The 144,179-nt window shown below is 45.5% G+C and overlaps 28 non-coding genes across 28 annotated transcripts; 9 read left to right on the forward strand and 19 right to left on the reverse strand.

Annotated features, from left to right (window-relative positions):
* Positions 1-9,775: 9,775 nt before the first annotated feature.
* On the forward strand, positions 9,776-9,848 carry trnav-cac. Its single transcript has one exon. It is a non-coding gene; the product is annotated as a tRNA-Val (tRNA).
* Positions 9,849-10,896: 1,048 nt separating this feature from the next.
* trnap-cgg lies at positions 10,897-10,986 on the reverse strand. Its single transcript is given in 2 exon segments — positions 10,897-10,932; positions 10,951-10,986. It is a non-coding gene; the product is annotated as a tRNA-Pro (tRNA).
* A 1,238-nt stretch (positions 10,987-12,224) lies between these two features.
* Positions 12,225-12,298, forward strand: trnav-uac. The gene has a single exon. It is a non-coding gene; the product is annotated as a tRNA-Val (tRNA).
* A 1,050-nt stretch (positions 12,299-13,348) lies between these two features.
* trnap-ugg lies at positions 13,349-13,438 on the reverse strand. Its single transcript is given in 2 exon segments — positions 13,349-13,384; positions 13,403-13,438. It is a non-coding gene; the product is annotated as a tRNA-Pro (tRNA).
* A 1,232-nt stretch (positions 13,439-14,670) lies between these two features.
* Positions 14,671-14,743, forward strand: trnav-uac. The gene has a single exon. It is a non-coding gene; the product is annotated as a tRNA-Val (tRNA).
* An 8,207-nt stretch (positions 14,744-22,950) lies between these two features.
* trnav-cac lies at positions 22,951-23,023 on the forward strand. The gene has a single exon. It is a non-coding gene; the product is annotated as a tRNA-Val (tRNA).
* A 1,707-nt stretch (positions 23,024-24,730) lies between these two features.
* Positions 24,731-24,804, forward strand: trnan-guu. Its single transcript has one exon. It is a non-coding gene; the product is annotated as a tRNA-Asn (tRNA).
* A 7,183-nt stretch (positions 24,805-31,987) lies between these two features.
* On the reverse strand, positions 31,988-32,060 carry trnar-acg. The gene has a single exon. It is a non-coding gene; the product is annotated as a tRNA-Arg (tRNA).
* Positions 32,061-32,154: 94 nt separating this feature from the next.
* trnav-uac lies at positions 32,155-32,227 on the reverse strand. Its single transcript has one exon. It is a non-coding gene; the product is annotated as a tRNA-Val (tRNA).
* Positions 32,228-33,912: 1,685 nt separating this feature from the next.
* On the reverse strand, positions 33,913-33,985 carry trnav-aac. The gene has a single exon. It is a non-coding gene; the product is annotated as a tRNA-Val (tRNA).
* A 2,864-nt stretch (positions 33,986-36,849) lies between these two features.
* trnav-uac lies at positions 36,850-36,922 on the forward strand. Its single transcript has one exon. It is a non-coding gene; the product is annotated as a tRNA-Val (tRNA).
* A 14,063-nt stretch (positions 36,923-50,985) lies between these two features.
* trnar-acg lies at positions 50,986-51,058 on the reverse strand. The gene has a single exon. It is a non-coding gene; the product is annotated as a tRNA-Arg (tRNA).
* Positions 51,059-51,152: 94 nt separating this feature from the next.
* trnav-uac lies at positions 51,153-51,225 on the reverse strand. The gene has a single exon. It is a non-coding gene; the product is annotated as a tRNA-Val (tRNA).
* A 5,386-nt stretch (positions 51,226-56,611) lies between these two features.
* trnav-aac lies at positions 56,612-56,684 on the reverse strand. The gene has a single exon. It is a non-coding gene; the product is annotated as a tRNA-Val (tRNA).
* A 1,791-nt stretch (positions 56,685-58,475) lies between these two features.
* trnav-aac lies at positions 58,476-58,548 on the reverse strand. The gene has a single exon. It is a non-coding gene; the product is annotated as a tRNA-Val (tRNA).
* Positions 58,549-58,986: 438 nt separating this feature from the next.
* On the reverse strand, positions 58,987-59,059 carry trnar-acg. Its single transcript has one exon. It is a non-coding gene; the product is annotated as a tRNA-Arg (tRNA).
* A 94-nt stretch (positions 59,060-59,153) lies between these two features.
* trnav-uac lies at positions 59,154-59,226 on the reverse strand. The gene has a single exon. It is a non-coding gene; the product is annotated as a tRNA-Val (tRNA).
* Positions 59,227-61,898: 2,672 nt separating this feature from the next.
* trnaa-agc lies at positions 61,899-61,971 on the reverse strand. The gene has a single exon. It is a non-coding gene; the product is annotated as a tRNA-Ala (tRNA).
* A 1,790-nt stretch (positions 61,972-63,761) lies between these two features.
* trnav-aac lies at positions 63,762-63,834 on the reverse strand. The gene has a single exon. It is a non-coding gene; the product is annotated as a tRNA-Val (tRNA).
* Positions 63,835-72,712: 8,878 nt separating this feature from the next.
* On the reverse strand, positions 72,713-72,784 carry trnat-cgu. Its single transcript has one exon. It is a non-coding gene; the product is annotated as a tRNA-Thr (tRNA).
* A 1,544-nt stretch (positions 72,785-74,328) lies between these two features.
* Positions 74,329-74,402, reverse strand: trnan-guu. The gene has a single exon. It is a non-coding gene; the product is annotated as a tRNA-Asn (tRNA).
* A 5,303-nt stretch (positions 74,403-79,705) lies between these two features.
* trnav-cac lies at positions 79,706-79,778 on the reverse strand. The gene has a single exon. It is a non-coding gene; the product is annotated as a tRNA-Val (tRNA).
* Positions 79,779-81,015: 1,237 nt separating this feature from the next.
* trnap-ugg lies at positions 81,016-81,105 on the forward strand. Its single transcript is given in 2 exon segments — positions 81,016-81,051; positions 81,070-81,105. It is a non-coding gene; the product is annotated as a tRNA-Pro (tRNA).
* Positions 81,106-82,159: 1,054 nt separating this feature from the next.
* trnav-cac lies at positions 82,160-82,232 on the reverse strand. Its single transcript has one exon. It is a non-coding gene; the product is annotated as a tRNA-Val (tRNA).
* Positions 82,233-83,471: 1,239 nt separating this feature from the next.
* trnap-ugg lies at positions 83,472-83,561 on the forward strand. The gene is given in 2 exon segments: positions 83,472-83,507; positions 83,526-83,561. It is a non-coding gene; the product is annotated as a tRNA-Pro (tRNA).
* Positions 83,562-84,597: 1,036 nt separating this feature from the next.
* On the reverse strand, positions 84,598-84,664 carry trnav-uac. The gene has a single exon. It is a non-coding gene; the product is annotated as a tRNA-Val (tRNA).
* A 3,381-nt stretch (positions 84,665-88,045) lies between these two features.
* Positions 88,046-88,135, forward strand: trnap-agg. The gene is given in 2 exon segments: positions 88,046-88,081; positions 88,100-88,135. It is a non-coding gene; the product is annotated as a tRNA-Pro (tRNA).
* Positions 88,136-89,171: 1,036 nt separating this feature from the next.
* trnav-cac lies at positions 89,172-89,244 on the reverse strand. Its single transcript has one exon. It is a non-coding gene; the product is annotated as a tRNA-Val (tRNA).
* Positions 89,245-144,179: the final 54,935 nt, after the last annotated feature.

A 144,179-nucleotide genomic window follows, 5' to 3' on the forward strand; every position in this document is an offset into this window, starting at 1 on the left:
TGCCAATCACTGCGTCACTGTGCCACCAATGTAATTGGGAAGGGACAGAACAGGATAAAGCGGATGTAATTAAGATAAGAAGAAATGATCTTGCTGGGCTGGAACAGGCCGAAATAATGGGTCTACTGGGACTTTCCTGTTTGTGGATTTTGAGAAGGAGGTAGAAGCGGGAGGTTGATGCAGGATGTGTGGGGTTGTGGGACGATGATGTCGGAGGCTGTGGACAGAGGATACCCAGAGCCAATGTGGTCAGTGAGTGTCCTGGGAACAATATGATGATGTTTGGTGGTGTGCTGCTGGTCAAGGAGGAGGTAGCAGGATGGGCCTGAGAGTTGACGGTCAGTCTCTGTGAGGAAGAAGTCAGTACACCAGACAATAATGGCACCGCCCTTGTGGGCAGCTCAGATCACCAGGTCAGGGATATTAGAGAGAGGATTGGAGCAAGTTTAGAGTGAGTCAGGATACAGTTGGTGAGAGGCACAGAGACATTGAGACGGTCGATGTCGCACTGACAGATCTCAATGAAAAGATCAAGACATGATAGGAGGTGAGAGGGTGGGGTCCGGGTAGAGGGAGATTACTGGAGGCAGATGGATTTCAGCACCAAATTTTCATAAAATAGACAGTGAGAAACAGCAGAGACAATATTATCTATTCAGTGATCACCATCAGAATAATTACCAAAGAATTGAAAAGCAGAAGTCGGTCTCTGTTATTCTTGAATTTACAACAGAATATAATAAAATCTTCCAGTCACAATGTCAACAGTAGGAAAAATGGAATTAGAAGTATGAGTTAAAGAAATCCAGTAACACAGAGTCTACTAAATAGTCGGCACATATTCCAAAGTCAACATTATTCCTGACACATTTCATCCAATTATTGCAATAACTATCAGAAATAATAGATCTGAGTAGTATAATAGATGTTAAACAATTTGAGTTTCTAAAGGCCATCAGTAAGATCCAACATAAAAGACTGATGAGTAATCTCAGAGCCAGTGGAGTTAGGGGACACAGCAGCAGAATGGACACATGCTGGCGACACACACACAAAACAGGGAGAGGTGTTAAAGGGATTTAGGCTGATTGGTGGAAGGTGGAAGTGGTGTTCCACAAGGATCAGCACTGGGATCACTCTCCTTCACCATTCCCATCATGCTTATGGAATCTGGAAGCAGAACGATAATTGAACAATTTACAGACAAAATCAAATTGAGAGTGATAGTGAATACAGAGGAAGAATACAACTAATTACAAGAACACATTATCAGTAATTATGAATTTGCAAAGTGGGTATTTCAATGGGAAATTAATTTCCCGACAGATCAGTGTCTGCTGCTGCATTTTGATCAGAACAATAAGTCCCGCAATCACTCCTTGGAAAACAAGTGTGTGAATGGACTGGAGGGGTTTCTGGGTTCAGGTGAATAGATTCACAAATCGTGTGCAGCAGAAACACAGTTTAAAAACACCCATAACAATTGATCAAACATGTGAGTTCATTTCAGAATGAATAGAAATGAGAAAATATCACAAAACCTATTGGAATACTGCGCTGTTGTGGGTTTTATGAAATATTGAAGTGTGGTGATGTTTGTTCGTGTTGGAGTAGGTTAATAGAAAACAGTGATAGGGACATTTCACTTCATGCAATAAATATCAAACATCTTCAAAACCCAGCCAAACATGAGCTGGTTTAGTTCACATGGGGCTGGTTTAGCTCACTGGGCTAAATCGCTGGCTTTTAAAGCAGACCAAGCAGGCCAGCAGCGCGGTTCGATTCCCGTACCAGCCCCCCGGACAGGCGCCGGGATGTGGCGACTAGGGGCTTTTCACAGTAACTTCATTGAAGCCTACTCGTGACAATAAGCGATTTTCATTTTCATTTCATTTTCAAACTCTTCCTGTTTTCAACCTATTCCAAAGTTAAAACTCACAGAGAGAACTCCACAGAATGGAGCGACAACTCACCAATAAAATACATCATTTCAAAATAGAACCAACTAATGTCAATCCAGTTACTGACCCACACACAATACAATTCCACATGGACAGATAGCCCCAGTAATAGAGAGATAATTAGATCAGATATTCCACTCTGGTGAGAGACCCACACTCAGTACAATCCTACACTGAGATACTTCCAGTAATCCTTGTTCACCGCTGTCAGATATTCCACTCTGGTTAGTGACCCACACGCAGTGTGCTTTAATTCTTTCTCCTCCTCAACCTCCCTTCAGAGAAATTGCCTTCACTGAGATCCAATCTAACATTATACAAGATCCCACTCAATATAATAACTTCACCGGTCAGAGATCCAGTGAGTAACAAACAGAGGTTTATTGTGAGTTGATGGAAGGGATTCAAACCATTGACATGTTTAAAGACATTTGACAATGATATCGTTGATCAGGTGTCTGTATCACAGTGAGCACGAGATCAGGATTAAACATTTTCACTCAGAGTTTCAAATCAGAGAGCCGCTCACACACAGATTTACACAAGTTCAATGGTGATAGTCACTTACCAGGAACACCAACGATAGCAACGATTCGGTAGAATATTTTCTCAGCAGTATAAATTGGATTATGCATTTTCAGTATGAAGTGATGTGTCCTTTCGTGCTGGTGTCAGTCTCTGTGTCTGAAACTCCGAGGTTATATGTTCCCAAAGCATTTAATTTATACCCTGGGGGACCACATCAGGGATATTGAGGTTGTGAAATCGTACACGTTATTTTTAGAAATATATGAACAAACAGATTACGATATTGTGTTCAGTGAAATAAAATATTCTCTTTTGAGTGAGTGACCACTTTCCAAACACTGAACTGTGTTGATCACATTGGTCAGCTAACATTAACAGAAAGGATGCTGTCCACTCAGACAACATGAGTCCCATCTCTAGATCTCAGATTGTTACAGTGATAACCCTCACACCACTGTGACCATTCATTGATTCAGTTCCAATTGTTAGTGTTTTTCTCTGGGTGGTTCCACTGCACTCTGGGGTGTAGCTGCCTCTGTAACTCTGACCATTCAGTGATTCAGTTCCAATTGTCAGTGTGTTTCTCTGGGTGGTTCCACTGCCCTCTGGGATGTAGCTGCCTCTATCTGTGACCATTCAGTGATTCAGTTCCAATTGTCAGTGTGTTTCTCTGGGTGGTTCCACTGCACTCTGGGTTGTAGCTGCCTCTATCTGTGACCATTCAGTGATTCAGTTGCAATTGTCAGTGTGTTTCTCTGGGTGGGTCCACTGCACTCTGGGATGTAGCTGCCTCTGTAACTGTGACCATTCAGTGATTCAGTTCCAATTGTCAGTGTGTTTCTGTGGGTGGGTCCACTGCCCTCTGGGGTGTAGCTGCCTCTATCTGTGACCATTCCTTGATTTGATTTCAGTACGTTCTGTCTGAGCCTAAGTAGCAAATTTCAATGTCTCCAAAATCTGGAACTGTTTTAAGCGCAAAGTATGTGATCCCATATCTAAATCTAATTCAGACCCTCAAACTAAGAAAATCTTTAGAACCATTGGAACCTCAGAAAACTCAGAGGCTGCAGCACATTGAAACTCAACACCTCAGAGAGCAGCATTAAAACATATACAGCTATGAAAACTAATACCCCGTCTCTAACTGATACCGGCCAAACATCTGATACACAGACTGGCCAGACTGCTGGTTTAGCTCACTGGGCTAAATTGCTGGCTTTGAAAGCAGGCCACCAGCACGGTTCCATTCCCGTACCAGCCTCCCCGGACAGGCGCCGGAATGTGGCGACTAGGGACTTTTCACAGTAACTTCATTGAAGCCTACTTGTGACAATAAGCGATTTTCATTTCATTAGGGGCTGGTTTAGCACACAGTGCTAAATCGCCGGCTTTTAAAGCAGACCAAGACAGGCCAGCAGCACGGTTCGATTCCCGAACCAGCCTCCCTGAACAGGTGTCGGAATGTGGCGAGTAGTGGCTTTTCACAGTTACTTCACGGAAGCCTGCTTGTGACAATAAGCGATTTTCATTAATTTCATTCACTTAAACTGGCGGGGTGAGATGTGGAGGAAGAGAGAACTGGTCTGTGCGATGTGCTGCAAGAACACAGGGTGAGAGAGAAAGAGGGTGGGAGGAGATAGAATGGGAGAGAAAGAGGGTGGGAGAAATAAAGAATAAAACGAGAGAAGGAGGTAGATTGTCTGCGAGAAAGGGAAGCAGAGAATGGAGCCGAGTGGGTGAGTGGATGATGGAGGCAGATTGTGTGAGAAGGATGGTGGAGGCAGATTGTGTGAGAAGGATGGTGTATAAAATACTGACATAATATCAGACATAAGTAAAGGAGAGAGTGACTGGGGGAGTGGGAGAGGGAAAGAATGTGAGAGAAAGTTGGAGAGAAGTAAAGAGTGTGAGAGAACGTGTGAGAGAGGGAAAGAGTGTGTGAGGGAGCGAGGCATGCAGGGAGAGACAGGGTGAAAGAGGGAGGGTGAGTGAGGTAGAGAACATGTCAGAAGGAGAGAGTGTGAGAGAGGGAGAGAGCACAAGAGAGAGAGTGCGAAAGGGAGAGAGAGTGCGAGAGAGGGAAAGAAGGAGAGAGGGAGGGAGTGTGAGATATGGAGGGTGTGATAGTGCGAGAGAGGGAAGGAGGGAGAGAGTGTGAGAGAAGGGAGAAAGTGTGTGTGAGAGAGAGGGAGAGTGTGAGCGAGTGAGAGAGTGTGAGGAGGGAGAATATGTGAGAGAGGGAGAGAATGAAAGGGAGAGATAGAGTGTGAGGGAGTGTGCTTGGAGATAGGGGGAACTGGGTATCATGTGGAAAACACAGTACGGATTAATAAATTTGCTGAGTCAACAAACTTGATCATAAATTATAAAATCAGATACTGGATAAAGTAAATATCCTTCATGCAGTGTTCCACCATTGAAGTTGTGAATAATTGACAGTGTGATAGGTCAGTTATTGTGCAGAGCTGGAATCGAACTTGTCTTTCCCCAGTGAGAGGCCAGAAAGCAAACACGTGGCACAGCTGCTTTTAACAATAATTGTAATGCAACCTCAAAAAAGATAGACTTCCCTCTGATTATGAAATGTGCGTCGGTTTTTATTGGGTGGAACAGAGATGTTTTCTATATGAAAAGCACAGGCAGCGCCCAGGGTCAGATAGATTGGAACTTACAATTAAGTTGATGCTGTGAAGTGATGAGTCAGCTAAAGTTACACCTGACTCCAGCTTCTCCCTCTCAAACTGCAGGGTAAACTCTATCATATTGTGATGTGGAGATGACGGTCGTTGGACTGTGGTGAGCACAGTAAGAAGTCTTACAAAACCAGGTTAAAGTCCAAGACGTTTGTTTCAAACACGAGCTTTCGGAGCGCAGCTCCTTCCTCAGGTGAATGGCGAGGTATGTTCCAGAAACATTTATATAGACAAAGTCAGAGATGCCGGACAATGCTTGGAATGCGAGCATTTGCAGGTAATCAAGTCATTACAGATCCAGAGGGAGGAATAATCACAGGTTAAAGAGGAACCGCTGTAAATAGTGATGTGCGACGCACTACAAATAATGACGTACTGACCATGGACCACAGTAAATAATGATATTCTACCCAAGGACCACTGTACTAATGATATACTACCGAGGGCCACTGTAAATAATGGCATACTACACAGGCAACACTGTAAATAAAGATGTATCACCCAGTGACCACTGTAAATAGAACATAGAACATAGAACAGTACAGCACAGAACAGGCCCTTCGGCCCTCGATGTTGTGCCGAGCCATGATCACCCTACTTAAACCCACGCAACCCGTATACCCGTAACCCAACAATCCCCCCATTAACCTTACACTACGGGCAATTTAGCATGGCCAATCCACCTAACCCGCACATCTTTGGACTGTGGGAAAAATGATAATATAGTTTCCAGGGAGCACTGTTAATAATGAAATTCCACCCTAGGACCTTGGTAGATAATGATGACCTTCACAGGACAACTGTGAATAATGATATATTGCCAAGATACCACGGCAAATAATGATATACTACCCAGGAACCTCTGTAAATAATGATATACTACCCAGGGACCTCTGTAAATAATGATATACTACCCAGGGACCACTAGAAATAATGATGTAATATCCAGGACCACTGTAAATAACGAACTCACACGCTCGGACCGTTGCAAATAATGATGTACTACAACTGGGCCGCTGTAAATAATGGCATACTGCCCTGGGACAACTGATATAGTAGAATAGTAGCCAGGGACCACTGTAAATAATGATACACTACCCAGGGACCACTGTAAATAATGATATACTGCACAGGGACCACTGTAAATAATGATATCCTACCCAGGGACCAGTGTAAATTATGATAAACTACCCAGGGACCACTATAAATAATGATATACTACACAGGGACCACTGTCAATAATGATATCCTACCCAGGGACCACTGTAAATAATGATATACTACCCAAGGACCAGAGTAAATAATGATATACTGCCCAGGGGCCACTTAAATAATAGAATAGTAGCCAGGGACACTGTAAATAATGATATCCTACCCAGGGACCACTGTAAATAATGATATACTGCCCAGGGACCACTGAAATAATAGAATAGTAGTCAGGGACCAATGTAAATAATGATACACTACCCAGGGACCACTGTAACTAATGATATACTACACAGGGACCACTGTAAATAATGATATACTACCCAGGGACCACTATAAATAATGAAATTACACGCTGGGACCGTTGTAAATAATGATGTACTATACAGGGGCCAGTGTAAAGAATGACATTTTACCAGGGACCACTGGAAATAATGATATACTGGCCAGGGACCACTCTAAATAATGATATACTATCCAGAGACCTCTGTAAATAACGAACCTACACGCTGGGCCACTGTATATATTGATGTACTACACAGTGACGACTGTAAATAAAATATCCTATCTAGGGCCCCAGCAAATAACTAAATCAAACGAAATTAAACGAAATTAAATCATGATATATGACACGGGACCACTGTATATAATGATATACTGCCCAGGGACCACTGTATATAATGATACACAATCCATGGACCACTGTAAATAATGATATACTATCCAGGGACCACTGTAAATAATGATATACTGGCCAGGAACAATTGTGAACAGTGAAATTCCACTCTGGAGCCGTTGTAAATAATTATGTACTGCAAAGGGACCTCTGAAAAAAATGAATACTTCCCAGAGACCACAATATATAAAGATATAGTACCCAGGGACAACTGTAAATAATGTTTTATACCAAACGGGAACGACGGTACATAATGATATACTGCCCAGGGACCACTGTAAATAATGACATGCTACCCACGGTCCATTGTAAATAATGATATACTACCAAGGAACCATTGTAAATAATGATATAGTATCCAGGGCCACCTGTAAATAATGAAATCACACGCTCGGACCGTTGCAAATAATGATGTACTACAACTGAGCTGCTGTAGATAATGGCATACTGCCCTGGGACAACTAATATCGTAGAATAGTAGCCAGGGACCACTGTAAATAATGATATACTACACAGGGACCACTGTAAATAATGATATCCTACCCAGGGACCACTGTAAATTATGCTAAACTACACAGGGACCACTGTAAATAATGATATACTACACAGGGGCCACTTAAATAATAGAATAGTAACCAGGGACACGGTAAATAATGATATCCTACCTAGGGACCACTGTAAATTATGATAATCTACAAAGGGACCACTGCAAATAACGATATACTGCCCAGGGACCACTAAAATAATAGAATAGTAGTCAGGGACAACTGTCAATAATGATACACTACCCAGGGACCACTGTAACTAATGATATACTACACAAAGACCACTGTAAATAATGATATACTACCCAGGGACCACTGTAAATAATGATATACTACACAAAGACCACTGTAAATAATGATATACTACCCAGGGACCACTGTAAATAATGAAATTACACGCTGGGACCGATGTAAATAATGATGTACTATACAGGGGCCAGTGTAAAGAATGACATTTTACCCAGGGACCACTGGAAATAATGATATACTAGCCAGGGACCACTCTAAATAAGGATATACTATCCAGAGACCTCGGTAAATAACGAACCTACACGCTGTCTGGGGAGCGAAATGGCAGCTGTCGTTGCCAGTCGAGTGGACTCTTTGTCAAAGCTGCAGAACTGGAACTGGAGATTCAGACGATTGTGTGTGGGGGGTGGGGGTGGGGCTGGTGGAGTGCTGTATTGGGCCTCGATAGAGGGCTAGCAATAGGTGGGAAATGACGAAAATGTCTCGGACAGAAAGAAAAAGGGAATGTAAATGAGGCTAATCAAGGCTAAGAAAGGTGCTGATGGCGCATCAAGCGGTCAGAATGTGTTAATGGCAGAACAAAGGTAAGCAGTGCGTCAGATAACCATTACAAACAGGGATCTGATTGATCAAGTAGGATGGTATGGGCTGGGGGGAGGTGAGCAATGCTGAGAGTAAAACATATCAATGGAAGGAATGATAAGTTGATGGAAAAAACATGTGGTGGAGGGGGAAGTGAGAGTTCACAGTCTGAAGTTGTTGAACTGATAAAATGAAAGGAACAAAGAGCTGTCTAGGTCCACCAGAATTAGTCAATAGAATTGTGAATGCCCACCCATAGACAAACTTCTCGGGAACGTATTGGTTCCATGCAGTTTGAGCTCACCTTCTCAAACCAAACCCAATGTGAATGAATCTCGACGTGGGAAGGCAAGTCAGGAGAGATTAAATGAGAAGAGGCCTTGGGACCCTGGCCACAGAGTTAGGTTAGCATCAAATCAGAGAATAATTACTACACAGTATGAGGCCATTCCGGCCGCCGTGTCTGTGCCAGCTCTCTGTTAGCGCAATGCAAGAAACGAAGAAACAAAAGATATGTCTGGAGGAGCTATCGATGGCAGATTGATCAACAACTACCGCCCGGACACAAAGAACAAGTGGAAACAAGATTGAAACCCAAATCTGCGATGTAAGGACACACAAAATGGGTGCAGCATTTACAGTGTGAAACTGCTGAACACACACTGAGTGTGAAAGCTGTATTGAGCCCAGTGGAAAGATGCGCTGCTGTTCCTCGAGTGTCTGTTGAGCATCTTTGGAACATTTCACGACGCCGAGGTCCGGGAGGTCAGAGTTAAGATCCAGCTCCTCAGTCATTTCAATTCTCCACTTTGGCGCTGTGGATCAGATGGGTCACGCCCCTGTGGTTAACACAGATCTGGAGCATCAATTTTATCCAAACGCACTCCAGCTCAGACACTGTCTCTCTCGAGCATCATCTGTGGGCAGAGAAACTTCGTAAACATTCCGAGTCCTGAGAAATCTTTTTCAGAGTGGGCCAATGTAAATCAACCCTGCCGTCAGCATAGCAAACAATTCGTAATCCCTGACCTGGAGGAAAGAGCCTGTCCTGGATTTAAACCCAAGACCACTCCCATAGGCATTGATTGAACATCCTTAAACGAGAACCAGACCTCGAGACCAAAGAGCACAAATTTGAGACCGACATACAGCAAAATATAACTTATGTTAATTTCGATATAACTTCTACATCTCACGGCTTTATATGTTGAGACATCTGTTAATTTAAGAAACAGCTGTCGCTTGCAACAAGGGAACTGGCCTCTCAAACAGACCATCAGAATCTGCAGCAACACAGTGAGGTTGTACATTCCGCACGTCCAATGATTGCCAGCGGTTTCTGTAGTATAGTGGTTATCACATTCGTCTCACACGCGAAAGGTCCCCGGTTCGAAACCGGGCAGAAACATCGAACATTCAGCATTTCGTGTGAGAAAAGTTTGCACAATTATTGGGCACAGAATAATTCTGTTTCCTGAATGTTGCCGGAATCTCGTGTGTTCCAGGACTATGAAATTTCGTCTCACATGAGCCACTAAACTGAATTGAACATTAAGGCCCAAGCACTGAATTTTCGGCAGGCAATGAGAGGTGAAGAATTTTCATATCTTGGCACACCTCGGATATTAGCAGCGAGTTCATCCACAACAGAGTTTCAGCGAGTTACAAATGAACATATTTAATCACCATCTCAAACATGTCTAAATGTATGACAAATGCAACTTACTGCGGATGCTTCAAACGGAAACAAACACAGAAAATACTGGATAATCTCAGCAGGTCTGACAGCCTCTGGGGAGCGAAATGGCAGCTGCCGTTTCCAGTCAAGTGGACTCTTTGTCAAAGCTGGAGAACTGGAATTGGAGATTCAGACGATTGTGGGTGGGGGGTGGGGGTGGGGGTGGTGGAGTGCTGTATTGGGCCTCGATAGAGGGCTAGCAATAGGTGGGAATTGACGAAAATGTCTCGGGCAGAAAGGAAAAGGGAATGTAAATGAGGCTAATCAAGGCTATGAAAGGTGCTGATGGCGCATCGAGCGGTCAGAATGTGTTAATGGCAGAACAAAGGTAAGCAGTGTGTCAGAGAACAATTACAAACAGGGATCAGATTGCTGAAGTAGGATGGTATGGGCTGGGGGTAGGTGGGCGATGCTGAGGGTAAAACATATCAATGGAAGGGATGATAAGTTGATGGAAAAAACATGTGGTGAAGGGGGAAGTGAGAGTTCACAGTCTGAAGTTGTTGAACTGATAAAATGAAGGGGACAAAGAGCTGTCTGAGTCCACCAGAATTAGTCAATAGAAATGTGAATGCCCACACATAGACAAACTTCTCGGGAACGTATTGGTTCCCTGCAGTTTGAGCTCAGCTTCTCAAAGCAAACACAATGTGAATGAATCCCGCCGACTACGCCGCAAAGAAATCATGCGGTTTGACCAACGGAAACACTCATCGAAGGGCTCGTGCGGGATTTGAACCCGGGACCTCTCGCAAATTCCGACAGCGACACACCCGAAGCGAGAATCATACCCCTAGACCAACGAGCCCCGCAAAAATAGTCAAAGCATACTGTCATTGCCATCGAAAATCAATCTAACATCTGCGGAGAACGCCAAAAGTACTGCAACATCTCAGGGACTCAGGCGGCATTTGTCGACAGGACAGCAAAGTTCGTCTTTCACCGTCACCTTTCATTAAAACCGGGACAGGTTAGAAATGTGGTACGTCTTAACCAAGTGAACTCCCGGAGGGAGGAAACAGAACAACAGGAAAGGGATCTAATAGGGGGCAAGTCAGGAGAGATTAAATGAGAAGACGCCTTGGGACCCTGGCCACAGAGTTAGGTTAGCATCAAATCAGAGAATAATGACACCACAGTATGAGGCCATTCCGACCGCCGTGTCTGTGCCAGCTCTCTGTCAGCGCAATGGAAGAAACAATGAAACAAAATATATGTCTGGAGGAGCTATCGATGGCAGATTGATCAACAACTACCGCCCGGACACAAAGAACAAGTGGAAACAAGATTGAAATCCAAATCTGCGATGGAACGACACACAAAATGGGTGCAGCATTTACAGTGTGAAACTACTGAATACACACTGAGTGTGAAAGCTGTATTGAGCCCAGTGGAAAGATGCGCTGCTGTTCCTCGAGAGGCTGTTGAGCTTCTTTGGAACATTTCACGACGCCGAGGTCCGGGAGGTCAGCGTTAAGACCCAGCTCTCCAGTCAGTTTAATTCTCCACTTTGGCTCTGTGGATTAGATGGGTCACGTCCCTGTGGTTAACACAGATCTGGAGCATCAATTTTATCCAAACGCACTCCAGCTCAGACACTGTCTCTCTCTCTCTCTCTCGAGCATCATCTGTGGGGAGAGAAACGACGTAAACATTCCGAGTCCTGAGAAATCATTTTCAGAGTGGGCCAATGTAAATCAACCCTGCCGTCAGCATCGCAAACAATTCGTAATCCCTGACCTGGAGGAAAGAGCCTGTCCTGGATTTAAACCCACGACCACTCCCATAGGCATTGCTTGAAAATCCTTAAACGAGAACCAGACCTCGAGACCAAAGAGCACAAATTTGAGACCGACATTCAGCAAAATATAATTTATGTTAATTTCGATATAATTTCTACATCTCACGGCTTTATATGTTGAGACATCTGTTAATTTAAGAAACAGCTGTCGCTTGCAACAAGGGACCTGGCCTCTCAAACAGACCATCAGAATCTGCAGCAACACAGTGAGGTTGTACATTCCGCACGTCCTTTGCTTGCCAGCGGTTTCTGTAGTGTAGTGGTTATCACGTTCGCCTTACACGCGAAAGGTACCCGGTTCGAAACCGGTCATGAAACATCGAACATTTAGCATTTCGTGTGAGAAAAGTTTGCACAATTATTGGGCATAACATAATTCTGTTTCCTGAATGTTGCCGGAATCTCGTGTGTTCCAGGACTATGAAATTTCGTCTCACATGAGCCACTAAACTGAATTGAACATTAAGGCCCAAGCACTGAATTTTCGGCAGGCAATGAGAGGTGAAGAATTTTCATATCTTGGCACACCTCGGATATTAGCAGCTCGTTCATCCACAACAGAGTTTCACCGATTGACAAATGAACATATTTAATCACCATCTCAAACATGCCTAAATGTGTGACAAATGCAACTTACTGCGGATGCTTCAAACGGAAACAAAAACAGAAAATACTGGACAATCTCAGCAGGTCTGACAGCCTCTGGGGAGCGAAATGGCAGCTGTCGTTTCCAGTCAAGTGGACACTTTGTCAAAGCTGGAGAACTGGAATTGGAGATTCAGACGATTGTGGGTGGTGGGTGGGGGTGGTGGAGTGCTGTATTGGGCCTCGATAGAGGGCTAGCAATAGGTGGGAAATGACGAAAATGTCTCGGGCAGAAAGAAAAAGGGAATGTAAATGAGGCTAATCAAGGCTATGAAAGGTGCTGATGGCGCATCAAGCGGTCAGAATGTGTTAATGGCAGAACAAAGGTAAGCAGTGCGTCAGAGAACAATTACAAACAGGGATCAGATTGCTGAAGTAGGATGGTCTGGGCTGGGGGGAGGGGGGCAATGCTGAGGGTAAAACATATCAATGGAAGGGATGATAAGTTGATGGAAAAAACATGTGGTGGAGGGGGAAGTGAGAGTTCACAGTCTGAAGTTGTTGAACTGATCAAATGAAAGGGACAAAGAGCTGTCTGAGTCCACCAGAATTAGTCAATAGAAATGTGAATGCCCACACATTGACAAACTTCTCGGGAACGTATTAGTTCCATGCAGTTTGAGCTCAGCTTCTCAAAGCAAACACAATGTGAATGAATCCCGCCGCCTGCGCCGCAAAGAAATGAAGAAAACATGCGGTTTGACCAACGGAAAACGTCATCGAAGGGCTCGTCCGAGATTTGAACCCGGGACCTCTCGCAAATTCCGACAGCGACACACCCAAAGCGAGAATCATACCCCTAGACCAACGAGCCCCGCAAAAATAGTCAAAGCATACTGTCATTGCCATCGAAAATCAATCTAACATCTGCGGAGAACGCCAAAAGTACTGCAACATCTCAGGTGACTCAGGCGGCATTCGTCGACAGGACAGCACAGTTCGTCTTTCACCATCACCTTTCATTAAAACCGGGACAGGTTAGAAATGTGGTACGTCTTAACCAAGTGAATTACCGGAGGGAGGAAACAGAACAACAGGAAAGGGCTCTAATGAGGGGCAAGTCAGGAGAGATTAAATGAGAAGAGGCCTTGGGACCCTGGCCACAGAGTTAGCATCGAATCAGAGAATAATGACACCACAGTATGAGGCCATTCCGGCCGCCGTGTCTGTGCCAGCTCTCTGTTAGCGCAATGGAAGAAACAAAGAAACAAAAGATATGTCTGGAGGAGCTATCGATGGCATATTGATCAACAACTACCGCCCGGACACAAAGAACAAGTGGAAACAAGATTGAATCCCAAATCTGCGATGGAAGGACACACAAAATGGGTGCAGCATTTACAGTGTGAAACTGCTGAACACACACTGAGTGTGAAAGCTGTATTGAGCCCAGTGGAAAGATGCGCTGCTGTTCCTCGAGAGGCTGTTGAGCTTCTTTGGAACATTTCACGACGCCGAGGTCCGGGAGGTCAGCGTTAAGACCCAGCTCTCCAGTCAGTTTAATTCTCCACTTTGGCTCTGTGGATTAGATGGGTCACGTCCCTGTGGTTAACACAGATCTGGAGCATCAATTTTATCCAAACGCACTCCAGCTCAGACACTGTCTCTCTCTCTCTCTCGAGCATCATCTGTGGGGAGAGAAACGACGTAAACATTCCGAGTCCTGAGAAATCATTTTCAGAGTGGGCCAATGTAAATCAACCCTGCCGTCAGCATCGCAAACAATTCGTAATCCCTGACCTGGAGGAAAGAGCCTGTCCTGGATTTAAACCCACGACCACTCCCATAGGCATTGCTTGAACATCCTTAAACGAGAACCAGACCTCGAGACCAAAGAGCACAAATTTGAGACCGACATTCAGCAAAATATAACTTATGTTAATTTCGATATAATTTCTACATCTCACGGCTTTATATGTTGAGACATCTGTTAATTTAAGAAACAGCTGTCGCTTGCAACAAGGGACCTGGCCTCTCAAACAGACCATCAGAATCTGCAGCAACACAGTGAGGTTGTACATTCCGCACGTCCTTTGCTTGCCAGCGGTTTCTGTAGTGTAGTGGTTATCACATTCGCCTTACACGCGAAAGGTCCCCGGTTCGAAACCGGGCAGAAACATCGAACATTTAGCATTTCGTGTGAGAAAAGTTTGCACAATTATTGGGCACAAAATAATTCTGTTTCCTGAATGTTGCCGGAATCTCGTGTGTTCCAGGACTATGAAGTTTCGTCTCACATGAGCCACTACACTGAATTGAACATTAAGGCCTAAGGAATGAATTTTCGGCAGGCAATGAGAGGTGAAGAATTTTCATATCTTGGCACAGCTCGGATATTAGCAGCGAGTTCATCCACAACAGAATTTCAGCGATTTACAAATGAACATATTTTATCACCATCTCAAACATGACTAAATGTGTGACAAATGCAACTTACTGCGGATGCTTCAAACAGAAACAAAAACAGAAGATACTGGATAATCTCAGCAGGTCTGACAGCCTCTGGGGAGCGAAATGGCAGCTGTCGTTTCCAGTCAACTGGACTCTTTGTCAAAGCTGGAGAACTGGCACTGGAGATTCAGACGATTGTGGGTGGGGGGTGGGGGTGGTGGAGTGTTGTATTGGGCCTCGATAGAGGGCTTGCAATAGGTGGGAAATGACGAAAACTGTCTCGGGCAGAAAGAAAGAGGGAATGTAAATGAGGCTAATCAAGGCTATGAAAGGTGCTGATGGCGCATCAAGCGGTCAGAATGTGTTAATGGCAGAACAAAGGTAAGCAGTGCGTCAGAGAACAATTACAAACAGGGATCAGATTGCTGAAGTAGGATGGTATGGGCTGGGTGGCAGTGGGCAATGCTGAGGGTAAAACATATCAATGGAAGGGATGATAAGTTGATGGAAAAATCATGTGGTGGAGGGGGAAGTGAGAGTTCACAGTCTGAAGTTGTTGAACTGATAAAATGAAAGGGACAAAGAGCTGTCTGAGTCCACCAGAATTAGTCAATAGAAATGTGAATGCCCACACATAGACAAGCTTCTCGGGAACAGATTGGTTCCATGCAGTTTGAGCTCAGCTTCTCAAAGCAAACACAACGTGAATGAATCCCGCTGTCTCCGCCGCAAAGAAATGAAGAAAACATGCGGTTTGACCAACGGAAAACTTCATCGAAGGGCTCGTCCGGGATTTGAACCCGGGACCTCTCGCAAATTCCAACAGCGAAACACCCAAAGCGAGAATCATTTTTTTTTTATAAATGTTTTTATTCAGTTTTCATATTTTATATTAAACAAATTACAAATTGTTAGGAGAGAAAAAGAACAAAAAAAAAAAAAAAAAAAACACAACAAACAAACACGCAAAAATTAACATACATATTTACAGGTAAGCATCTTCGTAGTAGTAACTGCGCCCGCCCCCCCCCCCCCCCCAACATGTTTATTTAGTTTGGTTTTGGGCCTTAGCTAGCCATCGAACCCCCGTACCGAACCTGTAGCCCCTCCCGCTACCTTCCCCCGACTATTCTTCCTCTTGTACATTGGCCACAAATAGGTCCCGGAACAGTTGCATGAATGGCTCCCACGTTCTGTGGAAGCCGTCGTCCGACCCTCGGATGGCAAATTTGATTTTCTCCATTTGGAGAGATTCCGAGAGGTCGGACAGCCAGTCCGCAGCTCTGGGCGGTGCTGCTGACCGCCAGCCAAACAGGATTCTACGGCGGGCGATCAGGGAGGCAAAGGCAAGGGCATCCGCCCTCCTCCCCAGGAATAGATCTGGCTGTTCTGAAACCCCGAAGACCGCCACTATCGGGCATGGCTCCACCCTCACTCCCACCACTTTGGACATTACCTCGAAGAAGGCTGTCCAGTACTCCACGAGTCTGGGGCAGGACCAGAACATGTGGGCGTGGTTGGCCGGGCCTCTTTGGCACCGTTCACATCTGTCTTCCACCTCCGGGAAGAACCTACTCATACGGGTTCTTGTTAAGTGGGCTCTATGTACCACTTTTAGTTGCGTCAGGCTGAGCCTTGCGCACGTGGAGGTGGAGTTGACCCTATGCAGTGCTTCGCTCCAGAGTCCCCACCCTATCTCCATCCCCAGGTCGTCCTCCCATTTCCTTCTTGTTGCGTCCAGTACGGTGTCGTCCCTATCTACCAGTCGGTCATACATGTCACTACAGTTCCCTTTCTCTAGGATACTTGCGTCCAGTAGGTCTTCCAGTAGTGTCTGTCGTGGCGGTTGTGGGTACGTCCTTGTCTCCTTTCGTAGGAAGTTTTTGAGCTGCAGGTACCGTAGCTCGTTCCCCCCAGCTAGCTGAAACTTCTCTGTCAGTTCGTCCAGTGTTGCGATCCTGTCGTCCGTGTATAGGTCCCTGACTGTCAGTGTCCCCCCGTCCTGCCTCCACCTTTTGAAGGTGGCGTCAGTCAGTGCTGGTGTGAACCTATGGTTGTTGCAGATGGGAGCCCTGTTCGACATTTTGGTCAGGCCAAGTTGCTGCCGCAGTTGGTTCCAGGATTGGAGGGTGGCTGTCACCACTGGGCTGCTGGAGTGTTTTTTGGGTGGGGATGGGAGTGCTGCCGTGGCGAGGGCCCGGAGGGAGGTTCCCATGCAGGAGGCCTCCTCCGCACGCACCCACTCAGCCTCTGGCTCCTGGATCCATCCCCTTACTCGCTCGGCTGTTGCTGCCCAGTGGTAGAATTGTAGATTCGGGAGGGCTAGCCCTCCCCTGGTTTTTGTTTTTTGTAAGACCTTCTTTGGGATCCTAGCATTTTTACCCCCCCATACGAACGCCATGATGAGTTTGTCCAGCGCTTTGAAAAAGGCCTTGGGGATGTAGATCGGAATGGATCTAAACAGGAAGAGGAACCTGGGCAGTACGTTCATTTTGATCGTCTGAACTCTCCCCGCGAGGGAGAGCGGGAGTGTGTTCCATCTTTGCAGGTCCTTTTTAACTTCCTCCGTCAGGCTGGTGAGGTTCCATTTGTGGATCCCTTTCCAGTCATGGGCTATTTGGATCCCCAGGTAGCGGAATTTATGTCGGGCTTGATTGAACGGCAGCCCCTTTAGTGCTGCCCCCCCCCCCCCCTTGCGGGGGTACTGGGAAGATCTCACTTTTGCTCATGTTGAGTTTGTAGCCCGAGAAGGCTCCAAACTCTTTCAGGAGCGCGATGATTCCGTCCATGCTGCTTTGTGGGTCCGAGATATAGAGGAGCAGATCATCCGCATAGAGTGAGACTCTGTGCTCTCTACCTCCCCTTCGGATCCCCCTCCAATTTTTTGCTGCCCTGAGCGCGATTGCTAGCGGTTCAATTGCTAGTGCGAACAGCAGCGGGGACAGTGGGCATCCTTGTCTGGTGCCCCTGTGCAGCTGGAAGTATTGGGAGTTGGTATTGTTGGTCTGTACACTCGCCATGGGTGCGTTGTACAGGAGCTTTACCCAAGCGGTGAACCCTGTTCCAAGCCCGAACCGCTCCAGTACCTCTATGAGGTATTTCCACTCGACTCTGTCGAAGGCCTTTTCTGCGTCCAGGGAGACGATCACCTCTTGTGTTCTCTCCCCGGAGGGGGTCATTATCACGTTCAGCAGGCGCCTGATGTTCGCGGTAAGCTGTCTACCTTTGACAAAGCCCGTCTGGTCCTCTGTGACCACCTCAGGTACACAGTCTTCTAGCCTCTTGGCTAGGATTTTGGCCAGTATTTTGGCGTCTGCATTCAGCAGAGATATGGGTCTGTATGACCCACATTCCGTTGGGTCTTTGTCTTTCTTAGGTATCAGCGAGATTGAGGCCTGTGCTAACGTGGGTGGCAATGTGCCCCTAGCTAGCGAGTCTGTGAACATCTCCCGCAGGTGCGGGGCCAGCGCTGTCGCAAATTTTTTGTAGAAGTCCGCCGGGAATCCGTCCGGTCCCGGCGCCTTCCCCGCCTGCATGGAGCTAATGCTCTCCATGATCTCTCCCAGTGCTAGTGGTGCTTCCAGATCCCGTTTTCTGCCCTCTCCCACAACTGGTATGTCCAGTCCGTCAAGAAACCGGTTCATCCCAGCCTTCCCCGTTGGGGGCTCTGAGGTGTACAGCTCTTGGTAGAAGGCCTTGAAGGTTTTGTTAATCCTCTCTGGTTCTGTTTCCAACGTGCCTCTGGTATCTCTGATTTGCGCAATTTCTCTGCTGGCTGCCTGCTTTCTCAGCTGGTGGGCCAACAGGCGGCTGGCTTTGTCTCCGTGTTCGTATAGGGCCCCGCGTGCCTGGCGGAGTTGGTGTACTGCTTTCCTGGTGGAGAGCAGGTCAAAGTTCCTTTGTAATTCTTTCCTCTCCGCCAGGAGTTCTACGGTCGGGGCCTCGGAGTATTTATGGTCTACCTCCAGTATGGAGTCGACCAGCTTCTGCCTAGCCACCCTTTCCTCCCTATCTCTTTGCGCTTTGTAGGCTATGATTTCCCCTCTTAGTACGGCCTTAAGCGCTTCCCAGAACGTGGAGGGTGAGACCTCCCCGTTTTGGTTGATCTCAGTGTACTCCGCTATGGCCCGCGCTATCCTTTCGCTGAAGGCCTTGTCAGCTAGTAAGGCACCGTCCAACCTCCATTTGGGGCGCTGGGCCCTTCCCGTCTCTAGTCGCACATCCATGTAGTGTGGGGCGTGGTCTGATATCACAATTGCGGAGTATTCCACCTTGTCTATCTCTGGAAGCACCGTTTTCCCCACCACAAAGAAGTCAATTCTGGTGTACACGTTGTGTACTGGGGAGAAGAAAGAGAATTCTTTCTCCCCCGGGTGGGCGAATCTCCAGGGGTCTACTGCTCCCATCTGCTCCATATAGTGACTGAGTTCCCTTGCCATGTTTGAGGTTTTCCCCGTTCTGGGGTTTGATCTGTCCGTCGTTGGGTCCTGTACACAGTTGAAGTCCCCCCCCATGATTAGTCGGTGCGTCGCTATGTCCGGGATTTCTGCCATGGTCTTTTGGATGAAGCTCGTGTCGTCCCAGTTGGGCGCATACACGTTAACTAGGACTACCGGCGCCCCATCCAGGGCCCCGCTGACCATGACATACCGTCCCCCTGGGTCCGTAACCGTCTTTGTCGCCCTAAACATTGTCCTCTTGCCAATCAGGATCGCCACCCCCCTGGCCCTTGCCCCATAACAGGAATGATAGGTTTGTCCCACCCAGCCCTTTCTTACCCGCAGTTGGTCCTGCTCCCTCAAGTGCGTCTCTTGGAGGAAGACTATGTCGGCCCTCATGTTTCTAAGGTGGGTGAGGACTCTAGATCTCTTCACTGGGCCATTAAGTCCCCTTACGTTCCAGGTGACTATTCTGGTGGGGGGCTTCTGCCCCCTTGCTCCTGTGGGGTTAACCATATTTGTCCGGTGGACGCGCCCCTGCCCTCTGGGGTTTCCCTTTGTTAGGGGGCCGTCCAGGATGTCCACTATCACTGCTCTCCCCATGCGGTCGGGTCCCTGCGCTCCGGGGTTCCCCCTTGTCCCGGGGACACCCGCCATGGCCGTCCACTGTGTGTCCGCCACGCGGGTAGCCCCCTGCACTCCGGGGGGCCCCTTCACCCACAGACCGTACTGGGTGGGTGTTTGCAGCAGTTCCCTGTTTCGAGCCCTTGTCTGTGGCACTTTGTGGCCCTATTCCCTTTCTGGCCTCTTTTGTCCCTTCGTCCCTGCATTTCCCCTCCCTGGTTTCTCGCCCCCCGAGTGCCCCCCCCCCCCGCTCTATCCCTTTCGGGGATACCCCTGTGTACCCCTCCATTGCCCCTCTCTCCCCCATTCCTGTCCCCATTTGCTCTCCCACCTTTGATGGGTGATCCCCCCCCTCCCCTGCCTGGCGCCTTCCCCCCTGTTGGGGGTGCGCTGCGGCCCTGCTCTGTTGCGCGCCCCCTTCGCTAGCTTTCCTGCTAGCACGGTGGCTCCCCGCTCGGAGGTTGCTGTCCCCCTTCCCCTCTCCCCTCTCCAGTACTCCCGTTCCCTCGTGCCGGGGCCTGGCCTCCCACCTGGAGCGGGCCCTTGGGCATTGGGTTGTTTTTCCTGGGTGCTCCTGCCAGGGGGGAGGGGGCTGGCTTTGCCTCGCCCCTCCCCACCCCCCCGTCGGCATGACGTATCTCCTTGCCATGGGCCCCTCGTCCCTACTTCCCATGGCGTTTTTCCAGCCCGTGCTCCTCAACGAATCTATTCGCCTCGGCAGGGGCTGTAAAGAAATATTCCTTGTGTTGGTATGTGACCCAGAGTTTTGCTGGGTACAGCATACCAAAACGTACTTTGTTCTTATAGAGAGCTGCTTTCGCTCTGTTGAACTCCGCCCGTCTCTTAGCTATGTCCGCTCCAAAATCCTCGTAGATTCTGATGGCGTGCCCGTCCCAATTGCAGGCTCTATTCTCCTTGGCCCAGCGCAGGATTGTCTCCCTATCCCGGTACCGGTGCAGTCTGGCTATAACTGCTCTCGGTTTTTCCCCTTCCTTGGGCTTCGGGCGCAGTGACCGATGAGCTCTGTCCATTTCCGGTGGGGTGGGAAAAGTTTCCCGCCCCACTAAGGAGCCCAGCATCGCAGCCACGAATGTTGTGGGATTTCTACCCTCTATCCCCTCTGGCAGGCCCACTATCTTAATGTTTTGCCTTCTCGAGTTGATCTCCTGGTCGTCTACCCTGCCCTTCAGGCTCCCCTGTGTTGCACTCAGTTTCGCCATTTCCCTCTCCAGGGACATGACCCGGTCGCTCACGTCAGTCGCTGCCTTCTCCAGCTCTTTAATGGTTGCCCCGTGGGCTTCCAGTATCTTCCCTTGGGCTTCCAGTATCTTCCCTTGGGCATCCACTTTCTCCTCCATTCTGGTCAGAGCCTGCTGCACCCCTGACATGGCCCTGGCCATTGCTGCCTGTGCTGCGGCCTCTGTGTCTGCTTTTAACTCTGCCTTGATTGCCTGCAGCTGCTCCCTCACCACCTCTGCAATGGCTTCCTTCCAATTCACGCCCCCCTCTAACCCCAGGGGAGAGGTTGCCCGCCCGTCCAGCCCTTTTGGATGCGGCGATACATTCTTCCCGCTGCTTCGCGTGTTGACTCGTTCGCCCAAGCTGGTCCAAAGCGAGAATCATACCCCTCGACCAACGAGCCCCGCCAAAAGAGCCAAACCATACTGTCATTGCCATCGAAAATCAATCTAACGTCTGCGGAGAACGCCAAAATTACTGCAACATCTCAGGTTGTCAGGCGGCATTCGTCGACAGGACAACACAGTTCGTCTTTCACCATCACCTTTCATTAAAACCGGGACAGGTTAGAAATGTGGTACGTCTTAACCAAGTGAATTACCGGAGGGAGGAAACAGAACAACAGGAAAGGGCTCTAATGGAGGGCAAGTCAGGAGAGATTAAATGAGAAGAGGCCTTGGGACCCTGGCCACAGAGTTAGCATCGAATCAGAGAATAATGACACCACAGTATGAGGCCATTCCGGCCGCCGTGTCTGTGCCAGCTCTCTGTTAGCGCAATGGAAGAAACAATGAAACAAAGATATGTCTGGAGGAGCTATCGATGGCAGATTGATCAACAACTATCGCCCGGACACACCGAACAAGTGGAAACAAGATAGAAACCCAAATCTGCGATGTAAGGACACAAAAAATGGGTGCAGCGTTTACAGTGTGAAACTGCTGAACACACACTGAGTGTGAAAGCTGTATTGAGCCCAGTGGAAAGATGCGCTGCTGCTCCTCGAGTGGCTGTTGAGCTTCTTTGGAACATTTCACGACGCCGAGGTCCGGGATGTCAGCGTTAAGATCCAGCTCTCCAGTCAGTTCAATTCTCCACTTTGGCTCTGTGGATTAGATGGGTCACGTCCCTGTGGTTAACACAGATCTGGAGCATCAATTTTATCCAAACGCACTCCAGCTCAGACACTGTCTCTCTCTCTCTCTCTAGCATCATCTGTGGGGAGAGAAACGACGTAAACATTCCGAGTCCTGACAAATCGTTTGCAGAGTGGGCCAATGTAAATCAACCCCGCCGTCAGCATCGCAAACAATTCGTAATCCCTGACCTGGTGTAAAGAGCCTGTCCTGGATTTAAACCCACGACCACTCCCATAGGCATTGCTTGAAAATCCTTAAACGAGAACCAGAACTCGAGACCAAAGAGCACAAATTTAAGACCGACATTCAGCAAAATATAACTTATGTTAATTTCGATATACTTTCTACATCTCACGGCTTTATATGTTGAGACATCTGTTAATTTAAGAAACAGCTGTCGCTTGCAACAAGGGACCTGGACTCTCAAACAGACCATCAGCATCTGCAGCAACACAGTGAGGTTGTACATTCCGCACGTCCATTGGTTGCCAGCGGTTTCTGTAGTGTAGTGGTTATCACATTTGCCTCACACGCGAAAGGTCCCCGGTTCGAAACCGGGCAGAAAATATCGAACATTTAGCATTTCGTGTGAGAAATGTCTGCACAATTCTTGAGCACAAAATAATTCTGTTTCCTGAATGTTGCCGGAATCTCGTGTGTTCCAGGACTATGAGATTTCGTCTCACATGAGCCACTAAACTGAATTGAACATTAAGGCCGAAGCACTGAATTTTCGGCAGGCAATGAGAGGTGAAGAATTTTCATATCTTGGCACACCTCGGATATTAGCAGCGAGTTCATCCACAACAGAATTTCAGCGATTTACAAATGAACATATTTAATCACCATCTCAAACATGTCTAAATGTGCGACAAATTCAACTTACTGCGGATGCTTCAAACGGAAACAAAAACTGAAAATACTGGATAATCTCAGCAGGTCTGACAGCCTCTGGGGAGCGAAATGGCAGCTGTCGTTTCCAGTCAAGTGGACTCTTTGTCAAAGCTGGAGAACTGGAATTGGGGATTCAGACGATTGTGGGTGGGGGTGGGGGTGGGGGTGGTGGAGTGCTGTATTGGGTCTCGATAGAGGGCTAGCAATAGGTGGGAAATGACGAAAGTGTCTCGGGCAGAAAGAAAAAGGGAATGTAAATGAGGCTAATCAAGGCTATGAAAGGTGCTGATGTTGCATCAAGCGGTCAGAATGTGTTAATGGCAGAAGAAACGTAAGCAGTGCGTCAGAGAACAATTACAAACAGGGATCAGATTGCTGAAGTAGGATGGTATGGGCTGGGGGAAGGTGGGCAATGCTGAGGGTAAAACATATCAATGGAAGGGATGACAAGTTGATGGAAAAAACATGTGGTGGAGGGGGAAGTGAGAGTTCACAGTCTGAAGTTGTTGAACTGATAAAATGAAAGGGACAAAGAGCTGTCTGAGTCCACCAGAATTAGTCAATAGAAATGTGAATGCCCACACATCGACAAACTTCTCGGGAACGTATTGGTTCCATGCAGTTTGAGCTCAGCTTCTCAAAGCAAACACAATGTGAATGAATCCCGCCGTCTGCGCCGCAAAGAAATGAAGAAAACATGCGGTTCGACCAACGGAAACCCTCATCGAAGGGCTCGTCCGGGATTTGAAGCCGCAAATTCCGACAGCGACACACCCAAAGCGAGAATCATACCCCTAGACCAACGAGCCCCGCAAAAAGAGACAAAGCATACTGTCATTGCCATCGAAAATTAATCTAACAGCTGCGGAGAACGCCAAAAGTACTGCACCATCTCAGGGAGTCAGGCGGCATTTGTCGACAGGACAACAAAGTTCGTCTTTCACCGTCACCTTTCATTAAAACCGGGACAGGTTAGAAATGTGGTACGTCTTAACCAAGTGAATTACCGGAGGGAGGAAACAGAACAACAGGAAAGGGCTCTAATGGGGGGAAAGTCAGGAGAGAATAAATAAGAAGAGGCCTTGGGACCCTGGCCACAGAGTTAGGATGGCATCAAATCAGAGAATAATGACACCACAGTATGAGGCCATTCTGGCCGCCGTGTCTGTGCCAGCTCTCTGTTAGCTTAATGGAAGAAACAAAGAAACAAAAGATATGTCTGGAGGAGCTATCACATGGCCTATTGATCAAAAACTACCGCCCGGACACAAAGAACAAGAGGCCTCAGGGGACCAATATTACCAGCATTCTCATTCAGTCCCTGGCAATCAGAGAAATGGCCGTCACTGTTGAAATGCACAGAGTTGTAATCCTGTTGTCGTCTCCGTGGCGCAATCGGTTAGCGCGTTCGGCTGTTAACTGAAAGGTTGGTGGTTCGATCCCACCCAGAGACGATTTGTTGTTCCATTCCTGGATGATATTTTTTTTGGGGCTGTTTCGGACAGGGCTAAATCGCTGGCTTTGAAAGCAGACCAAGCAGGCCAGCAGCACGGTTCGATTCCCGTAACAGCCTCCCCGAACAGGCGATGGAATGTGACGACTAGGGGATTTTCAGAGGAACTTCATTTGAAGCCGACTCGTGACAATAAGCGATTTTCCTGTTCTGATAACACGTACCGTGCACCGGCTGCGGCATGGAGTTGCCTCTATCGCTGCAATAGCCTTCATGGCGCCGAGCTGGGGAATAGCTCAACGATGCTGTGTCTCCCCCGATAACTCAGGAGATTGTGACACCTCCTCACGGACCTGCTAACAGACGAATGTTGAGCAGGAGTTGGCTATTCATCCCCTTGAGCCTTCTCCAACATTCAATATGTTCGTGACAGATGCGAACATGACCTCAGATTCACATTTCACCTACCCCGGATAACCTTTGATTACCTGTTCAGTTGAGAATCCAACCACATCTGTCTTAAAATCTTCTTTGGGCCGATCTCAGCGGTCTGTGGAGAAGAATCCCTCAGAAAAAAAGCCCAAAGATCTACATAACCGGGCCGGGTCGAGCAGTATCTCTGGCCATGATGTGGAGATGCCGGCGTTGGACTGGGGTGAGCACAGTAAGAAGTCTTACAACACCAGGTTAAATGATTCTGTTTGGTGATTCACCTGAGGAAGGAGCTGCGCTCTGAAAGCTCGTGTTTGAAACAAACCTGTTGGGCTTTAACCTGGTGTTGCAAGACGTCTTACTGTATCTCTGGCAGCAGCGCATCCCTTCCCGATGAACTTAATGCATTCTATGCTCGGTTTGAGCAGGTAACCAACAAGCCGCTGTCGAGTGCCCCTGCAGCCCTTAATTCACCCATACCCACCATCACAGTTTCCGAAGTCAGATCGGCCTTCCGGAAAGTGAACCCACGGAAGGCGACGGGCCCGGATGGGATCCCTGGTCGTGCACTCAGAGCCTGCGCATACCAGTTGGCAGAGGTATTCACAGACATCTTTAACCTATCCCTACTCCACTCCGAGGTCCCCACCTGCTTCAAGAAGACCACCATCATACCGGTACCAAAGAAGAACGAGGCAACATGCCTCAATGACTATCCTCCGGCGGCCCTGACGTCAGTTGTAATGAAGTGTTTCGAGAGGCTGATCATGAAGCGCATCACCTCCATACTCCTAGAACGCCTTGACCCACTTCAATTCGCATACTGTCACAACCGGTCCACATCAGACGGCATTTCCCTGGCCCTACACTCATCCCTAGAGCATCTCGAAAACAAGGACACCTACATCAGACTCCTATTTATTGACTACAGCTCCGCCTTCAACACCATAATCCCAAAAATCGCGGGTTCGAATCCCGCCCGTGCCTCGGTGCTGATCCATTCAAAGTCCTCTGTAACGTTTCATTGTCTCGCAAACACTTGCAGCATGAAATATCATTCACCTATTTTCTTCATTGGACATTTCACCTTCAGCTAATGAAAATAATTCCAGACAATTTGGTCTCTGAAAAAAGCGAGGTTCAGAGCAGTTCCCCTTTTGTACGTTCTTCGTCAGAACCAAAATAAAGAAAACTAGTCTGTTGAGCCCTGCTATTATTCTGAGTTCTAACCTCCGCATGTCCACCAAAGTCTTGTAAGAAGTCTTACAACACCAGGTTAAAGTCCAACAGGTTTGTTTCAAACACGAGCTTTCGGAGCACGGCTCCTTCTTCAGGTGAATGGAAAGGCTTGTTCCAGAAATGTTTATATAGACACAGTCAGAGATGCCCCGGAATGCGAGCACCTGCAGGCAATCAAATCATCAAAGATGCAGAGAGAGAGGTAACTCCAGGTTAAAGAGGTGTGAATTGTCCCAAGCCAGTTCAGTCGGTAGGCCTCTGCAAGTCCAGGCTTGTTGGTGGGGGCCGAATGTAATGCGACATGAATCCCAGATCCCGGTTGAGTCCGCATTCATGCGTGCGGAACTTAGCTATAAGTTTTTGCTCAGCAATTTTGCGTTGTCGCGTCTCCTGAAGGCCTCCTTGTAGAATGCTGACCCGGAGATCAGAGGCTGAATGTCCTTGACTGCTGAAGTGTTCCCCAACTGGAAGGGAACAGTCCTGCCTGTTGATAGTCGCACGATGCCCGTTTATTCGTTGTCGCAGTGTCTGCATGGTCTCGCCAATGTACCACGCTTCGGGCCATCCTTTCCTGCAGTGTATGAGGTAGACTACATTGGTCGAGTCGCACGAGTATGCGCCGCGTACCTGGTGGGTGGTGTTTCCACGTGTAATGGTGGTGTCCATGTCGATGATCTGGCATGTCTTGCAGAGATTACCCTGGCAGGGTTTTGTGGTGTTGTGGTTGCTGTTCTGAAGGCTGGGTAATTTGCTGCAAACAATGGTTTGTTTGAGGTTGCGCGGTTGTTTGAAGGCCAGTAGTGGGGGTGTGGGGATGACCTTGGCAAGATGTCCATCCTCGCTGATGATGTGTTGGAGGCTGCGAAGAAGATGTCGTAGTTTCTCCGCCCCAGGAAAGTACTGGACGACAAAGGGTACTCTGTCAGTGGTGTCCCGTGTTTGTCTTCTGAGGAGGTCGGTGCGGTTTTTTGCTGTGGCGCGGTGGAACTGTCGATCAATGAGTCGAGCGCCATATCCCGTTCGTACGAGGGCATCTTTCAGCATCTGTAGGTGTCTGTTGCGCTCCTCCTTGTCTGAGCAGATCCTGTGTATACGGAGGGCTTGTCCATAGGGGATGGCTTCTTTAATGTGTTTCGGGTGAAAGCTGGAGAAGTGGAGCATCGTGAGATTATCTGTGGGCTTGCGGTAAAGCGAGGTGCTGAGGTGAGAGCTATGGTTGAAAATATCAGCCATGATTGAATGGCAGAGCGGACTCGATGGTCCAAGTGACCTAATTCTGCTCCTATGTCTAATAGTCTTATGGTCTTATTATGGTCTATCATACCGCAAATTGTATTGTAACTTTAAAACCAGAATATCTACCTACCGGCAGAGGGTGGCACTCAACTGAGGAGATGGACGAAAATCATGGCCTGCTCTTGCAGAAAGTCCAAGGACAAAGACTCCTCGTTACCTGTTCTTTTAACGCAAAGCAGAATGGATCAATACGTGCTGCGGTACAAAATGTACAAGGTTCTTAATGGGCGGCACTGTGGCTCAGTGGGTTGCACTGCTGCCTCATGCTCCTACGATCCGCGCTCGATTCCCGGCATGGTTCTCTATCTGTGCGGAGTCTGCACGCCCTCGCCGTGTCTACGTGGGTTTCCTCCGGGTGCTCCGGTTTCCTCCCACAAGTCCCGAAAAGACGTGCTGTTAGGTGAATTGGACATTCTGAATTCTCCCTCTGTGTACCTGAACAGGGGTCGGAGTGTGGTGACTCGGGAATTTTCACAGTAACTTCATTGCAGTGTTAATGTAAGCCTACTTATGACACTAGTGAAGATTATTATTACGACAATGTACGCTTAATGTAGAATAACCGCCGAGCAACATGAGAATTACTATCAGTTGGGACATGGGAAGCACATGGTGCCAGGTTTAGACTTTAATAGAAATCAATTTTTCGATCGAAAATACCTGGACTTTCTGTTGACACGACATGTCTTCTGTTCGATTCCCACGCAGATCAGGGTCAGACTTCGCCCATTTATGTTATGAAGAGACGTTGCATAGTTTTGGGTGTACAACATTATGAGGGGCATGGCAGGGTGGATAGGGAGCAGTTGTTCCCCTTAGTTGAAGGGTCAGTTACGGGGGGACACAAGTTCAAGGTGAGGGGCAGGAGGTTATGGTGATTTTGAGGAAAATCTTATTTAGCCAGAGGATGGTGACTATCTGGAGTAAACTACGTGGGAGGGTGGTAGAGGCAGTGTGCTTCACATCCATTAAATAGTACCTGGCTGAACACACGGCACGTCTTCACATTCAAGGCTATGGAACACGTGCTGACAAATGAGGTCCTGTAGTTAGTCCTGTATTTTTCACATGTTGGTGCAGACTCGATTGATCGGAAGACCTCATCTGAATTGCTTGGTTCTGTGCATCTGTGATTCTGAGTGCTATAGCATTCCTGGCGCTATAATAATTCCGCGAGTGACAAACTTCCAGGATTTCTACGTACATATTTATGTCCAGGTATTGGCTGCCCAATTTTACTGGCCTTGTCTTTCACTGGCGTGTCGCTGGCAATCAGAGGAATGCATTTCTCTGCTTCAATAAAGCAAGATGTGATAATGTTGTGATAACATGTACCGTGAGCCGGCTGCGGCATTGGGATCGCCGCGCCATTGAAGGATACGGCCTGCTGGACCTCTCGCAAATTCCGACAGCGAGACACCCAAAGCGAGAATCATACCCCTAGACCAACGCCCTTCTAATCCACAGAGCCCAAGTGGAGAATTGAACTGACTGGAGAACTGGATCTCAACGCTGACCTCCCGGACCTCGGACTTTGAATTGTCCCAAAGAAGCTCAACAGACATTTGTTGCTTCCATTGATCTGACAGAGAGCTGGCACAGACACGGCGGGCGGAATGGCCTCAATCTGTGGTGTAATCATTCTCTGATTTGATGCGAACCTCCCATTGTGGGAAGGAACCCAAGGCCTCTTCTCATTTAATCTCTCTTGACTTGCCCCCTATTAGAGCCCTTTCCTGTTGTTCTGTTTGCTCCCTCCAGGATTTCACTTGGTTAAGACGCCCTACATTTCTAACCTGTCCCAGTTTTAATGAAAGGTGATGGTGAAAGCCGAGCTTTATTGTCCTTTGGACAAATGCCGCCTGACTCCCTGAGTTGTTCCAGTATTTTCCGCTTTCTCCGCAGATGCTAGAGTCACAGACAGACTCTCGGCGGTTGTGGAAAGGACTAAACAACATAACGGGCTACAAAGCGAAGCCGAGCAGTATCTCTGGCAGCAGCGCACCCCTCCCCGATGAACTAAATGCATTCTATGCTCGGTTTGAGCAGGTAACGAACAATCCGCGGTCGAGTGCCCCAGCAGCCCATAATTCACCCATACCCACCATCAAGTTTCCGAAGCCAGATCGGCCTTCCTGAAAGTGAACCCAAGGAAGGCGATGGGCTGGGACAGGATCCCTGGTCGTGCACTCAGAGCCTGCGCATACCAGCTGGCAGATGTATTCACAGACATCTATAACCTATCCCTACTCCACTCCGAGGTCCGCACTTGCTTCAAGAAGACCACCATCATACCGGTACCAAAGAAGAACCAGGCAACATGCCTCAATGACGACCACCCGGTGGCCCTGACGTCAGTTGTAATGAAGTGCTTCGAGAGGCTGACCATGAAGCGCATCACCTCCATACTCCGGGAAGGCCTTGACCCTCTTCAATTCGCATGCCGTCGCAACCGGTCCACATCAGACGGCATTTCCCTGGCCCTACACTCATCCCGAGAGCATCTCGAAAACAAGGACTCCTACATCAGACTTCTATTTATTGACTACGATTTCGCACCGTAAAATCACTCTTTCCACTTCACCACATGTTTATTTGCGAGCTCGCTAGGAATCGAACCTAGAATCTCCTGATTCGTAGTCAGACACGTTATCCATTGCGCCACTGGCCCACAGTAGTTCCAGCCTTTTGCAATGCCTCGATGATGAAGACCAGTTACGAGATCCCAATGCTGATCCCAATGCCATCTTCTCTGCATTGGAGAGACTAAATGCTGACTGGGTGACCACTTTGCAAAACACCTTCGCTCCATCGACAAACTGGTGGCAAACTCTCCTGTCGCTTGCTATTTGAACTCACTGTCCTGCTCTCATGTCCACATGTCCGATCTTGGCCTGCTGCAATGTTCCCATGTAACTCAGTACAACGCCGAGGAAGAGCACCCCATCCTCCAAATAGGCACGGTACAGCCTTGCGGATTTTACAGTAGGCTCAACAACTTCGCACCGTGAAATCACTCTTCCCACTTCACCACATGTTTATTTCCATCAACTTATTTTCATTGCTTCCATTGATATGTCTTCCTCTCCCATTGTCTCCCCCTCCCCATTCCCCTAGCCAATCGCATCCCTCTTGGGAAATCCGCCCCTTGTTCCTCATTTTCATCTGCCATTAACACATTCTAATCTTCTAATCGCCTCTGTCAGCACAGTTCTTAACACTGATTAGAAACATTTATATTCCCTTTTTCTTTCGACCCAACACATTTTTGTTATTCTCCACCCATGGCTGGCCGTCTGTCGAGGCCCAATGCTTCACTCTCCCCCCCCCCACCCCCAGTTTCCCCACTTCCCCCACACACTCCGCCAGTCTACACCTGACCAAAGATCCAGTTGTCCAGCTTCGACAAAGAGTCACCCAGACTCGAAACGACACTTGCCATCTCTCTCCACAGAGCCTGTCAGACATGACGAGACTGTACTGTGTTTTCTGTTTTTCTTTCCCATTGACGCATCCGCAGTAAGTTGCTTTTATCGTACATTTAGACATGTTTGAAATGGTGATTAAATATGTTCATCTGCATCTGTAAACCCAAAAGATTCTGTGGTGGATGAACAAACTGCTAATATCCGAATCGTGGCAAAATAGGGAAGGCTTTTCTTCCCCTGGCATCTTGAATATTCCGTATTTCTGACTTTGTTGCAGGAATTTTAATATCTCATGAGAGACCAAATCTCATGTTCCTCGAACGTGCGAGATTGAGGAAGAAAGGTATTTTGTGCAAACATTCCTCACACAAAATGAGAAGCACGCAATGTTTCTGCCCGGTTTCGAAACGGGGACTTTTCGCGTGTTAGGCGAATATGATAACCTCTACACTACAGAAACTGCTGGGAGCATCGCAATCAGTGGCCCTGTGCAATGTTGAACCTCAATGTACTGTTGCAGCTTCTAACGGTTCCTCTGAGAGGCCATGTAACTTATTGGAAGAAGCCGTTTCTTTAAAACTGATGTCTCAACTTATCAAAGGATCAGATATTGAACTTTGCTGAACTGGAGGTAAGTTATGTTTTGCTTGAAGTTAATTTGAGAGGGCAGGGCTTTCATCAGTAACCACAGCTGAAACGAGAATTGATGATACCCTGCTCAATTTGCTCTGCATCGGGAAACAGCTGTCCAACCCACTGAACTAAAGGGGACGCCAAAACTAGGAACTGCGAGCCAGCCAGGGGTCGAACCTGGAATCTCCTGATTCGTAGTCAGACGCGTTATCCATTGCGCCACTGGCCCACAGCAGTTATAGACTTTTGCTATTCCTCGATGATGAAGACCAGTTACGGGATTGAGGTTATATTTAGCAACAGACTAAACTGGAAACACCAGATGTTTCTGCCCGGTTTCGAACCGGGGACCATTCGCGTGTAAAGTGAGTGTGATAACCACTACACTACAGAAACAGCTGGCATCGCAGATTCCAACGGACCTGTGTCACCTTCAACTCAACTGCCTTGTTGCAGCTTCGCATGGTTCGGCTGAGAGGCCATGTCACTTCTTACAAGAACACGTCTATTTCTTTAAAACAGATGTCTAAACTTACAAGCCAGTAGAAGAACCTATATTGAACTGAAGAATTTGTTCAGCAAATCTCTAACGGCGAAATGCTCTCTTCTATTATTAATGCAGCATTCTGAAATCCAACAGAAAAAAGCAACCGACTTTACACAATATTTGTTTCGTTATTCAATGATTGAGTTGAGTTTAAGAATTGACAATTATGTGTTTTTTATATTTGACCTCTTTGTGTTTTGGTGTGTAAAATGCTGCAGCCTAAATACCGTTCATGTATAAGAAAGGAGGGGTAATACGAAATCAACATTGAGCCTGGATTCCCACACTGGCTTTTCCCGTTTCTCCACCAGGAAAACCGTTTTTTCTTTCCCAAAGCTGGTTCAGTTATGTCTCTGGCATTTCCTCTAAGTCAGTTACAGTCTCGTTTGTGTCTGTCCTTTTGAGTACACGTTACTATAAGACATCCTTCAATCTGGCCTGTTGCATTTGCTGATCCCAATGCCATCTTCTCTGCATTGGAGAGACTAAATGCTGACTGGGTGACCACTTTGCAAAACACCTTCGCTCCATCGACAAACTGGTGGCAGACTCTCCTGTCGCTTGCTATTTGAACTCACTGTCCTGCTCTCATGTCCACATGTCCGATCATGGCATGCTGCAATGTTCCCATGTAGCTCAGCACAACGCCGAGGAACAGCACCCGAACCTCCGAATAGGCACGGTACAGCCTTGCGGATTTTACAGTATGCTCAATAACTTCGCACGGTGAAATCACTCTTCCCACTTCACCACATGTTTATTTCCATCAACTTATTTTCATTGCTTCCATTGATATGTCTTCCTCTCCCATTGTCTCCCCCTCCCCATTCCCCTAGCCAATCGCATCCCTCTTGTGAAATCCGCCCCTTGTTCCTCATTGTCATCTGCCATTAACACATTCTAATCTTCTAATCGCCTCTGTCAGCACAGTTCTTAACACTGATTAGAAACATTTACGTTCCCTTTTTCTTTCGACCCAACACATTTTTCTTCTTCTCCACCCATGGCTGGCCGTCTGTCGAGGCCCAATGCTTCACGCTCCCCCCCCCCCCCTTCCCCCCACCCCTTCCCCCCCCCCCCCCCACACACCGCCAGTCTACACCTGACCAAAGATCCAGTTGTCCAGCTTCGACAAAGAGTCACCCAGACTCGAAATGACACTTGCCATCTCTCTCCACAGAGGCTGTCAGACCTGATGAGACTGTCCTGTGTTTTCTGTTTTGCTTTCCCATTGACGCATACGCAGTAAGTTGCTTTTATCGTACATTTAGACATGTTTGAAATGGTGATTAAATATGTTCATCTGTAAACCCAAAAGATTCTGTGGTGGATGAACAAACTGCTAATATCCGAATTGTGGCACAATAGGGAAGGCCTTTCTTCCCCAGGCGTCTTGAATATTCCGTATTTCTGACTTTGTTGCAGCAATTTTAATATCTCATGAGAGACCAAATCTCATGTTCTCGAACGTGCGAGATTGAGGAATAAACGTATTTTGTGCAAACATTCGTCACACAAAATGAGAAACACGCGATGTTTCTGCCCGGTTTCGAACCGTGAACCTTTCGCGTGTTAGGCGAATGTGATAACCACTACACTACAGAAACTGCTGGGAGCATCGCATCAGTGGCCCTGTGCAATGTTGAACCTCAATGTACTGTTGCAGCTTCTAACGGTTCCGCTGAGAGGCCACGTAACTTATTGGAAGAAGCCGTTTCTTTAAAACTGATGTCTCAACTTATCAAAGGATCAGATATTGAACTTTGCTGAACTGGAGAAAAGTTATGTTTTGCTTGAAGTTAATTTGGGAGGGCAGAGCTTTCAAAAGTAACCACAGTTGAAACGAGAATTGAAGATGCTCTGCTCACTTTGCTCTGCATCGGGAACCAGCTGTCCAACACACAGAACTAAAGGGGACGCCAACACCAGGAGCTAACTGCGAGCCAGCCAGGAGTCGAACCTGAATTTTCCTAATTCGTAGTCATATACGTTATCCATTGCGCCACTGGCCCACAGTTGTTCCAGCCTTTTGCTATTCCCCGATGATGAAGATCAGTTACGAGATCGAGGTAATATTTAGCAACAGATAAACTGGAAGCACCAGATGTTTCTGCCCGGTTTCGAACCGGGGACCATTCGCGTGTAAAACGAATGTGGTAACCACTACACTGCAGAAACAGCTGGCCACACAGATGCCAACGGACCTGTGTCACCTTCAACTCAACTGCCTTGTTGCAGCTTCGCATGGTTCGGCTGAGAGGCCATGTCACTTCTTACAAGAACAAGTCTGTTTCTTAAAAATAGATATCTAAACTTACAAGCCAGAAGAAGAACCTGTATTGAACTGAAGAATTTGTTCAGCAAATCTCTAACGGCGGAATGCTCTCTTCTATTATTAATACAGCATTCTTAAATCCTACAGAAAAAAGCAACCGACTTTACACAATATTTGTTTCGTTATTCAATGCTTGAGTTGAGTTTAAGAATTGACAATTATGTGTTTCTTATATTTGACCTCATTGTGTTTTGGTGTGTAAAATGCTGCAGCCTAAATACCGTTCATGTATACGAAAGGAGGGGTAATTGCAAATCAACATTGAGTCTGGACTCCCACACTGGCTTTTCCTGTTTCTCCATCAGGAAGACCGTTTTTTCTTCCCCAAAGCTGCTTCAGTTAAGTCTCTGGCATCTCCTCTAAGTCAGTTACAGTATCGATTGTGTCTGTCCTTTTGAGTACACATTACTTTCAGACATCCTTCAATCTGGCCTGTTGCATTTGCTGATCCCAATGCCATCTACTCTCCATTGGAGAGACTAAATGCCGACTGGGTGACCACTTTGCAAAACAACTTCGCTCCATCGACAAGCTGGTGGCAGACTCTGCTGTCGCTTGGTATTTGAACTCACTGTCCTGCTCTCATGTCCACATGTGCGATCTTGGCCTGCTGCAATATTCCCATGTAGCTGAGCACAACGCCGAGGAACAGCACCCCAACCTCCGAATAGGCACGGTACAGCCTTGCGGATTTTACAGTACGCTCAACAACTTCGCACCGTGAAATCACTCTTCCCACTTCACCACATGTTTATTTCCATCAACTTATTTTCATTGCTTCCATTGATACGTCTTCCTCTCCCATTGTCTCCCCCTCCCCATTCCCCTAGCCAATCGCATCCCTCTTGGGAATTCCGCCCCTTGTTCCTCATTGTTATCTGCCATTAACACATTCTAATCTTCTAATCGCCTCTGGCAGCACAGGTCTTAACTTTGATTAGAAACATTTACATTCCCTTTTTCTTTCGACCCAACACATTTTGTTATTCTCCACCCATCGCTGGCCGTCTGTCGAGGCCCAATGCTTCACGCTCCCCTCCCCCCCTCCCCCCCCCCCCCCCCACCCCTCCCCCAGCACCCCCCCAACCCCCCCCCCCCCTCCCCACCTCCCACCACCCCCCCTCCCCACCCCCCCACCACCACCCCCACCCCCACCCCCACCACCACCCCCACCCTCCCCCCCCACTTCCCCCACACACTCCGCCAGTCTACACCTGACCAAAGATCCAGTTGTCCAGCTTCGACAAAGAGTCACCCAGACTCGAAACGACACTTGCCATCTCTCTCCACAGAGGCTGTGAGACCATATGAGACTGTCCTGTGTTTTCTGTTTTTGTTTCCTATTGACGCATCCGCAGTAAGTTGCTTTTGTCGTACATTTAGACATGTTTGAAATGGTGATTAAATATGTTCATCTGCATCTGTAAACCAAATAGATTCTGTGGTGGAATCCAGTTTGAGCTCAGCTTCTCAAAGAAAACACAATGTGAACGAATCCCGCTGCTGTTCCTCGAGTGGCTGTTGAGCTTCTTTGGAACATTTCACGACGCCGAGGTCCGGGAGGTCAGCGTTAAGATCCAGCTCCCCAGTCAGTTCAATTCTCCACTTTGTCTCTGTGGATTAGATGGGTCACGTCCCTGTGGTTAACACAGATCTGGAGCATCAATTTTATCCAAACGCACTCCAGCTCAGACACTGTCTCTCTCTCTCGAGCATCATCTGTGGGGAGAGAAACGACGTAAACATTCCAAGTCCTGAGAAATCTTTTTCAGAGTGGGCCAATGTAAATCAACCCTGCCGTCAGCATCGCAAACAATTCGTAATCCCTGACCTGGAGTAAAGAGCCTGTCCTGGATTTAAACCCACGACCACTCCCATAGGCATTGCTTGAAAATCCTTAAACGAGAACCAGACCTCGAGACCAAAGAGCACAAATTTGAGACCGACATTCAGCAAAATATTACTTATGTTAATTTCGATATACTTTCTACATCTCACGGCTTTATATGTTGAGACATCTGTTAATTTAAGAAACAGCTGTCGCTTGCAACAAGGGACCTGGCCTCTCAAAAAGACCATCAGAAAAGCAGCAACACAGTGAGGTTGTACATTCCGCACGTTCATTGATTGTCAGCGGTTTCTGTAGTGTAGTGGTTATCACATTCGCCTTACACGCGAAAAGTCCCCGGTTCGAAACCGGGCAGAAACATCGGACATTTAGCATTTCGTGTGAGAAAAGTTTGCACAATTATTGGGCACAAAATAATTCTGTTTCCTGAATGTTGCCGGAATCTCGTGTGTTCCAAGACTATGAAGTTTCGTCTCACATGAGCCACTACACTGAATTGAACATTAAGGCCTAAGGAATGAATTTTCGGCAGGCAATGAGAGGTGAAGAATTTTCATATCTTCGCACAGCTCGGATATTAGCAGCGAGTTCATCCACAACAGAATTTCAGCGATTTACAAATGAACATATTTTATCACCATCTCAAACATGACTAAATGTGTCACAAATGCAATTTACTGCGGATGCTTCAAACAAAAACAGAAAATACTGGATAATCTCAGCAGGTCTGACAGCCTCTGGGGAGCGAAATGGCAGCTGTCGTTTCTAGTCAAGTGGACTCTTTGTCAAAGCTGGAGAACTGGAATTGGAGATTCAGACGATTGTGGGTAGGGGTGGTGGAGTGCCGTATTGGGCCTCGATAGAGGGCTAGCAACAGGTGGGAAATGACGAAAATGTCCCGGGCAAAAAGAAAAAGGGAATGTAAATGAGGCTAATCAAGGCTATGAAAGGTGCTGATGGCGCATCAAGCGGTCAGAATGTGTTAATGGCAGAACAAAGGTAAGCAGTGTGTCAGAGAACAATTACAAACAGGGATCAGATTGCTGAAGTAGGATGGTATGGGCTGGGGGGAGGGGGGCAATGCTGAGGGTAAAACATATCAATGGAAGGGATGATAAGTTGATGGAAAAAACATGTGGTGGAGGGGGAAGTGAGAGTTCACAGTCTGAAGTTGTTGAACTGATAAAATGAAAGGGACAAAGAGCTGTCTGAGTCCACCAGAATTAGTCAATAGAAATGTGAATGCCCACACATAGACAAACTTCTCGGGAACGTATTGGTTCCATGCAGTTTGAGCTCAGCTTCTCAAAGCAAACCCAATGTGAATGAATCCCATGTCAGGGAACCAAGAGGTGAAGGAATCAGTGGGAAGCGTAGCTGCTTAGGATTACAAAAAATCACGAAAAGACAGAGCTCAGGAGAGGTTACGATAGTCCCCATCTCACAAAATATGACACAGTGTATGGAAAGGCTCAGTAAACCAAGGTCCACCACGCTAAGAAAACAAAAAGGGACAGTCAATAGGGAATTAAAGGTGCTATATTTAAATGCCCGCAGTGTACGGAACAAGGTAGATGAGCTTGTGGCCCAGATTGTGACTGGCAGGTATGATGTGGTAGGCATCACAGAGACGTGGTTGCAGGGGGTTCAGGACTGGCAGTTAAACATCCAGGGATTTACAACCTATCGAAAAGACAGAGAGGTGGGTAGAGGGGGCGGGGTTGCCTTGTTAATTAGAAATGAAATTAAATCAATAGCACTAAACGACATAGGGTCAGACGATGTGGAGTCTGTGTGGGTAGAGTTGAGGAACCACAAAGGCAAAAAAACCATAATGGGAGTTATGTACAGGCCTCCTGACAGTGGTCAGGACCAGGGGCACAAAATGCACCACGAAATAGAAAGGGCATGTCAGAAAGGCAAGGTCACAGTGATCATGGGGGACTTCAATATGCAGGTGGACTGGGTAAATAATGTTGCCAGTGGACCCAAAGAAAGAGAATTCATTGAATGTTTACAGGATGGCTTTTTGGAACAGCTTGGGATGGAGCCCACGAGGGAACAGGCTATTCTGGACTTAGTGTTATGTAATGAGCCAGAATTGATAAAAGACCTTAAAGTAAGGGAACACTTAGGAAGCAGTGATCATAATATGGTAGAATTCAGTCTGCAATTTGAAAGAAAGAAGGTAGAATCAGATGTAAAGGTTTTACAGTTAAATAAAGGTAATTACAGGCGCATGAGGGAGGAACTGACGAAAATCGACTGGAAGCAGAGCCTAGTGGGAAATACAGTAGAACAGCAATGGCAGGAGTTTCTGGGAGTAATTGAGGACACAGTACAGAGGTTCATCCCAAAGAAAAGAAAGGTTATCAGAGGGAGGATTAGGCAGCCATGGCTGACAAAGGAAGTCAGGGAATGCATCAAGGCAAAAGAAAGAGCCTATAATGTGGCAAAGAGTAGTGGGAAGTCAGAAGATTGGGAAGGCTACAAAAACAAACAGAGGATAACAAAGAGAGAAATAAGGAAGGAGAGGATCAAATATGAAGGTAGGCTAGCCAGTAACATTAGGAATGATAGTAAAAGTTTCTTTAAATACATTAAAAACAAACGGGAGGCAAAAGTAGACATTGGGCCGCTCCAAAATGACGCTGGTAATCTAGTGATGGGAGACAAGGAAATAGCTGAGGAACTTAATAAGTACTTTGCGTCAGTCTTCACAGTAGAAGACATGAGTAATATCCCAACAATTCAGGAAAGTCAGGGGGCAGAGTTGAATATGGTTGCCATCACAAAGGAGAAGGTGCTAGAGAAACTAAAAGGTCTGAAAATTGATAAATCTCCGGGCCCAGATGGGCTACATCCTAGAGTTCTAAAGGAGATAGCTGAAGAAATAGTGGAGGCGTTAGTTATGATCTTTCAAAAGTCACTGGAATCAGGGAAAGTCCCAGAGGATTGGAAAATCGCTGTTGTAACCCCCCTGTTCAAGAAGGGAACAAGAAAAAAGATGGAAAATTATAGGCCAATTAGCCTAACCTCGGTTGTTGGCAAAATTCTAGAATCCATCGTTAAGGATGAGATTTCTAAATTCTTGGAAGTGCAGGGTCGGATTAGGACAAGTCAGCATGGATTTAGTAAGGGGAGGTCGTGCCTGACAAACCTGTTAGAGTTCTTTGAAGAGATAACTAATAGGTTAGACCAAGGAGAGCCAATGGATGATATCTATCTTGACTTCCAAAAGGCCTTTGACAAGGTGCCTCACGGGAGGCTGCTGAGTAAAATAAGGGCCCATGGTATTCGAGGCAAGGTACTAACATGGATTGACGATTGGCTGTCAGACAGAAGGCAGAGAGTTGGGATAAAAGGTTCTTTTTCGGAATGGCAACCGGTGACAAGTGGTGTCCCGCAGGGTTCAGTGTTGGGGCCACAGCTGTTCTCTTTATATATTAACGATCTAGATGACGGGACTGGGGGCATTCTGGCCAAGTTTGCCGATGATACAAAGATAGGTGGAGGGGCAGGTAGTATTGAGGAGGTGGGGAGGCTGCAGAAAGATTTAGACAGTTTAGGAGAATGGTCCAAGAAGTGGCTGATGAAATTCAACGTGGGCAAGTGTGAGGTCTTGCACTTTGGAAAAAAGAATAGAGGCATGGACTATTTTCTAAACGGTGACAAAATTCATAATGCTAAAGTGCAAAGGGACTTGGGAGTCCTAGTCCAGGATTCTCTAAAGGTAAACTTGCAGGTTGAGTCCGTAATTAAGAAAGCAAATGTAATGTTGTCATTTATCTCAAGAGGCTTGGAATATAAAAGCAGGGATGTACTTCTGAGGCTTTAGAAAGCACTAGTTAGGCCCCATTTAGAATACTGTGAGCAATTTTGGGCCCCATACCTGAGGAAGGACATACTGGCACTGGAGCGGGTCCAGCGGAGATTCACACGGATGATCCCAGGAATGGTAGGCCTAACATACGATGAACGTCTGAGGATCGTGGGATTATATTCATTGGAGTTTAGAAGGTTGAGGGGAGATCTAATAGAAACGTACAAGATAATGAATGGCTTGGATAGGATGGACGTAGGGAAGTTGTTTCCATTAGCAGGGGAGACTAGGACGCGGGGGCACAGCCTTAGAATAAAAGGGAGTCACTTTAGAACAGAGATGAGGAGAAATTTCTTCAGCCAGAGAGTGGTAGGTCTGTGGAATTCATTGCCACAGAGGGCGGTGGAGGCCGGGACATTGAGTGTCTTTAAGACAGAAATTGATAAATTCTTGATTTCTCGAGGAATTAAGGGCTATGGGGAGAGAGCGGGTAAATGGAGTTGAAATCAACCATGATTGAATGGTGGAGTGGACTCGATGGGCCGAATGGCCTTACTTCCACTCCTATGTCTTATGGTCTTATGGTCTTAATCCCGCTGTCTCCGCCGCAAAGAAATGAAGAAAACATGCGGTTTGACCAACGGAAAAACTCGAAGGGCTCGTCCGGGATTTGAACCCGGGACCTCTCGCAAATTCCGACAGCGACACACACAAAGCGAGAATCATACCCCTAGACCAATGAGCCCCGTAAAAAGAGTCAAAGCATACTGTCATTGCCATCGAAAATCAATCTAACATCTGCGGAGAACGCCAAAAGTACTGCAAGAACTCAGGTAGTCAGGCGGCATTTGTCGACAGGACAACAAAGTTCGTCTTTCACCATCACCTTTCATTAAAACCGGGACAGGTTAGAAATCAGAATGGGGTTCAGTGCAGTTAGATTGCGAATATACAGACCGGACGATGTACCACATGCTATGGTATTAGCAAAAGCCGGCACAGCCGCCGAGATTGGTCATCATTAACATATTGACGATGAAGAAAGAGGAGATCTCAGGACGATAACTGGCGGCTGCCAACAAGTCTAAAAAGAATGGTTATCTCAATATAAACGCGCTCAGTGTGGAGGATGGAGCGGTCTGTTACTGTGCAATGAGCACAGTGTCACAAAGCAGCTACAACCACGTACGAGAGCCTCAGAGAGTATTTTCAATTCCAGTAAATTTGCGTTCCTGCCCTTGTACCGGAGGATGGTTTGATCTGGATTCAGAAAAATACTCAGGTCTATTTCTCCACAATTGCATTGCCGTCTGTGTCCTTGTATAGGTCAATAGAGGAGCCGTTTCGGATTCGTGAGATTAATCAGCATGTCGCGATGCACAGTAAATTTAAGCTTGGAATATCCACTTCCGAGCAGCAGTAATGAAAGTTCTCAGATGTGGGGATAATAAAACCTTCCAGGACCGTTAACTTAGGTCGACCTTATGCCAACGAGTCTGAGCCCCTAGTAGTCTTCAGCGGAACATTGATTTTCTGATCGAAAATACATCAAATCTATGTTGACAATTCCTGCTTTCTGTTATGTAGGTTCCCAGATAAGGGACGTGTTTCAAAGAAAGTGTGGTGCTGTCCAAGTGAGTTCTGTAAAATCCACGGGCCTGTGATGATTCCACGTCTCCCAAATGTCCATCCCCGCGGGACCATGTGTACGCTCCTTCCAGATGTTTTCCGCACTGCCTCAGGGGACCAATATTGCCAGCATTCTCATTCGGTCCCTGGCAATCAGAGAATTGGCCGTCACTGTTGAAATGCACAGAGTTGCAATTTGGTTGTCGTCTCGGTGGCGCAATCGGTTAGCGCGTTCAGCTGTTAACCGAAAAGTTGGTGGTTCGATCCCACCCACAGACGAATTGTTGTTCCACTCCTGGATGATATGTTTTTAGGGGCTGTTTCGGACAGGGCTAAATCACTGGCTTTGAAAGCAGACCAAGCAGACCAGCAGCACGGTTCGATTCCCGTAACAGCCTCCCCGAACAGGCGCCGGAATGTGACGACTAGGGGATTTTCAGAGGAACTTCATTTGAAGCCGACTGGTGACAATAAGCGATTTTCCTGTTCTGATAACACGTACCGTGCACCGGCTGCGGCATGGAGTTGCCTCTATCGCTGCAATATCCTTCATGGCGCCGAGCTGGGGAATAGCTCAACGATGCTGTGTCTCCCCCGATAACTCAGGAGATTGTGACACCTCCTCACGGACCTGCTGACAGACGAATGTTGAGCAGGAGTTGGCTATTCATCCCCTTGAGCCTTCTCCAACATTCAATAAGTTCGTGACAGATGCGAACATGACCTCAGATTCACATTTCACCTACCCCGGATAACCTTTGATTACCTTTTCAGTTGAGAATCCAACCACATCTGTCTTAAAATCTTCAATGGGCCTATCTCAGCCGTCTCTGGAGAAGAATCCCTCAGAAAGAAAGCCCAAAGATCTACATAACCGGGCCGGGTCGAGCAGTATCTCTGGCCATGATGTGGAGATGACGGCGTTGGACTGGGGTGAGCACAGTAAGAAGTCTTACAACACCAGGTTAAATGATTCTGTTTGGTGATTCACCTGAGGAAGGAGCTGCGCTCCGAAAGCTCGTGTTTGAAACAAACCTGTTGGACTTTAACCTGGTGTTGTAAGACGTCTTACTATATCTCTGGCAGCAGCGCATCCCTTCCCGATGAACTTAGTGCATTCTATGCTCGGTTTGAGCAGGTAACCAACAAGCCGCTGTCGAGTGCCCCAGCAGCCCTTAATTCACCCATACCCACCATTACAGTTTCTGAAGTCAGATCGGCCTTCCGGAAAGTGAACCCACGGAAGGCGACGGGCCCGGATGGGATCCCTGGTCGTGCACTCAGAGCCTGCGCATACCAGTTGGCAGAGGTATTCACAGACATCTTTAACCTATTCCTACTCCACTCCGAGGTCCCCACCTGCTTCAAGAAGACCACCATCATACCGGTACCAAAGAAGAACGAGGCAACATGCCTCAATGACTGTCCTCCGGCGGCCCTGACGTCAGTTGTAATGAAGTGCTTCGAGAGGCTGATCATGAAGCGCATCACCTCCATACTCCTGGAACGCCTTGACCCACTTCAATTCGCATACTGTCGCAACCGGTCAACATCAGACGGCATTTCCCTGGCCCTACACTCATCCCTAGAGCATCTCGAAAAAAAGGACTCCTACATCAGACTCCTATTTATTGACTACAGCTCCGCCTTCAACACCATAATCCCAAAAATCGCGGGTTCGAATCCCGCCCGTGCCTCGGTGCTGATCCATTCAAAGTCCTCTGTAACGTTTCATTGTCTCGCAAACACTTGCAGCATGAAATATCATTCACCTATTTTCCTCATTGGACATTTCACCTTCAGCTAATGAAAATAATTCCAGACAATTTGACTCTGAAAAAAGCGATGTTCAGAGCAGTTCCCCTTTTGTACCTTCTTCGTCAGAACCAAAATAAAGAAAACTAGTCTGTTGAGCCCTGCTATTATTCTGAGTTCTAACCTCCGCATGTCCACCAAAGTCTTGGCATTCTTTCGACTTCGTCGCATCCATGGTGTGAACCGAGAACTCCAGGGATGATTTGCACAGATTAAGCATCGTTTTTTGATTAGAAACACCTATAGTGACAAAGATAGTGTATAAACAGCTGAAATTTAGATTTCTGTCTAGGTTTCCCGCCCTGATATGCATTGCAGTCAACACTGAATCCACTCAACAGCCGAATTCTAACACGGAGTAAACCGAATCCGGCAGCAGAGGGCGCCAAATTCAAGCACGGGCGTCAGAAACTCACCTGATAGGATGGGAGGCGAGCGATGTCACAATAGACCCTCTCCCTGCACTGCACTAAGTTCCCTCTCTCCTACACAATCCCTGACTCAGTCCAGTCCAGTTCACTGGGAGAGATTCAGTCAGACATGGTCGTGATAATACTGGCGGCGCTTTGGCACAGTAAGTAGTTATAGTGTTAATTAAACCAGATTAGTATATTAATACACATAGGCTAGAGTATAATTAACGATCGGGAATGTCTATGAAGTGCCTGCATCAGAGGTCCCAGAAAATGCCGCAGATACAAGCAAATTTGTATCAACTCTGTTTAAACTCAGGGCGGCACGGTGGCGCAATGGTTGGCACTGCTGCCTCATTGCACTGAGGACACGGGTTCGATCCCGGTCCCAGATCACTGTCCGTGTGGTGTTTGAACATTCTCACTCCCACAACCTAGATGTACAGGCTCAGTGGACTAGCCACGCTAAAAAGCACCTCTTAATTGAACAAACTCTAACTTTATAAAGGAACAACAATCTGTTCATTTCAGTCCTTCACTTTCGCAGGCCGGCAATGTTCAATCCAGTAGCTCAGTCACCAGTGACAATAACAGTCTCAGAAGGGGCTTCGGTGAAGTTAAATTGCCAATATAAAGGCCCCAACATGTACAAAATGCAATGATATCAGGAGAAACCGGCACAGCCACCGAGATGGATTATCACCAACAACTCAGCAATGAAGAAAGATGTGGGTTCAGGACGATATCTGGCGTTTGCTGACAAATCTAAACAGAACGGTTACCTCAGTATAAGCGCATTCGATGCGGAGGACGGGGTGGTCTATTACTGCGCACTGAGAAACAGCGTTCGAGAAAACCTAAAGCCCCGTACACAACCCTGAGTGAGTGTTTACAGCATCACTGAGGTTCCTTTCCGAGAAGGAATTGACCCCAGGCTCAGGCAAGCAATCATGTCTATTTACCGGACATGTCTCTGTCCTTGTGTAGATCAAGAGAAGAATAGTTTGGGAAATCTTGAGAGCTATGGTTGAAAATATCAGCCATGATTGAATGGCAGAGCGGACTCGATGGGCCAAGTGACCTAATTCTGCTCCTATGTCTAATAGTCTTATGGTCTTATTATGGTCTATCATACCGCAAATTGTATTGTAACTTTAAAACCTGAATATCTACCTACCGGCAGAGGGTGGCACTCAACTGAGGAGATGGACGAAAATCATGGCCTGCTCTTGCAGAAAGTCCAAGGACAAAGACTCCTCGTTACCTGTTCTTTTAATGCAAAGCAGAATGGATCAATACGTGCTGCGGTACAAAATGTACAAGGTACTTAATGGGCGGCACTGTGGTTCAGTAGGTTGCACTGCTGCCTCATGCTCCTAGGACCCGCGTTCGATTCCCGGCATGGTTCTCTATCTGTGCGGAGTCTGCACGTGCTCCCCGTGTCTGCGTGGGTTTCCTCCGGGTGCTCCGGTTTCCTCCCACAAGTCCCGAAAAGGTGAATTGGACATTCTGAATTCTCCCTCTGTGTACCTGAACAGGGGTCGGAGTGTGGTGACTCGGGAATTTTCACAGTAACTTCATTGCAGTGTTAATGTAAGCCTACTTATGACACTAGTGAAGATTATTATTACGACATGTTCTTGAAAATACAGACAAATGTGTCATTTGAAACATGGAAGTCTGGCAATATCTGGTTTGAGAGGGTACAGGGAAAGATCCCACAAAAGTTTCATAGCAGCTGCAAAGAGCAGGGTTATAAAATGCAGATTCTTGCTCACAAGCAGGCTAATCAAACACATAGGTTTCATGTGGTAAGCTAAAACAATGGCTCACACCTTCATGGAATGTAACTATCTCAGGAAGCATCTGAAAAAGCATGGATGAGAGTTTCAATTGAATTAAGTGACACTTAAACACAACATCGAGGGCCGAAGGGCCTGTTCTGTGCTGTACTGTTCTATTCTAATTGCATTAAGTGACGAATGTTTAAAACAGGCAAGTCTTTCAAGTCACAACCAAGTTAAATTTTAGCATACAGTTAAAAGCAAAGTTTCACACCTTAATTGAAATAAACTCTCTTAGTAAACAGCTGGAAAGGATGGAAGATGCCCAGTCGAATTTGGTGTCAATTTTAAAGTGTAAAATTCTACGAACATCAAGACAATTAAAAGAAATTGGAGACGACCTGTCTACGAGAAACATAATTTAAGTCAAAATCAAAGTCAAAGTTATGAGCTGGGGACAATTGGAAAATTAAACGATTCGAAATCACAGAAATAAAAGTTAACTATTGAAACCAAAGCATTTTTTCATCAGATCTGAGAGGAGATGATATGCCCAAAATGAATAATTAGTTGTAGTAAGATGTTTTCATCAAAGATACTTTTAAACTATCAAAGTGAAACAAGCCCATTTACAATAAAGTCGTTAAAACTTAATAACTCTCAGAAAGAGGATATAAACCCAGGGAGCAACAGCAACAGCAACAGCAATAGGAGAGAAGGGGAGGAGAACTCAGAGAGAGAGAGAGAGAGCTCGATCATGGGAAAGACAAAGCAAACAGCCGAGTTTAAACAGTTATACATCTAAGGAAGACTAGAATTTAAACAGAGCCAGAGCCAGCTCTCACAGCTCGGTGCATGGGAAGGACCGGACACAGCAACCGAGTTCACCAGCGAATACAACTCAAGAAGACCAGATTTTAAGAAGATCGATTGTCAAGGTGGGACTGAAGGTCTGTACAACCAACCAGCAGCAGCCAGAAGCAAGATCTTTTTTCCTTTCTGTAAATAAAGTGTTTGCAGCTTTTAAAAGAAAAAATATAATAATAAAAATAACTTAACCTGAAAAAGTGGTTATTACCTTACTTCACTTCCTTAATAACGCAGGACCCAGGACATCAATGCTATTAAGGGGTAAGTAGGTAAAATTCTTCGGTGAAGGTATGGGTTATACCGGGGGATAACTTGAAAAGATAGTTTGACCTGAATAGCACCCACAGAAGCCTGCATTGGAGTCAGGGAGTGAGAATCCCTGTTCACCATTTAGAATATCAACCTTTTTTTTTGGTATGGGGGAATTCTAAGAATAGTGGTGAGTTTTAACTTCAGACAATGTACGCTTAATGTATAATAACCGCCGAGCAACATGAGAATTACTATCAGTTGGGACATGGAAAGCACATGGTGCCAGGTTTAGACTTTAATAGAAATCAATTTTTCGATCGAAAATACCTGAAATTTCTGTTGACACGACATGTCTTCTGTTCGATTCCCACGCAGATCAGGGACATACTTCGCCCATTTATGTTATGAAGAGACGTTGCATAGTTTTGGGTGTACAAGATTATGAGGGGCATGGCAGGGTGGATAGGGAGCAGTTGTTCCCCTTAGTTGAAGGGTCAGTTACGGGGGGACACAAGTTCAAGGTGAGGGGCAGGAGGTTATGGTGAATTTGAGGAAAATCTTATTTAGCCAGAGGATGGTGACTGTTTGGAGTAAACTACGTGGGAGGGTGGTACAGGCAGTGTGCTTCACATCCATTAAATAGTACCTGGCTGAACACATGGCACGTCTTCACATTCAAGGCTATGGAACACGTGCTGACAAATGAGGTCCTGTAGTTAGTCCTGTATTTTTCACATGTTGGTGCAGACTCGATTGACCGGAAGGCCTCATCTGAATTGCTTGGTTCTGTGCATCTGTGATTCTGAGTGCTATAACATTCCTGGCGCTATAATAATTCCGCGAGTGACAAACGTCCAGGATTTCTACGTACATATTTATGTCCAGGTATTGGCTGCCCAATTTTACTGGCCTTGTCTTTCACTGGCGTGTCACTGGCTATCAGAGGAATGCATTTCTCTGCTGCAATAAAGCAAGATGTGATAATGTTGTGATAACAAGTACCGTGAGCCGGCTGCAGTATTGGGATCGCCGCACCATTGAAGGATACGGCCTGCTGGACCTCTCGCAAATTCCGACAGCGAGACACCCAAAGCGAGAATCATACCCCTAGACCAACGCCCTTCTAATCCACAGAGCCCAAGTGGAGAATTGAACTGACTGGAGAACTGGATCTCAACGCTGACCTCCCGGACCTCGGACTTTGAATTGTTCCAAAGAAGCTCAACAGACATTTGTTGCTTCCATTGATCTGACAGAGAGCTGGCACAGACACGGCGGGCGGAATGTCCTCAATCTGTGTTGTAATCATTCTCTGATTTGATGCGGACCTCCCCTTGTGGGCAGGAACCCAAGGCCTCTTCTCATTTAATCTCTCTTGACTTGCCCCCTATTAGAGCCCTTTCCTGTTGTTCTGTTTGCTCCCTCCGGGATTTCACTTGGTCAAGACGCCCTACATTTCTAACCTGTCCCAGTTTTAATGAAAGGTGATGGTGAAAGCCGAGCTTTATTGTCCTTTGGACAAATGCCGCCTGACTCCCTGAGTTGTTCCAGTATTTTCCGCTTTCTCCACAGATGCTAGAGTCACAGACAGACTCTTGGCGGTTGTGGCAAGGACTAAACAACATAACGGGCTACAAAGCGAAGCCGAGCAGTATCTCTGGCAGCAGCGCACCCCTCCCCGATGAACTAAATGCATTCTATGCTCGGTTTGAGCAGGTAACCAACAATCCGCGGTCGAGTGCCCCAGCAGCCCATAATTCACCCATACCCACCATCAAGTTTCCGAAGTCAGATGGGCCTTCCTGAAAGTGAACCCAAGGAAGGCGATGGGCTGGGACAGGATCCCTGGTCGTGCACTCAGAGCCTGCGCATACCAGCTGGCAGATGTATTCACAGACATCTATAACCTATCCCTACTCCAGTCCGAGGTCCCCACCTGCTTCAAGAAGACCACCATCATACCGGTACCAAAGAAGAACAAGGCAACATGCCTCAATGACTACCGCCCGGTGGCCCTGACGTCAGTTGTAATGAAGTGCTTCGAGAGGCTGATCATGAAGTGCATCACCTCCATACTCCCGGAAGGCCTTGACCCACTTCAATTCGCATACCGTCGTAACCAGTGCACATCAGACGCCATTTCCCTGGCCCTACACTCATCCCGAGAGCATCTCGAAAACAAGGACTCCTACTTCAGACTCCTATTTATTGACTACAACTTCGCACCGTAAAATCACTCTTCCCACTTCACCACATGTTTATTTACATCAACTTAATTTCATTGCTTCCATTGATATGTCTTCCTCTCCCATTGTCTCACCCTCCCCATTCCCCTAGCTAATCGCATCCCTCTTGGGAAATCCGCCCCTTGTTCCTCATTGTCATCTGCCATTAACACATTCTAATCTTCTAATCGCCTCTATCAGCACCGTTCTTTTTTTTTTAAATTTAGACTACCCAATTATTTTTCCAATTAAGGGGCAATTTAGTGTGGCCAATCTACCTATCCTGCACATCTTTGGGTTGTGGGGGTGAAACCCACGCAGACACGGGGAGAATGTGCAAACTCCACACAGTAAGAAGTCTTACAACACCAGGTTAAAGTCCAACAGGTTTGTTTCAAACACGAGCTTTCGGAGCACGGCTCCTTCTTCAGGTGAAGAAGACCTTCTTCCTGGTGACCTGAAGAAGGAGCCGTGCTCCGAAAGCTCGTGTTTGAAACAAACCTGTTGGACTTTAACCTGGTGTTGTAAGACTTCTTACTGTGCTCACCCCAGTCCAACGCCGGCATCTCCACATCAAAACTCCACACGGACAGTGATCCAGGGCCGGGATCAGCACCGTTCTTAACACTGATTAGAAACATTTACATTCCCTTTTTCTTTCGACCCAACACATTTTTGTTATTCTCCACCCATGGCTGGCCGTCTGTCGAGGCCCAATGCTTCACACTCCCCCCGCCCCGCCTACTTCCCCCACACACTCCGCCAATCTACACCTGACCAAAGATCCAGTTGTCCAGCTTCGACAAAGAGTCACCCAGACTCGAAACGACACTTGCCATCTCTCTCCACAGAGCCTGTCAGACCTGCTGACTGTCCTGTGTTTTCTGTTTTTCTTTCCCATTGACGCATACGCAGTAAGTTGCTTTCATCGTACATTTAGACATGTTTGAAATGGTGATTAAATATGTTCATCTGCATCTGTAAACCCAACAGATTCTGTGGTGGATGAACAAACTGTTAATATCCGAATCGTGGCAAAATAGGGAAGGCTTTTCTGCCCCCAGCGTATTGAAAATTCAGCATTTCTGACTTTGGTGCAGGAATTTTAATATATCATGCGGGACCAAATCTCATGTTCCACGAACGTGCGAGATTGACGAAGAAAGGTATTTTGTGCAAACATTCGTCACACAAAATGAGAAGCACGCAATGTTATTGCCCGGTTTCGAAATGGGGACCTTTCGCGTGTTAGGCGAATGTGATAACCACTACACTACAGAAACTGCTGGGAGCGTTGCAATCAGCGGCCGTGTGCAATGTTGAACCTCAATGTATTGTTGCAGCTTCTAACGGTTACGCTGAGAGGCCATGTCACTTATTGGAAGGAGCCGTTTCTTTAAAACTGATGTCTCAACTTATCAAAGGATCAGATATTGAACTTTGCCGAACTGGAGATAAGTTATGTTTTGCTTGAAGTTAAATTGAGAGGGCAGGGCTTTCATAAGTAACCACAGTTGAAACGAGAATTGATGATGCCCTGCTCAATTTGCTTTGCATCGGGAAACAGCTGTCCAACCCACTGAAATCAAGGGAACGCCAAAACTACGAAATGCGAGCCAGCCAGGAGTCGAACCTGGAATCTCCTGATTCGTAGTCAGACGCGTTATCCATTGCGCCACTGGCCCACAGCAGTTCCAGACTTTTGCTATTCCTCGATGATGAAGACCAGTTACGAGATTGAGGTAATATTTAGCGATAGACTAAACTGGAAACACCAGATGCTTCTGCCCGGTTTCGAACCGGGGACCATTCGCGTGTAAAGCGAATGTGATAACCACTACACCACAGAAACAGCTGGCAGCGCAGATTCCAACGGACATGTGTCACCTTCAACTCAACTGCCTTGTTGCAGCTTCGCATGGTTCGGCTGAGAGGCCATGTCACTTCTTCCAAGAACACGTCTATTTCTTTAAAACAGATGTCTAAACTTACAAGCCAGTAGAAGAACCTATATTGAACTGAAGAATTTGTTCAGCAAAACTCTAACGGCAAATGCTCTCTTCTATTATTAATGCAACATTCTGAAATCCTACAGAAAAATGAAACCGACTTTACACAATATTTGTTTCGTTATTCAATGCTTGAGTTGAGTTTAAGAATTGACAATTATGTGTTTCTTGTATTTGACCTCTTTGTGTTTTGGTGTGTAAAATGCTGCAGCCTAAATACCGTTCATGTAGAAGAAAGGAGGGGTAATTGCAAATCATCTTTGAGCCTGGATTCCCACACTGGCTTTTCCCGTTTCTCCATCAGGAAAACCGTTTTTTCTTTCCCAAAGCTGGTTCAGTTAAGTCTCTGGCGTCTTGAATATTCCGTATTTCTGACTTTGTTGCAGGAATTTTAATATCTCATGAGAGACCAAATCAGATGTTCCTCGAACGTGTGAGATTGAGGAAGAAACGTATTTTGTGCAAACATTCGTCACACAAAATGAGAAGCAAAAGGTTTCAACCCGGTTTCGAACCGGTTACTTTTCGCGTGTTGGGCGAATGTGATAACCACTCAACTACAGAAACTGCTGGGAACACCGCAATCAGTGGCTCTGTGCAATGTTGAACCTCAATGTACTGTTGCAGCTTCTAACGATTCCGCTGAGAGGCCATGTAACTTATTGGAAGAAGCCGTTTCTTTAAAACTGATGTCTCAACTTATCAAAGGATCAGATATTGAACTTTGCTGAACTGGAGATAAGTTATTTTTTGCTTGAAGTTAAATTGAGAGGGCAGGGCTTTCATAAGTAACCACAGCTGAAACGAGAATTGATGATGCCCTGCTCACTTTGCTCTGCATCGGGATTTTGTTCAGCAAATCTCTAACGGCGAAATGCCCTCTTCTATTATTAATGCAGCATTCTGAAATCCTACAGAAAAAAGCAACCAACTTTACACAATGTTTGTTTCGTTATTCAATGCTTGAGTTGAGTTTAAGAATTGTCAATTATGTGTTTCTTATATTTGACCTCTTTGTGTTTTGGTGTGTAAAATGCTGCAGCCTAAATACCGTTCATGTATAAGAAAGGAGGGGTAATTCGAAATCAACATTGAGGCTGGATTCCCACACTGGCTTTTCCTGTTTCTCCATCAGGAAAACCGTTTTTTCTTTCCCAAAGCTGGATTAGTTAAGTCTCTGGCATTTCCTCTAAGTCAGTTACAGTATCGTTTGTGTCTGTCCTTTTGAGTACAAATTACTTTCAGACAGCCTTCAATCTGGCCTGTTGCATTTGCTGATCCCAATGCCATCTACTCTGCATTGGAGAGACTAAATGCCGACTGGGTGACCACTTTGCAAAACACCTTCGCTCCATCGACAAACTGGTGGCAGACTCTCCTGTCGCTTGCTATTTGAACTCACTGTCCTGCTCTCATGTCCACATGTCCGATCTTGGCCTACTGCACTGTTCCCATGTAGCTCAGCACAACGCCGAGGAACAGCACCCCATCCTCCGAATAGGCACGGTACAGCCTTGCGGATTTTACTGTACGCTCAACAAATTCGCACCGTGAAATCACTCTTCCCACTTCACCACACGTTTATTTCCATCAACTTATTTTCATTGCTTCCATTGATATGTCTTCCTCTCCCATTGTCTCTCCCTCCCCATTCCCCTAGCCAATCGCATCCCTCTTGGGAAATCCGCCCCTTGTTCCTCATTTTCATCTGCCATTAACACATTCTAATCTTCTAATCGCCTCTGTCAGCACAGTTCTTAACACTGATTAGAAACATTTATATTCCCTTTTTCTTTCGACCCAACACATTTTTGTTATTCTCCACCCATCGCTGGCCGTCTGTCGAGGCCCAATGCTTCACGCTCCCCTCTACCCTCCACCCACCCCCCACTTCCCCCACCCACTCCGCCAGTCGACACCTGACCAAATATCCAGTTGTCCAGCTTCGACAAAGAGTCACCCAGTCTCGAAACGACACTTGACATTTCTCTCCACAGAGGCTGTCAGACCTGCTGAGCCTGTCCTGTGTTTTCTGTTTTTCTTTCCCATTGACGCATAAGCAGTAAGTTGCTTTTATCGTACATTTAGACATGTTTGAAATGGTGATTAAATATGTTCATCTGCATCTGTAAACCCAAAAGATTCTGTGGTGGATGAACAAACTGCTAATATCCGAATCGTGGCAAAATAGGGAAGGCTTTTCTTCCACTGGCGTCTTGAATATTCCGTATTTCTGACTTTGTTGCAGGAATTTTAATATCTCATGAGAGACCAAATCAGATGTTCCTCGAACGTGCGAGATTGAAGAAGAAAAGTATTTTGTGCAAACATTCGTCTCACTTTGCAAAACACCTTCGCTCCATCGACAAACTGGTGGCAGACTCTCCTGTCGCTTGCTATTTGAACTCACTGTCCTGCTCTCATGTCCATATGTCCGATCTTGGCCTGCTGCAATGTTCCCATGTAGCTCAGCACAACGCCGAGGAACAGCACCCCATCCTCCGAATAGGCACGGTACAGCCTTGCGGATTTTACTGTACGCTCAACAAATTCGCACCCTGAAATCACTCTTCCCACTTCACCACATGTTTATTTCCATCAACTTATTTTCATTGCTTCCATTGATATGTCTTCCTCTCCCATTGTCTCCCCCTCCCCATTCCCCTAGCCAATCGCATCCCTCTTGGGAAACCCGCCCCTTGTTCCTCATTTTCATCTGCCATTAACACATTCTAATCTTCTAATCGCCTCTGTCAGCACAGTTCTTAACACTGATTAGAAACATTTATATTCCCTTTTTCTTTCGACCCAACACATTTTTGTTATTCTCCACCATCGCTGGCCGTCTGTCGAGGCCCAATGCTTCACGTTCCCCTCTACCCCCCACTCACCCCCCACTTCCCCCACACACTCCGCCAGTCTACACCTGACCAAATATCCAGTTGTCCAGCTTCGACAAAGAGTCACCCAGTCTCGAAACGACACTTGCCATCTCTCTCCACAGAGGCTGTCAGACCTGCTGAGACTGTCCTGTGTTTTCTGTTTTTCTTTCCCATTGACGCATAAGCAGTAAGTTGCTTTTATCGTACATTTAGACATGTTTGAAATGGTGATTAAATATGTTCATCTGCATCTGTAAACCCAAAAGATTCTGTGGTGGATGAACAAACTGCTAATATCCGAATCGTGGCAAAATAGGGAAGGCTTTTCTTCCACTGGCGTCTTGAATATTCCGTATTTCTGACTTTGTTGCAGGAATTTTAATATCTCATGAGAGACCAAATCAGATGTTCCTCGAACGTGCGAGATTGAAGAAGAAAAGTATTTTGTGCAAACATTCGTCTCACAAAATGAGAAGCACGCAATGTTTCTGCCCGGTTTCTAACCGGGGACTTTTCGCGTGTTTGGCGAATGTGATAACCACTACACCACAGAATCTGCTGGGAGCATCGCAATCAGTGGCCCTGTGCAATGTTCAACCTCAATGTACTGTTGCAGCTTCTAAAGGTTCTGCTGAGAGGTCATGTAACTTATTGGAAGGAGCCGTTTCTTTAAAACTGATGTCTCAACTTATCAAAGGATCAGATATTGAACTTTGCTGAACTGGAGATAAGTTATTTTTTGCTTGAAGTTAAATTGAGAGGGCAGGGCTTTCATAAGTAACCACAGCTGAAACGAGAATTGATGATGCCCTGCTCACTTTGCTCTGCATCGGGATTTTGTTCAGCAAATCTCTAACGGCGAAATGCCCTCTTCTATTATTAATGCAGCATTCTGAAATCCTACAGAAAAAAGCAACCAACTTTACACAATGTTTGTTTCGTTATTCAATGCTTGAGTTGAGTTTAAGAATTGTCAATTATGTGTTTCTTATATTTGACCTCTTTGTGTTTTGGTGTGTAAAATGCTGCAGCCTAAATACCGTTCATGGAAAAGAAAGGAGGGGTAATTCGAAATCAACATTGAGGCTGGATTCCCACACTGGCTTTTCCTGTTTCTCCATCAGGAAAACCGTTTTTTCTTTCCCAAAGCTGGATTAGTTAAGTCTCTGGCATTTCCTCTAGGTCAGTTACAGTATCGTTTGTGTCTGTCCTTTTGAGTACAAATTACTTTCAGACAGCCTTCAATCTGGCCTGTTGCATTTGCTGATCCCAATGCCATCTACTCTGCATTGGAGAGACTAAATGCCGACTGGGTGACCACTTTGCAAAACACCTTCGCTCCATCGACAAACTGGTGGCAGACTCTCCTGTCGCTTGCTATTTGAACTCACTGTCCTGCTCTCATGTCCACATGTCCGACCTTGGCCTGCTGCAATGTTCCCATGTAGCTCAGCACAACGCCGAGGAACAGCACCCCATCCTCCGAATAGGCACGGTACAGCCTTGCGGATTTTACTGTACGCTCAACAAATTCGCACCGTGAAATCACTCTTCCCACTTCACCACATGTTTATTTCCATCAACTTATTTTCATTGCTTCCATTGATATGTCTTCCTCTCCCATTGTCTCCCCCTCCCCATTCCCCTAGCCAATCGCATCCCTCTTGGGAAATCCGCCCCTTGATCCTCATTTTCATCTGCCATTAACACATTCTAATCTTCTAATCGCCTCTGTCAGCACAGTTCTTAACACTGATTAGAAACATTTATATTTCCTTTTTCTTTCGACCCAACACATTTTTGTTATTCTCCACCCATCGCTGGCCGTCTGTCGAGGCCCAATGCTCCACGTTCCCCTCTACCCCCCACCCACCCCCCACTTCCCCCACCCACTCCGCCAGTCGACACCTGACCAAATATCCAGTTGTCCAGCTTCGACAAAGAGTCACCCAGTCTCGAAACGACACTTGCCATCTCTCTCCACAGAGGCTGTCAGACCTGCTGAGACTGTCCTGTGTTTTCTGTTTTTCTTTCCCATTGACGCATAAGCAGTAAGTTGCTTTTATCGTACATTTAGACATGTTTGAAATGGTGATTAAATATGTTCATCTGCATCTGTAAACCCAAAAGATTCTGTGGTGGATGAACAAACTGCTAATATCCGAATCGTGGCAAAATAGGGAAGGCTTTTCTTCCACTGGCGTCTTGAATATTCCGTATTTCTGACTTTGTTGCAGGAATTTTAATATCTCATGAGAGACCAAATCAGATGTTCCTCGAACGTGCGAGATTGAAGAAGAAAAGTATTTTGTGCAAACATTCGTCTCACAAAATGAGAAGCACGCAATGTTTCTGCCCGGTTTCTAACCGGGGACTTTTCGCGTGTTAGGCGAATGTGATAACCACTACACCACAGAATCTGCTGGGAGCATCGCAATCAGTGGCCCTGTGCAATGTTCAACCTCAATGTACTGTTGCAGCTTCTAAAGGTTCTGCTGAGAGGTCATGTAACTTATTGGAAGGAGCCGTTTCTTTAAAACTGATGTCTCAACTTATCAAAGGATCAGATATTGAACTTTGCTGAACTGGAGATAAGTTATTTTTTGCTTGAAGTTAAATTGAGAGGGCAGGGCTTTCATAAGTAACCACAGCTGAAACGAGAATTGATGATGCCCTGCTCACTTTGCTCTGCATCGGGATTTTGTTCAGCAAATCTCTAACGGCGAAATGCCCTCTTCTATTATTAATGCAGCATTCTGAAATCCTACAGAAAAAAGCAACCAACTTTACACAATGTTTGTTTCGTTATTCAATGCTTGAGTTGAGTTTAAGAATTGTCAATTATGTGTTTCTTATATTTGACCTCTTTGTGTTTTGGTGTGTAAAATGCTGCAGCCTAAATACCGTTCATGGAAAAGAAAGGAGGGGTAATTCGAAATCAACATTGAGGCTGGATTCCCACACTGGCTTTTCCTGTTTCTCCATCAGGAAAACCGTTTTTTCTTTCCCAAAGCTGGATTAGTTAAGTCTCTGGCATTTCCTCTAAGTCAGTTACAGTATCGTTTGTGTCTGTCCTTTTGAGTACAAATTACTTTCAGACAGCCTTCAATCTGGCCTGTTGCATTTGCTGATCCCAATGCCATCTACTCTGCATTGGAGAGACTAAATGCCGACTGGGTGACCACTTTGCAAAACACCTTCGCTCCATCGACAAACTGGTGGCAGACTCTCCTGTCGCTTGCTATTTGAACTCACTGTCCTGCTCTCATGTCCACATGTCCGACCTTGGCCTGCTGCAATGTTCCCATGTAGCTCAGCACAACGCCGAGGAACAGCACCCCATCCTCCGAATAGGCACGGTACAGCCTTGCGGATTTTACTGTACGCTCAACAAATTCGCACCGTGAAATCACTCTTCCCACTTCACCACATGTTTATTTCCATCAACTTATTTTCATTGCTTCCATTGATATGTCTTCCTCTCCCATTGTCTCCCCCTCCCCATTCCCCTAGCCAATCGCATCCCTCTTGGGAAATCCGCCCCTTGATCCTCATTTTCATCTGCCATTAACACATTCTAATCTTCTAATCGCCTCTGTCAGCACAGTTCTTAACACTGATTAGAAACATTTATATTCCCTTTTTCTTTCGACCCAACACATTTTTGTTATTCTCCACCCATCGCTGGCCGTCTGTCGAGGCCCAATGCTCCACGTTCCCCTCTACCCCCCACCCACCCCCCACTTCCCCCACCCACTCCGCCAGTCGACACCTGACCAAATATCCAGTTGTCCAGCTTCGACAAAGAGTCACCCAGTCTCGAAACGACACTTGCCATCTCTCTCCACAGAGGCTGTCAGACCTGCTGAGACTGTCCTGTGTTTTCTGTTTTTTTTTCCCATTGACGCATAAGCAGTAAGTTGCTTTTATCGTACATTTAGACATGTTTGAAATGGTGATTAAATATGTTCATCTGCATCTGTAAACCCAAAAGATTCTGTGGTGGATGAACAAACTGCTAATATCCGAATCGTGGCAAAATAGGGAAGGCTTTTCTTCCACTGGCGTCTTGAATATTCCGTATTTCTGACTTTGTTGCAGGAATTTTAATATCTCATGAGAGACCAAATCAGATGTTCCTCGAACGTGCGAGATTGAAGAAGAAAAGTATTTTGTGCAAACATTCGTCTCACAAAATGAGAAGCACGCAATGTTTCTGCCCGGTTTCTAACCGGGGACTTTTCGCGTGTTAGGCGAATGTGATAACCACTACACCACAGAATCTGCTGGGAGCATCGCAATCAGTGGCCCTGTGCAATGTTCAACCTCAATGTACTGTTGCAGCTTCTAAAGGTTCTGCTGAGAGGTCATGTAACTTATTGGAAGGAGCCGTTTCTTTAAAACTGATGTCTCAACTTATCAAAGGATCAGATATTGAACTTTGCTGAACTGGAGATAAGTTATGTGTTGGTTGAAGTTAAATTGAGAGCAGTATAGAAGTCTTACAACACCAGGTTAAAGTCCAACAGTGCATCTTTGTAGAAACTGAATGTCAGTGTCTATATGCGCGATCTTCCTGGAGATCCTCAAATTGAGAGGGCTGGGCTTTCATAAGTAACCACAGCTGAAACGAGAATTGATGATGCCCTGCTCACTTTGCTGTGCATCGGGAAACAGCTGTCCAACCCACTGAACTAAAGGGGACGCCAAAACTAGGAACTGCGAGCCAGCCAGGAGTCGAACCTGGAATCTCCTGGTTCGTAGTCAGACGCGTTATCCATTGCGCCACTGGCCCACAGCAGTTACAGGCTTTTGCTATTCCTCGATGATGAAGACCAGTTACGAGATTGAGGTAATATTTAGCGATAGACGAAACTGGAAACACATGATGTTTCTGCCCGGTTTCGAACCGGGGACCGTTCGCGTGTAAAGCGAATGTGATAACCACTACACTACAGAAACAGCTGGCAGCGCAGACTCCAACGGACCTGTGTCACCTTCAACTCAACTGTCTTGTTGCAGCTTCGCATAGTTCGGCTGAGAGGCCATGTCATTTCTCAGAAGAACACGTCTATTTCTTTAAAACAGATGTCTAAACTTACAAGCCAGTAGAAGAACCTATATTGAGCTGAAGAATTTGTTCAGCAAATCTCTAACGGCGAAATGCTCTCTTCTATTATTAATGCAGCATTCCGAAATCCTACAGAAAAAAACAACCGACTTTGCACAATATTTGTTTCGTTATTCAATGCTTGAGCTGAGTTTAAGAATTGACAATTATGTGTTTCTTATATTTGACCTCTTTGTGTTTTGGTGTGTAAAATGCTGCAGCCTAAATACCGTTCATGTATAAGAAAGGAGGGGTAATTCGAAACCAACATTGAGGCTGGATTCCCACACTGGCTTTTCCTGTTTCTCCATCAGGAAAACCGTTTTTTCTTTCCCAAAGCTGGATTAGTTAAGTCTCTGGCATTTCCTCTAAGTCAGTTACAGTATCGTTTGTGTCTGTCCTTTTGAGTACAAATTACTTTCAGACAGCCTTCAATCTGGCCTGTTGCATTTGCTGATCCCAATGCCATCTACTCTGCATTGGAGAGACTAAATGCCGACTGGGTGACCACTTTGCAAAACACCTTCGCTCCATCGACAAACTGGTGGCAGACTCTCCTGTCGCTTGCTATTTGAACTCACTGTCCTGCTCTCATGTCCACATGTCCGATCTTGGCCTGCTGCAATGTTCCCATGTAGCTCAGCACAGCGCCGAGGAACAGCACCCCATCCTCCGAATAGGCACGGTACAGCCTTGCGGATTTTACAGTACGCTCAACAAATTCGCACCGTGAAATCACTCTTCCCACTTCACCACATGTTTATTTCCATCAACTTATTTTCATTGCTTCCATTGATATGTCTTCCTCTCCCATTGTCTCCCCCTCCCCATTCCCCTAGCCAATCGCATCCCTCTTGGGAAATCCGCCCCTTGTTCCTCATTTTCATCTGCCATTAACACATTCTAATCTTCTAATCGCGTCTGTCAGCACAGTTCTTAACACTGATTGGAAACATTTATATTCCCTTTTTCTTTCGACCCAACACATTTTTGTTATTCTCCACCCATCGCTGGCCGTCTGTCGAGGCCCAATGCTCCACGCTCCCCTCTACCCCCCACCCACTCCGCCAGTCTACACCTGACCAAATATCCAGTTGTCCAGCTTCGACAAAGAGTCACCCAGTCTCGAAACGACACTTGCCATCTCTCTCCACAGAGGCTGTCAGACCTGCTGAGACTGTCCTGTGTTTTCTGTTTTTCTTTCCCATTGACGCATAAGCAGTAAGTTGCTTTTATCGTACATTTAGACATGTTTGAAATGGTGATTAAATATGTTCATCTGCATCTGTAAACCCAAAAGATTCTGTGGTGGATGAACAAACTGCTAATATCCGAATCGTGGCAAAATAGGGAAGGCTTTTCTTCCACTGGCGTCTTGAATATTCCGTATTTCTGACTTTGTTGCAGGAATTTTAATATCTCATGAGAGACCAAATCAGATGTTCCTCGAACGTGCGAGATTGAAGAAGAAAAGTATTTTGTGCAAACATTCGTCTCACTTTGCAAAACACCTTCGCTCCATCGACAAACTGGTGGCAGACTCTCCTGTCGCTTGCTATTTGAACTCACTGTCCTGCTCTCATGTCCACATGTCCGATCTTGGCCTGCTGCAATGTTCCCATGTAGCTCAGCACAACGCCGAGGAACAGCACCCCATCCTCCGAATAGCACGGTACAGCCTTACGGATTTTACAGTACGCTCAACAAATTCGCACCGTGAAATCACTCTTCCCACTTCACCACATGTTTATTTCCATCAACTTATTTTCATTGCTTCCATTGATATGTCTTCCTCTCCCATTGTCTCCCCCTCCCCATTCCCCTAGCGAATCGCATCCCTCTTGGGAAATCCGCCCCTTGTTCCTTATTTTCATCTGCCATTAACACATTCTAATCTTCTAATCGCCTCTGTCAGCACAGTTCTTAACACTGATTAGAAACATTTATATTCCCTTTTTCTTTCGACCCAACACATTTTTGTTATTCTCCACCCATCGCTGGCCGTCTGTCGAGGCCCAATGCTTCACGCTCCCCTCTGCCCCCCACCCACCCCCCACTTCCCTCACCCACTCCGCCAGTCGACACCTGACCAAATATCCAGTTGTCCAGCTTCGACAAAGAGTCACCCAGTCTCGAAACGACACTTGCCATTTCTCTCCACAGAGGCTGTCAGACCTGCTGAGCCTGTCCTGTGTTTTCTGTTTTTCTTTCCCATTGACGCATAAGCAGTAATTTGCTTTTATCGTACATTTAGACATGTTTGAAATGGTGATTAAATATGTTCATCTGCATCTGTAAACCCAAAAGATTCTGTGGTGGATGAACAAACTGCTAATATCCGAATCGTGGCAAAATAGGGAAGGCTTTTCTTCCACTGGCGTCTTGAATATTCCGTATTTCTGACTTTGTTGCAGGAATTTTAATATCTCATGAGAGACCAAATCAGATGTTCCTCGAACGTGCGAGATTGAAGAAGAAAAGTATTTTGTGCAAACATTCGTCTCACAAAATGAGAAGCACGCAATGTTTCTGCCCGGTTTCGAACCGGAGACCTTTCGCGTGCTAGGCGAATGTGATAACCACTACACCACAGAAACTGCTGTGAGCATCGCAATCACTGGCCCTGTGCAATGTTCAACCTCAATGTACTGTTGCAGTTTCTAAAGGTTCTGCTGAGAGGTCATGTAACTTATTGGAAGGAGCCGTTTCTTTAAAACTGATGTCTCAACTTATCAAAGGATCAGATATTGAACTTTGCTGAACTGGAGATAAGTTATGTGTTGGTTGAAGTTAAATTGAGAGGGCTGGGCTTTCATAAGTAACCACAGCTGAAACGAGAATTGATGATGCCCTGCTCACTTTGCTCTGCATCGGGATTTTGTTCAGCAAATCTCTAACGGCGAAATGCCCTCTTCTATTATTAATGCAGCATTCTGAAATCCTACAGAAAAAAGCAACCAACTTTACACAATGTTTGTTTCGTTATTCAATGCTTGAGTTGAGTTTAAGAATTGTCAATTATGTGTTTCTTATATTTGACCTCTTTGTGTTTTGGTGTGTAAAATGCTGCAGCCTAAATACCGTTCATGGAAAAGAAAGGAGGGGTAATTCGAAATCAACATTGAGGCTGGATTCCCACACTGGCTTTTCCTGTTTCTCCATCAGGAAAACCGTTTTTTCTTTCCCAAAGCTGGATTAGTTAAGTCTCTGGCATTTCCTCTAAGTCAGTTACAGTATCGTTTGTGTCTGTCCTTTTGAGTACAAATTACTTTCAGACAGCCTTCAATCTGGCCTGTTGCATTTGCTGATCCCAATGCCATCTACTCTGCATTGGAGAGACTAAATGCCGACTGGGTGACCACTTTGCAAAACACCTTCGCTCCATCGACAAACTGGTGGCAGACTCTCCTGTCGCTTGCTATTTGAACTCACTGTCCTGCTCTCATGTCCACATGTCCGACCTTGGCCTGCTGCAATGTTCCCATGTAGCTCAGCACAACGCCGAGGAACAGCACCCCATCCTCCGAATAGGCACGGTACAGCCTTGCGGATTTTACTGTACGCTCAACAAATTCGCACCGTGAAATCACTCTTCCCACTTCACCACATGTTTATTTCCATCAACTTATTTTCATTGCTTCCATTGATATGTCTTCCTCTCCCATTGTCTCTCCCTCCCCATTCCCCTAGCCAATCGCATCCCTCTTGGGAAATCCGCCCCTTGTTCCTCATTTCCATCTGCCATTAACACATTCTAATCTTCTAATCGCCTCTGTCAGCACAGTTCTTAACACTGATTAGAAACATTTATATTCCCTTTTTCTTTCGACCCAACACATTTTTGTTATTCTCCACCATCGCTGGCCGTCTGTCGAGGCCCAATGCTTCACGCTCCGCTCTACCCCCCACCCACCCCCCACTTCCCCCACCCACTCCGCCAGTCGACACCTGACTAAATATCCAGTTGTTCAGCTTCGACAAAGAGTCACCCAGTCTCGAAACGACACTTGCCATCTCTCTCCACAGAGGCTGTCAGACCTGCTGAGACTGTCCTGTGTTTTCTGTTTTTCTTTCCCATTGACGCATAAGCAGTAAGTTGCTTTTATCGTACATTTAGACATGTTTGAAATGGTGATTAAATATGTTCATCTGCATCTGTAAACCCAAAAGATTCTGTGGTGGATGAACAAACTGCTAATATCCGAATCGTGGCAAAATAGGGAAGGCTTTTCTTCCACTGGCGTCTTGAATATTCCGTATTTCTGACTTTGTTGCAGGAATTTTAATATCTCATGAGAGACCAAATCAGATGTTCCTCGAACGTGCGAGATTGAAGAAGAAAAGTATTTTGTGCAAACATTCGTCACACAAAATGAGAAGCACGGGATGTTTCTGCCCGGTTTCGAACCGGGGACATTTCGCGTGTTAGGCGAATGTGATAACCACGACAACACAGAAACTGCTGGGAGTATCGCAATCAGTGGCTCTGTGCAATGTTGTACCTCAATGTACTGTTGCAGCTTCTAACGGTTCCGCTGAGAGGCCATGTAACTTATTGGAAGGAGCCGTTTCTTTAAAACTGTTGCAGGGTAGTCGGGGCAGCAGGGTAGCATGGTGGTTAGCATAAATGCTTCACAGCTCCAGGGTCCCAGGTTCGATTCCCGGCTGGGTCACTGTCTGTGTGGACTCTGCACGTCCTCCCCCTGTGTGTGTGGGTTTCCTCCGGGTGCTCCGGTTTCCTCCCACAGTCCAAAGATGTGCGGGTTAGGTGGATTGGCCATGCTAAATTGCCCGTAGTGTCCTAATAAAAGTAAGGTTAAGTGGGGGTTGTTGGGTTAAGGGTATAGGGTGGATATGTGGGTTTGAGTAGGGTGATCATGGCTCGGCACAACATTGGGGGCTGAAGGGCCTGGACTGTTCTATGTTCCAAAATCTTACAACACCAGGTTAAATGATTCTGTTTTGTGATTCACCTGAGGAAGGAGCTGCTCTCCGAAAGCTCGTGTTTGAAACAAACTTGTTGGACTTTAACCCGGTGTTGTCAGACGTCTTACTGTATCTCTGGCAGCAGCGCACCCCTTCCCGATGAACTTAATGCATTCTATGCTCGGTTTGAGCAGGTAACCAACAATCCGCTGTCGAGTGCCCCAGCAGCCCTTAATTCACCCATACCCACCATCACAGTTTCCGAAGTCAGATTATTATTATTATGTACAATAACCGCCGAGCAACATGAGAATTACTATCAGTTGGGACATGGGAAGCACATGGTGCCAGGTTTAGACTTTAATAGAAATCAATTTTTCGATGGAAAATCCCTGAAGTTTCTGTTGACCCGACATGTTTTATGTTGTATTCCCACACAGATCAGGAACAGACTTCGCCCAATTGAGACGAAGGGGCGCTAAGGGCCAATTCAGCAAGGCCAATCCAGATTTCCTACACATCTTTGAACTGTGGGAGGAAATCGCTTCTCGCCTTTTTGCTAAGATGAGAGTGAGGTCAGGTGGAATGCGTGGATCTGGTATGTCTCTCTTCTGGGGGCCATGAATTGGATTCAATTTGAATTAGTTTTTGGAGCAGGCGGCCCTGACGTCAATTGTAATGAAGTGCTTTGAGAGGCTGATCATGAAGCGCATCACCTCCATACTCCCGGAACGCCTTGACCCAACTTATCATTCCTTCCATTGATATGTTTTACCCTCGGCATTGCCCACCTCCCCCCAGCCCATACCATCCTACTTCAGCAATCTGATCCCTGGTTGTAATTGTTCTCTGACGCACTGCTTACCTTTGTTCTGCAACTAACACATTCTGACCGCTTGATGCGCCATCAGCACCTTTCATAGCCTTGATTAGCCTCATTTACATTCCCTTTTTCTTTCTGCCCGAGACATTTTCGTCATTTCCCACCTATTATCCAGTATTTTCTGTTTTTGTTTCCGTTTGAAACATCCTCTTCTTCACCTCTCATTGCCTGCCGAAAATTCAGTGCTTGGGCCTTAATGTTCAATTCAGTTTAATGGCTCATGTGAGACGAAATTTCATAGTCCTGGAACACACGAGATTCCGGCAACAATCAGGAAACAGAATTATTTTGTGCCCAATAATTGTGCAAACTTTTCTCACACGAAATCCTAAATGTTCGATGTTTCCAACCGGGAACCTTTCGCGTGTGAGGCGAATGTGATAACCACTACACTACAGAAACCGCTGGCAATCAATGGACGTGCGGAATGTACAACCTCACTGTGTTGCTGCAGATTCTGATGGTCTGTTTGAGAGGCCAGGTACCTTGTTGCAAGCGACAGCTGTTTCTTAAATTAACAGATGTCTCAACATATAAAGCCGTGAGATGTAGAAATTATATCGAAATTAACATAAGTTATATTTTGCTGAATGTCGGTCTTAAATTTGTGCTCTTTGGTCTCGAGGTCTGGTTCTCGTTCAAGGATTTTCAATCAATACCTTTGGGAGTGCTCGTGGGTTTAAATCCAGGACAAGCCCTTTACTCCAGGTCAGAGATTACGAATTGTTTGCGATGCTGACGGCGGGGTTGATTTACATTGGCCCACTCTGAAAAAGATTTCTCAGGACTCGGAATGTTTACGTCGTTTCTCTCCCCACAGATGATGCTCGAGAGAGAGAGAGAGAGACAGTGTCTGAGCTGGAGTGCGTTTGGATAAAATTGATGCTCCAGATCTGTGTTAACCACAGGGACGTGACCCATCTAATCCACAGAGCCAAAGTGGAGAATTGAACTGACTGGAGAGCTGGATCTTAACGCTGACCTCCCGGACCTCGGCGTCGTGAAATGTTCCAAAACAGCTCAACAGCCACTCGAGGAACAGCAGCGCATCTTTCCACTGTGCTCAATACAGCTTTTACACTCAGTGTGTGTTCAGTAGTTTCACACTGTAAATGCTGCACCCATTTTGCGTGTTGTTACATCGCAGATTTGGGTTTCAATCTTGTTTCCACTTGACAAATGCCGCCTGAGTCCCTGAGTTGTTGCAGTACTTTCGGCGTTCTCCGCTGATGTTAGATGGACGTTCGATGGCAATGACAGTATGCTTTGCCTGCATCTGCGTGGCTGGTTGGTCTAGGGGTATGATTCTCGCTTTGGGTGTCTTGCTGTCGGAATTTGCGAGAGGTCGGGGGTTCAATTCCCGGGCGAGCCCTTCGATGGAGTGTTCCCTTGGTCAAGCAACATGATTTCTTTGCGGCGCAAATACATTTTCTGATTTTGTTTCCGATTGACGCATCCGCAGTAAGTTGCTTTAATCGTACATTTATACATGTTTGAAATGGTGATTAAATATGTTCATCTGCATCTGTAAACCCAATAGATTCTGTGGTGGTGGAACAAACTGCTAATACCCGAATTGTGGCAAAATAGGAAAGGATTTTATTCCCCCCGCGTCTTGAAAATTCAGTATTTCCGACTTTGTTGCAGGAATTTTAATACCTTATGCGAGACCAACTGGGAACTTCTTCGAACGTGCGAGATTGAGAAACAAACGTATTTTGTGCAAACATTCGTCACACACAATGAGAAGCACGGGATGTTTCTGCCCGCTTTCGAACCGCGGACTTTTCGCGTGTTAGGCGAATATGATAACCACTACACTACAGAAACTGCTGGGAGCACCGTAAACAGTTAGCGTGTGCAATGTTCAACCTCAATGTGTTGCTGCAGCTTCTATTTTTTTAAGCTGAGAGGCCATTTAACTTATTGCAGGAAGCCGTTTCTTTAAAACTGATGTCTCAACTTATCGAAGCAGTTTTGGTGTGTAACATGCTGCAGCTTAAATACCGTTCATGTAGAAGAAAGGAGGGGTAATTGCAAATCAACTTTGAGCCTGGATTCCCTCAGTGGCTTTTCCTGTTTCTCCATCAGGAACACCGTTTTTTCTTTCTCAAAGCTGGTTCAGTTAAGTCTCTGGCATTTCCTCTAAGCCAGTTACAGGTGGCAGACTCTCCTGTCGCTTGCTATTTAAACTCACTGTCCTGCTCACATGTCCGATCTTGGCCTGCTGCAATGTTCCCATGTAGCTCAGCACAACGCCGAGGAACAGCCCCCATCCTCCGAATCGGCACGGTGCAGCCTTGCGGATTTTACAGTAGGCTCAACAACTTCGCACCGTGAAATCACTCTTCTCGCTTCACCACATGTTTATTTCCATCAACTTATTTTCATTGCTTCCATTGATAAGTCTTCCTCTCCCATTGTCTCCCCTCCCCATTCCCCTATTGGTACGGGAATCGAACCGTGCTGCTGGCCTGCTTGGTCTGCTTGGTCTGCTTTAAAAGCCAGCGATTTAGCCGAGTGAGCTAAACCAGCCCCAGCTAAAATAACGGCGCTCCCAATGCCGTGTCATTGCCATTCCCGCAATGCCGTGACTCGGATTCGAACCGAGGTTGCGGCCACAACGCAGAGTACTAACCACTATACGATCACGGCGAGCTACTCAAGAGACACGCCAGAGTCTATTAAATTTCGGTGCATTATCACTAGTGCATCTGCAATTTCCCTAGCCATCTCTTTTGGCACTCTGGGATGCATTCCATCAGAGCCAGGAGACTTGTCTACCTTTAGCCCCATTAGCTTGCCCATCACTACCTCCTTAGTGATAACAATCCTCTCAAGGTCATAGCCTTGTCATAGCCTCATTTCTATCAGTCGCTGGCATGTTATTTCTGTCTTCCACTGTGAAGACCGGTTCAGTTCCTCAGCCATTTCTTCATTTCCCATTATTAAAACTCCCTTCTCATCCTCTAAAGGACCAATATTTACCTTAGCCACTCTTTTTTGTTTTATATATTTGTAAAAACTTTTACTGTCTGTTTTTATATTCTGAGCAAGTTTACTCTCATACTCTACCTTACTCTTCTTTATAGCTTTTTTAGTAGCTTTCTGTTGCCCCCTAAAGATTTCCCAGTCCTCTAATCTGCCAGCAATCTTTGCCACTTTATATGCTTTTTCCTTCAATTTGATACTCTCCCTTATTTCCTTAGATATCCACGGTCGATTTTCCCTCTTTCTACCGTCCTTCCTTTTTGTTGGTATAAACCTTTGCTGAGCACTGTGAAAAATCGCTTGGAAGGTTCTCCACTGTTCCTCAACTGTTCCACCATAAGGTCTTAGCTCCCAGTCTACCTTAGCTAGTTCTTCTCTCATCCCCTTGTACTCTCCTTTGTTTAAACACAAAACACTAGTATTTGATTTTACTTTCTCACCCTCCATCTGCATTTTAAAGGGGGGGGAGGGGGGGGTGGGGGGGGGAGGGGGTTGTTGGGTTGCAGGTATGGGGTGGATACGTGGGTTTGAGTAGTGGTGATCATTGCTCGGCACAACATCTAGGGCCGAAGGGCCTGTTCTGTGCTGTGCTGTTCTCTGTTCTAATTACATCTCCAGTTTTATTCCTTTTGTTATTACTGGGCCTATTCACTGAGCTCCCCTCAGTCACTGTCGCCCTTTTAGATTTTTGACTATGTCCTCTCTGCCTTGCACTTTTCCCCTTACTTCCTTTTGCTTCTGTCCCTGTTTTACTACCTTCCAACTTCCTGCATTGGTTCCCATCCCCCTGCCACATTAGTTTAAACCCTCCCCAACAGCTCTAGAAAACTGGGACTTCGGTTCCAGTCCTGCCCAGGTGCAGACCGTCCGGTTTGTACTGGTCCCACCTCCCCCAGAACCGGTCCCAATGCCCCAGGAATTTGAATCCCTCCCTCTTGCATCATCTCTCGAGCCACGCATTCATCCTATCTATCCTGACATTCCTACTCACCTTTCGCGTGTTAGACGAATGTGATAACCACTACACGACAGAAACTGCTGGGAGTGTTGCAATCAGTGGCCCTGAGCAATGTTGAACCTCAATGTGTTGCTGCAGCTGCTAATGGTTCCGCTGAAATGCCATGTAACTTATTGCAATAACCCGTTTCTTTAAAACTGATGTCTCAACTTATCAAAGGATCAGATATTGAACTTTGCTGAACTGGAGATCAGTTATGTTTTGCTTGAAGTTAAATTGAGAGGGCAGGGCTTTCATAAATAACCAGAGCTGAAACGAGAATTGATGATGCCCTGCTCACTTTGCTCTGCATCGGGAACCAGCTGTCCAACCCACTGAACTAAAGGGGACTCCAACACTAGGAACTGCGAACCAGCCAGGAGTCGAACCTGGAATCTCCTAATTCGTAGTCAGATGCATTATCCATTGCGCCACTGGCCCACAGAAGTTCCAAACTCGTGCTATTCCTCGATGATGAAGATCAGTTACGAGATTGAGGTAATATTCAGCAACAGACAAAACTGAAAGCACCAGATGTTTCTGCCCGGTTCCGAACCAGGGACCATTCGAGTATAAAGCGAATGTGGTAACCACTACACCACAGAAACAGCTTTGCATGGTTCAGCTTTGCTGAGAGGCCATGTCACTTCTTAAAAGAACACGTCTGTTTCTTTAAAACAGATGTTTAAACTTACAAGCCAGAAGAAGAACTTATATTGAACTGAAGAATTTGTTCAGCAAATCTCTAACGGCGAAATGCTCTCTTCTATTATTAATGCAGCATTCTTAAATCCTACAGAACAAAGCAACCGACTTTACACAATATTTGTTTCGTTATTCAATGCTTGAGTTGAGTTTCGGAATTGACAATTATGTGTTTCTTATATTTGACCTCTTTGTGTTTTGGTGTGTAACATGCTGCAGCCTAAATACCGTTCATGTAGAAGAAAGGAGGGGTAATTGTAAATCAACTTTGAGCCTGGATTCCCACACTGGCTTTTCCTGTTTATCCATCAGGAAGACCGTTTTTTCTATCTCAAAGTTGGTTCAGTTAAGTCTCTGGCATTTCCTCTAAGCCAGTTACAGTATCGTTTGTGTATGTCCTTTTGAGTACCTCCCAACACACACACATGGAAAACCGAGGAGATGGACCATCCGAGCCTCCCTCGAAAACTCAATGGGGGAACAGGACTTCTACACCACCCCCAGCCATGATGCTGTGCAAGTAATCCACGAAGAGTGTGACAACGTTATTGCAAGCCTTCAAAACCTGCTGGAAGGAGAATTTTCAAGGGAAACTAAATCTGATGCAGGATCGCTACTGAACTCTATTCAACAGTTCCCGTTTATAGCTTTATTAAATTTTTGGTACTCAGTTTTATCATCAGTGGATAAAGTCTCAAAACGTTTGCAGGGTCCGAAAATGGGGTTCCATGAAGCTTCTTGTGATCTGAGAGGACTTATTCATATCTTGAATTTGAAGAATGACGAAATTATCCACAATGCAATAGATTTAGCCAATGGATATTGTCAAAATTGGGGAATACCAATTGCACGAACAAGGAGAAGAAGAATAATGCCTGGAGAGTCAGCAAGAGATAGTGGACTGACGGCACAAGAAGAAATGAATAGAGTAATGGTAGAGATTGTGAACAGATTAAAAACTGAAATTGAAGACCGCAGTGTCCGTCTTCAAAGACTCAGTGACCGATTTTCTTTTCTTCTGAACTTGAATTCAGGAGTGATTGAAGATGAACAAGAAAGAGAGAAATTAAAAAAGGAATGTTCAGACTTTGCAAATTATTATGACAATGATGTGGTTGCAATTCAGTTATATGACAAAATTATTGATTTTGTGATGCTCTTTCGAGCTGGAGGGAATAGAGTTCCCCCTGATCCTAAAGATGCTCTGGAGTCTTTACTGCAGTATGGGAGGGATGTATTTCCGACGCTGTGTGTTTCATACAGATTACTGCTTACAATCGCATTTTCAGTCGCAAGCTGTGAAAGGTCATTTTCAAAACTGAAATTAATAAAAACATATCTGAGGTCTTCTATGTCACAGGAGCGACTGACCAACCTGGCTTTAATAAGCATTGAAAAATAATTTCTCACAGCTGATGTAAAAAGTGAAGTAGTTCAGGTGTTTTGTGACAGGAGGTATCATTTGGGGAAAAGAACTTAATAAATTTGATTGATTTATATTAAAATCGAATAAAGCGTTTATTTCATGTTTCATCTGTGTTTATATATTCAAAATGTTTTCCTTTCTCATAATATTTCTCAGTATATTAGGCCTTATACTTGAGTCTTTGGGGCATACAATCAAGATTTGCCCCGGGCATCACCAGACCTCTGCACGCCACTGATTTTGTACATGTTGGGGCCTTTATATTGGCAATTTAACTTCACCGAACCCCCTTCTGGGACAGTTATTGTCACTGCTGACTGGGCTACTGGATTGAACATTGCCGGCCTGCGAAAGTGAAGGAATGAAATGAACAGATTGTTGTTCCTTTATAAAGTTAGAGGCTTTTCAATAAAGAGGTGCTTTTTTTGCGTGGCTAGTCCACTTAGCCTGTACATCTAGGTTGTTGGAGTGAGAATGTTCAAACACCACACGGGCAATGATCTGGGACCGGGATCGAACCCGTGTCCTCAGTGCAATGAGGCAGCAGTGCCAACCATTGCGCCACCGTGCCGCCCTGAGTTTAAACAGAGTTGATATAAATCTACTTGTATCTGCGGCATTTTTGGGACATCTGATGCAGGCACTTCATAGACATTCCCGATCGTTAATTACACATAGCCTATGTGTATTAATATGCTAATCTGGTTTAATTAACACTATAACTACTTACTGTGCCAAAGCGCCGCCAGTATTATCACAACCATGTCTGACTGAATCTCTCTCAGTGAACTGGACTGGACTGAGTCAGGGATTGTGTGGGAGAGAGGGAACTTAGTGCAGTGCAGGGAGAGGGTCTATTGGGACATCACTCGCCTCCCATCCTATCGGCTTGGCCGACACCATCAGGTGAGTTTCTGACGCCCGTGCTTGAATTTGGCGCCCTCTGCTGCCGGATTCGGTTTACTCCGTGTTAGAATTCGGCTGTTCAGTGGATTCAGTGTTGACTGCAATGCATATCAGGGCGGGAAACCAAGACAGAAATCTAAATTCCAACTTTGTACACTATCTTTGTCGCTATAGGTGTTTCTAATCAAAAAATGATGCTTAATCATCCCTGGAGTTCTCGGTTCACACCATGCATGCGACGAAGTCGAAAGAATGCCAAGACTTTGGTGGACATGCGGAGGTTAGAACTCAGAATAATAGCAGGGCTCAACAGACTAGTTTTGTTTATTTTGGTTCTGACGAAAAAGGGGAACGTTGCTTTTTTCAGAGACCAGATTGCCTGGAATTGTTTTCATTAGCTGAAGGTTAAATGTCCTACAAAGAAGATTGGTGAATGATATTTCATGCAGCAAGCGTTTGTGAGACAATGAAACATTATAGATTACTTTGAATAGATCAGCACCGAGGCACGGGCGGGATTCGAACCCGCGATTTTTGGTTTACGAAACCAACGCCTTTCCTCTTGGCCACCGCACCTTATGCAAGAAAATGATGTTGATTGCACTGTGAATTGATATCATTAGGAGTCTGGCGCAACAATTGATGAGAGAAGAAGAATCAATAGAACATTTCAAAAAGTATTGTCAGAACTTGAGAACGGAAAACCCCGCGGGATTTAAATGCAGGGTGAAAAGGGCAATAGAAAAAGTTATTTCAAATAGGCGCAGGTAGCGTCAGTTCAATCTGCCCCCACCCCTCCGACACTATATTGTTCTCAGTGAGTTGAGCAGGTGCAGGACGGTCACGGGATGCTGGATGCTCAGCTGTCGCTATTTCCGCCCCATCACTTGTGACTGCAGCTGATAACCGCTGCACAATTTTCAGCTTTGAGTCTGCGGTGCCCCGTCACAGCTTCCATTTGATGGCCTCGCTCCAACACCATTGGGATATTCTAGACATTGCTGCCGCTGCTCGATTCCTGTCATTGGTTGGATCAGCAATGCAGTGGGACCTGAATCTGGATTGCTGCTCTGACAGATAATTGCCTGCGCTAAAGAGCGATTGATTCAGGAATGATCGCGGGGAACTGCTTCGTCACCCTCTTCGTTATGATCTCGCTACTCAGTATTTCCTTCCCTGCCGATCTGACTTCGGAAACTGTGATGGTGGGTATGGGTGAATTAAGGGCTGCTGGGGCACTCGACAGCGGATTGTTGGTTACCTGCTCAAACCGAGCATAGAATGCATTAAGTTCATCGGGAAGGGATGCGCTGCTGCCAGTGATACAGTAAGAAGTCTTACAACACCAGGTTAAAGTCCAATAGGTTTGTTTCAAACACGAGCTTTCGGAGCGCAGCTCCTTCTTCAGGTGAATCACAAAACAGAATCATTTAACCTGGTGTTTTAAGACTTCTTACTGTGCTCACCCCATTCCAACGCCGGCATCTCCACACCATGGCCAGAGATACTGCTCGATCCGGCCCGGTTATGTAGATCTTTGGGCTTTTTTTCTGAGGGATTCTTCTCCAGAGTCCGCTGAGATAGGCCCATTGAAGATTTTAAGACAGATGTGGTTGGATTCTCAACTGAAAATGTAATCAAAGGTTATCCGGGGTAGGTGAAATGTGAATCTGAGGTCATGTTCGCATCTGTCACGAACTTATTGAATGTTGAAGAAGGCTCAAGCGGATGAATAGCCAACTCCTGCTCAACATTCGTCTGTTGGCAGGTCCGTGAGGAGGCGTCACAATCCCCTGAGTTATCGGGGGAGACACAGCATCGTTGAGGTATTCCCCAGCTCGGCGCTGTGAAGGATATTGCAGCGATAGAGGCAACTCCATGCCGCAGCCGGTGCACGGTACGTGTTATCAGAACAGGAAAATCGCTTATTGTCACCAGTCGGCTTCAAATGAAATTACTCTGAAAATCCCCTAGTCGTCACATTCCGGCGCCTGTTCGGGGAGGCTGTTACGGGAATCGAACCGTACTGCTGGCCTGCTTGGTCTGCTTTTAAAGCCAGCGATTTAGCCCTGTCCTAAACAGCCCCTAAAAACATATCATCCAGGAGTGGAACAACAATTCGTCTCTGGGTGGGATCGAACCACCAACCTTTCGGTTAACAGCCGAACGCGCTAACCGATTGCGCCACGGAGACGACAAGAGGATCACAATTCTGTTCATTTCAACAGTGACGGCCAATCCTCTGATTGCCAGGGACCGAATGAGAATGCTGGCAATATTGGTCCCCTGAGGCAGTGCGGGAAATATCGGGAAGGACTGTACACATGGTCCCGCGGGCATGGACATTTGTGAGACGTGGAATCATCACAGGCCCGTGGATTTTACAGAACTCACTTGGACAGCACCACACTTTCGTTGAAACACGCCCCTTATCCGGGAACCTCCAAAACAGAAAGCAGGAAGTGTCAACATAGATTTGATGTATTTTCGATCAGAAAGTCGATGTTCCTCAGGGATCCGTGTTGGGCCCACAATTGTTCACAATTTACAGAGATGATTTGGAGTTGGGGACCAAGGGCAATGTGTCCAAGTTTGCAGATGACACTAAGATGAGTGGTAAAGCGAAAAGTGCAGAGGATACTGGAAGTCTGCAGAAGGATTTGGATAGGTTAAGTGAATGGGCTCGTGTCTGGCAGATGGAATACAATGTTGACAAATGTGAGGTTATCCATTTTGGTAGGAATAACAGCAAACGGGATTATTATTTAATCAATAAAATATTAAAGCATGCCGCTGTTCAGAGAGACTTGGGTGTGCTAGTGCATGAGTCACAGAAGGTTGGTTTACAAGTGCAACAGGTGATTAAGAAGGCAAATGGAATTTTGTCCTTCATTGCTAGAGGGATGGAGTTTAATACTAGGGAGGTTATGTTGCAATTGTATAAGGTGTTAGTGCGGCCACACCTGGAGTATTGTGTTCGATTTTGGTCTCCTTACTTGAGAAAGGACGTACTGGCACTGGAGGGTGTGCAGAGGAGATTCACTAGGTTAATCCCAGAGCTGAAGGGGTTGGATTATGAGGAGAGGTTGAGTAGACTGGGACTGTACTCGTTGGAATTTAGAAGGATGAGGGGGGATCTTATAGAAACATTTAAAATTATGAAGGGAATAGATAGGATAGATGCGGGCAGGTTGTTTCCACTGGTGGGTGACAGCAGAACTAGGGGACATAGCCTCAAAATAAGGGGAAGTAGATTTAGGACTGAATTTAGGAGGAACTTCTTCTCCCAAAGGGTCGTGAATCTATGGAATTCCTTGCCCAGTGTAGCAGTTGAGGCACCTTCATTACATGTTTTTAAGGTAAAGATAGATAGTTTTTTCTTTCATTTTTTCCCATCAACTGATCATTCCTTCCATTGATATGTTTTACCCTCAGCATTGCCCCCCTCCCCATACCATACTACTTGATCAATCAGATCCCTGTTTGTACTTGTTCTCTGACGCACTGCTTACCTTTGTTCTGCCATTAACACATTCTGACCGCTTGATGCGCCATCAGCACCTTTCATAGCCTTGATTAGCCTCATTTACATTCCCTTTTTCTTTCTGTCCGAGACATTTTCGTCATTTCCCACCTATTGCTCGCCCTCTATCGAGACCCAATACAGCACGCCACCACCCTGTTGCACGTTTTGGTATGTGGGCAAAACGCGTTTATTGGGGTGTATTAACTTCCAAGTGCTTAACACCACTAGGCTCTGTTCTATGTATTTATTCAGCTTAGGAGTCGCCAGGTGCCGTATAGACACCGTCACGAGTATTCCAAGGTCAAGTTCAAAGTAATAAAGACGATACACCGATTAGTAAGGTCCAAACGATAATATTTATTATACAGTTATAATAAATACTCATGCACACACTAAGAGACTAAGCTATGACTAAACTAAAGTAATCAGAATACTTATCTTACAGGAACAGGCAAGGTCAGGGAGCGAGGCCTTCGTCCTGGTCTTGGGCTGCAACCTTCAGCAAGCGTTCTGGTCACTGGGGGTTCTAGCGGGCTTAGTTCGCGTAGCGAGCGTCGTACTGGCACTTACGGTTCGGCGGCTGGTGCTCGACGGCTGGAGTCAGAGTGTATCTTCAAGTTCTTGGTCAGGGCCGGAGCACGGAATAACAGACCGGACAACACGAGGTCCCTGTCTTTTATAGGGATCCCATTGTCCTTCCCTCTTCTTGGGCGGGCTTTAACCTTTGGATATCTATTGGGTCAATTCCTCATCGATACTGTTTTAATTCCCCAATGCGAGGGGGTCTCCGTGATGGGGGGGGCGTTTCTTATGCCCTTTTGTTTGGAGGTTTCTGGTGCCTCGATGTCTGGGCCTTGATTCAAATGTGTCCATTCAGAATCAAATGTTTCTATTGTGTGGGTGTTCAGGTCTGATTGCCTCATTAGCATGCAAAGCGTTTTGCCATTTGCACCTAGCTAAGGTCTTCTCACCTGAGCCCAAACTGGTTTCTGCTACTTGCAGAATGCAAAATGCTCTCTTTGCAGACTGCTGTTCTGGCTAAACTGCCTGTTTCCCTGCAGTCTTAGCGCTTGGCTTATTTTGTAGCTCAGCGTCCATTTTAGGTGGCTACAACCCCCACCTCCCAACGTCTGAATCTCCAATTCCAGTTCTCCAGCTTTGACAAAGTGTCCACTTGACTGGAAACGACAGCTGCCATTTCGCTCCCCAGAGGCTGTCAGACCTGCTGAGATTATCCAGTATTTTCTGTTTTTGTTTCCGTTTGAAGCATCCGCAGTAAGTTGCATTTGTCATACATTTAGACAAGTTTGATATGGTGATTAAATATGTTCATTTGTAAATCGCTGAAATTCTGTTGTGGATGAACTAGCTGCTAATATCCGAGCTGTGCCAAGAAATGAAAATTCTTCACCTCTCATTGCCTGCCCGGAATTCAGTGCTTGGTCCTTCATGTTCAATTCACTTTAGTGGCTCATAGTCCTGGAACACACGAGATTCCGGCAACGTTCAGGAAATAGATTTATTGTGTGCCCAATAATTGTGCAAACGTTTCTCACAGGAAATCCTATATGCTCGGTGTTTCTGCCCGGTTTTGAACCGGGGACCTTTCGCGTGTGAACCTCACTGTGTTGCTGCAGATTCTGATGGTCTGTTTGAGAGGCCAGGTGCCTTGTTGCAAGCAACAGCTGTTTCTTAAATTAACAGATGTCTCAACATATAAAGCCGTGAGATGTAGAAATTATATTGAAATTAACATAAGTTATATTTTGCTGAATGTCGGTCTTAAATTTGTGCTCTTTGGTCTCGAGGTCTGGTTCTCGTTTAGGGATTTTCAATCAACGCCTATGGGAGTGGTCGTGGGTTTAAATCCAGGACAGGCTCTTTACTCCAGGTCAGAGATTACGAATTGTTTGCGATGCTGACGGCGGGGTTGATTTACATTGGCCCACTCTGAAAAAGATTTCTCAGGACTCGGAATGTTTACGTCGTTTCTCTCCCCACAGATGATGCTCGAGAGAGAGAGAGAGAGAGAGAGAGAGAGTGTCTGAGCTGGAGTGCGTTTGGATAAAATTGATGCTCCAGATCTGTGTTAACCACAGGGACGTGACCCATCTAATCCACAGAGCCAAAGTGGAGAATTGAACTGACTGGGGAGCTGGATCTTAACGCTGACCTTCCGGACCTCGGCGTCGTGAAATGTTCCAAAGAAGCTCAACAGCCACTCGAGGAACAGCAGCGCATCTTTCCACTGTGCTCAATACAGCTTTCACACTCAGTGTGTGTTCAGTAGTTTCACACTGTAAATGCTGCACCCATTTTGTGTGTCCTTCCATCGCAGATTTGGGATTCAATCTTGTTTCCACTTGTTCTTTGTGTCCAGGCGGCAGTTGTTGATCAATATGCCATCGATAGCTCCTCCAGACATATCTTTTGTTTCTTTGTTTCCTCCATTGCGCTAACAGAGAGCTGGCACAGACACGGCGGCCGGAATGGCCTCATACTGTGGTGTCATTATTCTCTGATTCGATGCTAACCTAACTCTGTGGCCAGGGTCCCAAGGCCTCTTCTCATTTAATCTCTCCTGACTTGCCCCCCATTAGAGCCCTTTCCTGTTGTTCTGTTTCCTCCCTCCGGTAATTCACTTGGTTAAGACGTACAACATTTCTAACCTGTCCCGGTTTTAATGAAAGGTGATGGTGAAAGACGAACTTTGTTGTCCTGTCGACAAATGCCGTCTGACTACCTGAGATGGTGCAGTACTTTTGGCGTTCTCCGCAGATGTTAGATTGATTTTCGATGGCAATGGCAGTATGGTTTGACTCTTTTTGCGGGGCTCGTTGGTCTCGGGGTATGATTCTCGCTTTGGGTGTGTCGCTGTCGGAATTTGCGAGAGGTCCCGGGTTCAAATCCCGGACGAGCCCTTCGATGAGGTTTTCCCGTTGGTCAAACCGCATGTTTTCTTCATTTCTTTGCAGCGTCGACGGCGGGATTCATTCACATTCGGTTTGCTTTGAGAAGCTGAGCTCAAGCTGCGTGGAACCAATACGTTCCCGAGAAGTTTGTCTATGGGTGGGCGTTCACATTTCTATTGACTAATTCTGGTGGACTCAGACAGCTCTTTGTCCCTTTCATTTTATCAGTTCAACAACTTCAGACTGTGAACTCTCACTTCCCCCTTCACCACATGTTTTTTCCATCAACTTATCATCCCTTCCATTGATATGTTTTACCCTCAGCATCGCCCACCTCCCACCAGCCCATACCATCCTACTTCAGCAATCTGATCCCTGTTTGTAATTGTTCTCTGACACACTGCTTACCTTTGTTCTGCCATTAACACATTCTGACCGCTTGATGCGCCATCAGCACCTTTCATAGCCTTGATTAGGCTCATTTACATTCCCTTTTCCTTTCTGCGCGAGACATTTTCGTCATTTCCCACCTATTGCTAGCCCTCTATCGAGACCCAATACAGCACTCCACCACCCCCACCCTCACCCACAATCGTCTGAATCTCCAGTTCCAGTTCTCCAGCTTTGACAATGAGTCCACTTGACTGGAAACGACAGCTGCCATTTCGCTCCCCAGAGGCTGTCAGACCTGCTGAGATTATCCAGTATTTTCTGTTTTTGTTTCCGTTTGAAGCATCCGCAGTAAGTTGCATTTGTCACACATTTAGACATGTTTGAGATGGTGATTAAATATGTTCATTTGTAAATCGCTGAAACTCTGTTGTGGATGAACTAGCTGCTAATATCCGAGGTGTGCCAAGATATGAAAATTCTTCACCTCTCATTGCCTGCCGAAAATTCAGTGCTTTGGCCTTAATGTTCAATTCAGTGTAGTGGCTCGTGTGAGACGAAATTTCATAGCCCTGGAACACACGAGATTCCGGCAACATTCAGGAAATAGAATTATTTTGTGCCCAATAATTGTGCAAACTTTTCTCACACGAAATGCTAAATGTTCGATGTTTCTGCCCGGTTTCGAACCGGAGACCTTTCGCGTGTGAGGCGAATGTGATAACCACTACACTACAGAAATCTCTGGCAACCAATGGACGTGCGGAATGTACAACCTCACTGTGTTGCTGCAGATTCTGATGGTCTGTTTGAGAGGCCAGGTACCTTGTTGCAAGCGACAGCTGTGTCTGAAATTAACAGATGTCTCAACATATAAAGCCGTGAGATGTAGAAATTATATCGAAATTAACATAAATTATATTTTGCTGAATATCGGTCTTAAATTTGTGCTCTTTGGTCTCGAGGTCTGGTTCTCGTTTAAGGATTTTCAATCAATGCCTATGGGAGTGGTCGTGGGTTTAAATCCAGGACAGGCTCTTTACTCCAGGTCAGAGATTACGAATTGTTTGCGATGCTGACGGCGGGGTTGATTTACATTGGCCCACTCTGAAAAAGATTTCTCAGGACTCGGAATGTTTACGTCGTTTCTCTCCCCACAGATGATGCTCGAGAGAGAGAGAGAGAGACAGTGTCTGAGCTGGAGTGCGTTTGGATAAAATTGATGCTCCAGATCTGTGTTAACCACAGGGACGTGACCCATCTAATCCACAGAGCCAAAGTGGAGAATTGAACTTACTGGGGAGCTGGATCTTAACGCTGACCTCCCGGACCTCGGCGTCGTGAAATGTTCCAAAGAAGCTCAACAGCCACTCGAGGAACACCAGCGCATCTTTCCACTGTGCTCAATACAGCTTTCACACTCAGTGTGTGTTCAGTAGTTTCACACTGTAAATGCTGCACCCATTTTGTGTGTCCTTCCATCGCAGATTTGGGATTCAATCTTGTTTCCACTTGTTCTTTGTGTCCGGGCGGTAGTTGTTGATCAATATGCCATCGATAGCTCCTCCAGACATATCTTTTGTTTCTTTGTTTCTTCCATTACGCTAACAGAGAGCTGGCACAGACACGGCGGCCGGAATGGCCTCATACTGTGGTGTCATTATTCTCTGATTCGATGCTAACCTAACTCTGTGGCCAGGGTCCCAAGGCCTCTTCTCATTTAATCTCTCCTGACTTGCCCCCCATTAGAGCCCTTTCCTGTTGTTCTGTTTCCTCCCTCCGGTAATTCACTTGGTTAAGACGTACCACATTTCTAACCTGTCCCGGTTTTAATAAAAGGTGATGGTGAAAGACGAACTTTGTTGTCCTGTCGACAAATGCCGTCTGACAACCTGAGATGTTGCAGTACTTTTGGCGTTCTCCGCAGATGTTAGATTGATTTTCGATGGCAATGACAGTATGCTTGACTATTTTTGCGGGGCTCGTTGGTCTAGGGGTATGATTCTCGCTTTGGGTGTGTCGCTGTCGGAATTTGCGAGAGGTCTCGGGTTCAAATCCCGGACGAGCCCTTCGATGAGGTTTTCCGTTGGTCAAACCGCATGTTTTCTTCATTTCTTTGCGGCGCAGGCGGCGGGATTCATTCACATTGTGTTTGCTTTGAGAAGCTGAGCTCAAACTGCATGGAACCAATACGTTCCCCAGAAGTTTGTCAATGTGTGGGCATTCACTTTTCTATTGACTAATTCTGGTGGACTCAGACAGCTCTTTGTCCCTTTCATTTTATCAGTTCAACAACTTCAGACTGTGAACTCTCACTTCCCCCTCCACCACGTGTTTTTTCCATCAACTTATCATTCCTTACATTGATATGTTTTACCCTAAGCATTGCCCACCTCCCCCCAGCCCATACCATCCTACTTCAGCAATCTGATCCCTGGTTGTAATTGTTCTCTGACGCACTGCGTACCTTTGTTCTGCAACTAACACATTCTGACCGCTTGATGCGCCATCAGCACCTTTCATAGCCTTGATTAGCCTCATTTACATTCCCTTTTTCTTTCTGCCCGAGACATTTTCGTCATTTCCCACCTATTGCGAGCCGTCTATCGAGGCCCAATACAGCACTCCACCACCCCCACCCCCCACCCACCCCCAATCGTCTGAATCTCCAGTTCCAGTTCTCCAGCTTTGACAAAGAGTCCACTTGACTGGAAACGACAGCTGCCATTTCGCTCCCCAGAGGCTGTCAGACCTGCTGAGATTATCCAGTATTTTCTGTTTTTGTTTCCGTTTGAAGCATCCGCAGTAAATTGCATTTGTCACACATTTCGGCATGTTTGAGATGGTGATTAAATATGTTCATTTGTAAATCGGTGAAACTCTGTTGTGGATGAACGAGCTGCTAATATCCGAGGTGTGCCAAGATATGAAAATTCTTCACCTATCATTGCCTGCCGAAAATTCAGTGCTTGGGCCTTAATGTTCAATTCAGTGTAGTGGCTCGTGTGAGACGAAATTTCATAGTCCTGGAACACACGAGATTCCGGCAACATTCAGGAAATAGAATTATTTTGTGCCCAATAATTGTGCAAACTTTTCTCACACGAAATGCTAAATGTTCGATGTTTCTGCCCGGTTTCGAACCGGAGACCTTTCGCGTGTGAGGCGAATGTGATAACCACTACACTACAGAAACCTCTGGCAACCAACGGACGTGCGGAATGTACAACCTCACTGTGTTGCTGCAGATTCTGATGGTCTGTTTGAGAGGCCAGGTACCTTGTTGCAAGCGACAGCTGTGTCTGAAATTAACAGATGTCTCAACATATAAAGCCGTGAGATGTAGAAATTATATCGAAATTAACATAAAATATATTTTGCTGAATATCGGTCTTAAATTTGTGCTCTTTGGTCTCGAGGTCTGGTTCTCGTTTAAGGATTTTCAATCAATGCCTATGGGAGTGGTCGTGGGTTTAAATCCAGGACAGGCTCTTTACTCCAGGTCAGAGATTACGAATTGTTTGCGATGCTGACGGCGGGGTTGATTTACATTGGCCCACTCTGAAAAAGATTTCTCAGGACTCGGAATGTTTACGTCGTTTCTCTCCCCACAGATGATGCTCGAGAGAGAGAGAGAGAGAGACAGTGTCTGAGCTGGAGTGCGTTTGGATAAAATTGATGCTCCAGATCTGTGTTAACCACAGGGACGTGACCCATCTAATCCACAGAGCCAAAGTGGAGAATTGAACTTACTGGGGAGCTGGATCTTAACGCTGACCTCCCGGACCTCGGCGTCGTGAAATGTTCCAAAGAAGCTCAACAGCCACTCGAGGAACAGCAGCGCATCTTTCCACTGTGCTCAATACAGCTTTCACACTCAGTGTGTGTTCAGTAGTTTCACACTGTAAATGCTGCACCCATTTTGTGTGTCCTTCCATCGCAGATTTGGGATTCAATCTTGTTTCCACTTGTTCTTTGTGTCCGGGCGGTAGTTGTTGATCAATATGCCATCGATAGCTCCTCCAGACATATCTTTTGTTTCTTTGTTTCTTCCATTACGCTAACAGAGAGCTGGCACAGACACGGCGGCCGGAATGGCCTCATACTGTGGTGTCATTATTCTCTGATTCGATGCTAACCTAACTCTGTGGCCAGGGTCCCAAGGCCTCTTCTCATTTAATCTCTCCTGACTTGCCCCCCATTAGAGCCCTTTCCTGTTGTTCTGTTTCCTCCCTCCGGTAATTCACTTGGTTAAGACGTACAACATTTCTAACCTGTCCCGGTTTTAATAAAAGGTGATGGTGAAAGACGAACTTTGTTGTCCTGTCGACAAATGCCGTCTGACAACCTGAGATGTTGCAGTACTTTTGGCGTTCTCCGCAGATGTTAGATTGATTTTCGATGGCAATGACAGTATGCTTGACTATTTTTGCGGGGCTCGTTGGTCTAGGGGTATGATTCTCGCTTTGGGTGTGTCGCTGTCGGAATTTGCGAGAGGTCTCGGGTTCAAATCCCGGACGAGCCCTTCGATGAGGTTTTCCGTTGGTCAAACCGCATGTTTTCTTCATTTCTTTGCGGCGCAGGCGGCGGGATTCATTCACATTGTGTTTGCTTTGAGAAGCTGAGCTCAAACTGCATGGAACCAATACGTTCCCGAGAAGTTTGTCAATGTGTGGGCATTCACTTTTCTATTGACTAATTCTGGTGGACTCAGACAGCTCTTTGTCCCTTTCATTTTATCAGTTCAACAACTTCAGACTGTGAACTCTCACTTCCCCCTCCACCACGTGTTTTTTCCATCAACTTATCATTCCTTACATTGATATGTTTTACCCTAAGCATTGCCCACCTCCCCCCAGCCCATACCATCCTACTTCAGCAATCTGATCCCTGGTTGTAATTGTTCTCTGACGCACTGCTTACCTTTGTTCTGCAACTAACACATTCTGACCGCTTGATGCGCCATCAGCACCTTTCATAGCCTTGATTAGCCTCATTTACATTCCCTTTTTCTTTCTGCCCGAGACATTTTCGTCATTTCCCACCTATTGCGAGCCGTCTATCGAGGCCCAATACAGCACTCCACCACCCCCACCCCCCATCGTCTGAATCTCCAGTTCCAGTTCTCCAGCTTTGACAAAGAGTCCACTTGACTGGAAACGACAGCTGCCATTTCGCTCCCCAGAGGCTGTCAGACCTGCTGAGATTATCCAGTATTTTCTGTTTTTGTTTCCGTTTGAAGCATCCGCAGTAAATTGCATTTGTCACACATTTCGGCATGTTTGAGATGGTGATTAAATATGTTCATTTGTAAATCGGTGAAACTCTGTTGTGGATGAACGAGCTGCTAATATCCGAGGTGTGCCAAGATATGAAAATTCTTCACCTCTCATTGCCTGCCGAAAATTCAGTGCTTGGGCCTTAATGTTCAATTCAGTGTAGTGGCTCGTGTGAGACGAAATTTCATAGTCCTGGAACACACGAGATTCCGGCAACATTCAGGAAACAGAATTATTTAGTGCCCAATAATTGTGCAAACTTTTCTCACACGAAATGTTCGATGTTTCTGCCCGGTTTCGAACCGGGGACCTTTCGCGTGTAAGGCGAATGTGATAACCACTACACTACAGTAAGAAGTCTTACAACACCAGGTTAAAGTCCAACAGGTTTGTTTCAAACACGAGCTTTCGGAGCACGGCTCCTTCTTCAGGTGAATGGAAAGGCTTGTTCCAGAAATGTTTATATAGACACAGTCAGAGATGCCCCGGAATGCGAGCACCTGCAGGCAATCAAATCATCAAAGATGCAGAGAGAGAGGTAACTCCAGGTTAAAGAGGTGTGAATTGTCCCAAGCCAGTTCAGTCGGTAGGCCTCTGCAAGTCCAGGCTTGTTGGTGGGGGCCAAATGTAATGCGACATGAATCCCAGATCCCGGTTGAGTCCGCATTCATGCGTGCGGAACTTAGCTATACGTTTTTGCTCAGCAATTCTGCGTTGTCGCGTCTCCTGAAGGCCTCCTTGTAGAATGCTGACCCGGAGATCAGAGGCTGAATGTCCTTGACTGCTGAAGTGTTCCCCAAATGGAAGGGAACAGTCCTGCCTGTTGATAGTCGCACGATGCCCGTTTATTCGTTGTCGCAGTGTCTGCATGGTCTCGCCAATGTACCACGCTTCGGGACATCCTTTCCTGCAGCGTATGAGGTAGACTACATTGGTCGAGTCGCACTAGTATGCGCCGCGTACCTGGTGGGTGGTGTTTCCACGTGTAATGGTGGTGTCCATGTCGATGATCTGGCATGTCTTGCAGAGATTACCCTGGCAGGGTTTTGTGGTGTTGTGGTTGCTGTTCTGAAGGCTGGGTAATTTGCTGCAAACAATGGTTTGTTTGAGGTTGCGCGGTTGTTTGAAGGCCAGTAGTGGGGGTGTGGGGATGACCTTGGCAAGATGTCCATCCTCGCTGATGATGTGTTGGAGGCTGTGAAGAAGATGTCGTAGTTTCTCCGCCCCAGGAAAGTACTGGACGACGAAGGGTACTCTGTCAGTGGTGTCCCGTGTTTGTCTTCTGAGGAGGTCGGTGCGGTTTTTTGCTGTGGCGCGGTGGAACTGTCGATCAATGAGTCGAGCGCCATATCCCGTTCGTACGAGGGCATCTTTCAGCATCTGTAGGTGCTCCTGTACACCTACAGATGCTGAAAGATGCCCTCGTACGAACGGGATATGGCGCTCGACTCATTGATCGACAGTTCCACCGCGCCACAGCAAAAAACCGCACCGACCTCCTCAGAAGACAAACACGGGACACCACTGACAGAGTACCCTTCGTCGTCCAGTACTTTCCTGGGGCGGAGAAACTACGACATCTTCTTCGCAGCCTCCAACACATCATCAGCGAGGATGGACATCTTGCCAAGGTCATCCCCACACCCCCACTACTGGCCTTCAAACAACCGCGCAACCTCAAACAAACCATTGTTTGCAGCAAATTACCCAGCCTTCAGAACAGCAACCACAACACCACAAAACCCTGCCAGGGTAATCTCTGCAAGACATGCCAGATCATCGACATGGACACCACCATTACACGTGGAAACACCACCCACCAGGTACGCGGCGCATACTCGTGCGACTCGACCAATGTAGTCTACCTCATACGCTGCAGGAAAGGATGTCCTGAAGCGTGGTACATTGGCGAGACCATGCAGACACTGCGACAACGAATAAACGGGCATCGTGCGACTATCAACAGGCAGGACTGTTCCCTTCCAGTTGGGGAACACTTCAGCAGTCAAGGACATTCAGCCTCTGATCTCCGGGTCAGCATTCTACAAGGAGGCCTTCAGGAGACGCGACAACGCAGAATTGCTGAGCAAAGACTTATAGCTAAGTTCCGCACGCATGAATGCGGACTCAACCGGGATCTGGGATTCATGTCGCATTACATTTGGCCCCCACCAACAAGCCTGGACTTGCAGAGGCCTACCGACTGAACTGGCTTGGGACAATTCACACCTCTTTAACCTGGAGTTACCTCTCTCTCTGCATCTTTGATGATTTGATTGCCTGCAGGTGCTCGCATTCCGGGGCATCTCTGACTGTGTCTATATAAACATTTCTGGAACAAGCCTTTCCATTCACCTGAAGAAGGAGCCGTGCTCCGAAAGCTCGTGTTTGAAACAAACCTGTTGGACTTTAACCTGGTGTTGTAAGACTTCTTACTGTGCTCACCCCAGTCCAACGCCGGCATCTCCACATCATGACTACACTACAGAAACCGCTGGCAAGCAAAGGACGTGCGGAATGTACAACCTCACTGTGTTGCTGCAGATTCTGATGGTCTGTTTGAGAGGCCAGGTCCCTTGTTGCAAGCGACAGCTGTTTCTTAAATTAACAGATGTCTCAACATATAAAGCCGTGAGATGTAGAAATTATATCGAAATTAACATAAGTTATATTTTGCTGAATGTCGGTCTCAAATTTGTGCTCTTTGGTCTCGAGGTCTGGTTCTCGTTTAAGGATGTTCAAGCAATGCCTATGGGAGTGGTCGTGGGTTTAAATCTAGGACAGGCTCTTTACTCCAGGTCAGGGATTACGAATTGTTTGCGATGCTGACGGCAGGGTTGATTTACATTGGCCCACTCTGAAAAAGATTTCTCAGGACTCGGAATGTTTACGTCGTTTCTCTCCCCACAGATGATGCTCGAGAGAGAGAGAGAGAGACAGTGTCTGAGCTGGAGTGCGTTTGGATAAAATTGATGCTCCAGATCTGTGTTAAACACAGGGACGTGACCCATCTAATCCACAGAGCCAAAGTGGAGAATTAAACTGACTGGAGAGCTGGGTCTTAACGCTAACCTCCCGGACCTCGGCGTCGTGAAATGTTCCAAAGAAGCTCAACAGCCACTCGAGGATCAGCAGCGCATCTTTCCACTGGGCTCAATACAGCTTTCACACTCAGTGTGTATTCAGTAGTTTCACACTGTAAATGCTGCACCCATTTTGTGTGTCGTTCCATCGCAGATTTGGATTTCAATCTTGTTTCCACTTGTTCTTTGTGTCCGGGCGGTAGTTGTTGATCAATCTGCCATCGATAGCTCCTCCAGACATATATTTTGTTTCATTGTTTCTTCCATTGCGCTGACAGAGAGCTGGCACAGACACGGCGGCCGGAATGGCCTCATACTGTGGTGTCATTATTCTCTGATTTGATGCTAACCTAACTCTGTGGCCAGGGTCCCAAGGCCTCTTCTCATTTAATCTCTCCTGATTTGCCCCCCATTAGAGCCCTTTCCTGTTGTTCTGTTTCCTCCCTCCGGTAATTCACTTGGTTAAGACGTGCCACATTTCTAACCTGTCCCGGTTTTAGTGAAAGGTGATGGTGAAAGACGAAATTTGTCGGCCTGTCGACAAATGCCGCCTGACTCCCTGAGATGTTGCAGTACGTTCGGCGTTCTCCGCAGATGTTAGATTGATTTTCGATGGCAATGACAGTATGCTTTGACTCTTTTTGCGGGGCTCGTTGGTCTAGGGGTATGATCCTCGCTTAGGGTGTGTCGCTATCGTAATTTGCGAGAGGTCCCGGGTTCAAATCCCGGACGAGCCCTTCGATGAGCTTTTCCGTTGGTCAAACCGCATGTTTTCTTCATTTCTTGGCGGCGCAGACGGCGGGATTCATTCACATTGGGTTTACTTTGAGAAGCTGAGCTCAAACTGCATGGAATCAATACGTTCCCGAGAAGTTTGTGTATGTGTGGGCATTCACATTTCTATTGACTAATTCTGGTGGACTAACACAGCTCTTTGTCCCTTTCATTTTATCAGTTCAACAACTTCAGACTGTGAACTCTCACTTCCCCCTCCACCACATGTTTTTTCCATCAACTTATCATTCCTTGATATGTTTTACCCTCAGCATCGCCCACCTCCCCCCAGCCCATCCCATCCTACTTCAGCAATCTGATCCCTGTTTGTAATTGTTCTCTGACGCACTGCTTACCTTTGTTCTGCCATTAACACATTCTGACCGCTTGATGCGCCATCAGCACCTTTCATAGCCTTGATTAGCCTCATTTACATTCCCTTTTTCTTTCTGCCCGAGACATTTTCGTCATTTCCCACCTATTGCTGCCCTCTATCGAGGCCCAATACAGCACTCCACCACCCCCACCCCCACCCACAATCGTCTGAATCCCCAGTTCCAGTTCTCCAGCGTTGACAAAGAGTCCACTTGACTGGAAACGGCAGCTGCCATTTCGCTCCCCAGAGGCTGTCAGACCTGCTGAGATTATCCAGTATTTTCTGTTTTTGTTTCCGTTTGAAGCATCCGCAGTAAGTTGCATTTGTCATATATTTAGACATGTTTGAGATGGTGATTAAATATGTTCATTTGTAAATCGCTGAAACTCTGTTGTGGATGAACGAGCTGCTAATATCCGAGGTGTGAAAATATATGAAAATTCTTCACCTCTCATTGCCTGCCGAAAATTCAGTGCTTGGGCCTTAATGTTCAATTCAGTGCAGTGGCTCTTGTGAGACTAAAGTCCTGGAACACACGAGATTCCGGCAACGTTCAGGAATCAGAATTATATTGTGCCCAATAATTGTGCAAACTTTTCTCACACGAAATCCTAAATGTTCGCTGTTTCTGCCCGGTTTTGAACCGGGGATCTTTCGCATGTGAGGCGAATGTGATAACCACTACACTACAGAAACCGCTGGCAACCAACGGACGTGCGGAATGTACGACCTAACTGTGTTGCTGCAGATTCTGATGGTCTGTTTGAGAGGCCTGGTGCCTTGTTGCAAGCGACAGCTGTGTCTGAAATTAACAGATGTCTCAACATATAAAGGCGTGAGATGTAGAAATTATATCGAAATTAACATAAGTTATATTTTGCTGAATGTCGGCCTTAAATTTGTGCTCTTTGGTCTCGAGGTCTGGTTCTCGTTTAAGGATTTTCAATCAATGCCTATGGGAGTGGTCGTGGGTTTAAATCCAGGACAGGCTCTTTACTCCAGGTCAGAGATTACGAATTGTTTGCGATGCTGACGGCGGGGTTGATTTACATTGGCCCACTCTGAAAAAGATTTCTCAGGACTCAGAATGTTTACGTCGTTTCTCTCCCCACAGATGATGCTCGAGAGAGAGAGACAGTGTCTGAGCTGGAGTGCGTTTGGATAAAATTGATGCTCCCGATCTGTGTTAACCACAGGGACGTGACCCATCTAATCCACAGAGCCAAAGTGGAGAATTGAACTGACTGGAGAGCTGGATCTTAACGCTGACATCCCGGACCTCGGCGTCGTGAAATGTTCCAAAGAAGCTCAACAGCCACTCGAGGAACAGCAGCGCATCTTTCCACTGGGCTCAATACAGTTTTCACACTCAGTGTGTGTTCAGTAGTTTCGCACTGTAAATGCTGCACCCATTTTGTGTGTCCTTCCATGGCAGATTTGGGTTTCAATCTTCTTTCCACTTGTTCTTTGAGTGCGGGCGGTAGTTGTTGATCAATCTGCCATCGATAGCTCCTCCAGACATATCTTTTGTTTCTTTGTTTCTTCCATTGCGCTAACAGAGAGCTGGCACAGACCCGGCGGCCAGAATGGCCTCATACTGTGGTGTCATTATTCTCTGATTTGATGCTACCCTAGCTCTGTGGCCAGGGTCCCAAGGCCTCTTCTCATTTAATCTCTCCTGACTTGCCCCCTATCAGAGCCCTTTCCTGTTGTTCTGTTTCCTCCCTCCGAAATTACACCTGGTTAAGCCGTACCACATTTCTAACCTGTCCCGGTTTCAATGAAAGGTGACGGTGAAAGACGAACTTTGTTGTCCTGTCGACAAATGCCGCCTGACGACCTGAGATGTTACAGTACTTTTGGCGTTCTCCGCAGATGTTAGATTGATTTTCGATGGCAATGACAGTATGCTTTGGCTCTTTTCGCGGGGCTCGTTGGTCTAGGGGTATGATTCACGCGTTTTGTGCCTCGCTGCTGGTATTTGCGAGAGGTCCCTCGTTTAAATCACGGACGAGCCCTTTAATGAGGTTTTCCGTTGGTCAAGCCGCATGTTTTCTTCATTTCTTTGCGGCGCTGACGGCGGGATTCATTCACATTGGGGTTGCTTTGAGAAGGTTAGCTCAAACTGCATGGAACCAATACGTTCCCGAGAAAATCGAAACATTTTCGATCAACATGTCGATGAGTGGTCATTCACTTATCTCTATTCACTAACTCTTCTGGATTCAGGCAGCTCTCGGTCTGTTTCATTTTATTCACTTCAGCAACTTCAGACTGTGAACTCTCTCTGCCCCCTACACACTTGTTTATTTCCATCAACTTATTTTCATTTCTTCCATTGATGTGTTTTACCCTCAGCATTGCCCCCCTCCCCCCAGCCCATCCCATCCTACTTCAGCAATCTGATCCCTGTTGGCAATTGTTCTCTGACACACTGCTTACCTTTGTTCTGCTATTAACACATTCTGACCTCTTAATGCGCCTTCACCTTTCGCCTTGATTAGCCGAATTTACATTCCCTTTTCATTGTGTCCGAGATATTTTCGTCATTTTCGCGTGTGTGGTGATTGTAATAACCACTACACTACAGCAATCCGCGGACGTGTGAAATGTGCAACCTCACTGTGTTGCTGCAGACTCTAATGGTCTGGTTGCGAGGCCAGGTCACTTATTACAAGACAACAGCTGTTCCTTTAAAATAAACTGTAAGAAGTCTGTCAACACCAGGTTAAAGTCCAACATGTTTGTTTCAAACACTAGCTTTCGGAGCACTGCTCCTTCCTCAGGTGAATCTCAGGTGAATTTAAAAAACAGATGTCTCAACATAAAAAAAAACGTGAGCTGTAGGACTGATATCGAAGTTAACATAAGTTATATTTTGCTTCGGCTCGATCTTAAAATTGGGCTTCTTGGTCCGGAGGTATTGTTCACGCTTGGTGCCCAACTGTCAACAGTTTCAACAGTTTAGCCAATCATGTCTCTGGGAAATGCCCTTTCTTTTCCCAGTAACTGAAGCATTCATTAATCTGAATTTTCTCTTTAATACCAGAACATATTCAAAATCTGATTGATTCCTGTCGGACTCTAATCCAGACACCATGTATTTCCCATGTTGGTGACTGATAATGAGGTTAAGTTGCCTGGTGAGTCGATGTTCTAATGTTCACTGTGTGCTATCTTCACTCCCAGATATTGAAAACATTTTGTGTTTCGTTCCAGGAAGAAATGGTGAAGACTCAGTGTCCCAGGATCGATCTGAGATAACGGTTCTGGAAGGACAGAGTATTAAACTGGACTGTAGATACACAGCTGTTTTGGAAACTATTTTCTGGTACATTCAGTATCACGGGAATCCTCCGAGGAATGTAATGAGAATCTATATTTAGGGTAGTCCGGGTAAGTCTCCAGATTTCCAGGCCAGGTTCTTCGGCTGCTTTGCACAAAGGAAACCAAACGGTTCCTTTAAATATCGCCGTGGCTGATCTTTCCGACAGTGCCGTGTATTTCTGCGCCATGGAGCCCACACTGCTGCAGAGTTATAGAGGGTCCCGTACAAACACTCACACTGGGAGTTCCAGTCATTTCTCGGCAGAGGGCGCTCTCACATTGATAGACAGACACAATTAGGCTTGTTCCTGATATGAGTGTACTCTTTAATATCAGAAGAGAAGGGCCAAAATCCATTTAAGTTCAATTATTTTCTGTAGAAGTCTCAACGGGACAGCATGTCTCCATGGTGCTTTGAGATAATAATCATCACGGTGTTCAGTGAGTCAATATACAAAAAGCCTACAGGCAGAAGGATACCATTCGGTCCATCGAGTCGCCGCTGACCCTCTGAAAGAGCACTCCTATTTTAACCACTCCACTATCGCTGGCCGTGCCTTCAGCTGCCTGGACACAAAGCTCGGTAATTTCCTCCCTAGACCTCTTCACCCTCCCACTTAGAGTCATAGAACTATATCGCTTTACAGCTCAAAAGAGGCCCTTCAGCCCAGCGCGCATGGACTGGCCATCAAAAACTCATCGATTCTAATTGAATTTTCCATCAGTTGGCCCATAGCCTTGTGTTCAATGCCGTTTGAAGTGCTTATCTAAATGCTTTATAAATGGTGTGAGGGTTACAGCCTCTATCACCATTTCACGCAGTGAGTTCCAGGTTCGCATCACCCTCTGGGTAAAAGTGGTTTCCTCAAATCCCCTCTAACCTCCTGCCCCTTAAGTTAAGTGTATTCCCACTGGCTATTAGCCCATCTACTCAGCGGAAAAGTTCCTTCCTGCTACCCTATCTATGCCCCTCATCGTTTTCTGACATAAACATCAACAATAACGAAGACAATGTCTAAACCGCTGCAGTTTAGATTTCTGGGACGCATTTGTGGCTTGGTATGTATTTCGGTAAACCCTTAATCAACTCAACATCCACATTCTCAGCTTTGACAAAGGGTCGTCCACAATCGAAACGTGAGCTCCCTTTTCTCTTCACAGATGCTGTCAGACCTGCTGAGATTGTCCAGTTATTTCTGGTTTTATTTCACATTCCATTCCAGCGTCCACAGTAATTAATTTGCTTTTATTTGCACTTAAAACATTATCGATCAATAAATCGATTTTCTATTCTACGCTAAACCCGGCATCATGTACTTCCCATGGCACGGGCTGGTAATATTAGTCGTCTTGTTTGGCGAGTCTCTGTGGCAGTTATTTTACATTTCATGTATTATGTTCCGCAACAATTGATTTTCTTTTAGAATTTGCTCATGCTTTTATTGCCAATCATTGCCCTTGCGGGCAATTAAGGTTCAACCACATTGCTTTTATCTGAGATAGGTTTTCAAATCTCCCAGTTACACATCATATGGATATTTCCGATCGTTAATTATATTGCCATCAATGTGTATTAATCTCTTTTATTTGCACTTCAAGTATTATCGATCGAGAAGTCGATTTTCTATTTAAGCCGAGCGCCCTGGGTTTGAGAGCCCTCACCGTGATCCATGCTGCTCGGGAGCACGTCCCTTATCGGAGGAACCTAGCAACAGGCAAGAGATGCGTTTTCGATCGAAAATTCGATTTTCTACTGCAGCCTAAAGTAGACACAATGATCCTGCATGATATTAGCAATCGTGTTACCCCGTGGGGCTCTGTTGAAATTCTTATTCTGAATTTAATGTCTTAAATACAACAGGAGAGTTTGAAACACTCTCTGTTTTGGTACAGGAACGTACGGGACAGACTCAGCGGCCTTGGGCTCACCTGAGTTAACGGTTCTGGAAGAGCAAACTATAATTTCCGGCAACATTATCTCCACATCTGAGAGTTTTAATTACCCTTGCTAGTACGCGGGTATTCCAAGTTTTAATTTACCATGTACATCACGGCATGGAGATGATTCTCGTGATTTCCCAAATTGCTCCTCTGTTCACCCGCAGAAGAGCAGAAGAGCGGAGACACCAATATAACTGTCTGATAAATAGACCTGACTGTGCAGGTGAATCCAGGATCAAACAATTCCCGCGGACAAGGGCAGGGAAGCAGACTTAGTGGAGCTGTGAATACTCGCTGAGGTTTTTGTACGGTGCTCTATCTGCTTTCTAACGCTGTGCCTCACTGCACAGTAATAGACAGCCCCGTCATCCACACTGAGGGCGCTTATATTGAGGTAACCGTTCTGTTTAGACTTGTCAGCAGCCGCCAGGTATCGTCCTGAAACTTTCTCTTCCTTCAGAGCTAATGCATTGCTAATAATCCGGATTGGTGGTTGTGCCGTTTTCTGCTGATACCATTGCATGTAGTCCATATTGGGGTCTGTGTATTCACAATCTAACCGCGCTGATTCCCCTTCTGACGCAGTTTCTGTCACCGGTGACTGAGTGACTGGATTTGCACTTTGCCCGCCTGTGAAGGTAGAGAAATGAAGCATGAAGAGTTTAATCTTAATTGATCTAAATTTGTTTGTATATGCGTAATTTGTGGAAACTCAACTGTACTTATCATTTCTGATCGTAAATTACATTGAATGTTATTGCAATCTATAACCTGCTAATCTGGCATGGTGAGTAATGACAATTACTTACCGCCCAATAGCGTCGCCAGTATTAACAGAAACATGTCTGACTGCATCTCTCTGAGTGAATCGGAATGGAATGAGGCAGAGATTGAGAGGAGAGGGGGAACCTGGTCTCTGTACATCTGATTGGTCCTTCGACACATTGCAGCGGGCCAGGCCCTTTGTGACCTCACTGAGACTACGACGCTTATTGGCTATAATGGTCGGTCGCAGAACTTCATCATCCCCATGAAAGAACAAAGAAAAGTACAGCACAGGAACAGGCCTGTCGGCCCTCCAATCCTGCGCCGACCATGCTGCCTGTCTAAACTAAAATCTTCTACACTTCCGGGGTCCGTATCCCTCTATTCCCATCCTATTCATGAAAAGTAATCGCATATTGTCACCAGTAAATTTAAATGAAGTTACTGTGAAAAGCCCCGAGTCGCCACATTTCGGCTCCTGTTCGGGGAGACCGGTCCGGGAATTGAATCCTCGCTGCTGCCTTGTTCTGCAATACCAGCCAGCAGTTTAGCCCAGTGTGCTAAACCAGGGAAGTCTACGCAATTATGTTTGAACGTGGCGCCCTCTTAGTTTCATTCCTGTCAGAACCACAGAATCATAGAATGCGACCAACTGAACTGATTTAGGGTGTATTGAAATACACAAGACGACACGAATGCTCCGAGAAATCTACACTGGATCTGCTTAGAAATAGTTTTTGCTACTGTTGATGTTTATGTCAAAAAGTGATGCTAAATCGATTAAATCTTGGCTAGCCGTCTCTATCCAAATCATGTGCACGGCAAAGGAGATATAGTGTTTGGACTTTCAAGGGGCGTTTATATAAAATATCAGAGAACTTTGGATTCGTTTGCTTGTAAGAAAGGAGGTAGAAGGAAGACTCAAATGTTGCGCCGAATAACATACCTTTTCGAGAGAGTAGACCATTTGTAATTGTTTCCATTAACAGCAGAAGCAATAAACAAAGCATCCTGATTTAATAGAAAACATGATAGAGAATGATGTATTTATTAATAATATGCTATCTGCTAATATATAGAGTAGGACACACAAAATGATGAAAGAAGATTCAATAGCCAATTTCAAAAGAGAATTTCATAATCTGAAAAGGGAAGGCAGTATGTAATTTGTGGGATGTGAAAGACGATTTGGATAGCATTTTCAAGTAGTCACAGATACGGCAAGCCGGATTCTCATTCCATTCCACAATGCTCCCTGATTTTTGGACCTTCATGCCTCTCTCACTATTCGTTCTCAGTCACTTGAGCAGTGAAAAGGTGCAGGACAGACGCAAAGTTCTGGGGATTCGACCGTTATTATTTCCGCTCCAACAGTTGCAACTGCAGCTGACAACAGCCGCACAGTTTGACTAGTTTTGAGTCTGCGGTGTCAACTTCCGTTTGCTGCTCTCGCTCTGAAATGATTGTGCTGTTGGAGACATTGCTGTACATGGCCCAGGAACTGGCATTGGATAGATCAGCAACGGAGTGGTCTGGCAATCTGTATTTCTGCTCCAGCTGATCACTGCCTCCATTGAAGAGGGGCTGATTCAGGAACGGTTATGAGGATACAATGGTTCCGATCCTCATCGTTACCTTAATTCTCAGAAAATAGTTCCTTCACTTTAAAACTCAATTCTCCCTTCTGTTCTGTTCTCCCAAATATCACTCATTCTACTTGTTTGCCCAACAATAATTTTCTCAAACCTTTTGGGCAGTCCCCATTTCATTTCTATTTGTGTAATTTACCATATTGTTCTGTCCACGTCCCTCAGCTGCCTGCCTATTACGCTTCCTATTTAGGCAGTAGACAGTTAGCATGTCCAGTCAGAAGGTCTGAAGAAACTCTGGAATTGGCACCACAACAACATTGTTTTTTTCCCATCACTCCTTCCACGTCATAGACTGACCCCACAAACATAATTTCTATCGCTTTGGCTTGAAAACACATCAACGTTCCTGTTAATAACAGGGGAAGGAGCAACCGACTATTTGGTCTCAAGTCACGGCACTTAGATTTAAAAGCTGGACCTCCTGTCTCAGATGCAAGAGCGTTCCAACTATGCCAAATCAGAACAGTTACTTTCGACCTGCTGCTGCTAATCACAATGCCCATCTACCATTAATTGTAATATTTCCATGTTACCATGGAAGAATGCAGCTGAATGCCATAAATTCCTTTAGAGAGGTAAGCCGGCTGATGAGGCAGAGACTGATGGATAGGGTCTGTCTGGGCCCTGCGCAGGAAGATGTTTTTAAGTTTACTTCACTCACTGTCACCATCAGAACGAGGTCATTGGCGCGGGGTGAAATCGAATTTTCTGCCACTCACGAGGGAAAAATATTAAATTGGTCTCCATGGAAACCTTCTCTGAGAATTGTTCTGGTCTTTTACGGTTGATGATTCCTAAGGATTAAGAACGGGAAGAAATCCACAGCAGAGTATGGACACTTTAAAAGCAAACATGAAACTTACAGTAGAATTTTATTAATATTGACGGTCAGCCGTCACACACCAACATAAAATTGAAATGAAAATCGCTTATTGTCACAAGTATGCTTCAAATGAAGTTACTGTGAGAAGCCTCTAGTCGCCGCATTCCGGCGCCTGTTCGGGGAGGCTGGCTCATTGAGAGTCCGTTTCTTCAATCGGCCACTTTATACCTTGGCCATCAGTATCTCTGGTCAAAGCCGCTTCGTAAGGGAAAGGTCAAGCCCCGCTCAGAGCCTCCCTTTCTTGCTCTCATTCTCACCCACCTTGCCCGCCCTGTGTTAGTGGGGACATTGCTGCAGCTTCTCCGGAATGGTAACCAGGCGTGAGGTTTTTGTACAGTGACTGCGCCTTTCCTGTCAGTGTGGGCTGTATCGCACAGTAATACACAGCGGCATCCGCGCTCTCCGTGTCTTGAATCACCAATTGGCCCCGTTTATCCGCAGTGGAAAGTTCCAATTCGAATCGGTCCTTTCTCTCTTTGCCAGCCGAGAATCTGCTTATTATCCACTCCGGTCCCTGACCGGATTTTTGTCTGTACCAATACATTCCGTTAAATCCGGACATGTCATAGCTGCAGTTTATTTGCACTGGATCTCCGCTCTGGGTTGTTGTCGCAATGGGAGATTGGGACACTTGGTCCGAGCCACATCGGCCTATAAAATAAAAGAGAAATTGGAGCAAGGTGAATATAAATACATTATAGATGTTCGTGTGGAGTTTGCACATTCTCCCGGTGTTTGCGTGGGTTTCGCCCCCACTACCCAAAGATGTGCAGGGTAGGTGGATTGGCCACGCTAAATTGCCCCTGAATTGGAAAAAATAAATTGGATACGCTAAATTTATTTTTAAAATAATAAATACACGATATCCACATATTATTGAGTAAGTCCCCTGTACTTACAGGTCAGTAGTACGAGAACGACAGGGAGCAGCTGCATTTGCACCGTGTAATATATCATTTTTATTAAAATGTGAAAAGGAGAGGAGCAGAGCTCACATCAGAAGAACTCAGAGCGTCTGCGCACAGCCGCCAGTCGGTTCGTGTTGCCGTCAGCAGTAAAGATTTCTGTCACGTGGTTTTGATTGGCTGCAATTGGACTTTGTTCGCCCCACAAACCGACCTGGGCTGTTGATCTACCGCTGTCGTCTGCAGCTGGTCACATCTGAACTGATGAATTGTCTATAAAGCTGAAATTCTCTTAACTCCTGGTGGCGGGAAGTGTGGAGAAGGCAACATCGTTGTGAAAATGTTCCCGAAGGAGACACACTTGGGGTTTGGTGTTGTAACCAATTCAAACGCTGCATGGAGATTCTCTTAATCATTAAGACATTAATACTTAATGAATATAGTCTGACGTTAATATTCTATTTTTTTTATCCTGTTGCAAAGATATATTTAAACATCTGGAACCATAAGATGTATTATAAATAGGTACAGTATAAAACGGTTTCACCTGATGAAGGATCAGCACATTGGCACTTTGCAGCGCACGTTGTCACACTGCTGTGTTTTATAGTTCTCCGGAAGGAGGCTGGCGAAGCTGGTTCAAAGCCCATGGGTAACCGGAACTGAACAAAACTGTGCATGAAAATCTGCCCACATGGGTATTACTCACATTAGAAAAAGATGTGATCCCTGGAAATAAAGCAAATATTGGGAGGGGTCAGTTTGTCGTTTGCCCAGTTACCTCTTACAGCATGCTCACTTTCATCGGCCGGGGCATTGAGTATAAGAATTGGCAAGTCATGTTGAAGCTGTATAGAACATTAGTTATGCCCCACTTGGAATAAAGTGTTCTATTCTGGAATCCACACTATCTGAAGGATGTGGGGGCTTTGGAGAGTGCAGAAAAGTGGTTTACTGGGATGTTGCCTGGTAAGGAGGGTATTCGTTATGAGCAGAGGCTGGATAAATTCTGTTTGTTCTCACTGGACCAATTAACAAAGAACAAAGAAAAGTACAGCACAAGAACCTCCAGGCGTGCGCCGACTATGCTGCCCGTCTAAACTAAAATCTTCTACACTTCCGGGGACGATATCCATCCATTCCCATCCTACTCATGTATTTGTCAAGATTCCCCTTAAATGTCACTATCGTCCCTGCTTCCACCACCTCCACCGGCAGCGAGTTCCAGGCACCCACTAGCCTCTGTCTAAAAACCTTGTCTTGTACATCTCCTCTAAACCTTGCCCCTCGCACCTTAAACCAAAGCCCCCTAGTAATTGACCCCTCTAACCTGGGAAAAGGTCTCTGAATATACACTCTGTCTATGCCCCTCATAACTAGTGTGGCGACCAGAATTGAACACTATACTCCAAGTGTGGAATCAGGGCATCAGATGGAGCCATGAAGCATGGAAATCCAATGGACAGAAATAAGATGAGCTAAGAGGCCAGAGATGAACTTATGAATATAATTTATCTCTGAACAGAAGGTGAAATTATGAAGGAATGTTTTTATCTCAGTAAACAAGGCTTGTTCTGGTCGAGTACTCTGTTTTATGACCCAAATAAGGAGGAACCTGTGACTCTAGCTTTAGAGGCTGAATAGAAAGTAGCCCTCTTTATCATTGTGAAAACTAACCGGCACACTCATTTTTTAGAATTTCATTTACGGGATGTGGGCGTCGCTGATTAGACCAGCATTTATTGCCCATCCGTAGTTGCCTCTAAGAAGATGGTGGTGAGCTACCTACTTGAACCGCCTCAGTCCTTGATGTATAGGTGCACCCACTGTGCTGACAGGGAGCGTGTTCCAGGCTGTTGCCCCAGCGGCCGTGAGCGTGGCGAGTGACTTGGAGGGGAACCTCCAGGTATTGGGTTACCCAGGTATATGCTGATCTTCTTCTAGATAGCAGTGGTCGTAGGTTTGGAAGGAGTTTCCTGAGGCAACCTAGGTGATTCATGCAGTGCATCTTGTAGATGGTATACACGGCTGCCACTGTTCATCGGTGATGGGGAATTTAATGTTTGTGGACAGGGGGAACAATGAAGCGGGCTTCTTTGTACTGAACAGTGTCGAGCTTCTTGAGTGTTGTTGGAGCTGCACTTATCCAGGGAAGTGTGGAGTATTCCATTACACTCCTGACTTACATACTGTGCAGGTAGACAAACGTTGGGGAGTCAGGGGGCGCGTTACTCGCCTTAAGACGCCTGACCTTTGACCCCTTCTGCCAGCCACAGTATTAATATGACTGATCCAGTTCAATGTCTGATCAATGTAACCACCAAAATGTTAATTGTGGGAATTGAGCGTTGGTAATACCATTGGATGTCATGGGACGATGGTTAAGTCCTCTCTTGTAGGAGATGGTCATTACCTGACACTTGTCTGGCGCGACTGTAATTCGCCATTGTCAGCCTCAAGTCTGGATATTGTCCAGGTCTTGCTGCATTTGCAAATGGACTGCTTTATTATCTGTGGTTTTGCGAATGGTGCTGACATTATGCAGTCATCTTCGAACAACCCCTAATTCTGACTTTACCATGGTAGGGAGGTCATTGATGAAGCAGCTGAAGATGATTGGGCCGAGGACACTACACTGAGGAACTCCTGCTATGATGTTCAGGAACTGAGATGATTGACCTCCAACACCACATCCAACTTCATTTGTTCAAGGTATGACTCCATCCAGTGGAGAGTTTCCTCCCTGATTTTGCTCAGGCTCCTGGATGCCATTCTCGGTAAAATGTTGCCTTGACTTCAAGGGCAGTCACTCTCACGTCACCTATGGCGCAATAGATAGAGAAATACAGCACAGAACAGGCCCTTCAGCCCACGATGTTGTGCCGAACTTTTGTCCTAGCTTAATCATAGAATTTTGGACATAGACTAAGAGCAATTTTCATGGCCAATCCACCCAACCTGCATATCTTTGGACTGTGGGAGGAAACCGGAGTACCCGGAGGAAACCCACGCACCCACGGGGAGGATGTGCAGACACCACACAGACAGTGACCCAAGTCGAAATCGAACTCGGGACCCTGGAGCTGTGAAGCAATTGTGCTATCCACAATGCTACCGTGCTGCCCTTAAGAAGAAGTTAATCTACACTCCATTATTCTACCCTAATCCACGTTCCTATCCAATAGCCGCTTGAAGGTCCCTAACGTTTCCGACTCAACTACTTCCACAGGCAGTATATTCCATGCCCCCACTACTCTCTGGGTAAAGAACCTACGTCTGACATCCCCTCTATATCTTCCACCATTTATCTTAAATTGATGTCCCCTTGTAATGGTATCATATTTTAATCAAGGTCAGGAGCTGAGGGACCCTGACGGAACCCAAACTGAGCATCCGTGAACAGGTGATTGCTGATTAAGTGCCGCTTGATAGCATTGTTGATTATTCCTTAGACCACTTTGTTGATGATGGAGAGTAGATTGATAGGGTGGTGATTGGCTGGCTTGGATTTGTCCTGTTTCTTGTGCACAGGACACTCCTGGGCAATTTTCCACATTGTCAGGTAGATGCCAGTGTTATAACTGCACCAGACAGCTTGGCTAGGGGTGCGGAACGTTCTGGAGCACAGTTTCATGTTACCAAGTGGAGTGAATCGTATTGGCTGAAGACTTACATCTGTGATGCTGGGGACCTCCGGAGGAGACCGAGATAGATCATTCACTCGGCACTTCTGGCTGAAGATTATTGCGAATCCCTCAGCCTTGTCTTTTGCACATATGTGCTGGGCTCTTCCATCGTTGAGGATGGGGACATTTGTGGAGCCTCCTCCTCCAGAGAGTTGTTTAATTGTCCACGACCATTCACGGCTGGATGTGGCAGGACTGCAGAGTTTAGATCTGATGCGTCCGTTGTGGAATTGCTGAGCTCTGTCTATTACTTGCTGCTCATGCTGTTTGGCACACAAGTAGTCCTGTGTTGTAGCTTCAACAGTTTGACGCCTGATGTCTGGTGTTGCTCTGGCATGCTTTCCTATACCCTTCATTGAACAGTGCTGATCTCCTGGCTTGATGGTAATGGTAGAGTGGGAGATATGTAGGGCAATGAGGTTGCAGATTGTGGTTGAATACAATTCTGCTGCTGCTGATGGCTCACAGAGTCTCATGGATTCCCAGTCTTGGGTTGCGACATCCGTTCGAAGCCGATCCCATTTAATACGTGGTAGTGCCACAGAACACGATGGAGAGTATCCTCAATGTGAAGACGGTTATTTATCCCCACAAGGACTGTGCAGTCATCAATGTTACCGTATTGGACGGATGCATGTGCAGCAGGCAGGGTGGTGAGGATTATGTCAAGTATGTTTTCCCTCTTGTTGGTTCCCTCAACACCTGCTGCAGTCCTGTCTAGCAGCTGTGTCCTTCAGCAACCGGCCAGTTCGGTCTTTGGTGGTACTATCGAGCCACTCTTGGTGATAGCCATTGAAGTCCCGCCCCTCCCCAGAGTATATTCTGTGCCCTTGCCACCCTCAGTGCTTCCTCCAAGTGATGATCAACATGGAGGCGTCCTGGTTCGTCAGCTGATGATCTACGGTACATGTAAATCAACATGAGGTGTCCTTTCCCATGTTTAAACTGAAACCATAAGACTTCATGACATCCAGAGTCGATGTTCAGGACTTCCATAACAACTCCCTCGCTGTATACCACTATACACCAGATCTACAGGATCCCCGTTATCCAAGTGGCTTGGTACATCTCCGAAGACATCTAGCAAATTAGTCAAATACGCTTTACCCTTCATAAAACCATGCTGACTCTGATATATTGCGTTTTGACTCTTCAAATGTCTTGTTTTTACTCCCTTAACAATGTATCCTAACAATTTCCCAACGACAGATATTAAGCTAACTTGTCTATAGTTTTCTCCTTTCTGTAACCCACCTTTTTGAATATCTACGTTATATCAGCATTTTTACAATCCACCAGAACCATTCCTGCATCCAGGGACTTTCGGTACATCATAAAAGTCCGAAGTGGGCATGGTCGCTGATGATTGCATTATTTTCAGACCATTCGAGACTCCTTCGACACTGAAACCGTCACGTGCAAATACAGAAAGACCTAGACAATATCCATGCTTGGGTTCACAAATGGCAAGTAAATTTCGATTCATAAAATTGCCAGGCAATCACCATCTCAAATATAAGAGAAGCGAACCATCGCCCCATGATATTCAATGGCGCTACCAGCACTGAATTATCCATTATCAACATCCTGGGTTTACCATAGACCAAAAGCTGAACTGCACTTGCTATTTAAATACTATTGCTATAGTGAATGCTCTGGCTAAAAGAGAAAACCAAAGGCTCGGACTCCAGCAGTTAGTAACCCTGATGTAAAACGAAGGCGAGGAGAAATTACTTCTCTCACTGGGTCGTTAATCTGTGGAATTCATAGTTTCTTCACTGACTCTGGGTCAAATTCCCGGAAATCCCACCGTAAGAGCACAGTGGGTGTCCCTACACCACATGGACTGCAGCTGTTCAAGAACGCAGCCACCACCACCTTCTCAAGGGCAATTATGGATGAGTAACAAATGTTGGCCTAGACAACAAAACTGACATCCTGGAAAAATCATTTTTACAAAACGATAAAAATCGTGTCTCCACAATTGTGATGATATTGAGTATTTGTCGGGGAACGGTATTTGCTTTCTAATTGGAAGTTGTCCCTTGCACTGTTATAAGTCGCTTCTGTGCCTCTCTCCATTGTACACGGGGCAAGGTTGATGGTCACACATGGGTCATATCACTTTCATTGCATGTACAAGTCAAGAATTTAATAATTTATTTATTATTGTCAGTCCTCGGCAGTGGAGTACAATGAATAGCAAACTTTGAGATTGTAATAACATAAACTAATGTTTTCTGTCAAAGTGTCCACAGTATAAATTTTGGCGGGGTACGCACAACGCGCTCTGTATTGATATTGTGACAACAATTTGGAGAGTGTATGACACTGCTGGGTTAGCATTAAACTGTTTCAGTGACGCTCTAAGGGATACTGAGTTGGACAAAAATAAATTGAGTTGTGATGCGGGAAACACTTCAAGTGTGCTTTTCATCTTTTAATTGATTTTACAAACACTGCGATGGGATATTTCACCACAAGCATCAACTGCTCTCTGAATCTCGTCTGCGTCACAGCATAAATACAAGTGTTTGTGCAGCAACTAAGGAGCTGCAGCATGAAGCCCATTTCCAGAACAAAGTCAGGAAACCGTACAGATTCATATCCCAGAACCCACATTCGCCACCATATAGAGTAAACCATAAACATTGTCCATAAGAGCATGAAATTCGCCGAGATAACAAATAGCAAAATGATGGATTTCCTTCGGCTTTCCATCTCTGGGTCTCTCATACTCTCTCCACTGCTGTGATTCCGGAGTCTCCGCCGGGCTCTGCTGGACACTAATACGTGTCTGATGGTTAAACTGTTGAGAAACAATATCAGAATAAACGGGACACACGGGGTAACGATATTATGAAGAAATTCGATTGTGGCCCAGAATTGAGACTCCATAACACCGCTTCTCACCTCACAAAACCAAGGGAAATTGATAAGCCAATATCTTGGTGATAGCATGTAATACCAGAAAACATTCTTTAAGCAACTCAGCACGGTCACTGTACCCAGGACAACAAGTGTGATTTTCACAGTGCAATATTTATCTTTCCATTTCTGGCAACAAATGGCTACAAATCTATCAAACGTGAAACTGACAGTGAACCAGACCGAGCAGTCTGTGGTTGCATAAAGCACAACGGCGTGAATATTACACACATGAATGTCATACACAAAAGAAAACTGTTTCCAATAAAGAACAGGAATGTGCCTCAATATCAGGTCAATGATAACGACCAGTAGATCCGCTGCTGCCATGGCCACCAGATAGTAAGTGACACATTTAGAGAGACCACATTTACCACGACACAGGATCACAATTGTTACCAAGTTAACTGTATGGAAGAGAAAAAGAACAGAACATTACAAATCACGCATTTTTATTCTTTCACAGGGTTTGGGCGCCGACGACTTATTCAGCATTAGTGTTCATCCCTAATTGCCCTTGTGAAGGTGGCGACGAATTACCTCATTGAACTGTTACAGTCTCTGTGGTGTAATTACACCCAAAATGCTATTATCAATTCCACTGAGCAATTCCTAAAGTTTGTAAACGTGCAATTCGATGGAGTGATGAATGGAAATTAACAGAACAATAATTGTCTTCTTTTCGCTGACACTGCGGCATACAATTTTCTCAAAACAGCCGTAAAACAGAAATGATCTTTTGGGATAAAATACCAAATTGTTGGCTTTCTGCTTTCTCAAACAGCTATCAATTGGATTGCTTATTGAAATTAAAATTAAGAAAACTCATTATTTTGTAACTGGGTGTGATATCTAATGTCAGCTGATTACACACATTTTCTATCGGAACGTTTCGAGATTGCTAATGGTATGGATACATTTCGCTGAAATCTAGAAACCATTTCAATGAAAGTAATAAGTTCATGTAGTTTTTAAAACATCCAGGGGCTTGGAAATTTGCAACGAGTAACTCAGCTCTTGACGCTCAAAGCCTGTCCACTGACAACAAGGCACATGTCAGAAATGTGATTGCATACTCCCCAATAACCTCGATGATTGCAGCTCCAACATCACTGAAGAAACTTTACACCATCCAGGTCAAAGCTGCACGCTTGATTGGCACCCCTTCATAAGCACCCATTCACTCCAGCACCGCCCCATACTAGCAGCAGTGTGTACCATCTCCAGCATACTCTGCACGACTCACCAAGGCTCCTGTGGCAGCAGCTTTCAAACCCACGGCTACGACCATCTAGAAAGTCAACGGCAACAGATATGTGGGAACACGGCCACCTGAAGGTTCCTCTTCAAGTCACTCACCATCTTGACTTGCAAATGTATCTCAGTTCCTTCACTGTAGCTGGGTCAAAGTCCTGGAACTCCCTCCCTAATCGCAGAGTGAATATACCTGCATCACGTGCACTGCAGCGTTTCAAGAAGAAGCTCAACACGAGATTCTGATGGACAATTAGAGATGGGCAACACATACTGGCCTAGTCAGCGAAGCCTCACATCCAATAAAAATAATTTTGAAACTTCATGAGTTTCCTAACTTGGAGACTCAGGCAGAATGCCAAAGTTCTCTATAAATCATATAATGGCATGCTAACCAGATACAAGCATTCAGTGAGGAAGACACAAAACATTTAAGCACTAAAATAATTGGGAGATCCCTTCAGCAGCTGCCAGGAAATTCAATTATTTCAAATAACACTTGGAAGTACGTAAATTGAAAAGTCAAAGAAAAATAATCCACTTAACTGTGGATGATAATTCAAGATTATTACAACATTAAAACATATAGAAAAATGAATCGCGATTTGAGTTTGAAGGTTGGAAAAGGAATTTGCGATGTGTCATACTGAACCATACAGCTATTAGAGCGTGATTTTCCAACAACTACATGTAATCTATTAGCCCGGAGTGTTTTCTCAAATTCGGGACACATATTTATATTTATCCAAATAGAGTTCCGATTTCTAAATGGTTGACGCTCCAAGCATACTTTAATCTAAAACCGAAAAACATGTAGCAGTAAGAACGTACCATTCATTGTTCTCATTTCAACAAATTGTTTCCAGAGCAATAATTAAACAAACGACAATTGATACAAAGCGAAACCAGTGCGAAAAATGGCAGCAGTGTATAGATCGACTTCTTAAAAAAGCCGAGAACAGCAATGATGTGATAGATTATACATGGAATTGATAGTTGTATCTGCGAGAAACACGAATCAATAATGAGATAATAATCGTCAAAAATATTAATAGAGTTAAGCATAGCTTATCGAATTAATAGCTGAATAGAGAGACTCACTTGGTACACCAATAACAGCCAGGGTGGGATAGAGCACCTCCTGAAATTCAATGAGAAAATTTGTTATCTGCCCGTTTAGTGAAAGACTCTTTGCCATTTTCAGCCTCTCTGTCGAGTGTTCGATCCCTGTTCGTCCCGGAGGTGATGCCCTCACCCACATTGTGGAATGGCACATCGCAAGTTTTCCTTATTAATAGAGAAGGAAAACCCTCTGTGGACACAAGCGTGGTCTATCGAGACCGACTTTAGTACAGTCACTGAACAAACATTGTCTATTAACCATACTGAAGCCAACAGCATTATTGTTACTTTATGTGGAATTAAGCTCTATTATTTCATAGAATTTACAGTGCAGAGGGAGGTCATTCGGCCCATCGCATCTGCACCGGCTCTTGGAAAGAGCACCCTGCTTAAGCCCACACCTACACCCTGTCCCCGTAACGCAGTAACCCTATCTAACTAAGGGCAAATTAGCATGGCCAATCCACCTAACCAGCACAACTCTGGACTGTGGGAAGAAACCGGAGCACCCGGAGGAAACCCACGCAGACACGGGGAGACTCCGCACAGACAGTTACCCAAACAGGAATCGAACCTGGGATCCTGGCGCTGTGAAGCTAACCACTATGCTACCCTGCTGCCCAAAACACAATGTTCACAATCCTCCAGTTCAACACATAAAACGGCTTGCAGACTATCTATGTACTTGCAAATCGCACACGGAGGCAAATGGTCATAGATAGCAAGAGAGCGCGACAGGAAATAAAGAAAGAAACCTATCAATAAGGAACGAAATTTTATCGATACGAAACGAAATCGTCTTTATTTGCCCTATCAAACAGTTTCAGGGCAGGGACTATACATATATTACACAACAAAATATCTCCCTCCTCACTGCCCAATCAGTAGCGCACACGTCTTAGTTACCTAATAAAGTTCCAGTGCACTGTCCCATAAAATACTTCAATGGCAGATAGAGCAGGAAACAGCTGCAGGGAAATTCTCCCTCTGCATTCAGCGGCAAAAACTGCCAGGGCAGCTACAACGGGGCCGAATACTGTTTCGACGAGCTCTGATTTTGTGTGAAATTGAGAGAAATGTAATTGCAATTTTTAAAAAACGGTGAAATTATATTTGATTCTATTAAATAACACGGTTCACATTTAATTATGTTTGTTGAAGATTTTTACTTGCTCGGTTATTTCAGCGGGCAGTGAAAAACCACATGTTGAGACAGATTTAGGTCAGCCCAGTTCAGAGTGACAGATTTCCTTCCATAAAGAGCACAAATGAATCAGTTAGGCATTTATGGACATAAAGGTGACCTTTTGACGATTACAATCACTGAATTTAGCTTCCTATTTCAAATTTCATTCGACTAACTTAGTGGCATGATTACTACGGCACCAAAACCACAGACTGGGTGGCTTTTTCCCTTGTCTTACTGCACTGTAGTACACAGCAACATCTGACTATTAAACCAATAAGAATGCTGGAGCTTTGTCCAGGTGCACACATACTTCAAACCACTGAATGTTATCTCTGAATGACAGGAGGGACAATCGGGAACTCATTTGGAGACCTGTCTGTTTCAGAATACAGATTTTGTAAAGGCGATCGAGATGTGGTGATAAAGTGAAATGCTTTGTCCAAAAGGTCCCCGACAACACGAAATCCGAAATCCCTCTAGCTCACAACGCAAAACTGCCAAATCAGGAACAAAACAAATATAATTATATATGGAAGGATAATTAAATAAAGTATTCGTGGATAAGGGAATAATAAATTAATTCACTTATCTCGGTGTTGTTCTATTATTTGTCCATTTGCTAATCTGTCTATCTGGATATTGTCAGTATATCTATCTACCGCTGCCCAGTCAGGTTAATCATCAGAACCACATATACCTATCACTACTACTGGTGTTTTCATCCGTCAAGATTTAAACCGCTTGTTCCTCCACCGCAGTCACCAGCTCGATTTAGGACAGTCTTTCTTACAAAGGGCCACAGTTAACATATGAGAAACGTGGGAGAGTCTCAAAGATACATCCTCCTAAGCTCACGAGAAGCAGATGATAATAAAAGAGGAACATCCCAATTGAATGAATTATATCTCGGAATATTTATTTGAAATGGCAATAAAACCAGTTGTCCAGAACTCCATCTGTATTCTTACTTAATTCCTAATGAGGTTTAAATTAAAAGATCGCCTCACATTTGCCTTTTAACAGCCAACATTGATGTTTCACTCCGACTTGCCTGGTGTTGTTGCTGGTTAGACGTTTTCAAACTCAAAGACGATTGGTGTCTATTTATGCTGGTGGGGTTGGGTATTTTGCCTCTGTACTACAACCATTATAACTCTCTTTTCCTTTGTTCCATGACATCTTTGTCATTTAATCTCTCCTATTCTCGAACCATCGCAGACCTTCCTTTTTGTTCCCGCACCCTTTTGACAGCATATAACCCATGATATGGGCGGCACGGTGGCGCAGTGGCGGCGCCGGGGGGGGGGGGGGGGCGGGTTCGATTGCGCCTTGGGTGACTGTGCAGGGTCTGCGCGTTCTCCCCGTGTCTGCGTCGGTTTCCTCCGGGTGCTCAGTTTTCCTCCCGCCGTCCGGGGATGTGCAGGTCGGGTGGATTGGCCGTGCTAAATTGCCCCTTAGTGGTTAAAGGTTAGATGGGGTTATTGGGTTACGGGGATGGGGTGGTGGCATGGGACTTGGTGGTGTGCTCTTTCGGGGGGTCGGTGCAGACACGATGGGCCAATTGGCCTCCTTCTGCGCTGTAGGAATTCTGTTCTAAAATTTTTACCTTCCTTCATTTCTGAAGAAAAGTCGTATTCAATGTGAAATGTTATCAGTTTCTCCCTCCACAGATGCTGTCAGACCTGCTAAGTATTTCCAGCTTTCTGTTTTTATTTCAGACTTCCAGCATTCACGATATTTGCTTTTATTAATTGCACTTTACTCTGCTTCTGTACTTGTTACATCAATCTTTACTGTGGGTCAACGGCATCAGTATTTCTTCTCTCCCAGCAAAGATAACAATGGCCCTCCAGTCAGCTATGACTCAGTAGGTAGCACTTTTACTTCAGAATTAGCAGGTCATGGGTTTATACTCCAGTCTATAGACATGAGCACAAAAGTAACCATTGGAGGCATCATCGTTCAGATGATATGGTAAAATAAACTTGCAGGTGGATGTAAAGCTGCTCATAGCCTTCTCGCCCTCTCACCTCTGGTGTATTACAGGAGGCTCACCGTATTCATTCCAAGCCCACTCAGTCAACAGCAGCAGCTTTGCCAATGATTGATGCCGTAACCTGCGTGCAGATTCATCCTGTGTCTGTTGCATTACAGAGCCATTCACTGACAGACATGGAGAGACTGAGAAATGTTCAATTGCTTCCCGTAACAGCTGATTGTACAGTTGACATATGCTCAGCTCAGTGGTGTTCCCTGAAATTAGAATTTGCACCAGCAGACCACATACCAACTGTATAAGTATTGGTTACAGCAACCGGATGGGAATTTTTATCATTTTTTGACAAGTTGAGATAAGCCAAACATTGCTGTTTGGTTGAGAAGAAAGTGAATTTTCAATCAGCTTTAAACAAAGGTTCTACTTGTAGCTACTTGCAGCTGGAGCTTGTTAATTAGTTAATTGGATTAGGTCAGTTTTCAGAGGCTCGAGTCACAGTATAAATCTGAGCTAGTTACAGTGCAGACGAGGGCTGAATTTGGGTGCATTTGAGTGCTCTCGTGAGAGTTTGATAACTAAGGGAGTTAGGTGAGGAGGTAGTCAGCTGCTCCTTTCATTTAATTTCCTACATTTCCTCAGAACGTGAAGGGAGCCCGGAGTTTACAGAGAGTGTAGCTGACTGGAGACAGAGTCGGAGGGCGGAGTTCCAGTTGGTCCACAGTGCAGCTGTATTCTGTAAGGTAAGAGGGGATGGAGGCTAGGGCAGTTGCATGCTCCCCCTGTAGGATGTGGGTGGTGAGGGATACCACCGGTGTCCCCGATGACTAAACGTGCGGGAAGTGGACCCAACTCCAGCTCCTCAGACGCTGTGTTAGGGAACTGGAGCTGGAGCTGGATGAACTTCGGATCATCTGGGGTGTCTAGGGGGTAATAGAGAAGAGTTAGAACATAGAACATAGAACAGTACAGCACAGAACAGGCCCTTCGGCCCTCAATGTTGTGCCGAGCCATGATCACCCTACTCAAACTCACGTATCCACCCTATACCCGTAACCCAACAACCCCCCCCCCCCCTTAACCGTACTTTTTTATTAGGACACTACGGGAAATTTAGCATGGCCAATCCACCTAACCCGCACATCTTTGGACTGTGGGAGGAAACCGGAGCACCCGGAGGAAACCCACGCACACAGGGGGAGGACGTGCAGACTCCACATAGACAGTGACCCAGCCGGGAATCGAACCTGGGACCCTGGAGCTGTGAAGCATTTATGCTAACCACCATGCTACCCTGCTGCCCTTACAGGGATGTAGCCACACCCAAGGTACAGGATAAGAGTAGCTGGGTTACAGTCAGGGGAAAGGAAACAAACGGGCAGACAGTGCAGGGATCCCTCGTGGCTGTTCCCCTTCAAATCAAGTATAACGTTTTGGATGCTGTTTGGGGTGGATGGCCTACCGGGGGAAGGCCCTAGCGGCCAGGTCTCTGGCACTGAGTCTGGCTCAGGGGCTCAGAAGGGAAGGTGGGAGAATACAAAAGCAATAGTGACTGGAGACTCAATGGGTAGGGGAACAGGAGATTCTGCGGTCACGAGCGAGACTCCCGGAAGGTATGTTGCCTCCCGGGTGCCAGGGCCAGGGATGTTTCGGATCATGTCTTCAGGATCCTTAAGGGGGAGGGGGAGCAGCCAGACGGCGTGGTGCAAATTGGTATCAACGACGGAGGTAGGAAAAGGCGTGTGAAGGTAATAAACGAGTTTAGGGAGTTAGGCTGGAAGTTAAAAGCCAGGACAGACAGAGTTGACATCTCTGGTTTGTTGCTGGTGCCACGTGATAGCGACGCTAGGAATAGGGAGAGAGTGCAGTTGAACACCTGGCTGCAGGAATGGTGGAGGAGGGAGGGCTTCAGATACTTTGATAATTGGAGCGCATTCTGGGGAAGGTGGGATCTGTACAATCAGGAGGGGTTGCATCAGAACCAGAGGGGTACCAATATCCTGGGACGGAGGTTTTCTAGCACTCTTCGGGAGGGTTTAAACTAATTTGGCAGGGGAATGGGAACTGTCGTCCAGCAACTAAGGTAGCCGATGTTGAGGATGTCAAAGCATGTAGTGACGCAGTGGGGAAGGTAACACTGACAAAGGAGAGTACTTTCAGGCACGGAGATGAGTTGAAGCGTGTATACTTCAACTCAAGAAGCATCAGGAATAAGGTGGGTGTACTTAAGGCATGGGTCGGTACTTGGGACTACGATGTGGTGGCCATCACGGAAACCTGGATAGATGAGCGGCAGAAATGGTTGATGAAGGTTCCAGGTTATTGATGTTTCAATAAGATTAGGGAGGATGGTAACAGAGGTGGGGGTTGCATTGTTAATTAGAGATAGTATAACAGCTGCAGAAAGGCAGTTTGAGGAGGATCTGCCTACTGAGGTAGTATGGGTAGAAGTCAGAAATAGGAAAAGAGCAGTCACCTTGTTCAGAGAGTGGTGGTGGATGGCAAATATTCAGCCTCAAGCCTAGTTACCAGTGGCGTACTGCAGGCATCAGTTCTGGGCCCTCTGCTGCTTCTGATTTTCATTAATGACTTGGATGAGGGAGTTGAAGGGTGGGTCAGTAAATTTGCAGACGATACGTAGATTGGTGGTGTTCTGGATAGTGAGGAGGGCTGTTGTTGGCTGCAAAGAGACATAGATAGGATGCAGAGCAGGGCTGAGAAGTGGCAGACGGAGTTTAACCCTGAAAAGTGTGAGGTTGTCCATTTAGAAGGACAAATATGAATGTGGAATACAGTGTTAATGGAAGGGTTCTTGGCAAAGTAGAGGAGCAGAGAGATCTTGGGGTCTATGTTCATAGATCTTTGAAAGTTGCCACTCAAGTGGGTAGAGCTGTGAAGAAGGCCTATGTTGTGCTAGCGTTCATTAGCAGAGGGATTTAATTTAAGAGCCGTGAGGTGATGATGCAGCTGTACAAAACCTTGGTAAGGCCACATCTGGAGTACTCTGTGTAGTTCTGGTCGCCTCATTTTAGGAAGGTCGTGGAAGCCTTGGAAAAGGTGCAAAGGTGATTTACCAGGATGTTGCCTGGAATGGAGAGTACGTCTTACGAGGAAAGGTTGAGGATGCTAGGCCTTTTCTCATTAGAACGGAGAAGGATGAGGGACGACCTGATAGAGGTTTATAAGGTGATCAGGGGAAGAGATAGAGTAGACAGGCAGAGACTTTTTCCCGGGTGGAACAAACGATTACATGGGGACATAAACTTAAGGTGAATGGTGGAAGGTTTTGGGGGGGGGGATGTCAGATGTAGGTTATTTACCCAGAGAGTAGTGGGGGCATGGAATGCACTGGCTGTGGAAATAGTTGAGTCATAAACATTAGGGACCTTCAAGCGGCTATTGGATAGGTTCGTGCATTAGAATGATGGGGTGTAGATTAATTTGTTCGTAATCCAGGAGCAAAGGTTTGGCACAACATTGTGGGCCGAAGGGCCTGTTCTGTGCTGTATTTCTCTGTGTTCTATGTTCTATGTCTTTGCAATGGGTACAGGAAATTATTGTAACCTCTGTTACTTAGTGTTCTGTGCAGAGACAAATGGTGGGGATACCGAGGATGAGCAGTGTTTCAGTCCGATTTCCCTGGGCCACCGAACACAATACAGAATTAAGCGCGAACTGTATCGTTGAATAGACTAAATTTTCGCACTCTGTGCTGTTTATACCAAGGTGGTCAAAACAGGTGGTCGTTCACACCATCTGAGCCAATTTCCGAAATTTTAAAAATAAATTCAGAATGCCCGATTATTTTTTCCAATTAAGGGGCAATTTAGCGTGGCCTCTCCACCTAACCTGCACATCTTTGAGCTGTGAGATGAAATCCAGGCAGACACGGGGAGAATGTGCAACTCCACACAAACAGTGACCCGGGGCCGGGATCGAATCCGGGTCCTCAGCGGCGAAGGCATCAGTGCCAACCATTGCACCACCATGCCGCCTGCCAATCCAAATTCTAATTGTTCAATAAATGTATTAAATTCAAAATACCAAATTTGCGCGAATTAAGCTAATTGGGATTTAAGTGATAAAAATATAGGTGAACGACACAATACTAATCGTGAATCTTAAGTGGAAATTATTTAGCTTTGGCAATTTATGTTGAAATCTGTGTCAAAGTTCATTGGTTGCTGCAAGAGGCATTGGAAAGACAATCTGCCGGTGCACCGGGGAAACCACTGAATTTTCAAATTACCCTGGCTGTTGTACCAAAAGTTCGGTTATTATTCACAAGTGTATTTATTCGGATAATTAGATAAATAGTATACTGAGTGAGACATGCTGACAAAGGCAAAGAGAAAAAGAGGAAAATCCAAAAAGTAATTGTTTAGAGCTCTCACTGATTGGTACCAAAATGTCGACAGCAACAACAAATCAGCCAACACTATCCCTGAGGAAGGTCCCCCGGTTTCTCAATAAGTGAAGTGAAGCCTGATCCTGATGCGAGCTACATTTTAATTTCATACGAGAACGATCAGCATATTTAGAATATTCTATTATTTTCTGCCGAACTGTCAACCAGACACAACATACTCCCCATGTCCCTTATTGGTACTATTGGTCTTGCTGTGTAGTGAGTCTATGTTGAAACAGTTAGTGTGCCATCTAGATCTTGTATCTACTCTTTCCATTCAATACACTGAACAATTCTGCGCTTGTGTTACAGGAACGGGGCTCGAGGAGAGGGCAAGAAACAGGGGAGTTCTGTATCCCAGAATTAACCTGAATTAACGGTTCGTGATGGACAGAGGATAACCATTGACTGCCATTTCTCGACAACCTACAAGAACTCAGATCTGTTCTTGTACATCGAATATTCTGGGGGAATTTCGAATTTTACTGAATATTGAGATCGGTCGTGGGTCACATGTAACTCTGCAGATTTCCAAAACAGGTTAAGTGCTATTTTGCACCAAGGAAGGGAGACATTTTCAATTTGAAGTGTAGGAAGGGAAGGAAGAGACACTAGAGGTTGAGGAAGGTATTAATTGCAGACATGAACTTTATGGGGAAATGCTTACATTTAAACACACTCTTCCACTATTTGAGGAAAAGGATGTGGACGCTTTCAGTATTTCATTTGAAAAGGTACCCGAACAGATGAAATGGCCAAACGAAATGTGGACATTACATTTACAAAGTAGATTGTTAGGTCAACGCAGTGAGCCGTATGCATCATTGTCAGAAGAGGTATCTGTAGATTGTGATGTAGTAAATAAAGCTATCCTTTAGTGCATATGTGTTGGTTCCTGAGGGAGATCGGCAGAAATTTCGAAAAGCAAGAAACAGGACAAACCCATCTGCAATTCGAGAGGGTGAAGCAAATAAATTTGATCATTGGATACGGGTGTTAAAGACAGAGAAAATATATGAAGCCCTGAGAGAGGTGATTCTTTTAGAATAATTTCAAGACTCATTTCATTTGGATCCAAATCTAGACTCGTCCCTTCGAGGTATGACATCAACTGGGATTGTAACATATGGCTGAGTGACCTCTATGTGTCAACATCATCTTTCTCAGGGATAATGTAAATGACTACTCGAAAAATGCAAGGATAAACTGCTGAACAGCAGCAAGATCGTTCAGCAGTTCAACCTTTCGATTATTGATCTATCAATGTGTGGATTCTCCAGTTTTTTTCTTTGCCGCTTTGGAAAATGTTCGGTGCAAATGACAATGGCGAATGGGATTTTGAGCAATATATAGGTTTGAATGAACAGGCAGATTGAATGCCGTGTAACAAAGTGTGGCGTTATTGACCATGGAAGGAAAACTCATGACAGCATTAGGTCTTGAATGATGGGAGAAGGGAAAACATTTTCATTCAGTTGGACCTGTGTAACCTTATTATTGAATCACAGCAAGTTAACAGGCAGAGAGATGAATTAATTGGGAAGGCAAATTGTCAATTAGTTTTAATAACGAATGCATTAATGGATAAGGTAAAGACGTGTTATTCAAATTAGGCAGAGAATCGGTGAGCTAATATCTGAGTTGTGTATGCAGTTTTATCCTCCTGAGGTAATGTAGTCTTATTTGGCGTCCAACGAGCGCAACAATGGTTCACTGGGTGTTTTCCTTGCATGAAACAATTTTTCTATGAGGAGGGATTGAGTGGACTAGATTTGGTTTTCCAGAACTTCGAAGAATTGCGGGTTATCTAATGTTCTTCCTGGCCGGGAAAGCATACACAAAATAAATAACTTGCGATTTACGGCTGTAATGAGACGACATTTTTTCAAATCATTGTGTAACTTCTGCATTCTCGCCAACAGAGAACAGAGGAAATTCAGAAATTTCTAAAGTGACGAGAAGGGATCTTCCCATTTAGGTTCCTCGCAGAATGTTCGCAAAGGCACCTTCCTGTCAACTCCCTCAGTCTGATTACTGACGGTGACAGAAGTACACTGAACATTTTCATTTAAATTCATATTGTAATATTGTCAGTTAGATGTGATATTTTCCGCCATCGTAGCAACCTCGGGGCCTTATCGGGGGTGAATATGGGCCCCATTCCCAAATATAAAATGAAACCCGTCGATTAATGTTTGGCTGAAACCGGACATTTCATGATCATCATTAGATAACACCATTTCTATTGAATTCAAATTTCACCATAGAATAGATCTATTCTGCATAGATTCCCATAGATCACATCTGCAGTGGCGGGATTAGAATCTGGGTTCACAAGTAGGCAGGTGACTATTTTGGGTCTCTGTTCATTGACAATACCACGACGCCACCGCCTCCCCGTAAGCAGCTCTGAAATATTCATCAGGTTAACTGGAACAAGGCAGAACATGGCGTTGAGTCCCAACTGAGTAACGAGAAAGACGATAAAAGGCGGGTATGATGGGAAATCGTGGTTCGAGGAGTAAATAAGAAGGGAAACGGGAAAAGCCGTTTCCCTTGGTACTTGTTTGAAAACTCATAGTCACTAACTCGTGAAATGTATTAACGGTGTGTAACTGTCTCCAACCCATGACCACTGATCAAATAAACTCTCCAAACATTCCGCCGTCAAAGGTTCCCTGAAACTAATACAGATGGGGAGGGGGTGGGGGTGGGGGGTGGGGGGGCAGCTGGGAAGGAAGATCAATATTACAGCCAGGCTCGGAGAACAGGAAAGGGCAATTGAAAACGAGAGAACATTACCAAACACGGCCAACTATGCGTCACCCAAACATGGCGAATTGTATGTCTATCAGGTATGGCCGACTGCACGTCGCACACACATGGCAGACTGTACATCACAGAAACCTGGCAGACAGTATATCACACAAATCTGGCTGACTGTACATAACACAAAAATGGGAGGCTGTACATCACATAAACCTGGCTGACTGTACATCACACAAACATGGCCGACTACATCACACAAACATGGCAGGGTGTACATCACACAAACATGGCAGACTACATCACACAAACATGGCAGACAGTATATCATACAAACATGGTAGACTGTACATCACAAAAACATGGCAGACAGTATATCACACAAACATGATAGACTGTACATCACACAAACATGGCTGACTCTACATCACACAAACATGGCAGACTGTACATCACACAAACATGGCAGACTACATCACACAAACATGGCAGACAGTATATCATACAAACATGGCTGACTCTATATCACACAAACATGGCAGACTGTACATCACACAAACATGCCAGACTGTGCATCACAGAAACGTGTTAGACTGTACATCACACAAACATGGCAGACTGTACATCACACAAACATGGCAGACTGTACATCACACAAACATGGCAGACAGTATAATCACACAAACATGGCAGACTGTACATCACACAAACATGGCAGACAGTATAATCACACAAACATGGCAGACTGTACATCACACAAACGTGGCAGACTGTACATCATACAAACATGGCAGACTGTATATCACACAAACCTGGCTGACTGCACATCACACAAAAATGGGAGGCTGTACATCACATAAACCTGGCTGACTGTACATCACACAAACATGGCAGACTACATCACACAAACATGGCAGACTGAACATCACACAAACATGGCAGACTACATCACACAAACATGGCAGACAGTATATCATACAAACATGGTAGCCTGTACATCACACAAACATGGCTGACTCTACATCACACAAACATGGCAGACTGTACATCACACAAACATGGCAGACTGTACATCACACAAACGTGGCAGACTGTATATCACACAAACGTGGCACACTGCACATCACACAAACATGGCAGACTGTACATCACACAAACATGGCAGACTGTACATCACACAAACATGGCAGACTGTACATCATACAAGCATGGCAGACAGTATAATCACACAAACATGGCAGACTGTACATCACAGAAACGTGTTATACTGTACATCACACAAACGTGGCAGACTGTACATCACACAAACATGGCAGACTGTACATCACACAAACGTGGCAGACTGTACATCACACAAACATGGCAGACAGTATAATCACACAAACATGGCAGACTGTACATCACACAAACATGGCTGACTGTACATCACACAAACGTGGCAGACTGTACATCACAGAAACGTGTTATACTGTACATCACACAAACGTGGCAGACTGTACATCACACAAACATGGCAGACCGTACATCACACAAATATGTCAGACTGTACATCACACAAATGTGGCAGACTGTACATCACACAAACATGTCAGACTGTACATCACACAAATGTGGCAGACTGTACATCACACAAACATGTCAGACTGTACATCACAGAAACGTGTTAGACTGTACATCACACAAATGTGGCAGACTGTACGTCGCACAAACATGGTGAACGTCCTTTTGTTGTATGTCTGACGCTTGTGGCCCACATTTGAGGGATATTTCGTGTGAACAACCACTTTCTCGGGAAAATCGTAAAATACAGCCCTGATTTTAAAAGAAGTCTGAGTTGATCAGTAGGTAGAACAGTTCAACTGTCTCATTGATTCTGTGACGGATCTCTCCGCCTAATTCTATTCTGTAGTTTGTTTTGTTGGCCGCTGCTGGAAACATGTTGATGACAGTTTGATTCGAGGTTAATGTGGCTTCTGCCATCGATTTGAGTTTGAGCGCCTGACAGCCCCGGTGATAAGTGTGGCTGCGTCTGCTCTAGATTCTACACACGAAGAGGAGCTCTCACTTACAATGTAAAAACAGTTTTTGTACAGGGGTGAGGCTGCTTTGCATCACTGTGAGGCTGAAAGCGCAGTAATACACGGCAGCATCACTCAGCTGCAGATCCCCGATAGTCAAACTGAGGAATTTCTTCGAGGTCTGGAGGTCAGTTGAGAAACGGACTTTAGCAAAGTCTGCTTTATCTTCATAACCCTCCGAGTACTTCCTCAGTATATACTCGGGCTGTGAGTCTGGGTGTTGGCGGTACCAGAATAAATTATAGCTGTTTTCTGCAGTATCATAGGTACAGTTCAAAGTCACCGCTTTTCCTTCCGTCTGAACATTTGAGGACAGCGGCTGAGAGACAGAATCTCCATGACTCTGATCTGCAAAACATGTTCAAACAATTAAAGATCAGACGGACATGTGCTCAAAATTCAGATCCGACCCATGTTTTAGAAATGAAAGAAAATATGATGTATCCACAAATACCTGTTAGAAATGCTCCCCACACAACCCAGATGCTGAGGAGCCGCATTGCCGCTGACCGCTCTGTAAAAGGGGGAATCGGATATCTGAAACCGTCCGTCCTCATCCCCACCCTCAATAATCTGATGACGTATTTCAGAATGCTCAGACGTCAGTTCCGTATTTCGCCAGTGGCACCGTGTGATTGGTTGATGCTGAACTGGCTGTCACTGAATGGAAGCTCACCAACCTGTGCACCAGTCGGTTCCTTATAGGACAAATTGTTCCGCTTTAGGAACGGCGAGTGGATGGAAGCTTCATCTGGTTATTGTAACCGATGAGCAAAGATTGTTCTGAAGAAGAATTATATGGACTCAAAATATTAATTAAGATTCTCTCCTCGTCGCTGCCAGACCTGCTGAGGTTATCCAGCATTTTGTGTTTTTATTTCAGACTTCTCCCATCCACAGTATTTTGCTTTTATATGAGCAAGGACTGATGAGAGATTGGGTGTATTAGCAGCCAATGTTCTGCTTTCCTGTCCTACCGTTAATACCTGTGACACCAGTGAGACTCCCCTCACTCTCAGTTAACCAACAACACCAAATGAAAAGATTCACATGTTAATGGTAGACATTGTGATCACCCTGGGGCGAGTTACAACATGTTAAACAGGTGGAGGTAAGAGAGGCAGCGCTGATTGGGTTGCAATATTGCCTCGGTTGATACAATCACTGGACACTACTTATTCCTCAAGAACACGACCTGCGAGGAAATTCTGAAAATGAAGTTGGTATTGAGCAAAATTCAGAGACCGTTCACCGGATTGATACCTGGGATGAAGGTGTTTGTCTTATGAGGACAGTTTGAGCAGCGGGACCTATACATATTGGAGTTTGAAGAATTAAAGTTAATCATAGTGAAACACAGTAGATTCTGAGAGATTTGACAGGATAGATGCTGGAAGGATGTTTCCCCTTTTGCGGGGAATCTATAACCAGGGGATGCAGCTTACAATATGAAGTCTCCCAATAATGCTGGAGATGGAAGGAATTCGTTTTCTCAGAGGGACATTAAACTTTGGGATTCTCTTTCCCAGAGAACACTGGAGGCCGGGTCATTGAATAATTTTACGGCGGAGTTCTACAGGTCTTTGAATTATAATGGGTGTCAATGTGTCATAGGGATCAGGCGGAAATGTGGAGTAAAGACAAAGATCAGATCAGCTCTAGTCTGACTGAACGTCAGGACAGATTCGAGAGCAGAGTGCTCGATTGGAACTCTTTGTTCTTACATTTGTCCGTACATATCGGTGAATTGGCTGCCCAAAACATTGCTATGTTGGTTTTATTAAAGGCGCAAGAAAGTCAGTGAAGTCTAGTTTCCTGCTTATTATTCCTGAAATAATACAGACATGTACTGTGGGTACTGCCCTAAATGATGGCACAACACAAGAACACATCAGGATATAATGTTTTCATTGTGCAGTTAATTTTGACATTGCTGACTTCTTCAAAGGACCATTCAGGAATAAATAGTTACAGTTTTCGTTTGTAGTTATTTCGAACGCAACATAGACGGGAAAGTAAGCATCAATAACACCCTCTTCTCATTCATCACCCCATGGGGTGGTGGTGGTGTAGTGATAATATCACTGGAAAGGTAATTCAGGGATCCATGTTAACGGCTTGGGGAAAGTGTTGCAAATCCTGCCATGGCAGCGAGATAAATGTAAATTCAATTAATATGAAAAGCCATGTCGGTGGAAATCTACCTGGTTCGTTCATGTACTTTATGGGAGGAAATCTGCCTCCCATACCTGCCGAGGCTGTGTGTTACTCCAAACCAAAGGTAAAAAAATATATTTCATGGAATGTGGGATTCGCCGGCTAGGGGAGCATTTGTTGCCCCTGCCTAATTGCCCTTGGCAAGGTGGCAATGAGCTGCCTTCTTTAACCGCTGCAGTCAATGCGATGTAGTCACGCCCACTGTGGTATTGGGGAGAGAGTTCCAGGATTTTTACCCAGCGACAGTGAAGGAACAGCAATAGATTTGCAAATCAGGATAGCGGGTGACTTGGAGGGGAACGTCTAAGTGGGGGTGGGGGGGTGGGGGGGGGGGCTTCCCAGATACCTGCTGCTCTTGTCCATCTCGATTGCAGTGGTCGTGAGTTTGGAAGGTGTTGCCAAAAGAGACTTGGTAAGTTCCTGCAGTGCATCTTGCAGTTGGTACACATTGCTGCTACTGTGCATCAGTAGTGGAAGGAGTGAATGTTTGTAAAGGGCCTGCCAATCAAGCGGCTGTTTTGCCCTGGATATTGTTGCGCACGTCTTGAGTGTTGTTGGAGATGCACAAATCCAGGCAGGTGGAAGTACTCTATCACACTCCTCAGTTGTGCTCAGTAGATGTTGGACAGGCTTTGGGGAGTCAGAAGGTGAGTTACTCGCCCCTGGTTTCCGAGCTTCTGACCTGCTCCTGTAGCCACAGTATTTAAATGGCTAGTCCGGTTCAGTTTCCAGTCAATGGTAACGCCTAGGATTTTGATAGTGGGGATTTAGTGATGGCAATGTTATTGAATCGCAATGGGGAGCGATTTGAATCTCTCTTATTTGAAATGGTAATTGCCTGGAAATTTTGTGGCGCTTGAATGTTACTTGCCACGTGTTAGCCTTATCGTGGATGTCTGGGTCTTGCTGCTTTTGCACGCGCACTTTTTCAGTGTCTGAGGATTCAGGAATGATTGTCCAATCATCAGCGAACATCCCCACGTCTGATCGTATGTTGGACGGAAGGTCACTGATGAAGCATCTGAAGATATTTGGGCCTTGGACACAACCCTGAGTTACTCCTGCAGTGATGCCCTGGAGCTGAGATGACTGACCTCCAACAAACACAATCATCAATAATCTTCCTTTGTGCTAGGTATTACTCCGACCAGTGGATGTCTCTCTCTCTCTTCCCCCCCCCCCCCCCCCCCCCCCCCACCCCTCCACCATGGACTTCAGTTTGGCTAGGGCTCCATGACAGAGTGGAGAAGCCGACCGCCGCCCCAGCAGGACCCACCTCCGAGCAGTCAGCGAAGCGAAGACGGAAACGTCTGCCCCCACACCCACCTGAAGCTCGGGCCAGTCCGACATCCCGAAAATGGCCACTAGGGGACCCGGCTCCAAATCCACATACAACACACCTGACATGATTTCAAAATATGTCCCTCCAATACCTCTCCAGGTTGGGCAGGATCCAAAAACATGTACATGCTTTGCGGGGCCCATCCCATAGGGCACGCAAACATCGTCTCCCCTTCAAAGAATCGACTCATCCTTATCTTTGTGAGGTGAGACTTTACAAGACTTTCAATTGTATCAGCACCAACCTCGCTCAGGAGGTTGGGGCATTCACCCTCACACTACAGACCTTCTTCCATTACCTCCCCCAACTCTTCTTCCCATTTGGATTTAATTCCTTCCATGACACCCTACCTTTCTCCAAAATCTTCCCATAAATCGCCAACACAACCCCCTTCTCCAACCCTGTCCACCAACAGCGAGGGTGCTGGCGCTATCGGGATGCTCGGAAACTCCTTACTTACAAAGTCTCGCACTTGCAGATACGTAAACTTTTCCTCTTGTGCCAATCCGATCTTCCGCCCTAACTTCTCAAAACGTCCTCCCGGGAACAGATCTTTTCAGACCTTAATCCCCCTCTCCTTCCATTTCCGAAACCACCTATCCAGCCTCCCCTGCTCGAATCTATGATTCCCCCGAATCGGCATCCCCCTGACCCAGCCCCCAACTTAAAGTTCTGCCTCAACAGCCTCCAGATCTTCAACGTTGTCACCATCACAGATTCCCAGACGCTGGAATGTTGCATTAGTTCATTTATTTTGCTGTCGAGCGTAAATTTGCAACAACCATTTCACCCTAAAACGTTTGTAGATATTGTGGACATGGCTTATAATAAAACAAGAAAAGTGATGCCTAATTAACAAGAAACAGAAGCACAGCTTGCCTGGCACTTTCGGTGTTTATTGTCCCTCTGTAAGTGAACTTCCCAACGTTTGAACCTTCCTAAGTGTCACTTCAGTAATGTGGTCTAGAATATTGTGAATCTCCCTGAAGCCATGATCCATCTGGACAGAGAATGCAGACAGGACGTTAATAACAACAAAGGATTTTTTAACATTGACCAACAAGGGCATAAATTAGAGACGGTCTTGGCTGAAACGTACGGAGCTGTAGTCAACCAATAACAGAGACACTATCTTCGTTGCTGAGGACCGTCATGCATCGGGGTACTGCACAAGCGATCCAAAAGCTTCGTTATTCAGTTTTAACTGTTTTGGTTGAAAGGAAAATCTAAAAATAATCTGTTAGGACTTCATCAACTAATCCTTGGTCACACAGAAATTGAAGGATAGCTGGACCAATCTTCGCAAAACGTTAGAGAATCAAAATAAACTGAAGTTTCCGACTGAACAACTGAGACCAATTGCAGCCGGTGGGGCTTTCTGAAAGGACAATCTAAACTGCATCCACATCCATCAATACCTTATGACTTTAAATTGTTCTGTGCAATGAACACAGAAACATGATGACTGAGCCTCCAGTGGCAATGCAAGGTAAATTGTTCTCTCACAGTTTCGGTTATTTGACCAGTTTTTTTTTTTAAATCGGCATGGCCATCGACTGTGTCTACCTGTCTGTGAGGGTGTGTGTGTCCCTGTGTGTTTATTTGCTGAGAGTCTGTGCGGATTTCCAATGTTCTCCGTGAGGTTTGTGCTGTACAGCGGAAGGCGCTCTCTGATCACTTGACAGTGAGCATGATCCCCAGTTGTTCTTTAGAGATATGTAAATAGACAGGAAATTCCCGCTGAGCTGCTGAAACCTCAGCGCCTTTTCAATTCTATACCGCCTCCCTCCCCAGTCCCAGCATCAACAAGTTCACTCTTATTAACCGTGTCGATGGTGGCTATGATGTGGAGTTGCCGGCGTTCGTTTGGGGTGAGCACAACAAGAAGTCTTACAAAACCAGGTTAAAGTCCAACAGGTGTGTTTCGCATCACTAGCTTTCGGAGCACTGCTCCTTCCTCAGGTGAATCCAGGTTAAAGTCCAACAGCTTTGTTTCGAATCACTAGCTTTCGGAGCTCTGCTCCTTCCTCAGGTGAATTTGAGGAAGATGCAGCGCTCCGATAGCTAGTGATTCGAAGCAAACCTGTTGGACTTTAACCTGGTGTTGTAAGACTTCTTGCTATATTCTTATTAACGATAGCGGATGAAATAAACTGAACATTTCCATCTACATTCAATATTTATTAATTCGAGACGAGCTATTTCGGATCAATTACATATCAAACGATCACTCTGACCAATTATGAATCGCCTCTCAGATCAAGTGGCGATCAATCCGTCGCTCGATCAATCAAGGATCAAATTGTTTACATGGTCTCCTCATTCTCTCTAATCCGCACAATGTCAGATTAATGTCTCCTTGGCCTGCAGCGAACGGAGTTGCGGTTGCAGATTGACATCAGACCAATCAGACCCAGCGTCCTCAGCTCCGCCTATGGAATGTTGTGAAGAAAGTGACATTAGGCCACTATCAGCCAATCGCCTGTTCTTGTTCGATATTCTGCTCTGTGGGATGCAAAAAGTCCCTGCATTTTCTGAGAAGCAGCGATGCGGTTCCCCACTCTCGCTCTGGCCTGGGTGATAGTCATTGCTGGTAAGAAGTTTGAAACTTTACAAATGTTTAAATTCAGGAGGGATACATTGGAAAGTCAGGGAATTCATATTAAACTTGTACCTGAATTCGGCCTTGGTTTGCATTAAGCGTTTCTTGGATGTATTTTGCAAGATGAATATAGGGCACAGAATACCACACAGAATATAATTTCATAAGTGCGGCATATTGTCATATAACACTACAACTCGGATATTGTTCTCCAGTAAACGGCGTTGCGAAGGATAACCTAATAGAGTAATAATGACGGAGTTAGATGGGAAATACAAGAAGATGTTTGCCCTTATGGAGAATTCCAAAACTGTGAGTTACAACAAACGTCATTAAAACATCTAATGGGGAATTCAGCAGAAACTCGTCACACAAAGAACGGCGTGAGTGTGGAATTCACCACCACATGGAGTAGTTGAGGAAATGGTATTGATGCATTGGAGCAATGTAGAGAAACAGAAGATGAATAAAATAATGGGTTAATTTACTGATAGAGTGAGATGGAGAGGGAGGGGGTGGTTAACACTGATATAGCCAGTGAGGTCGAATTACTATCTTACATTCTCACTTCTATTTATTTTTCTGTAACTCTGATTGCAAATTTTGACCGTCGGCTCAGTTTAGTGTAACGTTTAATCGATGACTAACACTTTCTATAATCGTGTGTTGCAGGTCTGAGCGATGGAGACTCTGTTACTCAGCGGGAATCCTCACTCACACAGACAGAGGGAGAAGATGTCACTTTAACCTGCACGTATACCGATGATGCTTATTATTTATTCTGGTACCGTCAATACCCAGATAGAGAGCCCGAGTTTGCGGTCCGGATATACAAGAGCGGAGGTGATCCAGCGAAAGCGGATTTCGCTCAGGAACGGTTTTCCGTTACCCTCCAACAATCAGAGAAGTTGTACCGATTGACCATCTCGGAGCTGCGGCTGTCTGACAGCGCGATCTATTACTGTGCACAGCGTCTCACAGTGATGGCAACGAGTGAGATCCTCGTACAAAAACTGCCGCTGCTTTCTGGGTCACAGCTGCTGTCTGTTTGGGGCTGACACGTGAATCCTTTCCTGTGCGCGGAGACCGCGAGCACAATCCACAGAAACAATTTTAATATAGTTCACATCGAATATAGATTCCGCCCAATTAATGCAGTAACACTGGGAGGGCAGAATTGGCTGGCGTTTATTTCGGTATATCAGTGAACTTGACACTGTCATTGAGAATGCAAAAACCAGCCGGTGGCCTGGGGAACTACTTAAATCGCCGAATCACAATGAACCCGTGGAAAATACACACATCATTATTGGTTTACAATTTCATTATGTATCAGATGATGGACCCAGGTGAGAAAAACCCTAATAATTTTAATAGTCTGACTGAGCACTTCGCAATATTAATATCTCTTAAAGCTAAGAATCTAGAGCGTAAACAAGTTCTTTGAGTTTATTTTCAGGGCATGATTTGATCTTATGATCAATGTATAATTGAGGAAAGACATGCCTGCTGGGTTCCAAGCATTGGAACAAATGGTCAGGAACTGACTGAATACAGAAGCTTGATTGCGAAGTCAATCAGAAAGATTGCTGTAGTGAGTTACACACCCTGAAAAGGACTGCACAAAGGCTAGAATAGAGCGACTAAAACTTAATGGATACGACACACATCTCAGAATGTGAATAATGCGAGTTTCAGGCAGTCAAGAAATATCAAGGACACTTTCAAAGATGGAATTCACGGCCGAGGGCCAGATGTGATGTTTCGTCATCCTTGCAAGTGCCAGAGAAAGACTGGGATGTTCATTTCAGCTGAAGACATCTTTTAGATCGAAGTTGCTCCCACTGCCAACCTGTACGCGCTGATCAAACATTATGTATTAGGGCAATCTGAATGGTTTGCTGCGCTTTGTCATGCACTAAATGTAACTACTGAATTACCACAACCGCTTTCCCTTCAAAATGTATTGTAAATGAAACTCGAAAACAATAATTCCCTGTACTGAATAAAATATTGGTGGAAGAACCTCTAACACCAGATCCCAGATCTCTATCAGCAAATCCCAGGAACCACGATTCAGCGACTGCCTGGAAGTTCCAATCTTTGCCCGTATTCTGCAGGGCACACATGGAATCAGCCAATAACTGCCAAACTAATGTTCCTGGAGGGAACTACAATCATGCTGCCCTAGGCCTTGTGAAAGAATCTCTGTGATTTCAAATCTTCCAGCGCTCCTGGAACCTACTTGGATTGTTCAGCTTATTTTTCTTTGTCACATTCGAAAGCGCACAGATAAAATAAATACTGGTTTCGCTGATTTCAATAAATGTTAATACCCATTTTGTCAACAATGTTACAATCAAGTTTGAGTTGATATCCATTCAGATCACAAAACCGATATTTTACGGAAGTACATTTCACATTTCAATCAGTCTCAGTTATTACCCCACTAATCTCTGTTTGTGTTATATTAGAGCCTGATTCATACTGTCTTATACTCACAGAACACATGACCTGCACAGAGTTTCATAGGTGGACAATCATACCTGCTAGTGAATGATCGCCGAATAAGTTACTGAACTTAATCATTTCCATGCTTGTATCATGACAAATCCCATCTCTGCTTATATTGCACTGTACAATCCTCATGAATTACTGGACAACGCTCGGCCTGTGTTAATATTACTCTGGGCTCTGTATTTGCTCCCACTACACAAGACAGTGTCACTGTTTATTGTGCACGTTTCCTGCCTCCCTGGACCCTGTTTCATTGTAATGCATTGGGTAAATCATTTGGTTATATTACACTATCCACTGATTGAGTTGTCAATACAATATCTTATGCCTCTGTTTATAATGTGCAAGGAAATATTTTAGCTATTGCTCTACTGAACCTTGTATTCTATGCAGTGTATATCATGATAAACTCTACCCCAAACAATTGTGTAAAACACCACCTTTATCTTTGTATTAGACTCGGGTTTGCCTGAATTATTTTTGTACAGTTCTAATACTTTTCTCACTTATTCCTACATTATCAGGTGTCTTGGTTTCTATTCCACTGGGACTGCCGCAGTTTTTACTGGCACTACGTCAGGCTCCTGTTTACCTTACAATCTGCATGCCTGCTGTATGACGCTGGGCCGTACCTCTGTTTCAGTTATTACTGCAGTAAACCTCTTCCTTGTTTATAATCCTCTGAGTTTATACTCCTCCAAACCGAGCCATTGCTTCATTCACTTGAGCATATCGCCTATGAATAGAATACAGAGGAAAGGAAGTTATGTTAAATTCTGATTCGGACTGAAATGAAGGATTGTGGGCAACGCACGTTGGGGAGGATGTGAAGTCAGAAAGATGGATGCAGAAAATATTCACGCGGTAGCACAGTGGTTAGCACTGTTGATTCATAGCGCCAGGATCCCAGGTTCGATTCCCGGCTTGGGGTCACTGTAAGTGCGGAGTCTGCATGTTCTCACCGTGTCTGCATGTGTTTCCTCCGGGTGTTCCGGTTTCCTCCCACAAGTCACCAAAGACGTGCTGTTAGGTGAATTGGACAGTCTGAATTCTCCCTGTGTACCCAAACAGGCGCTGGATTGTGGCGACAAGGGGAGTTTTACAGTAACTTAATTGCAGTGTTAATGTAAGCCTACTTGTGACAATAATAACGATTATTATTATTAGTGGGCGATCGTGTACCAGAGGATACAGATTGAAGGGAATTGGGAAAAGAATCATGGGGACATGAGAGAAGCGTTTTCACCCAGTGAGTGGTGAGGATGTGGACTGGACTGTTTGATTGTGTGGTGGTGGCCGGGTCAATTGATGCTGACAAATGTTCAACCTAACTCATTGAGGCCCTGTATTCAAATCTTACCGAGCTGACAGTGGGATTGAATGTAAATAAAATGACCCAATAAGTTAATCAGTTCATGGGGTTAGAGAAGGTCACCAAATGTTGGCCTTTCCATTGAGGCCCACACCCCATGAAATAATTATTAAAAAATCAGAAACCGCCATAGCAAAGTTTGGCCAGTTGATGGCAGTGCAACCATGATTGCTGACATTACACCAAGCAGAAATTGTTACTGCAACGGACCCTCTGTGTTCATATTAAATTAGACTCTGTCTCTGTCTATATGAGACAAGGTCATGTTGCTGATTTTATGACAGCAGATGTCGGTTGTTTCTGTACTCGGTTAAATCCAAGTTTTTGATATTCTGAAGCAAGGCCCTCTTCTTATAACAATGGAAACTCTGGACGTTACAACTGCACTGAATCATATCACGGCTAATGTTATAAAAATCCATGTCTCAGTTGTTACTTCGTTAGACACAGCTTTAATTGATACAAAACCAAAATATACACCTGTTTGTGTTACACGAGGCTCTGTCTCAGTTATTACGTTATGCGAACCAGCCACGTTCCTTAGTGTAGTGTCCTAAGTCCAACTATCTTCAGCTGCTCAACAATGACCTTCCTTGCATCATAGGGTCACAGGTGGGGATTTTCGCTGATGAATGCACAATGTTCATCACCATTCTAAACTCCTCAGCCGTCCATGTTCCAAGAGAGCAACACCCGGGCAATATCCAGGCCAGTCTGATAAGTAACAAGTTACATTCGCGCCAACCAAGTGCCAGGCAACAACTATCTCCAACAAGAGAGGATCCAATTATTGCCCCATGAGATACGCTGACATTGCCATCGTTGAAACACCACTATCAACATCCTGGGCGTTACCATTGACCAGGAACCGAACTGGACTAGCCATATAAATACTAGAGCTACCAGATCAGATCAAATGGAAGGAATCCTCACTACAAGGTAAGGGGTATGATTGAATCCTCTCCACTTGCCTTGATGCGTGAAGCTGAAACGGCACTCAAGAAGATTGACACCGTCCAGGACAAAACAGGGCTTGTTTGGCAACCCTTCCACAAACTTCCAATTCCTCAACCACCGACGAACACAGGCAGCAGGGTGTACCATTTAGAAGATGCACTGTAGCAACTCTCGAAGGATTCCTAGGCAGCACCTTTAAATCCCACGACTTCTACCATCAAGAGGGACTAGAGCAACAGATACATGGAATCCACTAACTGGAAATTTCCCGCCACATCGCTCTCTACCATGCCTTGGAAATATATCGTTATCCCTTCACTGCTTATATTCCTGTAGCACCTATCTCAGTTTATATGACATTAGAACCTGTCCCAATTTATATTATATTAGCAATGTCTCTGTTTATAATAGAACAGATTTTGTCTTTGTTATTACTACGTACATCATGTCTTTGTTTATAGTCCAAAAACCACACTGATTATTAATACACAAGAGTCTCTCTCAATAATGACTTAACTGGGCCCAGTCTCCGTTCACATTGTTATTGTGACCGATTATTCCCGTTGACAGGAAGAATTCAAACACCCGCAGCTTGAGAGTAATATAAACCGATATATGGACTATTTAGGCATAAGAGAGACAGGACCTGAGGTAACATTGGAAAGACATGTTTTTGTGTGATCATAATCGTAGAAAGACATGTAAATGAATAACCGAAAACATCAAAAATGACAATATGGGAAACAAACTCTTACTCAGAACCTACAGGGATGCGTTTCCCTGAACGAATAATAGAGAATCAGAGCATTAAAATTGGAATGGTAGGCAGGCTATTTGTACAGATTTTACCGAGGCAGTATGCTTGTCCACTCTTATTCTATATGATGCAATGAAAATAGCAAAGTCATTGCTTACTTTGAGAGGAAAAATGTACAGCAGCGCTGTAGTACAGTGGTTAGCACAGCTGCTTCACAGCCCCAAAGGTCCCAGCTTCGATTCCCGGCTTGGGGCACTGTCTATGCGGAGTCTGCACGTTCTCCCCGTATCTGCATGGGTTTCCTCCCAAAGTCCAAAGATGTGCATATTAGGTGGATTGGCCATGATAAAATTGTCCTTAGTGTCCAAAAAAGGTTATTTGGGGTAACTGTGTTACGGGGATAGGGTGGAGGCGTGGCTTTAAGTATGGTGCTCTTTCCAAGAGCGGGTGCAGACACGATGGGCTGAATGGCCTCTTCTGCACTGTAAATTTATTTTATGATGATAATGATAACAGTTGCAATCTGCAGTTGCATCACTGAACACATCTCTGGATCGAGTCACATGAGGACACTGTGAGTATCTGGTGCAGCCAATTAACGTTGGGTCTGAAATCATCGTGAGTGAGAGAGAAGTCAGCGTTTAATGTTGTAATAGAAAAAGCTAATGCTTAATTTGACTCAAGCACCGTTGCACTGTGAATTGGATGAAGTTTGTGTCAGGCAGATAAAATTGCTGGAATTTCTCTGTATGTCAGGCAGAATCTGAGGAGAGAAACGGAGTTCAGTTTCATGTCACTGACAGGTCATCAGCACCAGGTTCATTGCCCTGAAACTAACTGTATTTGTCCCTGAAAATGCGACCCGCCAGAGTAACACTTCTGTTTCTGAGCTGTTTGACTTGGGTTCAAATTCCACCCCAGGATTTGTTGACCATTGAAGGAGTGTTTGTACAACTGAAACAGAATATTTATCAGCCTCCAAAATGCTTCATCATCTCCGCACCTTCCTGTGAGACTGGGAATAATGTGAATGGACAAAAAACAAACAGATTTTCCATCCGCTTTTTGACCTTTGGGTCTTTCCAGCAGCTTCCGTGGTTATTGTAGATTTCTAGTCTATGTGGGTGGTGCATTCCCTTTGCATTAATGTAATGGGAACTGCGAACAGGTCTTGTCGGCATCGATTCATTGGTGGTACGCTTATGCCCTCAGTCAGAAAGTTGTGGGTGCAAGTTCCAGTCCGGAGCCGCGACACAAAATATAGATCAATTCCTAACATGATAGCTTAGATTAAAATCTTTGGTGTCCATTATCCATTATTTCAGAAACTCAGATAGAGGGAGTAAAGGAGATTAAAAAATCTGGCCAGTCACTCCATTCAGCGGAACACGGGTTACTGAAATGAAATGAAATGAAAATCGCTTATTGTCACGAGTAGGCTTCAAATGAAGTTACTGTGAAAAGCCCCTAGTCGCCACATTCCGGCGCCTGTTCGGGGAGGCTGTTACGGGAATCGAAACGTGCTGCTGGCCTGCTTTGGTCTGCTTTCAAAGCCAGCGATTTAGCCCTGTGCTAAACTGGCACATCATTGATGCTTTGAGCTCTCCCCCCCCCCCCCCCAATATACTCACCGCCCCCCACCTTCCCACACACACACATACACTCACACACACACGCACACCTCACCGCTTCTTCTGAGAAAACAAACAGCTTTTCGCCTTGGATTTGCGAAGTGGATTGCAACTGCCGGGCCCGGGGTCAGACTGGGGCCTGGTATAATAATAATAATCACAGAGATTAATAATCCAGTGTATCAATAACAGAGATGCCGGGCCTGGTGTCAGACTGGGGTCTGGTATAATAATGATCACAGAGACCGGCTCCAGTGTATCAATAACAGAGAGTGCGCGCCGGGGTCAGACTGGGATCTGGTATAATAATAATCACAGAGACCGGCTCCAGTGTATCAATAACAGAGACTGGTGATAACCTTCGGTGAAGGGAGGCAGGGGATCTCTTGAGCAGCTGATTTTAAGAGGAAGTGAAACTATCAGAAAGCAATGATGCTCCGGGCCCTAGCCTAGGCTTCATTATCATGCTGAGTGACAGGGATGTGTGTCGGAAAAGCGAATTGGAAACTTCATTGAGTGAGGTGCGTGTGATTGACTCCACCTCGGATCGTTTATACCCAATGGGAGGACAATTATGGCAGACCCTATAATGGTGCATCTGTCGGGGGAAACAAAAACATCTGTTTCTTCTTATTGTTACGCACAGTTCTCCATTTATACAGACACGCGAGAGCCGGTTCCGGCAGCTTATGAACACTATATTTCTTTCGTAGATTTAGAGTATCCATTTATTTATATTTTCAATTAAGGGGCAATGTAGCGTGGCCAATCCACCTAACCTTCACAGCTTTGGGTTGTGGGGGTGAAAACCACGCGGTCACGGGGAGAAGATGCAAACTCCTCACGGACAGGGGCCCAGGACCGGGATCGTACTCGAGTCTTCAGATGCGTAGGCAGCAGTGCTAACCATTGCACCACCGTACCGTCCGAGTTTATGGACACTTATGTTTAAATTATCAGATCGGGACACAAAGACTAAAAGCCAAAGCCTCATCACAGGAAGAATTAGTGCCACAAATGTTAAAGATAGTTGTTGTTTTTCGAAACAAATGCTATTTATTGTTACTTTGTCCAAAGTAGTGGATTGCAAACAGCGACGAACCTCTGTAAGATTCGTGGCAATTATCTACACACCCAGGTTCTGCCTAAAGACAGGATTAGCAGAAGAGCAAAGCTGTGTAATGATTGCATTTTATTCGGCCTCAATGAAGGACAGGGGTAGATACAGAAAAGGCGCTGGGACAATGATTAGAGATGAACCACTCAACTGGTCCCAGTCCTCTCATCCTTCAAATATTTATCCATCATTTTCCAAAGTTCCTGTTAAATCTGATTCCATCATACTTTCCAGATGTGAGTTGCAGTTTATAACAACTGGCTGTGTGAAAACAATCCTCCTGTTCAATACAGTAAATCTGTGTCCTCTGGTTACAGACCCTCCTGCCAGTTGTAATAGTCTCTCTTTCATTATTCTATTCAAACCTTAATGGTTTTGTTTTAGAAGTTTAATTAATGAAATGAAAATTGCTTATTATCACGAGTAGGCTTCAATTAAGTTACTGTGAAAAGCCCCTAGTCGCCACATTCCGGCGCCTGTCCGGGGAGGCTGGTACGGGAATCGAACCATGCTGCTGGCCTGCTTGGCCTGTTTTAAAAGCCAGCGATTTAGCCTGGTGAGCTAAACCAGCCCCTAAACAGACACACATAAAGATGGAGAAAGATACAGAGAGAGAGAGTGAAACTGAGCGAAGAAATTAGAAAGAGAGACGTGGGGTTGAGAGATAAAATCTGAGAAACAGTAAAGACAAATTACACAGGGAGAGGGAGAATGATAAAATAGTGAAATGGAACAAGATATCATTTCCTGGCTTCAGAGAACCGGGGAAACTCAGTGACTGATCCACTGACCATCCAGTTATGTCCTGGAATGGAAGCTTTGAACAGATCACAACAGGTTCATTTGTAAATGTCACCGCAATGTGATCTGTGTGAGTCTGCACTGACTCTGTGGGCAGATATAGGCCGCATTAACAGATGTTCTCACCAGATTGTGGTCCCTGGATTTATTTTCTGCTCAGAAGTGAGATGTGCGGTTTGCAACCGGCAGCAGAGAAACAGGAAGTTGTGTTACCTGAGAATGAAACAGCAGGCGTCAGTTTCATGTTATCACCGTGAACAGTCTTCCTGCCTGTGAGGGTGAACTCACTCTGACAGCATCAAGAACACCCACACAGATTGCTGCCGTTCTCAGCATTACATCCACATCCATTCCCATTCCCTTGAAAAGGTTAGATTATTTATTTAGAAACACAGTAACCGATCGGGAGATGCACAGATGATCTTCACTGGTCATAATACAAATAATAATCTGGAGAGATGAAGGGAAATTAAAGCAACAATCTGTTAACATAGGTTATACTAATGTAGAAAGTTTGAAGTCACTTGGTGTCTGAGAACGAGAGAGAGAGGGGGGGGGGAGAGAGGGGCGGGGGGGGGGCGGGGAGAGCGGTTAAGTGAATGAGCTGGTGCCTTTCTGGCACATAATTTTCCTCTGATGACGTTTTGGTGCTTAATTATTTTCAGAAGTGCCTTCAGCAAAAAAGATTTAAACACTAGGTGCCATTTAAACACTAGGTTCCAGACTCGGCTGGCCAGTACAACGGTGCCAACCTCTCCGAATAGACGCTGGAATGTGGCGACTAGGGGCGTTTCACAGTAGCTTCATTGACGCCTACTCGTGACAATAAGCATTTTTCATTTCATTTCATACACACACAGTTTCCGACTCTGTCTCTCACAATCAGTGGCCACACCAAAAGCAAACAGAAATCCATTCAGGAAACAGGGTGAAAGACAATTCGGACCATGAAAGGAAACAGTGGGTAATTGCCACAGATGAACACAAGTCTGAATTAGTCATATCTAACACAATGGAGTTTGTGACTGTGTTGTGCAATGTGAAGTTCAATATGCCCCCTGTGTTTCTGTTCCTCAGCCTGGTGATGAAGTGAATGTCACAAGATTCGCTCCAACCTACAGCAAAATATTACACACCCATTACCAGACCAATCACACAACACCAAATAGTTATTCATTATGGTTTTGTAAGTGAATTAAATCTGAGAGAGAACAGAGATATTAATTAATCTAGGTGTAGTCTGAAACAAAGATATGAGAACAGATCATCAGGAGGTTTCAAGATTTATTTGCCTTTGCAACGAACTTCCATGACAGCTAATAGTTATTGACACGACAAAATGTATTCTTCCAAACACAAGTGAGTTCCCCTTTTCACGCACAAGGCAGTGGGGCAGTGGTATTGTCGCTGGACTAGTAATCCAGAGACCCAGAGTCAAGCTCTGGGGACCCGGGCTCCCACCACGGCAGGTGGTGAAATTTCAATCAAGAATGATCTGGAATTAAAAGTATAATGATGACCATGAAACCATTGTTCTGTGTAATCAAAACCCATCTGGTTCACTGATGTCCTTCAGGGAAGGATATCTGTCACCCTTACCTAGTCTGGTCTGCATATGACTCCAGATGACTCCACAGCAATGTCGTTGACTCTTAAATGCCCTCAGGGATGGGTAAGAACTGTAGGATCAGCCAGCGACATCCACATCCCATGAAAGAATAGAACGTATTTAGTATATTGAAAATAAAATTCCATCTTTCTTTCTTTCTTTCTTTCCTTTCTTTCTTTCTTTCTTTCTTTCTTTCTTTCCTTCATCTATCTATCAACCTTTATTTTTTTCCATTCATTTGCGCGATATATCGCCACTGATTGGGTCAGCAATTATGGCCCATTCCAAGTTGCCATTCAGAAGGTGGTGGTGAGCTGCCGCCTTGAATCGCTGCAGTCCCTGATATACAGTTACACCCATATAGTATTAGCGAGAGATATCCAGTATTTTCACCCAGCCACAGTGAAGGAACGGCGATATATTTCCAAGTCAAAGTGTTGAGTGACTTGGAGAGGAATCTCCAGTTGGTGGTGTTCCAAAGTATCTGCTGTTCTTGTCCTTGTTGATGGTTGTAGCCGTGGGTCTGGTAGGTGCTGAATATGAAACCTTCATCAGTTCCAACAGTAAATCTTGTGGACGGCAACAATCAAGCGACTGATTTGTCCTGGATGGTGTAAAGCTTCTTGAGATTTGTTGAAGCTGCACTCCAGACAAGTGGAGAGTATTCCATTACACTTCAGACTTTTGCCTAGCTGATGATGGACAGGCTTTGGGCAATCGGGATGTGAGTTACTCGCCACAGGATTTCTACACTTTGAACTGCTCTGGCAGCCACAGCATTCGTCTGGCTTGTCCAGTTCAGTTTCCGGTCACTGACAACCCCCGGGATATTGATTGTGCGGTAATCAATGCAAATAAATCTGTTGCATTATTCTGTGGGGGAAGACTTCAGCTGTGAATGAAATAGAGTCTTACAAAATAATATCAGAGAGTAGGCTTAACATAATATGAATGGAAACTTGGTGCAGTTGAACAACTGCTCCGAAATGGCAACTTCTAACATGTACAGCAGCATGGATTCATGCATCAATTAATTAATCCGCACATAATGTAATATTAACAGATATAAGGTCCAATGCAATGATTAAAAAAGAGTCAATTGCAGTAGAGAGAGGTGTTTCTCAGTGCATTTCTGAATGTGACTGCACCTATTTGTTAAAACAGTAAACACAGTCTCGTGCAGTCATTACTGAGAAAGGGTGAATAGTAGTATGTATAGAAACACTGTCCCTCTTATTCAAATGTTTAACTGCAGAGAGCATTATATCCACAGATACAATGCTGAGGGAAAGATAAAACGAAACATGGTCCTGTTCAATCATTCCAGAGACAAGTCCCAGGGTAATAATATTTGTTACACGGTTAAGTACAGTGATAACTGAAGCAGGGATGAATGTAATACTACGAAACAAAATGTGCAGTAAAATATCAATAAATACATCGTCTAACTACAAGTAAAAACTCAACTAGAGTAACTTATCGAGGCCACAGAAATATGATCTAATGTATTAATAACTGGAATAATATCGAAAAATATAAACACTGAGAGGGTCTAATTGAGAGAGAACTGAGAAAGGACCTATTTTATTTTAAACAGAGATGTGGAGGAGTGCGGTAATAAATGAGATGTAACCCATTGCACGATTAATATTGTAAGAAGTCTTACAACACCAGGTTAAAGTCCAACAGGTTTGTTTCAAACACTATCTTTCGGAGCACTGCTCCTTCCTCAGGTGAATGAAGAGGTTTGTTCCAGAAACATATATACAGACAAATTCAAAGATGCCAGTCAGTGCTTAGAATGCGAATATTTGCAGGTAATTAAGTCTTTACAGATCCAGAGATGGGGTAATCCCAGGTTAAAGAGGTGTGAATTGTCTCAGGCCAGGACAGTTGGTAGGCTTTTGCAAGCCCAGGCCAGATGGTGGAGGATGAATGTAATGCAACATGAATCCCAGGTCCCGATTGAGGCCGCGCTCATGTCTGCCAAACATGGCTATAAGTTTATGCTCGGCGATTCTGCAGTGACCTCTCCTTTCCTGTTTCTAACCTCAGCCCATACTACCTCAGTGGACTAGTCCTCTTCAAACTTCCTTTCTGCCACCGTAATACTGTCCTTGACTAGCAATGCCACCCCTCCCCCTCTTTTACCACCTTCCCTGAGCTTACTGAAATATCTAAACCCAGGCACCTGCAACAACCATTCCTGTCCCTGCTCTATCCATGTCTCTGAAATGGCCACAACATCGAAGTCCCAGGTACCAATCCATGCCGCAAGTTCACCCAACTTATTCCGGATGCTCCTGGCACTGAAGAAGCCACACTTTAAACCAACTTCCTGCCTGATGGTACACTCCTGCAACTTTGAAACCTTACTCATGAAAGATCCTCACTCTTGGGTGAAAAAATGTCTCCTCATCTCTGTCCGAAATGAAACCTGTATCCTCAGACTATGGCCCCAAGTTCTGGACACACCCATCATAGGTAACAGCTTCCCTGCATCTACCCTGTCTAGTCCTGTTAGAATTTTATAAGCCTCTATGAGAGCCCCACTCATTCTTCTTAACTCCAGCAAGAACAATCCTGACGTAGTCAATCTCTCTTCATATGACAGTCCCGCGGTCCCTGGTGTTGTAACAAGGATGCGTCCAGCCTGGCTGCAACAGGTCACTGGCTTTTTCATGTACACAGGCAGATAGGTGGCAGATAAAATTCAATGCAGAGAAGTGATGCATTAAAACTAAATATTGAGGGGGGGGGGGTGGGGTGCGGGTCGGTTGTCTGAAAAGTTAGGAAACCAAAGTTAAAAGAGAAGGTGAGAGTGCAGTGAGAATGATCAGGACATTAACCGAGTAAAACGGACCGAGGGCTCAGGGGAGGTTTGTAAAGTTTCCAGAACACGTCCGAGAGTAGGGAGTATGAAATGTGGCAGGTATGCAACTTCAGGCACAGCAGAAAAACGGACAATGTAGAGAAGGGATGATCAACGCAGAACTGGGGGTGGTGCACCTAAATGTGCACAGTGTACGAAACAAGGTAAATGAACTCTTGCACTCATTGGAATTGGGCGGTACGATGTTGCGGACATCAGAGAAACGTGGCTGCGAGGGAATCAGGGCTGGGATCTAAATATCCAAGGATATGTGTCCTATCGAAAGGACAGGTAGATGGGAAAAGGGAGCGGGGTTGCATTGCGAGTAAGGAATGAAATTAACTCGATAGCAAGAAACACTTTAGGGTCAGAAGGCATAACATTCCTGTGATCAGAGTTGACGAATCGCAAAGGAACAAAGAAACTGATGAGAGTTACATTCAGCCCCCGAGCCGTAGTCAGAATGTGGGGCAGAAAATAAATCAGGCGATAGAAGCAATATTACACTAATCATGGGTGACTTCAATATGCAGGAGGACAGGGAAAGTCAGGCTGGGGGCAGATCCCAAGAAAAAGAATTTGTGGAACATCGACGGAGCAGCTTGTGATAGAGCCCAGTCGGGAACAGGCAATTGTGCATTTGGTGATGTGTAATGAGGTAGACTTGAATAGGGAACTTCAGGTGAAGGAACCCTCACGGGGCAATCACCACAATATGATAGAATTCACCCTGCAGTTTGGGAGGTAGAAGCTGGAATCAAATGGAATGGTTATACAATTGAATAAAGGTAACTACAAAGATAAAGGGAGGACCTGGCCAGAGTTGATTGGAAAGGGAGCTGAGCAGGAAGACAGTGGGACAGCAGTGGCAGGACGTTTTGGGGAATATTGGCGAGGCACTGCACAAATTCATCCCAAGGCAGAGGAACCATGCTAAGGGGAGGACAGGGCATCCGTTTTTTAAAAGTATTTCTATTAAGGTTTTGCAGAATTTTTCATAATAAAACAATAGTAACAATAATAACAAAACAAACTAGAGTGAACATTAACTTAGCGTAAAAAGAGAATATAAAATAACAATTAAATAGACATTACCCCACGTGACCTAGTCTTCCCACACCATTCCAATGAAGCACTCACCCCCCCCCCGCCCCGACCCTCCCCCCCCCCCCCCCCCCCACTACGGTTTGCTGCTGCTGCCGACATTTTAATTTTCTCCAAGAAAGTCGAAGAACGGGTGCTACCTCCGAGAGAGCCCTAGCATAGGCCCTCTTGAGGCAAACTTTATTTTCTCGAGGCTGAGAAACCCAGCCATGTCGGTAACCCAGGTTTCTACACTCGGGGGCTTCGAGTCCCTCCACATTAATAAAATCAATCTCTGGGCTACTAAGGAGGCAAAGGGCAAGACGTCGGCCTCTTTCGCCCCGTGAACTCTCAGGTCTTCTGCCACTCCGAATATCGCTATCTCTGGACTTGGCACCACCCGTGCGTTAAGCACCTTGGATTTTGCCCTCGTGAACCCTTGCCAGAACTCTCTAAGTTCCGGGCATGCCCAAAACATGTGTGTGGACATGGTTTGCAGGGCTGCCCTTGCACCTCACACAACTGTCCTCTACCCCAAAAAACTTGCTCATTCTCGCTGCTGTCATGTGTGCCAGTCTAAATTGAATTAGACTGAGCCTGGCACATGATGAGGAGGAATTAACCCTGCCCAGGACCTCTGCCCACAGACCCGCTTCCAACTCCTCACCAACTCCTCCTCCCAGTTACACCTGAGCTGCTCCACCGGGGTTTCCTCCGCCTCCTGTAGTTCCTGGTAGATATCCGACACCTTCCCTTCCCCCACCCAGGTGCCGGAGACCACTCTGTCCTGCATCCTCAGTGGCGGCAGCGTTGGAAAGGCCACTACCTGTTTTTTCAGGAAGGCTCGTGTTTGCAGATATTTGAAGGTGTTTCCTGGCGGCAGATTACATTTGTCCTCTAGCGCCTTCAAACTGGGAAAGCTTCCGTCTATGAACAGATCTCCCATCCTTCTGATGCCTGCCCTCTGCCAGCTCTGGAACCCACCATCCATCCTACCCGGGACAAACCTGTGGTTCTTGCATGAGGACAGGGCATCCATGGTTGTCAAGGGAAGTCAAGGACAGCATAAAAGCAAAGGAATAAGCATACAATATGGCGAAGATTAATGGGATGCCAAAGGATACGGAAGCTTTTAAAAGCTGATATAATGTAAAAGCTAATAAAGATTTTTATTATTACTTTTGAACTGTGGGCACTGTTTCTACGTTTTCATACGATGCCAAGATACGTAGAGGAACAAGTCGTGCTGCGGAAGCAGAGAGGCTGCAAAAAGACCTGGTCAGGCTAAGAAACGATCTGCTGGCCTTGGAGAAGCTCCCGAGGAGATTCACAAGACTGATCCTCGGAATGACGGACTTGTCATATGAGGAGTGGTTGAGGACTCTGGGTCTCTGCTGGATAGAGTTTAGAAGGATGAGGTGCTGTGAGGGGAGTGGGGCGCGGGGCGGGGGCGGGGGTGGGGTCACATTGAAACTTACAGAATAGCGAGAGGCCTAGTAGGTGAAACTAGAACCCAAGGGCACAGCCTTAGATTTAAGGGACGAGCCTTCAAAACTGAGAATTCATTCAGCCAGAGTGTCTTGAATCTGTGGAACTCATTCCCGCCGCAGGCTGTGGAGGGCAAATCACTGAGTGTCTTTAAGGGAACTGAGGTAACGATGAGTAGGGAGTGAATACCAGAGCTTAGGACTGAGGCATATGTAGACATCGCAAAGTGAACCAAATAATTCTGAAGATAACAATACGTCTTGATCGATTGGATTTGCAAAAATTAAGAAAAATGTTTCATATTCACACCTACATGAACGACCAATACGTCTGGGCAGCGATTTTAGTTGCTCTTCTTAACCAGATGAGTATTGAATGATTGGGTGGATATTTCTCCTATGGGTGCCCATCATTAGCATCGTGGCGATACTGTGGGAACACGGTTGTGTCTAACTCTGCCAGTGCATCAGGTTATTGGTTAATATAAATCGAGAGACAATAGGAACATGGTCCGGTGTAATATCAACAGACACAGGCCCTGGTGTGATGTAAAGATACAAATTCCTGTGGAATATAGAAGAGGCGAAACTTAATGTAATATAATCCCATACATGTTCTAGCGTGTAATTAATTGAGTGCAGCTCAAACAGTACAGTGTAGTATAGACAGGGACAGGGGTTACTTTAATAGAAATAAAGACAGGGTCTCATTCAACATGAGAAGAAACAGATTTGATGTAATGCAGTGACATAGAAAATAGAGCAGCAGTGGACCATTCTGCCCTTCGAGCCTGCTCCGCTGTTCATTATGATCATGGCACCTCAGTAACCTGTTCCCACTTTCCCCCATATCATCTGGTCCCTTCAGAGTTTTGATCCCCAAGAGCTATATCTAACTCTTGCTTGAAAACATACAATACTGTGGACTTAACTTCGTTCTGTGGTAGAGAATTCCACAGGCTCTCGACTCCCAGGGTGAAGATAATGCCCCTCATCTCAGTCCTAAATGTTTTACCCCATATCCTTAGTCAGTGACCCCTGATTCTATCTCCCCCGCCATCGGGACCATCCTTTCTGCATCCGCCCTGTCTAGTCCTAATACAATTTGATAGGTTTATAATCAGAGGGGGGATTTAATATTTCATAAATTCGTGTCTTCTGATTTCTGGCCCTCCTGCCAGTGAATTAAGTTTCTTCCTAATTAATCAAACAAAACCCTTCATAATTGTGACCATTTTTATCACGCCTCCCAAAAACTGCTCAGTTCTAAGGAAAACAATTCCATCTTCCAACCGCTCTGTCCGTGCAGCTGATGCAGTGGGAAGATCAGGTTGTAAATATTTTTCTGCCTTGCTTGTGTTCAGATACTATTTTTGGAATTACTGACATTTTATATGGAGCCAGTGGAATTCCCATTCACCAATACCATCCTGTCCGAATTAGACACATGACGGGGGCAGCAGGGTGGTGCAGTGGTTAGCACTGTTGCCTCACAGTGCCGAGGTACCAGGTCCGATCCTGACTCTCGGTCCCTGACCGCGTGAAGTTTGCACATTCTCCCCGTGTCTGCGTGGGTTTCACCCCCGAAACCCGAAGATGTGCAGGGTAGGTGAATTGGCTGCGCTAAATTGCCCTTTGATTTGGAAAAAAATAATTGGTTACTCTAAATTTATAATAAGACACAAGACTAATAAAAGACTATCCTCTGAAAATTAAATTGACCCATGTTAGGCTGGACCCAGAATTAGAACTTTAGATACACTGAGCAATAGTTCAGAATGTAATGTCAACATGCAAGCCATGACAGGTTAACAGTCCTGTCTCAGTGGAATCAATATCACTTCTCACAACAGATACCTGAGCCCATGATCCAGATGTGACCCAATGCAGGAGTATTTTATGTTTCAGTTGCTCCATCTTTTAGATGTGATGATATTACAGTCTTAGGGCTGCTTCAAAATATTATTACTGGACTGGTAATCTGGATGCTTGAACAATTACTTCAGAGACTCGAGTACAAATTCCACCAGGGCATATTGCAATGATGTGAGCAGTTTGGGTCTCCTTACCAAGGGGTAGATATTTTGAAGGCAGTACAGAGAAGGTTAATCTCGGGTATGGATAGATTTTCACAGATAGCTGGAATTAAGAGGTTCTTCGGTCCATCAAATAGAGAAGAATCCGGCCCTGGATAGTCTTGAAACACAGACCTTTCGGTTTACAGCGAAAAGCGTTGACCAATTGCACCACAGAGACTGTCATGAGCAGAGTGTAAGTAAGGAAGACCTACACGCATTGGAGTTTTGAAGAATGAGGCGAACTTACGGACAGGGTTAATTGCTGGCTTTGAAAGCAGACCAAGGCAAGCCA

The sequence above is a fragment of the Scyliorhinus canicula genome, unplaced genomic scaffold, assembly GCF_902713615.1.
Source record: "Scyliorhinus canicula unplaced genomic scaffold, sScyCan1.1, whole genome shotgun sequence".
NCBI lineage: Eukaryota > Metazoa > Chordata > Chondrichthyes > Carcharhiniformes > Scyliorhinidae > Scyliorhinus > Scyliorhinus canicula.